The 144,179-nt window shown below is 42.4% G+C and overlaps 3 protein-coding genes and 1 pseudogene across 8 annotated transcripts in view; 1 reads left to right on the top strand and 3 right to left on the bottom strand.

The window, feature by feature from the left end:
* Positions 1-10,754, bottom strand: part of Znf639 (zinc finger protein 639) — an 11,520-nt gene extending 766 nt beyond the window's left edge. Inside the window, exons 1-8 of one of the 5 annotated variants that reach the window (XM_060378195.1) lie at positions 10,656-10,754; positions 8,041-8,247; positions 5,924-5,994; positions 5,027-5,095; positions 3,497-3,566; positions 3,069-3,179; positions 1,268-1,402; positions 1-643 (exon numbers count right to left, since the gene is read on the bottom strand). The exon at positions 1-643 is cut by the window's left edge and continues 766 nt beyond it. In XM_060378195.1, the coding sequence (XP_060234178.1) occupies positions 1-643; positions 1,268-1,402; positions 3,069-3,179; positions 3,497-3,566; positions 5,027-5,080 (1,013 nt within the window). In that variant the 5' untranslated portion in view covers positions 5,081-5,095; positions 5,924-5,994; positions 8,041-8,247; positions 10,656-10,754. Of the gene's footprint in view, positions 644-1,267; positions 1,403-3,068; positions 3,180-3,496; positions 3,567-5,026; positions 5,096-5,923; positions 5,995-8,040; positions 8,248-8,481; positions 10,422-10,526 lie in introns of those variants that run through there. The other 4 variants (XM_060378197.1, XM_060378198.1, XM_021649935.2 and 1 more) reach the window with 4 other exon arrangements.
* A 16,212-nt stretch (positions 10,755-26,966) lies between these two features.
* On the top strand, positions 26,967-45,618 carry Kcnmb3 (potassium calcium-activated channel subfamily M regulatory beta subunit 3). The gene is made up of 4 exons (XM_021649918.2): positions 26,967-27,028; positions 38,785-38,958; positions 43,497-43,695; positions 44,967-45,618. The coding sequence occupies exons 1-4, from the start codon at positions 26,967-26,969 to the stop codon at positions 45,378-45,380; spliced, it is 849 nt and encodes a 282-aa protein (XP_021505593.1). The 3' UTR covers positions 45,381-45,618.
* Positions 45,619-51,551: 5,933 nt separating this feature from the next.
* On the bottom strand, positions 51,552-126,868 carry Pik3ca (phosphatidylinositol-4,5-bisphosphate 3-kinase catalytic subunit alpha). Of its 2 annotated transcripts, XR_009590054.1 has the most exons (22): positions 126,701-126,868; positions 88,503-88,929; positions 87,702-87,911; positions 86,463-86,713; positions 84,551-84,796; positions 83,787-83,872; positions 76,084-76,189; positions 75,165-75,317; positions 74,947-75,081; positions 70,587-70,711; positions 69,129-69,210; positions 68,523-68,687; positions 68,217-68,320; positions 66,653-66,824; positions 63,750-63,856; positions 63,216-63,337; positions 61,556-61,634; positions 57,550-57,720; positions 55,952-56,069; positions 55,703-55,854; positions 53,857-54,998; positions 51,552-52,618 (listed from the first exon to the last, which is right to left on the bottom strand). XR_009590054.1 is itself a non-coding variant. In XM_021649916.2 (21 exons), exons 2-21 carry the CDS (start codon positions 88,852-88,854, stop codon positions 54,728-54,730), a joined length of 3,207 nt encoding a protein of 1,068 aa, XP_021505591.1. In that variant the 5' UTR covers positions 88,855-88,929; positions 126,701-126,868; the 3' UTR covers positions 51,552-54,727. The 2 variants fall into 2 exon arrangements, 1 of the variants encoding a protein (XP_021505591.1); XM_021649916.2 differs by having other exon boundaries at positions 51,552-54,998.
* Positions 113,767-127,304, bottom strand: LOC132652534 (Y-box-binding protein 1-like; annotated as a pseudogene).
* Positions 127,305-144,179: the final 16,875 nt, after the last annotated feature.

Genomic DNA, 144,179 nt, shown 5'->3' with positions numbered 1-144,179 from the left:
TGCTCGTCACGGCTGTGCTCCTGGAAGTGCAGGTAGAGCTCACTGCTTGAAGAGAACTGCACATCACACTGCTCACACCAGTAAAGGTGGTCGCTGAAGTGGGTATCTGCAATGTGCTGGCTGAGGTTTTCGAAGATCACTGTCTTGTAATCACAGTACTTACAGATGTAGGGGTCTTCTTCATGAAGTTTGGCATGCTCAATAAGCAGCATATTGGTGGAGAAACTTTCCTTACACACCCGACACACATTCGAGTCAGTGCGCTTGTGTTTCAGGATCACGTGTTGTTTTAGGTCAGAAAAATACTTACTGTTGAATTCACAAAGTTCACACTTATAGAGGCCACTGCTGTTGGCTCTCAATAAAGGCCACTTCTGTTGGGCAGTCACATTCAAAGCTTGGCTCTTGTCAAGTATTTTACAGAGTTTAGCTGGTGGTTCTTCATCAGTCTGGTCTTGGAGGCTCTCAGAGGAATTGTTCTCTGTCTCTATATCATAATCTTCAGAAATTGCATGGACTTCTACAGCAATTGGGACGTCTTCTGAGGTATGAACCTCTATAGGGTTCTCCTCTTGAGTATTCTGGTGCACTGACTCAGGTGAGTCACACTCTTCCTCACAGATCTCAACATCAGCAGACTTTTCTGAAACAAAGGAAACCCACTGTTGTAGTGCTGAACTGAATACACTCCATTAGAAACAACCAGCCCATTGTAACAGACTGTACTTTATACACTCCTTTAGAAACAGCTATCCTACTGCTCTCATATGGTACTAATAAAGCTCTTTTAGAGACAAAAGAGATGGCTCAGAGGTTAAGAGCACTGGCTGTTCTTTCAAAGGTCCTGAGTTCAATTCCTAGCAACCACATGGTGGCTCATTAACCATCTATAGTAAGATCTGGTGCCCTCTTCTGGGGTGTAGGCATACATGCAGGCAAATACTGTATTAAAAAAAAATAAGTAAATCTTTAAAAAAAGAAAGAAAAAGAAACAACTGTCTTGAAGCACTGCACCTCATTAGAAACAATAGTATGTATGCCTTTAATCCCAGCACCTGGGAGGTAGAGGCAGGCATTATCTCTGTGAGTTCAAGGCCAGCCTGGTCCATAAAGTGAGTCCAGGACAGCCAAGGCTACACAGAGAAACCCTGTCTCAAAGCTGAAAAAAAAAAAAAAAAAGAAAATGTGAAAAGTAGTTAAGAGTTTGTGCTTTTACCTGATCTGAACAAAATAGGCTAAATGCTATTAGTTAATGAGTTCCCCTAACCTGTGGAAAAGACAGTGTGGTCTAGAATCCTAAGAACGGGGCTGGGAACCAGGTAGTTCTGATTCCTGTTTCTGGCCTTGGATCCATCTGTAAATTTGGGCAAGTCATTTGATGTCTCAGGATCAGAATCATCATCTGTAAGAAGAATTTAGAAAAATTATATCAAAGCATTAAACATCAGAAAATACTACTTTCAATAGCAATAAAAGATAACTTAGATTTAGCCAGGAAAGGACATTATTACCTATTCTAGATCCCTAAAGATATTGAGAATATGCCAGAATATTGAGAATAATCCACTGCCTTTGTTTATATGGCCCACTTACACTAGAATACACTCTGAACTTCCTACAGAATTTTAAGATATTGAGATTGAATCTTTATTCCTCTAGTCTAGCCTCATTCCCTCCAAGTTAGGATAGGAAACTGAAATAAGGGTCAAAAAGGAAAAACAGACTGCAACATCTCTGTGTTTTAATACACTTCAGGGTTTTTTTTGTTTTGTTTTGTTGTTTTTTAAGACCTTGTTTTTTAAAAAAAGTTTTAGACTTAGGGGAAAAAAACTAAGAAGTGGAGAGTTGGCTTCCATCTTCCTAAGAAAGGAATATTGATATAAATAAATGCAAACTCTTCTGTGCAGCAATTTTTCTTTTCTACCCCTAATTATTCACAAAATCCTTTATATCAGTGTAGATTCATATTTTCTCAATTTACTCCAGCTCTGGCTACTGCAAGCTTCCTTTTGTCTCTATCATGAGGTGGAAGGCAGGGCCTCGTGTGTGGTGGTCAAGCACTCTTGCAACTGAGTGCTTCTCGAGATCACCTTCAGTTAACCCCTGTGCTCCATTGGCCCATCCATACTGTGTGTGTTGTTTTGTTTTCCAGCACCACAAGATGCTCTAAACTCATGTTGTCTATTTCCTCCTCAGATCTAGAACCGGCCGTGTCTATAGGGACCTTAATTACTTGGTATTATATAAATCAAGCTCTGGACACAAAATGTGCTCACTGCTAGGGTGCTTCTTTTAGGACTCTCAACTAAAAGAGCGAAACAGTTCTGTGAACTCTCACAGGTACAGATGCAGGTCTGTGAGCACTTCTGTGTGTCAGCATTGCAAATCTGTACTGCACCAGACAAGGCCTCAGACTGATGACTCACAGAAGGGGAGAAGGGAACAACAATAGGTGCAAAGAAAGTAAAGAATCAGCGCACCTTCATACCATTTACCAATCCTCAAGAAAAGCGGGGGCAACAAAATGCAAGACCGAAATCCACCAAACGGCCACTCTCGATCCTTCCCTTCTATCAGCACTACAGACTTAGAGAAGTGAGCAAAATGATTCCTAACACTTGACTATCAACTCTCCAACTCTAGATCACTCTGCTTTGTATCAATTCTTAGCCAACTAAAAAGGAGTTTGCTTAAAAATGAAAATTACTTATTTAAGAAAACAAACTGAGCCAGGCACAGTGGCATACACCTATAATCCCAGCACTCAGGAAGGCAGAGGCAGGCAGACCATTACGAGTTTGAGGCCAACCTGGTCTACAAAGTGAGTCTAGGACAGCCAGGGCTACACAGAGAAACCCTGTCTGGAAAAGCGAAAAAAAAAAAACACACAAACTACCTTTTCAGATAATTCCCAAGAAAAAAATACACCAAGGCAGCTTTGTTTCTTTGTGACTTTTTGTAGTACTACAGTGGAGTCAGATCTTACACATGGTAGGCAGACACCCACACAGTCATCCGTAGGTCCTGTAAAAGCAAATTACAGAGTACCCTGGAAATTAGGAGCATACCTTTGTTGTCAAAATATTTTAAGTCTGGCTGTCTCATAGAGCAGACACTGTAACAATGATCAGAAAAGATCCCACTGACTCCATCTGCGATTCTGCTTATTCCAGAAGAATCTGAATGTAAAACAAAATGAAGACAATTCCTAGCACAATGTACAGATATCTAGTGATGCACAAGCCTGCCTGACATTCAAATCTTTTGTCTACTTTTTCCTCCCAATGTTGAAGATTGAATCCAGTGTCTTGCATGTCAGGCAAACCCTCTACACTGACCTATATCCGTAACCCATCTTTTCATAACTTTAATGAGTTTCAGTAGGGAATATGTAGCCTGTTCATCAGTTGCACACTTTCGATCAAACACTGACATCTGGCATCTTTGAAAGAGCCATTGGCTAGAGTGTAGTAAAAGCCCAGCGGCTACTGCATACCTAGAGTGTCAGCGCTGCAGAGGCTGAGGTGGATCAGCAGTGAGGCCAGGCTGGGCCATACAGCATGGCCCTAAGAGAAAAGAAACGGTGGGAGATGAGTTCAGTTCACAGCACACACAAATGGTGACTCACAACTGTCTGTTACACATAAAAAATATAAAAAATATACACACAAGGAAACATTTTCCTTATAATTTGAATCTCACAAAATATACATATGTACTAAATGCTATGCTAATAATTCAAATAATGAATCAACTACCATGAACTACTAAGAAGGCATGCCACATAGTGCCAAGACAGCATACGTCAGGAGAAATAGCCCTGAGCAGAGAGGCTTCTCAACAGCAGCCATTCCAAATGCTGCAGAAGCAATAGACCAGGCCCATTCTCCTCAAAGAAGCAAGCTAATGAGTATGTATGAAATGGTCTCTTTTTTAATTTTCATTTTATGTACATTGTTTTGCCTACATGTATATCTACATGAGGGTGTCTTGGAGTTACAGACAGTTGAGAGCTGTGGGTGCTGGGAATTGAACCAGGGTCCTCTGGAAGAACAGTCAGTGCCCTTAACCACAGTACTATCTCTCCAGCCCCTGAACTGGTCAGTCGGTCTGTCTGTCTCTCTCTCTCATTTGTCTGTGTAGTCCTGGAACTCACTCTGTAGACCAGGCTAGCCTCCAGAGAGCTGGAACTAAAGACATGTACCACCACGGCCTTGAACTTTTTTTTTTTTTTTTTTTATGAGATTGGGTCTCATGTTGCCCAAACTGGCCTGAGTCTGGATCTTTCCTGCCTCCACCTCTCAAGTGATGGATTAGCAGTGAACCCAGTGCTTCATGCATGCTAGGCAAGCACTCTATCCACTGAGCTGCATCCAGACCAACCCTCTTCTTCAATTAACACAGGAGCCAACCTCAACCACAAATTACACAATCACAGTGGAAACTGAGACAGAGAGATGGCTCAGTGACTAAAAGCACTTGTTACTCTTGCAGAGGACCAGGGTTCAGTTTCATCATTTGTAAAACCAAATGATTGTTGCACAACCACCTGTTACTACAGTTCCAGGGGATCCAACACCCACTTCTGACCTTCCTAGGTACCAGGCATGCACATACACATGTAGACAAACATACATAAAACAAAGTTCACAATTCCAAAAGAGTGTGTAAGATAAAGTTTTTCTCCCTCAATGCAAAATATCTTATGCTGAAGTTATTGCTGCAACTTAAGCACAGCTTGTGACTCTGGCAAAGTCCAACTAAGCTCTATGAGGAGTAAGCTTGGAAATCTAGTTTTAATATTTCTAGCCCACAGAGCTGAGCAGAGTAGAATGTAAAGTTGTAAAACATCCCTGTAGCACTCCACCTAGCAGACAATGTATATGCAGAGGATTTAGTCTGTGTTCTCACAACAGAAAATGGTGTAGATATTCTGTCTTATCATTTATGCAGAAATAGATGGGAGTAACAGCTGTATGAAAATTAATCCATTACCCTTTCAAAAATAATTCAATTATACACTAACCTGAATAACGAGAAGGGTGTAAAGTCTTCCTTTTTCTTTTTTTAGGATATTCATTCATATCTTTTCGCTCTAAAATATGAAAAGCATTTAACAAACATGGTACAATAACTGATAGTATAAAAATTCTTTTGAGCCAAAGAATTTATTGGCAATAAGAAATCTGGGGGAGGGGTGTTGAAGAAATGGTTCAGCAGTTTCTGAGACGACTGACTGCTGACTGCTCTTCCATAGCACCTGGGTTCAACCCCCAGCACCCACATGGCAGCTACTACCCTCTGTAATTTGAGTCAAAGGGGATCTGACTGCGTTCTGTGGCCTCCAAGGACACAAGGTATGCATGTTGTTCAAGACATCCGTCCACAGAAAACATATTATAAAGGAGTCTGTGTGGAACGTGAAAACAGATGTCAGAACAACACTGCACCACACCTCTATTGAAAGCATTAGAACTCCCAGACAAGCCTAGACTCTGAGACCCTGTCTCATAAAACAAACTTTTATTCTCAACACTCAGGAGCCTGAGAAAGGCAGAGTTCTAGGCTAGCCTGGTCTACATAGAGTTCCAGGCCAGCCATGGTGACAAAGTGAGACCCCTCAAACACACACAAACAAGCCATTATGCCTGTGCACGTACAACGTTTCTACAGACTTCAAGCTAAAGTCTTGAAGCTGTATTTCTTTAAAAATATAGTTGTGAGTCTACATTAACATAATGACTCCTGGGGGGGAGGGGGATGTCTTGTACAGAATCTTGGAACATCAATAATTTTCAAGAAAGAAGAATTTTATGAGGACACAATCAACATTCTGAGAACAGAAGTGTCGCAACCACTAAACAACTAAACTCCCATGAACCATTAGAAAATTTACTAGTTGGTTTGGCTGTGTTCCACTTACTTGGTATAATTCTCAATACTGCAGCAAGGAAAATGAATTACAGGTAAGTTTCCACAGATGGCAAAAAGTGCCTAAAAGAAAAAGAGACCAGAAGTCATATAAACAGTAGTACCACTGAGCAAGCTGTAGCTCATGGGTAAAATGGTTCCACATCTTAAATTAGCAACAGGAAGAATGAACTTAGGCATATTCCTTATGCTTTCTAAACTATGATCTATATTCAATTATATGTAAAATGTTCATATTTCTTTGAAACAAATTTACTTTATAGCCATAGCATATCTTGATGCCAAAATTATAGTATAAGTATACATTAATTTACTCAGTCATTAGAAAAATCACAAATGGCTGGTCAAAGTGGTATATACCTTTAATCCCAGCATCTGGGAGGCAGATGCAGGTAGATCTAAGAGGTTGAGCCCAGCCTGGTCTATAAGTAAGCTCCAGGTCAGGGCTACACAGGGAGACTTTTTAATATATATATATATATATATATATATATATACACACATATTACATATATATAATATGTACATATGTTATATATTTTACACATATACACATCTATATATAATCTATATATACATACATATATATTAAGAAAAAAGTACAAATAAAATCAAATATTGAATCACAGACCTAACACTGACCAAGTGCTTAACACATTAGTGTTGATTTACTGAGTATCAACTATATACCAGAAATACTTTTTTTAAAAAGATTTATTTTTTACATTTATGAGTTCTCTACCTGCATGTACACCTGCATGCCAGAAGAGGGCCTCAGATTTCAGTATAGATGGTTGCGAGCCACCATGTGGTTGCTGGGAATTGAACCTGGGTCCTCTGGAAGAGCATGAGTGTTCTTAACAATTGGGCCATCTCTCCAGCCCCAGATAGTACATTTTCATTCACTCAGGTTAGATAATGTCCACACCTTGTCAATACTGGTGGTTGTGCCTTTTTGTTTTGTTATTTTTGGAGACAGGGTGTCCCTCTGTAGCCTTGGCTGTCCTGGACTTGCTTTGTAGACCTGCCTCTGCCTCCCTGAGTGCTGGGATCACAGATGTGCGTCACCATGCCCAGCGTACCTGCCTTGTTATTGATTAGAAACTGAGACATAACAAAGTCAAATCATAGCTGGTAGGGCTGTAGGGTTAGATTTGACCAGAAGTCTGACAACTTCAAAGTCCCTGTTTTTAAACTCATCTAAGTTTAAACCTGAGCAAGTTTCAGGTTAAAAAAAAAAAAAAAAAGCTTAGGTTGAGGTGTGGTGGTATACAACTTAATTCCAGCACCCAGGAGACAGAGGCATGCACATGTCTGAATTCTGGTCAGTTCTGTTTAGGCAGATCTGTTGAGAGTTGAGAGGCAATGCAAGTGCAGCTGAGTTCGTGGAATTCAGAGGCAGTTTTTAGAGAGAGAGGTTGAAGAGAGATCAAGCTAAATGGAAGTGAAGACAGAGTGAGAAGGAGCCAAAAGATTAGAACACATTGCTAGAGCTGGGAGTCGTGGCACACGCCAGCACTCAAGGAGCCAGAACCAGCCTGGTCTACAAATAGAGATCAGAACAGCAAGGATACAACAGAGAAACCTTGTCTGGAAAAATTCAACTTAGTTTGAGTCTAAGCAGAGCAATTCAGTCAGAGGCAGAGAGAGAGAGAGAGAGAAAGAAGAAGAAAGAAAGAGAGTGAAAGGCACTAGAGTGAATCAGTCATCTAGGAGAGGAGTTTGAGCCAGAATAAGCTGAGTTGAACCAACCAGCCAGAGCTCAGAAAGAACTAAAAGGGTGAGCTTATTCAGCAGTATGTCTCAGAGGCTGAAAACATTCCAGGCCTAGGTTAGATTGTATGAAATGGATAGTAGGCCTTTAAGATAACAATTCCATCAGGGTAACAAAAGTTACTCTTTACATCCCACCATAGTCCTGTCCTAGCCTCCTGAGTCCCGGGGCTACAGGCTATAAGATGAATCTCGTTTCAAGTGGATGCATCCCTGATGGGCACATACTACTTCTGCATATCACATGATCACATTTATTAAGCACGTTCTTAATGCTTATGTAAGAACTCCCCAACAGTCCCATGAGGAACACAAAAGTACTCCCTTCAAACTCACCTCATTTCAAGCAATGAAGAGACCAATTCTGTCAAAGTCCATTATGATATATCAGAACTAAGGACGGAACACTTGTCTTCAGACTGTTGGTATCAAGTAACTAACTGTGTGTGTGTGAACCCTCATTGCTCCATACTGCCACCAGCAAGTTCATCTTGCTCCAAGCTCTTAGCCAACCACTGGAGAGCAGAGGTGATATCTGAAAAACTGACAGCCATACTTTTATAGAATCATTTAGTACATATTCAAAATGCCAACCCAACACCATAAACAGCATTCTTTGTTTGGTTTTTGAAGACAGGGTTTCTTATAGCCCATATTATTATACTCTAATATCAGGGAGAACACGAAACTGTCAAGAGCATATCTCAGGTTATTCAGAACATGAGCAAAAAAGAAAAAAGAAAAAAAAAAGGAAACCACACACTGTATTAAAATTACCTTAAATTGAAAGTTGGATTTGGCTTGTCAAGTGAGGGAGGTAGAAGAAGACAATTTAATTTCTTAGGACTAACCATCAAAGGCTCATTAAGACCACTCACAACTAGCCGGGCACAGTGGCACGCACCTGTAATCCCAGGGGAGGCGGAGGCAGTTGGATCTCTGAGTTTGAGGACAGCCAAAGCTACACAGAGAAACCCTGTCTGGGGGCCTGGGTTGGGTTGGGGATGGGACACGACCACTCACAACCTAGAACTGCCATCCATCCTTCACACAAGCAAACAGTATGGGATTTGGGTATGCACAAGTGCCTTCTTAAAGACATCTGGGTACACACACATGCAAGTGCCACAGCACAGGAGTGGTGTGAGTCCTGGGGACTGAACTCCCATCATCAGGCTTGGCGGCAGATGCCTTTACTCACTGAGCCATCTTGACAGTTCGAGATTACAAATAACGTAAATCAAAACTTGTGCTCACTAATTATCCTATCAAAAAGATCATGAATCACCTGAAGCTTACCCCTACCCAGTTATACACAGGTAGAAAACTAAGTCACCTAAAATCCATTCACTTGGGAGAAAAATGTTAACATTGTGCTATATCCGGTTTATAATGTATCACTTAAAAAAAAAAGATAAGCTGGTGGTGGTGGCCCAGCACTCAGGAGAGAGAGGCCAATCTAGTCTACATATCAAATTCCAGGAGAGCCAAGAACACACAGAGAAACTCTGTCTCAAAAACCAACTACTGAGTGTTGTGGCCCATACCTTTATTCTCAACCCTCAGGAGATAGAGGCAGGAGGATGGTTCTGAGTTCTTGGCTAGCCTAATATACATAGTGAATTCCAGGCCAGTCAGAAGCACATAGTGTTTAAAAAAGCAAAAACAGATGGGATGTGGCCACATGTTAATTCTAATTTTATATCTGGCGTTAATCTGTTTGTTAAAGGCATATACCACCACTCCTGGCTCACTCTTCATTCTTTGAGAAAACATGGAAGAAAAATTCCCATTTTAAAAATGCCCAACCACATTCTCAGGCAAAGGGCAGTCTGGCTGTCAGCCTACATGTATATCCCCACAAAACTGGGAGCACAATATATGAAATATTATTTTACAAATCATCTTTCATATCCACAGCAGAGCTCAGTGGCTCACAGCTGATATCCTGGCACTCAAGAGTTTGAGGCAAGATTACACAGAAAGACCCTGTCTCCTAAGAACAAAATAAGCACATCAACACACAAGGGGGCATCTTGGCACCTGGCATCTTCAAAACTTAACGGTGCTTTCATGCAACTTCAGATGTCTTTACACAATACAAAGATGCATTTTTTTAAAGACTTTTCCTGTGTGTTAGTTCAAGGGAGGATGTCCTGGAGAAGGAGTTACCTATTCCAAATGAGAGTTCTCTCCAGCACCCAACACTTAATTTTTTTTTTTTTTTTGAGACAGGGACATTTAAAACATTTTCTTTTTCACCTCCATAAAATCAGGGCCGGTGTGATGGCTCAAAAGGCACTTACTGCTAAGACTGACGAAGTGAGAGCCATCCCCGGAACCCACATGGTGGGAAGAACAGACTTTTCGAAGTTGTCCTTCTGACCTCTACACTTGCGCCATGACACACGTGCGCATGCATACTCACAACAAGCACATATAATTTCAAGCACAAAAATAATTTTCACATCCTAAATGGAGCCCGGCGTGGTTGGCACACGCCTCCATGCCCAGCCTGGGCTACCCAAGACCCTGTCAACACAGAACAGGAATGGGAGCGGGATTCGGAGAGCGCTCGTCCCGTTTGGTCTCTCCCGAGACCCTCAGCCCGTGAGGACGCAGGACCCGGCCCCCGTGGGGCTCCGGCGTCTCCCGTGGGAGCGGCCTCCTGCAGGCGGGCACAGGCCTCCTGCAGGCGGGCACAGGCCTCCCCGGGGCGGAGTCCGCCCGAGCCACGGCGGCCAACACGCACCGGGCCGGGCAGGCCCCGCTGGCCCGGCGGCCCTCGCTCGGCGCGCAGGCCCCGGGAGGCCGGCCCTCACCTCAGGCAGCAGCGCGGTTCCGCCGAGGCCCGCCCGGATGCTGGTACGGAGGGGGCTGCCGGGCCGCCGCCCGCGCCCTCCCTTGCCTTGCCCTGCCCTTCCCTGCCCAGCAGGCCCGGCCGCACTCACCCGGTCGCCCCGCGCATGCGCGGCCGGCCGCGAGGGTTCGGGTGAGGAAGGGGGCGGGGGAGGGAAAAGAAAAACCCCGAGGAGGGGCCTGACGCTGAGAGGGGCGTGGCCCCGCGCGGAGGGCGGGGCCTGGTGTCTGGACAAGGCCGGGCCTCCGGTCTGTAACGCTGGGCTTTCCTTGGCCGGGGTTCCCTGGAGGCCCGCACCGGTCGATCGGCAGGGCGTTCAAGACCGTTAGAGTTTCCCCTTAAAGTGTCCCCGCAGCCTGATGTCGCAGACCGCATGGTGGTTGTCCTCAAGCCCCAACAAAGAACATCGGAGCTAGACACGTCCAAGTCTGGGCGAAGCGCGCTGTGACTCGAGATGGGACGGCAGGCCACACCCGGGGAGAAGTCTGGGGAGATTGGAGGTGGGGTTAGAGAAGGTGGGGCTGAAGAGATGGCTTCCCGGCTAAGGGAGTGTAGCTTCTCTTTCAGAAAAAGCACCCACATGGCAGCTCACAACCGCCTGTACTGTAACTCCAACTGCCTGGGATCTGAGGCCTCCGCAGGCACACACCTCCCCGTCCCCCCACCTGAACACAGATCAAATAAATCCCGAAAAAGGATTCCTGGTGAAGTGTACTGAGGCTATCACAAAACACTGGATTCTGTCATGTAAATTCTCTTCAGACCTTGACAGTCAATGAGCAAAGGATTAAACTGAATGAACATAGATAATTGTGAACATAATTTTCAGATTATTCCTCGGCTGGCAGTAGAGTTCAGTGGTGGTTTGTGCTTTGCAGAATGAGGACCGAGGTTGGAGCCCTCAGCATTACAAGTTACAGTCTAGAGTGTGGCTAGACTCGCCCCTCCCTCAGGGTTAAGAAGGAACTTCAGGGGCTGGAGAGGTTGCTCAGCTGTTAAGACAAGTGGCACTTCTCCTAGGAGACCCAAGCTCAATTCCCAACACCTACCGCGAGGCTCACATCTGTCTATATATCCAGTTCTTGGTCACCTGACGCCTTATTTTGGCCTCCATGGGCACCAGGAACACAGGCACATCCAGGCAAAACACTCATAAAAATACAAGTAAAACATTTAAAAATAATGTAATCCCAAGCCCCCACCACTGAGCTACCTCCCCAGCCCCTAATCTGGGTGCGAGTTAAAGATGTCAGTACAATTAGAAAAAGGCTTGTGGGTATTACTCGGTTTTGTAATTTAAGCACCTGGTTGTAAGTCAATGGCCAAATCGAGTCAGGTACCTTATTCCCGTGGTCACCCACAAAGTGCCAGCTGCGGTTCGTGCGTCACCCACCCACCGGCTGTATTCTTGTATTCTTGCTGACAACCACTTGCTATTCAGCGGGTCGTCTTCGACCCCCTAGCCATGCCTTCAGAGCCTTATTGGAGACACAGCTTGTTTGTGAGGGTCGGTTTGGTGACCTGTAGTTCTCGGTTTAGCCAAATGAATACTTACGGACGCCACTGTGACCCGAATAGAGTAAGAAAGGCTTTGAAGACACGCTTTACTCCTAGTATGCCTGGCGCAGAATAGGGGAACGGTGAGTGATCGGTAGCAGAGTTTATAAAGATGCTGCCCGCGGCTACTCGTTTCCCAGGGTGAATCCAGTGGTGGCCACAAGGGGACGCCATGCGATCGCTGTCAGATACAGGGTTTCTCATGCTTGCTCGTGCGTTTGTCTTAATTCTACGAAGCAGTTTTATTCCAAAGCATTTTGGAATAAAAAGTAAACACACGTCCTGCATCACTTAAAAAAAAACAACAAACAAAAAAAAAAAAAAAAAACTTTGCTGGGTGAGCCACGTAGGAGAGCGTCACAGTATTTCGATGCCATGCATCATTCTCACAAACGATTAGCAGTAGTCTTTCTTGCCCCCCACCTTTTTTTCTTTCCTCCAGGGATCCCTTTTTCTCCTCCTCAAGAGAAGTCAAGAGGGGTAATTGGGTAAAAGCCTGAAAGGCCTAGGATAACATTTGTACAGGAATATTTAACCACCATCCTCCCAACTTTTTGCTACAGGTGTACAGTAGCTTAATTTTTCCTGATTACAGAAGTGTATGTTATGCAGTATAGAAAAGTATAGAGAATAAAAGAAAATTACCAAATCCCACATCCATGAATAACCCCTTTGATCTATGTCTTTCCATGACTTTTATACCTGCATGCGCACATATTTTTCTCAAAAATCAGATTAGCATTGTTATGTGGCAGGGTTTTTTTCTTTCCAGTTAATATAATGTGAATATTCCTTATGCCATTAAAATGTTAGTGGCACCTTACAATTACTGTAAGTTAAATAGTGATGTTTAAGTTGTTTGCACCTTTTCAAAGACCTTGCCAAGCCAGGCATAGGGGCAAATACCTGCACTTGGGAGGTAAAGCCAGAACACCACAAGTTCAAGGCCAGGCTCCGATACATAGCAAGCTGGAGTTCAGCCTGGGCTACAAGGCCCTGGTCCCCACCTATACCCCATAAACACACATTTGGACTTATTAGTGAGCATTTAAGGCCTCCTGCTTAGCCTTTTCAAGGAAACCTTGGTAGCCACTGTGGTGGGGGTTGAGGGGTGGGGGGAAGGGTCAATACAAAAATATTTTTTAGTGTTTTTTATGACAGGCTTGGGAGGCCATAGGGGAAATCCTTTCAGTTTTTCCTGAGCCGTAATTGTCTGAAGTATTTCCATATCTGAGGTTTGAAGACTCAGCACCAAGTGTCCCACATACTGAATGGCAAGCATGGGAACGGAAAGACCCATCTTACTGTGATGGCTGATGTTATGTTTTAAGTTTCTACTGTGATTAAGAGATCTCTAACCCGGAAGCCCCACTTACCCAAGGACAGGTAGCTTCCTGGATAGCAGGGGCTGTTGTTCAGGTAACAAGCCACACGTTTTCACTTCTGTAAAGAAGCTCAATTGCCCCAACTGCGCAGCTGGGGTTCAGGGCGAGACCAGACTGTGTAGACCCTGTCTCAAGAAACTGAAGAGGAAGATTAGGGGCAAAGAGAGGCAGCATTTAGGGTGCTCTCTTCCTGGGCTCTGCAAGACATATGTTTGTGCCTGACTGGGTCAAGGTGGGAAGTATGCAGCCTTGTGAGGTTTTGCCTGTGTAAGCTTCTAATGTAATTTAGCACCCTAGCCTGGGAATCCTGGGTATGGACCTGGCCAGTGTCCATTGTTCTGGCCAAAATTGCCTCAAATTTGGCTTAAAAATTGTGCTAGTGGTCTTATTCTCATGGTGCAATTAACACCTGCTGTGCATGTCGACTAGCCAAACTGAGCAGAGAGCTTTCCCTCACCAGGGACTAATCACTATGGAATAGCTGCTCCTTGCAATTTTTGAAACTTCTGCTTGTGGAGGCAGGGCAGGGTTCCATGCATCTTTCCCATAATTCTCTCTTACTCCCCCCACCCCCGATTCTTATTTTCTCTCAAGCTGTCCTGAGACTCACTATATAGCCCAGGCTGGCTTCAAACTCCTGATCCCCCTACCTCTGCTTCACCAATGCAAGGGCTGTGAGCCACCACAGCCACATCGGGAAAAAGATATTTAAAACTTGTGAAAGAAAGGTAAATGGAAATAAAGAGCAAAGGAAGGGGGGGGGTGGAAGTTTCTACATCACAGGGTTAGCTACCACGTAGAATGCCAACCACAGCAGCCTAAGACGTCCCCTCATCTTCGAGGAGCCTCGGCTCCGTGTAGTGGGAATAAGAAACGGGTTCAGTGGTTACTGGTCCTTTAGGGAGGTTGTTTACAGTTTGTTAGTACCCATGGTCAATAAAGAAACAAAAAGAAAATAGATTTAAGGGTTTTCCTAATTCCTCTCTCCCCTCTGCTGTCACTGTTTTTCCCCCATCTAGTGCTAGGGGGTGATAGATAGATAGATAGATAGATAGATAGATAGATAGATAGTCTCTTTTGAAAATCCCAGAAAATGTCTGGGAGAAAGGCCCTACCCGAGGTCTCATACATTCAGGCTTTAATTCTGCTTCACTGACATTTTAACACAGAACATCTCTATGTGAAAGGAATGCTCTATGTCATCTTCACAGCAAATATTCATTGTGCTAGAATTCTCCCCTACAACATAATGTTTTTGTTAATTATTTGAGACTTTCATACAATGCACCAAATCACACTTCTCATTCTTCCCAGGTCCACCTTCCCACCTCTGCATACCCCTCCCCCCAAAAACCCCACCAAGTCCAATTTGTGTTGCCCATGCAATCATTTGAGCATGGTCAAACTCCTGGTGGCCAGCCCCTTAAAGAAAACTGAGACCGCCCCATCCCTCCCCTGCCAGAAGCCATCAACCGTGAAGGGCTACACTTCAGCATCAGGCAATGAGTCGCAGTGGTGGCAAAAACTGGGCAGGCTCCAGGCTGAGTCACAAAAGTGGCAAGACAGTCAGCTGCTCTTTGGCTGAAGCAGCAGCTGAACAGTTCAGAGGTGGCCAGGACAGGGAAAAGCAGGACAGGAAGAGATAGGGTGCAGGAAACGGAAGCTGAAGAAAGAGAGGAGTCTCTAAGGAGGCAGAGGCAAGATTGCAGGCTCTGGGTCCAGAGAACTGTCTTCAAGATTCCAGGCCTCAGGCCAAGACCTGTAACGTTAGCTGGTATGAAGGGACTGAGGAATCTCTACTTCCTAGCCCTGTACGACAGCTGTAATTAAGGGTCTGCAGGAATTAAAGCCACAAGAAGGGCGCTGCTGCACCACCTGCCTGCTGTTGTCACTCACTGCTGCCAAACCCTGCGATAAACAAGATACCAAAGACTGGTACTGGAAGAGCTTCTCATAGCCCACCTAGATAGGGGTCTCCCAGCCACCTGACTGTGGGTAATATTAAAAACTATCCAGGGCTGGAGAGATGGCCCAATGGTTCAACCATCTGTTCTTCCAGAGGTCCTGACTTCAGTTCCCAGGAACCATACGGTGGCTCACAACCATCTATAATGTGATCTGATGCCCTCTTCCGGCATGCAGGTGTACATGCAGGTAATAGCACTCATACATAAAAATAAATCAATAAATATTTTTTTAAAAATCTGCATTGGCTAGGCCTGGTGACCCAGGTCTGCAAGCTCTGCTCCTTGAGGGGCCAGGATAGAGCATTCCTTGCAGAATGACTGTTATATGCCTGTGTTTCTGTGACTAGCATTGATGAAGGTCTCCACCTACAAGAACATTCAGAATTAAACAAACGTCACCTGCATTGGGGGCTTCGGGTTTGGAATGGCTTCTTGGAGAAGTGTTAGGAATTAGCTGAGGGCCAAAGAGGAAAAAGGCTGTTGGCCAAAGGGAAGGCGTGGACCAAGGCAGTGAGAAGCAGATGCAAACTTGCCTCACCGTGTTTCATTCGAGGGGCCTAGTTGCTGAGAGGAAATGCCCTAGCTCACAATTCCTGTGAACCCTCCCCGTCCCCCAGCCTCTCACTGAGCACCGCAGAGGTGCAAGTAGAAGCCCGCACCCAGTCAGCTTGCAACTGAGACACAGGATTGGTGAGGCCCAGGCCGGGCAGGCTGGAGAGCAGGCCGGGTGACACACTGCCTGGCGGAAATTAAATGATAGATCTCAGAGGGTCTTGAGGTGAGAAAGCTCGAACCTTTATTCATGTGAAATCAAAGGCCATGTAAACCCTGGGCAGAGGGAGGAATTCCGAAGGTGAATGTGTTTGATTCGCTGGGGTCAGGGAGTCAGGATACTTAATGGTCCTATCACAAAAAGGAAAATATAGTGAGAGTGAGGGGAAAATCTCTCCAGGTACTGTTGAAGGTCACAGTTTAAGACTAAGATCTCCTTCGCAGGGTGGGCCATTTCTCGGTATTCCCAGTTGTTTGCTGGAGCAGTTTCCTTATTGGAAAAGGGTCTGGCCTGTAATCTGCCCTGAGGGCTATGTGCCACTCCTTACAAGTCTTGAGGTCACCCAGATCAGGGGACACTTTAGAACCCTGCTGAGAAAATAGAGTCTATCATCATAGTCCGAGAGCAAATAAATGGCTATCAGGACACGACTGACTTCAACCTTATCCACCAGAGCCCAACAACCGCCCACCTCATTTTTTGAAGCCTGGAATTCTTCAAGTAGGCCAGGCTGGCTGGCCAGGAAGCCCAGGGATCCCCTACCTCTGCCTCTCCAGCCCTGGGATTACAAGCACCAGCCATCTTACCTGGCTTTTTCTATGGGTGCTGGGGCTCAAACTCAGGCCCTCATGCTTGACCAGCCAGCCTTTTACCTGCTGAGCCATCTCCTCCGGCCTATCTTTGGTATCTTGAGACAGGGTCTTATGTAACCCAGGCTAGCCTGAAACTCACCGTGTAGCCAAAGACACTTTGAGCTTTGGACCCTCCAGCCTCCACCTCTCGAGAGCTGAGATCACAGGCATGCTATCAGCATGTCCAGCCAAGTTACCAGACTGGGCTAGCACCCACAGAAACGTTCCTGCCTCAGCTTTCTAAGTACTGACATTCCCGGGCTACGCCGCACTTGAATACCAGTTACCCAGGCAATGCCTTTGAGAGAACACACAGCCCCAGAGATCATTTTATCCATTAGAATCTGTGCCCATGAAGCAGCGGAGGAGAGAGGGGGAGAGAGAGAGAGAGAGAGAGAGTGCTCACCTGAATGAAATTGACTGATCCTGTGACGGAGAAGGCTGTGGGTGATGCACTCTTACTGTTCCCAGTCTCCGCCACATCAGAGACAACTTCTCCATTCCCCAGTGGGAGACAAAGCTGGCCTGAGAAGCTCCCAGAGCATACCCAACAGGGTTCACATTTTGTCACACAAAAGTCCACAGATCATAGGATGAGCCAGGGAAAAGAAGGGCTCAGTCCTCTGGTTTCACACTCCCTCTGACTTGAACCCATGGTTCCTGGCTACCTCCTCTTTGCACATCTTAATTTATCAGTTTTGTTGAGACAGGGCAGGGTGGCCTGTAGCCCAAGCTGCCCTTGAACTCATGGTCCTCCTCCCTCCACTTCCCAAAGTACTTAAATGAAACACCTGTTTGACTGTGTTCAGCTAACATTGTATTTTCTTCTAAAAATTTCTGATTTTAACTCTTATATTTAGGTCTTCAGTCATTTTAAGCTAATTTTTATGTATTGTGTGAAGCAGCATACAGTGAGTTAAACTTTTAGGAATTATATTTATTGTGTGTGTTTGTGCATGCACGTGTGTGCTTGCACTCACCTGTGCATGCCAGTGTTCATGTGATGGTCAGAAAACAACTTGAAGGAGTTTGTTCTCCCCTCCCCCCCACCATGTGAGTTTCCAGAATTGAACTCAGGTGTCAGGCTTAGCAGCAAGAGTCTTCACCCACACCAGGCAATCTCATCTGCCCACAGAAAGTCATTTTAAACTTTTTCTTTTTTAAGACAGGGTCTCAATATGTAGTCCTGCCTGGCCTAGAACTTATATGAACTCGTGGCCATGAACTCATAGAGATCCACTTGCTTTTTCGCCTCCTGATTGCTGGACTCAGTGGCATGGACCATCACACCCGAACATTTTAAACTTTGAATCTTTTTGTTTGTTTGTTTGTTGTTTACTTGTTTTGATTTTCAAGACAGGGTTTTTCTGGTTGTTCTGGAATTATCTCTATAGACCAGGCTGGCCTCAAACCCACAGATATCTATCTGCCTGCCTCTGCATCCTAAGTCCTAGGATTAAAGACCTGCACCTCTACCACCTGGCTTAAACTTTGAACCTTTAAACTCAGGATGGTGGCTAAAACTGATGTTAACCAGACATGACTACATAAAGGGGGCTGGTATGATAAAAAGCTGAAGGAGGAGCTGCTGCAGAAATGCAGACATGAAGCAGCAGGGGCAGAAAGTCGGCCTCAGAGGCAAGAGTGTGGGCCAGGGAGCCATTCTTCAGCTGAAGGGTAGGTTGGCTATGCTGCCAGGTCTTAAAGGCAAGGATGTCAGGATGACTAGGGAAGGCAAAGGCTGGAGGACCTTTCTAGAACTCCACGGTCATACACTGCTGTGGTCTGGACTCGCTATCCTCTCAGGAAAAATAATAGTGAGGACAAATGAATTTCTTAGAGAAGATATGCAATACCCCAAACAGAATGAGCATTGGCCCTACAATTTTAGGAGAAGCATGGTGCTGCATGCCTATGGATAGAAGCAAGGGAATCAGGAGTTCAAGATCATTCTCAGCTACATAGTAGGTTTGTGGTCAACCTGGGCTACATGAGACCCTGGATCAACAGAGAAAGGGGGTGGTATGAATATATGTGAGTCCCATTTTTTGTTGTTGTTGCTGTTGTTGTGATGTTTTGGGCACTAGGGGTTTGGGCCTGTGGCCTTTGACGTGGTGAGCATGTAGCACTGAGCTACAGACCAACAGGCCAGCCCTGAGTGTGCACTTTCTGAAACCACAGAACACAGCTCTGGTGTAGCTGGTGGAAATGTTCATGTTGGGATGGTCCCTTGTCTCTGTCACCTGCATCTCTCCTCCCTTTCAGGGATTCCCAACCTGGGACCTGGTCATGGAAATTGATCTGATGAGACAACCAAGTTTAATTTGGAAGTTCAGGCGCAACGGAAGGTCTGTCCTTGGGGAAACTCCCTCTCGGTTCAGAAGCAGGAGACTAATTATAAGGGAACACCTCAGCAGACTGAGAGGAGATGGAACATATTGGGTAATTAGCATTTCCACCCTCGGGGAAGCATGGAGAAGTCTCATCTGACCTTTCAAACAAATGTACCCAAATCTTACATCCATGTTAATGCTAAAAAGATAACTCTAAAGGATGCTCAGAGCATACAAGAGACTAACTGGGTGTCTTCCATTTTGCTTCTCAGAACTAGGTACCTGTTGGATTGTATATTCTTTCTTTCTTTTCCTCAGAATCTCTTTAGGTGTCTTCAGTTAGTCTGGAACTCACTTTGTAAAGCAGGCTAGTCTTGAATTTGTGAAGACCCTTCTGCTTCTGCCTCCTTAGTGCTAGAATTATAGGTGTGCACTGCCAAACTTGATGTTTTTCGTGTGCATACCCTAGCCCATTCCAGAATTTCTTGATGAGATGATTTTCGATAGCTCTCAGCTGCCTTAATAACTGGAATGGAAACCCTGAGACAGGAAGCCACTACTCTGGTAGCATAGGAAATAGTACCAATACCTGACAAATGGAACTTCAGGATAAGCAGAGTGCACAGATGTGGGGTGAACCAGCCCACTATGAGTGATGCAGAGGTAGATGAGTTCTAGGCCAGCTTGGTCTTCAAAGTGCATCCAGGACAGCCCAGGCTACACAGAGAAACCCTGTCTCCAAAAACTAAAGTAAATAAATAAATAAAAGAAAGCTTCACATTTATTGTGAACTATGGCTGGGGCGAAGTACAGGACCTTCTTCCCACAATGTGGCCTTCTAGAAAGAATAACTGAAAACCATAATAAGTGAAAACACTTAAAAGCAAGGACATGAAAGAGACGCCCTGGCACATCTACATTATCTCTGTGGGAAAGGCAAAGGCCTGGGAGAAAAATTCTTGGCTTTTTTCACAGGGCCAAAGATGATAAGACATAATACCAGGTGCCTTTCCTCCACTATTTACCTAAGCTTACAGTAAATTTCAACTCATGTCTTGCTTTATAATAAAAACGAGAAGTGCTTTGTTTGCACCATTCTTGAGCAAAAAGATCTGTAGTCCCCTGGTTTGTCCCCACTCAGATCTTTAAAACACGTCTTTTGGTCCTTATTAGCCTTGCTGGCCAAGGGGAGGGTTGACATCCAGCAAGGCCACACCTACCCCAACAAGGCCACATCTCCTAGTCCTTCCAAAAGAGCCCACCAGCGCCCCAGCATTCCAAAGAGTCAAACACGTGTGCCTCCCTGCAAGCACTAAATAGACCTGGGTCATGCTGACTGGCTGTAGGAGCCAACCCTGTAAAGGGTGGCGAGAACTCGGCCAGTTCTAAAGATGGGGGCATCTTCGGAAAGGGCACAGGATTGCTCCCTGGTATCTGTGACATGAACATCTGGCAGGAGATGAGCAGAATGACGACACCGTGGTTACTTCAGCAGAAAAAAAACTTGATCTAAACATTGGCAGGCGAATGGCCTGCTGGTATTTTCCAAGGCATCTTATGGGGTGCCTCATCTCCCTCTACTTTTCATTCCTTATGTTTCCACTCAGGGTTCACCGTACAAACCCCTGGTTCTGTGGTCCTTGGCAGGGATGGGGCAGCACCCCATCTCCATCTATGTTTTAAGGAATGAGGGTCCATTCTGGTCATTATATTTACGTTTCAAGGTTTAGGAATCATGCTGGTAGTCATTCAAGGGTAACTTCAAGGGTAACACAGAGTTCTCTTTTGCCCATAGAAAGGAGCTGAGGCATTCAAACACACAAATTTGGGGGGCTATGTAAGCCTCAGTAGTGCTGCTCCTGGTGTGTGTCAGTACCTGGGATACCCCACAAACAGTGTGAAATCTTAGTGTCTAGGTGCAGGTGTGTGCGGGTGCTGTTGTTAACATGTATGCTACCTTGATTTTTTTTTTTTTTAAGGACAAAGAGTTTGTTTAGCTTGTAACTCAAGAGGAATCCTGTCTCTTGTAGAAGGGAAGACAAAGCAGTGGGCAAGGAAGGTGCAGCAGAAGGCAGCTGTTGGTCATACTCATCCACACTCATCCACGCTCTGGAAGCAGAGAGGAAGCATCAGCACAGCTTTGTTCAATTTAAGTCTAGCTGAAATTCATATGATGCTGGATTTTGCTTGAATGGTGACAATCTCAGCTAGTAAGCGAACACTGCACACCCCTCCTTTCTACCCAGACTTTATGCCATCTAGAAAATGAAAAAATAATTGAAGAAAAGAGTTATTGACTTGCAGAGAAAGAAATACCCAGAACAGAAAGAGTTCTCACGTTGAGTGTGGTCTTCAGCCCATCACAGTCATAGATAATCTGTCTGATTTCTTAGCATGTCAATGTTTGACCTCTATAATAATGTTACAAGAGCAAATTAGCTATGCCCTTTCTGTTGGAGAATGGAGTTAAATTTAAAATTACTAGTGTATGACACTAAGTTTTGTGTTAATGGGATTATTATATAAATCAAAATCTTTGACCCATGTGTATACACACACACACACACACACACACACACACACACGAGCCCTAAGTAGCTCAGGTTGGTCTCAAACTTATTGTGTAGCCAAGAATGACCTTAAACCAGCCTGATCTTCCTACCTCTCCCTCCCAAGTGCTGGCATTACAAGTGTGTGCCACCACAACAGGCCAATCCAGCTTTTTCTTTCTTTCTTTTTTCTTTCTTGTTTTCTTCCTTTAATGTTTTAAAGATGTGTGTGTACCCCTGTAATCTCAGCACTTCAAAGGTGGCGGCAGAAGATCAAAAGTTCAAGGCCAGTCTTGCAGTCAGTTTGAAATAGCCTGAGTGGCCTACCGGGAACCTTGTCTCATAATACAGAAAACTAAGATGGTGGCTACTGGGAAACTTTAACTTAAATGTGTAATCCACACTATCTTTCACTGGATTGTGAGGAACTATTATCTAAATTCTGTGTAAAGCCTCCTATTAGGCTCATGTCTGAGTGGTGAGATCGTGGACTTTTGTTGCTTAAAATTTTTTCCCCCGGGGAGACATAAGCATTGTCTACCCTTCTCCTAAGGTCCCAAGATGATAAACAGAGGCACGATTCTGCTGAAGTTCACTCTGGAGAACCAATGAGTTTATTAGGCTTCCTTACAGAACACAGATGGGAGATCACCTATAGGGGTTTGGGTGCTCCCTTGCCATCAGGCAGCACTTGAAAAGCCTTACCCTGCAGGGCTGAGGGTCCTCACAGCCACACAGATGAAGTCCCCTCTCTCTAAGTCTTCCCTGGTTAACACACTTAGCCCCTCCCTGGGGCCATGTACAATTAAACCAGGGCTCTATACAACTGGTGCTAGGGAGGCTCTGGAAACTCAGGAGAGGGTCTAATCGCCCTTTCCACCCCTCCATGACAGGATGTTGAGGGACACAAACCAAGCTGGGATGCTCTTTTGCAAGGGATCAGGAGTGCAGTGGCTTGGCTCCGAGGCTGCCCCCTCACAGCAGCTTCCATTGCAGAGATCGTGAACTAATGCCTTCCTGGCAAATGTCTTCATTCCATGGGGATCGAGTTTCCTTGTGTGAAGAAGAGGGGAAAACACGAACTCAGTAATGCTGTGTCACTCAGGGTACAGCTGAGGGACAGAATGTGTGAGGCTCTGAGATTTGATCCCCAGCATGAAGGAAGGGACAGAGGGAGGGAAAGAGTTAGATTGTGGTGTTCTACCCACTAGTTATTAATGCATTTTAAAATTTACACAATTCACTCCAATTACAGCACTCTAGCCCAGATTGGCCTCAAGCTTGCAATCATCTTGCCCTCTACCTTCCAGATGCTGTAGTCACAGGCAAACACCCCCACAGCCCCTTGACTGAGTTTTTGTTGTTTGTTTTTGCAAGACAGGGTTTTTCTACTCATCCTAGCTGTCCTGGAACTCATTATGTAGACTAGGCTGTCTTCCTCGAACTCACAGAGATCCACCTGCCTCTGCCTCCCGAGTGCTGTGACAAAAGTGTTTGCCACCACACCCAGCTCACTCAGTTTTGATGCTAGAGACTAAGGGTGATCTTCTGGCTCATCTTCAAAATCATAGATGTGGCTCTGGGGAAACAGATTTAGTGTGTTTCATCATTATCATTCTTAAGTTTTGGTCAAAGGAAATCAACAATGAGCAGTGGAAATGGAATCTGGCCTCTGTGTGAGTTGAGGGGAGGAGCCTGAGGTGGGAGGATGGAGGGGATGACTGTCTTGATTCTTCCTGTTCCTAGCATTCCTGGTTGACGAAGGAGGCTGCTGTTGTGTTTGCTTCTACAAAGTTCTTCCAGAAATCCCTCTAATCAGCCCACACAGGCTGGGACCCTCCCTTCTCCAGGAGAGGGAGCTAAGACACACAGATGGTGAGGAGCCTGCTACACACTCCACACAGCCCCTAAAGCTGTGGTCATCCACAGCTAGGGGACAACAGTATTGACCCTTCCCTGGTCCTGTGGAGGAGAAGGCTGGCAGATGAAAAGGGGTTACCAGCTGGCTTTGCTGACTCACAACTGTGGGTCTGGGCAGTGAATAAAGAGACACATGACTCAACCTTTAGCCGGGTATGGGGAGACACTGTGGCAACCCATTAAGACAGAGTGCAGCAAAACCCAGCCTAGCTAATCCTCACCCCCATTTTAGTGGTGGGGTACTCATGAACTGGCCTTTTCAGAGACGTGGTCTTTTGAGACAGTGCTTTTGCCCAGGCAGGCCTTGGACTCTTGATCTGCCTTCTTCTGCCTCCTCAGTGCTGGGATTACAGAAGCCATGGGGTTGCTTCTTCCTGTCAACAAAGCTCTCCCACCTGCCTAGTTCCTACAGGCTTCACCTTGCCACCAATTTCTCAGCACTAGCTCAGGCTGTGACTCCCCATGACTTTCTCCATCCTTGTCTGCTTCCCTTTCTTCACCACACTCAGGCATTAGGGCTGACCATGCTTGGGTCTCTCTTTCTTATATGTGCCCACACCAGAACGAAAGGTTCCTTGCTCTGCTTAAGCTCACAATTATACTGAGGGCCTGTAAAATGCTGGCCAAAGTGTGTACTCCCTAAAACCTTTCTGGAATGTTACTGTTTGGTCTGCATGGCTAAGACCACAGCACCCTGTGCTGACCACAGGCCTAAATGATGTGACGAATGTTCTGAATGTTACACTGACTGAACCAGAGGCTGGGGCATGCAGACTCCTTTTTTAGTCTGTCTGTGAGACAGACTTCCACCTAGACCTACCTTCTTGCTGACCTAACTTTTTTTTTTTTTTTTTAAATTTTTGGACAGGGTCTCTACTTAGCTCTGAGTGTCCTGGAACTCTCATGTAGACCAGGCTGGCCTTGGATTCAGAGATTCCCCTGCCCCTGCCATCGCTCCTGCCGAGTGCCGGGATAAAAGTCATGAACCACAACATCCAGTGTTGTCCTAACATCTTTGAGCTTTTGATTTTCCTTTTGTCACAAGTCACTGTGGACTTTTTGCTTGTCTGCTTTCTTCTATCTTATATGAGGAGCTTCAGTTCAAAGGAATTTGATAGAGTCTATCTTTGAGCTTCTGGCATCTGATACAGAGCTATAGTAATTTTTGTTTGTTTGTTTTGCTAGTGAGTCTTTGGTTTGTGTGTATTTGGAAACTTCGTGTATCCCTGACTGGCCTCCAATTTATTAAGTAGCCAAGGCTGCCCTTGAACTGGTCCTCATTCCTCCTGTTTCCACCTTCTAATGCTGGGGTTATAGGCATTCTCCACCACACCTGGTAGATGTGGTACTGGGAGCTGAACCCCAGGCTTTGTGCATGCTAGGCAAGCACCCCACCACCTGAGTCGCTTCTCCAACTCTCTTCCGAATTTCTGTACATGGGGCTGTGCCCGTTGGGTCCATCAGGAATCTGAATGTGTGACTGATACATGTGGCCTCAAAGATCAGGCTTGTTGACAGAGTAATAAAACTCACAGATTTCAAAAACATTCATGTTAAAAACAAACTAAAAAAATACACGTTACTGAAGAAAGGAGCCTTTGAAATTTTAGTTGGTGCATCAGCCTAGGTTCTGTAGAGAAACAGAACTGGTAGAATATATGGGCTTTATTAGGTTGACTTCCAGGGGGTCGTCTATGTAGTCTGAAGGGGTCTCTGCTAACATTGTGATGATCCAAGAGGCAAGAAGGCAGTTTGCTTCAACACTAATCAGTAGCTAGTGGTGCTTCAAGTTTCGAGAGTCTGACCCAGAATAGTTTATTTAGGCTCATTTAAGCATAGTAAAAATTCATAAACAGTTTCCTGGTGATAATTAACTCAGTCCTGTGTGCACAGCAAAGCTTAAGACATGACTACATTGAGACTTTCTGTGAAGTCCAAGTGACATCTTCCATAAAGATGGGTTCCAGAGATTAACTGAGAAAACAAGCTCACTTTAACAGTGTGGGGGAGGGCCTTTAATCCCAGCACTCAGGGAGTCAGAGGCGGAGGTGGGGGTGGGGTGGGAGATAGCTGTGAGTTCAAGGCCAGCCTGGTCTACAAAGTGAGTGGAGAACAGCCAAGTCTACATAGAGAAACCCTGTCTTGAAAAATAAACAAAATTTTCTTGTTCCTTTAAAGAAGAAATCTAGATATACTTAGCAAGACTTACAGAACTATGCATTCGCTTATTCAGCTGTTTAAGTTTTTCAGTCCTTTGCTTACTCTAGAGTTAATCTTCTATCAGATATAGAGCAGGTAAAGTTTTCTCATTCGGTTGGTTGGCTTTTTGTGTCTCTGATTATTCTCTTTACTGTGCAGAAGCCTTTGAACTGCAATTCCATGGGTTAATTCTAGGAAGGATTTACTGCCTCCACTGACAAGCAACTACAGGGAGAACCTACGAAGCCCTGAGACAAACTAAAGTCTTCCTCATTGAAGATGTTCTTTCAGGCACAATATTGTTTTGTTCTTTTATTTTTATTTACTTTTGTTCCACTTGGTGCATATGAATATTTTGTCTGGCTGTGCTTTGGTTCACCATATGCATGTCTTGTGCCCACAAAAGACAGAAGAGGGCATTGGATCTCCTAAGACTGGAGATACAGGTGGCTATGAGCCATCATATGGGTGCTGGAAATTGAACCCAGGACCTTGTGTATGCTAGGCAAGTGCTCTACCTCTGAGCTACTACCTCTCTAAAGCTCATTCTTTTATTCAGAATAGACAATTAACCGGTAAACGCTATTATGTTAAGCCTGTACCATAACATAATTTTGAGGAAAAAAAAAAAGGAATGTATCTGGGACAGAATATTTCTTCTTCCTATATGCTGAGTACTGGGCATGTCTGGCTCCAATTACACAGAGTCTCTGGGGGCTCAGAACTTTCCATCGCCCTTTGGTCTCTATGACAATGTACCTGGTGGCTTCAGAGGAAACACAGGAGGCAGGTGGTGCAGGCGCCAGGCAGTGCCGGGGAGAATTGCAGGCTGCGGAACCACCTCGGTACTTCACAAGTATCTGTGCCCGAGTGCTCAGCTTTGCAGCCAGGCTGCCCAATTCCCACCTCTCTAGGAAACGTCTAGGGGTCCTGCAGCTCTGGACGCACCGGAGGTCCTGGTGGCTGTGGCCGGGCAGGGGCTTGGCAACGCCCTCTGGGACTCCACTTCCGATGATGCCTAAGCTTCCTGCACTCTAGAAGGGCACGCCTCGGGCCAGGAGCGTCTGTTCTGGCCAGCCCCTGGCCTTATGCAGCCCTTCAGCATCCCGGTCCAAATCACACTACAGGGTGGTCGAAGGCGCCAGGGGAGGTAAGCCCCCCCCCCCCCCGAATCTCCTGCTAGTGTGCGTCCTGCTGAACAAGCTGTGTGCAGCTACTAGACGGGCATGCTAGTTTCGGACGCTGAGCTTCGCAGGTGCTTTGAGGAGGCCAGCTTGCAATGCCTCCCAGGTACCTGCAAACACACGCTTTCTTATCCCCCAACCCCTCCTAACCCCCACCTCCACCCGACCCTCACCTTTGGTTGCTATTTTGAGACTGGATCTCTTGTAGCCCAGGCTCCAAGCTCTCTATACAGTGAAGAATGACCTTCCTGCCTCCACGTCTTCAATGCTGGGGCGATGTGGAACACTGTACGTGTATGCATAGGGACGCAGGCGGTGTGGGCTCTGGATCCCAGCACTCAAAGCAGTGCTCAACAAATACGTTTTGTGTGAAGGAATGAAGAAATGGCGCCAGCCTTTGGTGAAGCCTGTTGGTGAAGGCTTGATGGTCCGTGCCAAGATTCAGGTGCCAGCTCCCCATCTAGGCGGCTGCATGACTTGAGCCTTCACCACTCATCTTATCTTGAAACAGAGACGCTTATCTGTGTGTGCTCTAGCACAGTGGTACACTCTTCCTTGAACTCTCTAGCTAGGTCTATATATTCTATATACATTTTACCTTTTTTATTGGGTTTTGCTAGTTTGAGGAGTTTGTTTGTTTGTTTGTTTGAGACAGGATCTCATGCAGCCCAGGCCGACTGCAAACTTGCTACGTACCTGAGGCTGACCTTGAACTACAGCTCTTCCTACCTCCATCTCCCAAGTACGGGGGTTACTGGTGTTAACCACCCAGCTACACCGAATAAATAGGAAGTGAAAAGGCTTATTTTAGGTCCCTTCTCCCCAAGGGTATGCAAAAAGTTTTTACGTTCAGGGAAGTAGGGCCCCCACTTCTGTGCCAGGGTTGGGCAGCAGTGAGAGGAGAGGAGAGAAGTGCCGGGGTTTCTGAGATGAGATATTAAGAGATGTGCTGGCACATTCTCGGGAGGGGCACACCTTGAAGCCAAGTTTTCTCCAGACAGGGAGCTTGGATGGCCTGTTAGTGCTATAGGCAGAATGGGGAGCTCGGTACCCACTTACCTTCAGTTTTAACTACCCTCCTGGGTATTTAGGATAGGGTATGAAGGAAAGAGGAAGGGGTGTTGAATGAGTCGGGAGTGGGATTCAGCTTGGTAGGAGGGTCAGACCACAGAGCAAAGAGACTCTCCTAGCTATGAACCAATGCTTTTATGAGTAAACAGTTACAGTGAGTCATTGTGCGGGGGGAGACTGAATAGCAACCAAGCCAGCAGGTGGAAGTGAACACGCTCCCCATAAGACAACCTAGATGGAAGACAGTCCGACCTGTCCCCACTGACCCTGAGTCTCGCTGTCATTCCTGAGATGCAGAGCTGCTCTTTGTTCCCTCCCTAAATTTGGTGGTGGCTTTTATTCAACCTCATTTATTGTTCCGAAAAAAAAAAATTGCTAAGCAATTTTGTAATTAAAAAACCAACACCCAGAATAAGAGCAATGACCAAAGCCTTCAGCATCGCAAATGCATGTGAATTCTCACAGGTGAATCATAGTGTGTGGCCAAGTTCTTGTGCAGTTCAGGAGTCAAAAGGCAGGCTGTCCTCACCACACTCAGGGAAGCTGTGGAGCAAGAGCTAGCCTGTTCATGCTCTTATCGACTCAGTCTGCCTCCAGTGGAGAAGAAGGCTTGGGAGGTTCTGCAGTGCTTAGGTCTGATTGGAAAGTCTTCTGCAGGGAGGACAGGGCAGAGAGGGCAAGGTGGGGAGGACAGGGCAGGGAGGGCTAGACAGGATGGGGAGGACAGGGAGGACAGGGTAGGGAAAGGGCAGGGAGTATACTGCTGATTGATGTCTCCAGGACATCAGTCTTTCTGGCAAAAGAAAATAATTAAAACACTACTGACTCATCTTACTGACTAGAGCACAAATGAGATCATTCTTAATCACTTGGAGATCCTGGGATAAAAGGTGCTTGTAAATACCGCTGAGATCATCACAGGCAGGGCCATTAGAGGCTGAGAAACTGAAGACAGCTAGTACTGGTCAACTTTGAGGATGCAGTCAAGAACTGTATGCCTTTTCTGGTTGATGGATTGTTAAATCATAGAGAGCTTACAATTGAGTGAGAAATACAAGATTAAAAAAAATAAACTAATGTGATCAAACTTGCTTAAAACAATACAAAGACAGAAATAATGTAGGAAGGAAACTGTACCTACAATGACAAACTTGAGGAGCTGGAGAGATGGAAGAGCATTGGATGCTTTTCCAGAAGACCAGGAAATTCAGTGCCCTCCTCTGACCTCCAGGGCACCAGTCATGAATGTGGTGCACATAGCACATGTAGGCAAAACATTTGTACACATAAAATAATAGTAATTTTTTTTAAATGACAGACTTGAGGCTGGAGAGAAGATGGTTCAGTGGTTAACACTACACACTGCGCTTGTAAAGGGCCAAGGTTCAGTTCCCAACCCACATTAAACAGTTCCTCATCACCCAAAACTCCAGCTCCAATGGGACCCCAGGCCTCTGGGCTTCTGAGGGCACTGCTCTTGGGTATACACACATACACATGGGGGTGGGGTAAACCTTAAACCTTAAAACAAGGCTTATAGGGGGCTGGAGAGAAGGCTCAGAGGTTAAGAGCACTGCTGCTCTTCCAAAGGTCCTGAGTTCAATTTCCAGCAACCACATGGTGGTTCACAACCATCTATAATGAGATCTGGTGCCCCCTTCTGGCCTGCAGGTGTACATGCAGGCAGAATATTGTATTCATAATAAGTGAATGACTAATGACTAAATAAATAAATATTTTTTTAAAAAAACAAGGCTTTAGATTTCCTCACAGTTTCCAAGTTTCCCACGCCAATGAGATCAAAGGTGAGTTCCGCTCACTGACAGATACTCTGATGTTTGCTGCCACTTTATGGCTCATTTTGTGGTCGGGTCATAACTACCCTGTCTACACTTAAGGAGGACAAATGGTCTACATTCATAACTTAGAGAAGCAAGTGGTTTGCTCCTGTTTCTTCTTTATATTTTAAAAAGTTTTTCTTTGATTTTGATTTTTTTTTTTGCCTGAATGTATGTATGTGCACCATGTGTGTGCTTGGTGGCCTTGGAGGTAGAAAGTGGGCATCAGATGCCCTGGAACTGGAGTTATGACTGGTTGTGAGCCACTGTGTGGCTGCTGGGAACCACACTCAGGGCCTCTGAAAGAGCAGTAAGTGCTCTTTATGGCTGTGCCTCTCTCATCACTTTATTGTCGTGGCTGGGTGAGTCATAAAGCACTTACAAAGGCTGTAAAAAAAAAAAAAGCGTCAAATCTGATTGGATTTTGTCTGCTTATCCTCACAGTTCTGTTAGTGAGGCAGTGATATGGTGATACATATCAATCAGAACTGAATCTTCCAGGCAAATGGAGTTTTACTCAGTGTTATACCATCTTTATATTTAATATAGATTTTTTTAAGGTTCATGTTGGTGTTCTCTCTGTCTCTGTGTGTGTGTGTGTGTGTGTGTGTGTGTGCATGCCCTTGGAGCCTAGAAGAGCGCATCAGATCTCCCAGAGCTGGAATTACAGGCAATCTGTGAACTCTAGTCCACCACAGGTGCTGGGCCCTCTGCAATGGAGCCACACCCACTCTCAGCTCCGGAGCCAGCTTTCCAGCCCTTCAGCTTGCTTTTTGTAACATTCTGATTGATACCTTTCTTTATGTCTGTGTTTTAGATTCATAAGAAATTTATAACAATATTATCGTCTTACTCCCAACCTGTCTCCCCATCTCTTATACAAGGTCTCACATAAATGAGGCTAGCCTCCAGCTCAGTAAGTAGGCAAGGAACGTCTCCTTTTCCTGCCTCCAGCGTGGAACTACCGGGATTACAGGCACAGGTCACTGTGCTTGCCCTCTTCCATTTCCTTTATCCTCTAATTTTAAAATCTTTAACCTCAATTTTAAAAGCTGAATGTATTGCCCTTTGGCTATTTTGTAGACCCAGCTTCTTGGTGATTATCTTTTCAGGTGGGTCTAATTGATAATTAAGTCTGCTCACAAATTTTGATCTTCTTGCCTCATCTCTGTTTTCTTTCACTTTTTGTAACTTTCTCATTTGTAGAAATTCTTCCTAGATTTTTTTTAGGTTATTTTGTATTATTGCTTTCTCTCACCGTCTCTCTGTTTCTCTCTCTCTCTCTCTCTCTCTCTCTCTCTCTCTCTCTGTGTGTGTGTGTGTGTGTGTAAGTGCTTAGCAGAAACCTAAAAAAGATATCAGATCTCCTGCAGCTGAAGTTACTGGCTTTTGTAAGAGGCTAGCATGGGTGCAGGGAGCTGAACTTCGGTCCTCTGGAAAAACTGTCGATGCTGCTGACCTCTGAGCCATCTCTCCAGCCCACTATCTGGATTAAAAAAGATAAAGAAATCATATCAGCTTAGTCATATCTTAGATGCTCTTATTCTTTTTGATATTTTAATCCTGTTTTCTTAAATATCATGTATGTAATTTTTTTCTTTTTGTTTTGTTATTGTTTTTGTTTTTTTCGAGACAGGGTTTCTCTGTGTAGCCTTGGCTGTCCTGGACTTGCTTTGTAGACTGCCTGACTCTGCCTCCCAGAATGCTGGGATTGCAGGCATGTGCCAACAAGCCCGGCTTTATATTTTTCAAAAAACCTAAAAAACAAAAACAAAACTAAACACATGTTATGGATCTCATTCCATTATTTTGGGTTTGTTTTTGCAATCAAAGGCCCTTTTCTCTTTGTCCTGTGTTGTGTGATTTCTGAGTGTGAGCATGCACTCCTTAAAGCCCTGTGGTGCTTTCCAGAACAAAGCTGAAGCAGACTCCTCTATTGGACCCTTGTTGGCTTTTCTGCGTGACTGAGGGGACAGTGTTAAACTGACGTCTTAATCTGGGGTCCTTGGATATGGGGTGGTGTGGTATCCAACTACAAACTCCACCCATGTGCTGGCTCGCCTTTATAGTCCCAGCGCTTGGGAGGCTGAGGCAGAATGATCATGAGTTCAAGGCCAGCCTAGTCATAGAGGAAGATGCTGTCTCCATCAATTAATCAGCCAAGCACACAGCTGAACAGAACCAGAACCCTGACCGCCAGCTCCCTGAGGACTGCGGCCAGGGTGTAACATTCCAGGGGCAGTTGGAATTTCCTTCCTCTTCCCAGCTTCCTCCTTCAGAAAGGATTCTTCTTGAGTCTCCCATGGAAGGGTGTTCACTGGGTCTGTATTCTCCTCACACTGACTCAGGTCCTTTGGGGTCCAGGCTCCATCTGAATGGTATTGTAAAATCTGCATTTGGCTAGACCTCTCCCTGTCACATACCAACCCGAGGTCCAGAAGGTGAAGGCTTTACTCTGCCTTTTGTTCTTTACCCTTCTCCCCACCCCCTGTAAAACAGTCTTGCCCAGGCCGTCCTCAAACTCATGGCCTTCCTGTCTCAGCTTCCGGCACCATGCCCAGGCTAGCGCTCCCATTTTCAGGTACATTTAGTCCTTTGCATTTTTCTCTTTCAGTTTTAAGCTTTAGTCAGCACTGGCAATGTGCTCAGCTGGGGTGGGAAGGCAGTGTGCCACACAGCCGAAACAGAAACCCATTACTTGTACCGGGTAAGATCATCAGCATGTGGACTGCAGACGGTTCTAGTTTTCCCTCCACCTGCCCTCCTCTGAGCGTACTGCATAAACGCTTCTTTCTAAAGAGATTACTTTACATCCTCGCTCTGTGGAATCACTTTCGTGCAGTAGGGTTTAATACGAGTACTGCGATGTGACTACTGATATGACTTCTGTTAAGAGAGCTGCAACAAATATTTTGTGCAAGCATTTCTGTAATATACTGGACTACAAATCTCCTAGTGTAAACCCAGAAGGGACACAGGCGGTTCACTTTTAGTTTCTTGTGGAATCTTCGTAATGATTGTTCTCCATGACTGGGCTATTTTATATCCACAGTCTCCGTGTATAAAGTTTTTATATACTGTTTATATAGGAAATATCTTTGAGCCATGAGCGCTTGATGTACTAAAACATCTCTTCATTTATTTAAAAGTCCACTCGCTGTATGTAGTAGATTAAAACTTGTTTTTAATACAATGTTTTATTGTCTACACCTGCCAGTTTCCCACAAATACTTGGTGTAGAGTGGGTAGAAATAGTGATGGCATGTCTGAGCCAGGATGCTGCTGCTTCTGCTCCATCCTCACAGTGAGACTCTGACAAGTCAGGCTTGTAGCTTGGCGTTTTAGTTGGGTGTGATGAGTGGTGTAAGAAGCCCCACAGTCTGAGGACACGGCTCGGGGTTGAGTGCTTCCTCTGAAAGCATGAGGACCCATGCTCGGTCCCTCAGAACACACAAAAAGCCAGACACCGGTGGAGGCAGAGGCAGAGGCAGAGGCAGAGGCAGGAGGATCTCTGGGCTTGCTGCCTGGCTAGCCTTGCTTAAGCGAAGAGCCCCAGCCACGGCTCACTGTGAGACCGTGTGTCAAAACGTAAAGTGGAGAGGGCTGGCGAGATGGTTCAGTGGGCAAAGTGCTTGTTTTGTTAGCATGAGGACTTGAGTTCACACCCTTAGAACCCACATTAAACAAACAGACAAACAGGCTGAGCTCAGTGGTCAGTTTCTATAGCCATAGTACTCTTACAGTGAAGTGGAGGCAGGGGAAGAGGCTCCTAGCCTGGCATGTGTAGTGGTCAAAAGAGAGAGAGACACTGAACCAGGTGCAGTGGTGCATGCCTGTAATCTCTCTCTCTCTGTCTTTCTCTCTGCGTGCTTGTGCGTACCATTTTGGTGCACACCTCCATGTAGAACCAAAAGACAGTCTCTCTCTCTGTTTTCTTTCTTTCTTTTTTTTTTTTATTGAGACAGGGTTTCTCTGTGTAGCCTTGGTTATCCCGGACTCACTTTGTAGACCAGGTTGGCTTGGAACTCACAGAGATCCTCCTGCCTCTGCCTCCCAGAGAGCTGGGATTACAGGCGTGTGCCACTGCCCCTGGCAGGAGGGAGAATTTTATGAATGGTGAGAAATTACAATTTCCCAGGAAGGGCTGGCAAAATTGCTCAGTGGGAAAGGATGCTTAATACCACATCCAATAACCTGAGTTCAATTCCCAGAGCCCACATGGTGGAAGGGAAGAACTGATTCTTTGTGAGCTGGGCTCCGATCTCCATACAAGAGCTATCATAGTGTGTACGCATACCAACCTCCATTACACAAAATAAATAAATCCCCCCCCCACCATAACCCTTTCAAGTCTTGCTGGGATCCCACAGTGGCATTAGCCAGAGGTGTGGATGCCCTTCTCAGTGGTGTCTTCTAGGACAATGTGGATTCGCCACCACCACAGTCTGAGATGCCAGTGGAGAGAAGGCAGAGAATGAGGGCAAATATGGCATATGCTTTTGGAAAGCAAAGCAAAGCAAAACAAAACAAAACAACTGGCAATTTCTGTGATGGGGGCTTTTGCTTGAGTCACAATTTATTTTTTTTCTTTCTATTTATTTACTTTTTTATTTATTACAATTTATTCACTTTGTATCCCAGCTGTACCCCCCTCATCCTGTCCCAATCCCTCCTTCCCTCCCCCCCTTCTCCTCCTATGCCCCTTTCCCAGTCCACTGATAGGGGAGGTTCTCCTCCCCTTCCATCTGACCCTAGCCTATCATGTCTCATCAGGACTGTCTGCATTGTCTTCCTCTGTGGCTTGCTTCCCTCTCAGGGGGAGGTGCTCAAAGAGCCAGCCACTGAGTTCATGTCAAAGACAGTCCCTGTTCCCCTTACTAGGGAACCCATTTGGAGACTGAGCTGCCATGGGCCACATCTGTGCAGGAGTTCTAGGTTATATCCATGGTCCTTGGTTGGAGTATCAGTCTCAGAAAAGACTCGTGGGCCCAGATATTTTGGTTCTGTTGCTCTCCTTGTGGAGTTCCAGTCACCTCCAGGTCCTACTCTCTCCCCATTTTTTCATAAGATTCCCTGCATTCTGCCCACAGTTTGGCTATGAGTCTCAGCATCTGCTGGGTAGAGTGTTTCACAGGCCCTCTGTGGTAGGTTCCTGTCCTGTTGTTTCATCCTCTTCCAGTGCCTATCCCATTTGCCTTTCTGGATGAGGATTGAGTATCTTACCCAGGGTCCTCCTTCTTGCTTAGCTTCTTTAGGTGTACAGATTTTAGTATGATTACCCTATATTATATGTCTAATACCCACTTATAAGTGAGTATATACTATGTGTGTCTTTCTGCTTCTGGGATACTTCACTTAGGATGATCTTGTCTAGTTCCCACCATTTGCCTGCAAATTTCATGGTTTCCTTGTTTTTAATTGCTGAGTAGTATTCCATTGTGTAAATGTACCACAATTTCTGTATCCATTCCTCAACTGAGAGACATCTGGGTCATTTCCAGATTCTGGCTATTATGAATAAGCTGCTATGAACATGGTTGAGCAAATGTCCTTGTTGTATACTTGAGCATATTTTGGATATATGCCTAGGAGTGGTATAGCTGAATCTTGAGGTAGCACTGTTCCTACTACCTGGTGTCTATTGAGGTGTCTTGAGGTAGCACTATTCCTTCAGTCTGGTGTCTGAGAAAGCACCAAATTGATTTACAAAGTGGTTGTACCAGTTTACATTCCCACCAGCAGTGGAGGAGAGTTCCCCTTTCTCCACATCCTCTCCAGCATGTGTTGTCACTTGAGTTTCTTATCTTAGCAATTCTGATGGGTGTAAGGTGAAATCTCAGGGTTGTTTTGATTTGCATTTCCCTGATGACTAAGGATGTTGAGCATTTCTTTAGGTGTTTCTCTGCCATTTGGTATTTCTCTATTGAGAATTCTTTGTTTAGCTCTGCACCCCATTTTTTAATTGGATTAGTTGATTTGTTACTGTTTAACTTCTTGAGTTTTTTTAGATATTCTGGATATTAACCCTCTGTCAGATATAGGGTTGGTGAAGATCCTTTCCCAATCTGTAGGCTGTCGTTTTGTTCTGATGACAGTGTCCTTTGCTTTACAGAAGCTTTTCAGTTTCATGAGGTCCCATTTATTGATTGTTGATCTCAGAGCCTGTGCTGTGGTGTTCTGTTCAGGAAGTTGTCTCCTGTGCCAAATGAGTTCAAGGCTCTTCCCCACTTTTTCTTCTAACAGGTTTAATGTGTCTGGTTTTATGTTGAGGTCTTTAATTCACTGGGACTTTAGTTTTGTGCAGGGTGATAAGTATAGATCTATTTGCATTTTTCTACATGTAGATATCCAGTTAGACCAGCACCATTTGTTGAAGATGCTAACTTTTTTCCATTGTATGGTTTTGGCATCTTTAAAAAATCAAGTGTCCATAAGTGTGTGGGTTTATTTCTGGGTCTTCTGTTTGATTCCATTGATCCACCATTCTGTTTCTATGTCAGTACCATGCAGTTTTTATTACTGTTGCTATATAGTTCAGCTTGAGATCAGGGACAGAGATACTTCCAGAAGATCTTTTATTGTAGAGGATTGTTTTAGCAATTCTGGGTTTCTTGTTATCCCATATGAAGTTGAGAATTTTTCTTTCAAGGTCTGTAAAGAATTGTGTTGGTAATTTGATGGGAATTGTGTTGAATCTGTAGATTGCTTTTGGTAAGATGGCCATTTTTACTATGATAATCCTGCCAAGCCATGAGCATGGGAGATTGTTCTATCTTCTGATCTCTTCTTCTATTTCTTTCTACAGAGACTTCAAGTTTTTTTCATACAAGTGTTTAAGTGGCATGGTTAGAGTTACACCAAGGTACTTTATGTCCTTTGTGGCTATTGTGAAGGGTGTTGTTTCCCTAATTTTTTCTAAGCCCATTTGTCTTTTGTATACAGGAGTGCTACTGATTTTTTAGTTAATTTTGTATCCAGCTACTTTGCTGAGTGTTTATCAGCTGTAGGAATTCACTGGTAGAATTTTTGGGGTCACTCATGTATACTATCATATCATGTGCAAATAGTGATACTTTGACTTCTTCCTTTCCAATATGTATCCCCTTGATTTCCTTTAATTGTCTCATTGCTCTAGCAAGGACTTCAAGAACTATGTTAAAGAGTTAAGGAGAGAGTGGGCAGCCTTGCCTTGTCCCTGATTTTAGTGGGATTGCTTTAAGTTTCTCTCTGTTTAGTTTGATGTTGGCTCACAATTTCATAGGCTTTCTCAGCAGACTGACCCAGGCTCCACACTTGGAGCTGCATTTCTTCAGCTGATGATTTCCTGATGCCTCTTAAAGGAGAAAGACTGCTAGAAGCGAATGACTGCTGACCCTGGGAAGTGGAGGGACTGTGGCAGGAAGGAGAGGGACCTTGAACTTGTGAGCAGTAGACTAGGCCAAGGGCATTCTGGGTAATGAGGAGGTGTGGGAGGGGTGACAAGAGCAACCTCGTATCCCAAGACATGACTCATTCTAAAGGTGGTTTCTCCAGTTGTGCTTTCCATACAGAATTCAAGAGAACATGGAGAAATCGCATTCAGAAAGGTAGATATATGTATATATAATTTTTTTAATACAGGGTCTTATGTAGCTTGGGTTGGCTTCAAACTCATTATGAAGCCAAGGCTGACCTTGAACTTCTGATCACAGACATTCACCCTCAGTGTTCTGCAGGGAGAATGATCCAACACAGCTATACTTTCAGCTTAAAATGATATTACCGATGTAGTATGCAAAAGTGAAATACAAACAGCAACAGGTAGAGCAAAAACTACTATCCAATCAGGGGCTCGTGATATCAAAAAAAAAAAAAAAAAAAAAGAGGACGGAGGAAGTCCTGTCCAGAGCAACGTGCTGGAAGCTGAGAAAGATTTGCACATAGAGCAGTGTTCTCCCCACGGAGGCGTCTTCCAGCTTCTGGTTCCCATTACAGGCAGTTTTATGTCATGCTAAAGACAACAGTAACCTTCTTTGGAAAGGTTTTACCTTTCAGCTGGTCAGGGATGCAATGACATTTTTGTTTTTATTTTCTATTTTCTTGTGTTTGCACATATGTGTGTGGAGGCACTAAACTGATGCCCTCAATCATTCTAGATGGGCTCTTCCATAGCTTTCCTTGAGGCAGGGTCACTCAATCAAACCCACAGCTTACTGATATGGCTACTCCTATGGGTAGCTTGCTCCGGGGCCACCCCCCATCACACACAATAGACTCAGGATGGAATTACAGGCTACTGCCATGATTACTCGGATCTACCCAGGTTTACCTGGTATCTGGGAAGGGGAACGTGAGTTCTCTAACATTTTAATCACTACCACTTCCCCCAGTCCCAAGCTGTGTACTATTCATACTCTTAGCCATTCTCCTTTCTCTCTGACACAGACTTGGGACCAGCCTGACCCAGAACAAGGAGTATTGGAGAGTATTTGACAAAACAAACAAACAAACAAGCAAGCAAACAACAACAACAAACCCTGGATTCTGGGAGAAGGGAGTTGTTCCTTGCTCCCAGAGCCTACTTTCAACAAGCTTAAACAACACATGATGATTTGCCAATATAACATAAATTATGTCACACCCAACTTTTTATATCTTAAGAAATATTTGACAACACACTATGTTAGCTTATTTTGATAGTGCCCATTCTCAGCTCTGAGTGTGGTATCTGGGGGGATGCTACAGACTCTCAGTGAACCTGACTGAGGTTTGCCACATGGTAGATGCTGGCGCTCTTTTGAGCTCACACAGCCTCCTTTCTGGCTTCCCCAAAGGACAGCACTCTTGTCTTCAAGCAAAAGTGATGGAGATCGGCTGAAGGTACACCCAAAGCTTCCATCAAGCGCCGGTGAGGACCGTGCCACACTGCTGGGCATTGCCATGATGGCCTCCTCCGTGCTGATGTTCTTCCTGTTGGGAACCACTGTGTTGAAACCCTTCATGCTCAGGTTAGACACAGACCAAGACCCAGGGCTGCCGGCTGGGTCCAGCACAACACTGGAGTCCATTCTCCTGAGTGCCCGCTGGAGCTTGCCTGTCTATGCTGGACACAGTGTGGGCAGAGAGGGAGGTGTGAAATCTTCCTTTGTTCCCCAGTGTTCACACTCCACGTGAGTTTCTGCACAGGATGGCATTGCCAGTTGAGACTGGCATGGTTGATAGCGCCAAACCTCCCCTGCTAGGAGATGTCAGCCGGCTTTCTCTCTGGTATTGCCACCAGGAGAAAGCTCTCTCTGCTCCTGCCTTCCACCCCTGTAACTTACTGGGATCTTGCATCTGCTTGCTCCCTAATTACTGTGGCTGCTAGGGTGCCCAGGGCCTAGTTCATCTTCGTGACCATAAGGGATTGTGTGACCTTCTAGTTGGACATTTGCAGCTCTTCATCGGGGTTCCTTCCAGCTTTCTCTCTCTTTCTTGTTAATCCTTTTTCCTCACCTTAAAACAAAACAAAACATGTGACTACATGCCATGGCTCTATGTGAGCTGAAGAAATTTCATGTACATATGGGCAGATTCAGAGGGAGGGAGAGAAGATGTGGAGATGAGGAGAGAGGGAGGGAAGGTGAGAAGAGAGTAAAAGAGAGGGGAGAGAAGAGAAAAAGAGAGGATACAAAGAAGAGAAACAGCAAGAGAGTGAGAGAGCAAGAAAGTAAGAAAGAGAGAGGAAGAGAGAGAGAGAGAGAGAGAGAGAACCAGCTAGTTATGTCAAGGTAATATTGGGGAGTGAGTTCTCTCCCTCGACCATGGGGGTCCTAGGGATTGGACTCAGTTTCAGGCTTGGTGGCAGGTGCCTTTTCCATGGGGGTCCTAGGGATTGGACTCAGTTTCAGGCTTGGTGGCAGATGCCTTTTCCCTCAGCACCTGCTCTTGGAAGCCAGAGGTGTCAGATCCCCTGTAGCTGGAGTTACAGGAGGTTTCAAGTAGACTGATCAGTTCTAGAATTCAAACATGTGTCTTCTACAAGAGCAGTACCTGATCTTAACTGCTGAGTCATCTATCCAGCCTCCAGAGTATTTGTTTAAACATGCAATGTAGCAGGGAGATGGTTGCAGGAGCTCTGTTGCAAACTGATGTCAATCTGTGGCTCATATTTGTTTCACTTTCTAAGTATTTCTGGAAATTGCTTAATGGGATCCAGGAAGAGCATCTCATTGTATCATTGTCCATCATCTCAGGGAGCAGTCCATAAAAGATAACAGTTAAGATTTCTAGGCTATTGGGGGCGGGGGATTGGAGAGATGGCTCAGAGGTTAAGAGTAGAGCACTGGCTCTTCTTCCAAAGATTTCCAGGATAAGCTGGGCACAGTGGCTCATGCCTGTTATCCCAGCACTCAAGGAGCCAGAGGCAGCAGATCGCTCTGAGTTCCAGGCCAGGCTGGTCTACAAAGCAAGCCCAGAAGACCCAGGGCTACACCAAGAAATCCTGTCTTGAGAAAAAAATATTTTTCCAGGGTGATTTGTATCTCTCTCCACCCTCCATTTTCAGTCAAAGGGAAAGAGACTTGCAGGAGATGAAGCCAGCAAAATCCCAGCACAAATGGTGAGGCACATGAGAGGCTCTACCCATTATCAGAGGAACTATTGGCAACTCAAGGCTGAAGCAGGAGGAAGTCACTTTCTTCAGGGATCCCACCCCTCAGAGCCTACCCATGCTCCAGTAGATGGTTCTACAGTCCTGTGCATTCAGGTGTCAGTGAAGGGGCCCTGAGGGTTAAAACAGACAAACACATGAAAGTGATAGGGGGAAAGACAAAAGGTGTTGCATTTGATCAAACACATGTGCACCTAAGAAACTCTCAAACAATAAAAAGAGGGACGCATGGCAAAGGAACACGGAGCTACTGGAGGAACCCCATCATTTTTAAGCTCTAAATACTTTGTTCCACCTCAAGGGTTCGGGCTTGGCCCTAGCACAAGTGGGTCCATGTCACTCACTATTGAAGCCGAGGTCCCCGAGACATGGCTCGTGCATGCACATGCCCACTAATAAACACATTTTTAAAATTAAAATAATTTGAGTTCTGGTGATTGAACGTGGGTGATTAGGCTTCATGTGGCAAATGTGTTTACTGTCCCACCAGCATTTCTGTAATTTTTCACTTGCCCCCCCATTTTTCTTAGGCTGCTTATAACGGCTGCGTTTGTCTTCGGGGCTGCAGTCACTTAGCTGTTTTCCGAGCACCCGTGTAGTTTTGTGTTGCAGCTGTACTGGGCACTGTTACACTGGGCAGTTGGCAGTTCACATCTCTTGAGTTCAGAAACCTGACCCAGGCCTCCCATCAAGGCATCAGCTGGGCTGGATTCTCTTCTAGGGGCTGTAGAGAATCCTTCTAGAGAATTCTAGAGGCCGCCCATACTCCTTGGCTTGTGTGGTCTGAGGTCCCCCAGCTTCTAGCTTGCCTCGTGGTAGCCAGCCCAGCACTTTGAGGTAGCCTCCGCTGCCGCATACACCCATCACCAGTGGTTTTCATGTCCTGGGCCTGAAGGTCAGATTTGTGCCTTAGATTTGTTCTAAAGGAAAATGATTGTTTATGGCTAATATTGAGAGCACAGTAAGAAAGCGCTGACTCTACACAGGGCTTTTTACCTGCTCTGAATGTTAAGTGGGAATAAAGGGGGCCTGCCCATCTTGCAGGAGGGTCATGGGAACAGAGCCCACAGATAGTCTGTTAGTCACTTTCCACTGTGGCCAAACACCTGCTGAGAAGCACCTCAAGGAAGGCAGTCTCTGTTTCAGCTCCCACTTCGAGGGTACAGTCCTGATGAGATAGCATAGACGACAGTGGTGTACGGTGCTGGGTCTTTCTCTTTCTCTCCATGATCCCGTTCCCTGGGATGGTACTACTCAGTGTGGGTCTTCCCGCTCAGGTCAATCTAGAAACTTCCTTACAGACATGCCTGGAGCCTTTTGTCAGACTATTATAGAGGGAAGTCAGGAACCTGGGGGCAGGAACCGTGACGGGAAGTCTGCTTACTAGCTTGCTCTCGGACTCATTTGCTTTTTTACACTCAGCTTGTTTTCTTATTACAGCTCAGGCTGCTCTGCCTAGGGATAGGGCTACCCACAGAGGGCTGGGTTCTCCACCAATCATCACTCAAGACAAGCTCTCATAGGCATGGCTACAGGCCAATTTGATCTAAAAAATCTAGGACAGCACATATAGGTTGGTTCTCAACACCACTGTGAGATCTTATGTTCACAGTACCTGTGACTGTTTAAACAAGAAATGTTCCCTATCAGCATTTGAGCTCTTGGTCCTTGGTTGGTGGTGATGTTTAGGGGAGATTTAGTAGGTGTGGCCTTGCTGGAAGAAGCATGTCACTAGAGGGGACCTTGAGAATTTAAGAATCCACACTTCCGGTTTGATCTCTGCTCTGTGATTGTAGATGAGGATTTCACCTTTCCACTTCCCGGTCCTGCCACAACACCTAATGGCTGCCATGCCTTGCTGCTATGGCAGCTTTTATTCCTGTGGACCCATAAGCCTAAATAAACTCTGTAAACTCTGTGTTGCCTTTGGTCATGGTGTTTTATCACAGCGACAGAAAAGGAACTAAGACAGTATGCACACTATTATCTGTACACAACACAGGGCAAGCTCTCAGGAGTGCCTTCCCAGGACAATGTAACCAAGCCTACTGTGATGGTACATATGCCATTGTGCCATGCTCCCTGACACACAGAGATGAACAGGATGTAGCTTGGCACCCTAAGGAATGCACTGACACAAAATCACACCCTGTTTCTGAGTGGAGATCTCAGCCCACTTGCCTCTGACTCTGGAAGCAGGGTGGGGAGGGTGAACCAGGCTTACTACCAGAACCCCTTCCAAAGACCCGCTTTCACCAGCAAGCTGGTAGATACGTCTAAAAATGACTGTGTGAGGGATGGTGAGTTCTCCAAGTGTGAGTCTTGGTGGCTCAGTAGTAAGGGTAATGACATTTAGTTCAGTTCTCATAGTGCTTTTTTTTTTTTTTTTGAGACAGGGTTTCTCTGTGTAGCCTTGGATGTCCTGGACTCACTTTGTAGACTATGCTGGCAGAGATCCACCTGCCTCTCAGAGTGCTGAGATTACAGATGTGCGCCACCCAGCTGCAACGCTTGCACCTTAACAACTATGAGTTTAGAGATTCTCAGGCCTCCGCTCAGACCTCCTGAGTTAGAATCTCTGTGAGAGAACACGTGGAATCCATACTAGCCAGTCTTGATAACAAATAATCTTCTTCAGGGGAACTCTGATCCTGGCAGTGCTGCATTAGGGCTGGCAGAGAGGAAATACACCCCGAGGATCAGAACGGAGGCACTTGTCACCTGGCTCTTTTCTCATCTGTCCCCCTGACCAGGATGTGATGTGATGTTTGTGCCGATGTATGCTGCAAGCCAACAGCTCAGTGTGCCTCAGAACACAGAAATTGCTTTTCCAATAGCTGCCTTCAGAACCTCACATCCCCACTCAGGAAGAACACTTTTCTTTCTATTTCAAAGCTCTCATAGAGAAGAATCAAACTGCACCGCCATCCACACTCACATTGAGGATGATTGGCTGGACTTGGCCTTCACCTGTGAGGGCAGCTGCCAGGACCAGGGCGGGTACCCCTGTCTGCAGGTGTTTGTGAACCTCAGCCACTCAGGAGAGAAAGTGCTTCTCCACTATGATGATGAAGCAGCCAGGACCAACCCCAAGGTAATGTGATTTGACAATTAAACTCTTTTCTGCTGCCCTTCCAAAGTGCTGTCCTGAGCAGGGAACAAGCCATCTGGGAAACATCAATTTCCTTCTAGTGAACATTTCTTTCTTGGAGTCTGTCTGTCTGTCTGTTTCTCTCTCTGTGTGCTGTGTGTGTCATATGTCCCAGAATGCCCCCAAACTTACTCTGTAGTCAAGGATGGCCTTGGACTTTGGAATCATCTATCTCTCCCTCCCCAGTGCTGGGATTACCAGGCCTTGTTATGAGGGGCTGAGGGCTGAACAGGGGCTTGTGCATGCCAGGCTCTACAGACTGAGCAAAGCCCCGGCCTCTTCTGAGTAGGTTCAGAGTATTCCCATCAGGGTAGATGAAGCTGAGAGCAGTCTTGGAGAATGCAGAAAGGAGAGGCATATTCCAGGCCCCTGGCTTGGTGCGAAGTCCTAAGTGGGCAATGTCTACTGTAGCCCTGGTTAGAATGAACTCAGTCTTCCTTCAGCCAAGTTAGTAATTCTTAAGACACTTAAAGGACTTATTTAAAAAATTACACCACTGGTTCATGTGATTTACAGTTCACAGTTACACATAACTATAGAGGATTTATTAGATAACATGCTACAGTCTAGTGTTGTTGGTGATTAAACACTTAATCTAAGGTTTTTTATTTTCTATTGTGGATGCAGTCATTTCTAAAGTCACACACGAGGAAATATATGTGTGTGTGTGTGTGTGTGTGTGTGTGTATGTGCAGGCACGCATATCATGGTGTGTCTCTGTGCCTGTGTGTGTGAGCAGGAATGCCACGGTGTATGAGGTCAGAGGGTAACTCACAGGCATAAGTAATTCTCCTTCCACCATGTAATTAATCCTGGGGAATAGAACAGCGGTCAGGCCTGGCAGCAAGCACTTTTACGTACGGAGCCATCGCCCTGGCCCCATGTCTCACGTTTCTGTAATCCCTTCAACATGGGAGCCCAAAAGCTAACAGACATGCCATTTCATTCTGTGCCCTTCTGCCGACCCTCCCACCACACTATTCAGTGTGACGATGTTCTTGTTCGGTTTCTCTGTGCAGCCTTGGCTGTCCTCCCTTTGTAGACAAGGCTGGCCTCGAACTCATAGCCTACCTTTGCCTCCCTGAGTGTTGGGATTAAAGGCCTGCAACCACCACACCCATGTCTGAGAGCATGATTCCCCACCACAACATTAGCCTGGAGTCCTTTGTGCTAGCCACTGTTGACAATGCTTTTCCCCTCCTCTAAACTTGTAGTGTTTTTACACACCTAAGTGTCAGCGAGACAGGGATGGTCTGCTCAACAGTGCCCTGGACATCAAGGAATTCTTCGATCACAAAAACGGAACTTTCCCCTGCTTCTACAGTCCGGATGGCCAGCTGGGAGTTGTCCTGAGGAAGTCTGGCCACAAGGTTGTCTTCCACTGCTTGTTTTGGCCTTCGTTGACTTTGCTGGGCGGGGCCCTGATTGTTGGCCTGGTGAAGCTGACACAGCATCTGTCCCTTCAGTGTGAGCAGTACAGCACAGTGGTGAGGGCTCAGGCCGGGGCCAGAGCACGCTCTGTGGGCTGGCACAGGTCTACGCTGTACAGTGTAGCAAAGAGCCAGGGAGGGAACAGAGAGCGCTGCAGGGGGCGGTCCAGCTCTCCCTCCCTGAGATGCTCCAGCTGAAGGCTTGACCACTGCCAGGTACACTTGTGATCCCAGCACTTGGGCGGCTGAGGCAGGAGGACCAGGTCAAAGCCAGCTTGGGCTATATACAGATCTCATCTAAGAAAAAGGTCGGCTGGGGTTGTAGCTTCCAGATAAGAGCACTTCCCTCGAAAGCACAAGGCCCTAGGTTTGGATCCCCACCACTAGGAACAATCATATCTGCTTACAAACCTGCTGTGTGAAGGACAAAGTGGGCACCACAGCTTTTCACATAAGAAACAGTCTTTAAATGCTGACCACTTCCTATTAATTCTGAAAATATGTATGATTCCAACAGTTTCTCTTTTTTTTAGTCTCCTTCACACAAGCCAAGGAAGCACTTTTCTCCTCATAGGCAAAAGGAATTCAAGACAGCTCTCATGAAACTTTAGCTCCCCATGAGATTTGTCAGCATATGACAAGCCATTACTATGTCTGTCGAGCACTGAGCTGTCAGCTCGTGTAACTCACATGAAAATATTTCTCATAGAAAAAACACTGGAGGCTGAGGAGATGATCAGCTGGTAAAACATTTGCCTTACGAGCATGAGAACCCAAGTTTGATTTCTCAGACGCATCTAAAACTAACAAACAAAAAACCAAGCAAACGAAACAACAAAGACAGGCTTGGTGGCCTGTACCTATAACCCCAGCATTGAGGAGGTGGACACAGGTGACAGCCAGAATAGCCAAAGTTGGGAGCTTTAGGTCACCAAGGTGGACAGTGCCTGAGGACCACCTCTGAAGTGGCTCTGGTCTCCACATACCTACACATGCATGCAGGTGTGTGGACAGACAGACATACACACACTCACACTTAGCAGCTCATTTACAAGTAGATAAAAACCATCAGAAATGTAAGAAACCCCAGGTCTGCCGACATTTACTGTGGTTCATTCTTCCTTTACGCTTCATTCTAAGAGGAAGGCTGCTGCCTAGCAAACTCACTGCCTACGGTTGCTTATATTTGAATTTGTTATGCTTTTTACTTTGTGGCATTTTCTAGCTAATTATCCTTTCCCTAAGCTTTGAGTCTCTGCACTTTGTGGGAACAGGAGAAATGACTGCAAGTGTGAAGCGGACCAGAGGCCAACATTCACCTCGCATAACACCCACTGTATGGTTACACGCTAGTCAGGGTCCTGTAACAGTCAGTCCCTGGGCTGGAAATGGCTCAGTGGTTAAGAATGATTGCTTTTCTTGCCAAGGGCTTGGGTTTGGTTCCCAGCACCCACATGACAGCTCACAACCATCTATAGTTTTAGTTCCAGGATGTCCAACACCCGCTCTGGCTTTTGCAGCCACTATGTGTATGTGGTGCTTATACATACATGTAGACAAAACACTTAATACACGTAAAAGTTTTTTTTTTTTTTCCTAAACAGGGTTTCTTTGTGCAGTGCTTGGCTGTCCTGGATTAACTTTGTAGACTTTGTAGGCTAATCCTGAACTCACAGAAATCCTCCTGCCTCTGCCTCCCAGAGTGCTGATTAAGATGTGTGCCACCACGCCCGGCTCATAAAATTTTTTTTTAAAGTCAACAAAGGTGACTACATGTCACAGGACTTCCATCTAGACCTTCCAGACTGAGTGTATGAGCTGAAGAGCTTGCTGTTTTCCCAAAGCGCTTCAATGTATCTTTACAGTTCACACACAAAAACGAAAACCCGTAATTGTAGACAACAGAATGAGACTTTTGAAATAGGTTTTGACATGTTGGTGTAACCAAGTCACACTTGATTCTAAGCCAGTTTAAAGCCTCTTAGTAATTAATTTCAAGTCACAAATTAGGAAAGTGGATAACTCATAGAATAAGAGCTGTAGCCAATGGAGTCTTGGCATCTCAACTTCTGTCTGCTGAGGGCCGGATACGCTTCTGGCCAGGCTTTCGTTCCATTCTTAACTTTCCCAGTGTCAGTCCTTGGGAATGTCTCTTTTGATGATCTTCAGCCATAAAGATGAGGTGTGTGGGACTGCAAGCTTAGTTTCTGGTAACTTACAGAGGTGATGGAGATCCAGTAACTGTGAGAACCTTGCTCTGAGCAGAAGCAGCCTACTTGGTCATGTTTGGTGACACTGGGGAGCAATAGATCTGCTGTGTAAAGGTTGTAAATGTTGCTTTGTGTACCAGACCTCCCTGTAATAAAATACACTATGTCCAAAAAGCAAAAAAAGCCCTGCTAATGGAATCTGTCATTTTCTCAAATTAAAGGTAAATTTCAGATCCATTTCCTAGTAAATTTGAGTTCTAACTCAATGACATAACAGTCTTTGTGCTTTCCCCTACCACCCTGTACCCTGAAGCCTCAGGTGTGTGTTTCACCAGGCACAGAGGCTTTCCAAGCAGATAGAGACAATCAGTTCATCTCAGGGAAGACAGATGTTAAGTTGGGGAACACAATCAATTAGAAGTTCAAACCACTTGGCAGTCCAGGGAAATGTGGGGTGACAGGCTTAGCTGTGAGTGCAGGGAGCATCAACGCTCATTTCTTCAGTCACACACAGCCCAGATGCACCTTCTTTGCCGTTTGTAACAGAGCACAGAGAAACTTGCTTCTAAACTGACATCACTAGAATACAGACTCTAGTTTTCAACAGACATGAAAAATAGCTCACTTCTACACACACACACGTACATATATATCTACTTAAAAAACAAGTGTCTAAATCTGTTTTTAGTACTCAGGCCTCTAATTTTTTTTTTTTTTTTTTTTTTTTTTTTTTAACTACTGGGAATTGAACCCAAGGCCTAAAGCAGTGCGGTAGGTACACCCTACCACTGAGTGATACTGTGAATGCTAGCATACTAGCTAAAATATATATTAATAATTCTTTATGCATTAGAGATATTAACATTCATTTCTCTACTACGTATTGCCAGGGCAGGAAAAAAAAAGGTTAAAAAAAAATTTTTTTGGTCTGTTTTTTTGAGATAAGGTTTTTCTGTGTAGCTTTGGCTTTTTTGAAACTCGGAGATCCACCTGCCTCTGCCTTATGAGTGCTGGGATTACAGGCGTGTGCCACCATACCTGGCTTGAGCCAGTTTCTCAATCAAATATTCTTAGTAATTACAAAACAAACCAGACTCTTCATATCAACACTAGTTTGCCTAAGAAAAACAGCAAAAGGGATTCTCACAGCTCTTGGCTTACACCACACACTAAGGACCATTTGGACACAAGGTAAATTTTCTTTCATTTTAATGAACAGCATGATGATACAGACTGCAGTTAGGGACAAGCAGACACTGACAGTGGTGAGTAGAAGACAGTGAGTGCAGCCACAGGCTGAACTCCTTCCTGGGAACAGAACTACAAAAGAGGTCTTCATCTTAGTGAGTCGCAGTCATCTATGTTCTAAGTCAGTCATGCTCAAGCTTCCTAATGCTGCGACCCTTCAATACAGTTCCTCATGGTGTGGTAACCTCCAACCAGAAAATTATTTCATTGCTACTTTATAACTGTTATCATAATGTAAATATTGTGTTTTCCAATTGTCTTAGGCAACCCCCGTGAAAGGGAAGTTTGACTCCCGGGTTGAGAAAGGCTGTTCTAAGTGAACAGCACATGGAGCCTTGCTATGCTAAGTATTTGTGGGGCTAGGTTTAAAAGAACACTAAGAATGTTTCTAACTGGTGCCTCTTACATACAACATCAACTCATGAATGAACAACAAATGGAAAGAAGCAACCTGGCAGAAAAGGGAGGGGCAAGCTCCTTGCACATGTGGTGTACAGTCATCTTTTCATAGTGCTATATTCCCCAAGATAGTAAAGTGTTGTGTTCAGAAGCAATTTTTAAAAAATATTTACTTATTTTATGTATGAGTGCTCTATCTGCATGTACAGCAGCATGCCAGAAGAGGGCATCAGATCCCAGTATAGATGGCTGTGAGCCACCATGTGGTTAACAGGAATTGAGCTCAGTCAGGACCTCTGGAAGAGCAGACAGTCCCCTCAACTGCTGAGCCATCTCTCCAGCCCAGCAATGTTTTTTTTTTTAATTGATTTTTTTTTAAGTTTTTATTTAGCCAAAGACTAAGTGACAATAAAACGATCAACTGAATTTGAAACTTGGGCTCTTGGAGCTGGTGTGAGGTACAGGATCTGTAATCTCAGCACTATGGAGCTAAGACTACAGAATCTTGAGTTTTTGAGGCCAGCTTGGGCTACGGTGAGACCCTCTGCCAACAATAAAACGACAGAACCCTAAGAAATCCACCATCCTCACCACCACAAATTCCTTTGCTTCCATAACCAAAAACATTTCTAGAAGTATAAAAGCCACACTTTCTAGCCACTCCTAGGAACAATCAATAGACGTAGCTACATTTGAAAATTCATACTGGAACTAAGTTTAGTAGGGACTTTCTGGAGACAAGAGTATCCTAGGCTGGCTCTGAACTTAGTAATGTAAGTGGAGGAAAACCTCGAACTTCTGATCTTCAGGCCTCCACCTCCTAAGTGGTGAAGTTACTCTGTATGAAATGCTGGGGCTCAAACCCAGGACTCTATGCATACTTGTTGGGCTCTCTGACACTAAGCCACATTCACATACTTTAGTAGGACACTGAACATTTTCTGCCTCTTTGTTAACCTTGATCAACAAAAACGATAACCTAAAAATATATACTTTTTCCACAAAATTATTACTGTGGCACATGAAATGAGCTTATAGAAAGTGCACTTGGCTTATAAAATATTTTTCCTTTTTGTAATTACTACCATGAAGAATGGAGTCCACTGTTGTTAGTAATGAAAATCAGCCCTAACAATACACTGTACAGAGATTCACTTTAATCCTGCCCACCAACATTCATCTCCTTCCGCCTCCCATTCCTTTAGCTCTAACAAGCACGCGGCTGAGACCCTGCCATACTCAAAAGCCAAGCAGAGAAAAAGGCACTGCGTAATCAATGGAGGAGAGTCCACACTAACTCATTCAAGACTCCAGGCCAACCTGGGTGTCTCAGAATGAATTCAAATCCCTTCTGAACTTTAGAACTTTGATATCTGTTTACACCTTTCATTAAGTATCCCTGACTAGTGCTAACAATAAAGCAGAACAAAGAAGCTGTGGATGTCAGACTCAAGAACTGGTGCCATGAGTTGCTCTGACCACGTAGCTTTTCCCAAGTGGCTGGAACCATACAATTTAGCCCCATCCCCAAACCCCCTACTGTCTTCTGTACCATGTACAGCAAGGCATGCAAAGTCTGACTTGTAAACCTAAAATGCAGGTGCTACTGAACTGTGAGTACTGAGGTATCGAGTGGCAACTTGGCTACTTTCCTTACAAACATTTGGAGATGGAGCTACCAGGGTTATCAGGAGTACGATTCTTTTCAGCTTGAGCCCAACATCTTTCCAGAGAGTAAAACCAACTTATATATGTATGTATAGCTTCTTAGGCCATGACACAAATCTGTTTACAGTTTTAACTGAAATGCTGTTTGTTTTAAACAGCTCAGCTGTACTGCTCTGTACTGCTTGCTCTTAAAGATGTTGTCAAGACTGGGTTCAGCCTTCAAAATTCCAAACTGGAAGCGATTCCTTGTGCAATATGTCCCCATAACTTCCAGCCTTCCTTCGGACATGCCCCTCTGGGCTTTCCCCTGCTTAGGCCCCTCCTCCACATCTCCCTTCTCCCAACACCTGAAGCAGACATACTACAATCTAAGATGCCACAAAATGCCTTTGAATGGATATTTTAGCAATGTTGGGGACACGAAAATAATTCCTTAAGGTGGATCCAGCCCATGCCTGCAGTTTGCACAGACACAGAAAAAAGTGGAAACTGTAATACTCAGAAAAGATTAACATAGAAGTGTTTAACATGTTGCTGGAAATTACATTTCTTCAAAGAGCTGGCAAGCATGGACTACTGACTGAAGTATAAATCAAACAAAATGACAAAAATTATGTTAAGAAACAAACCAAGGTTTATGTGCTGTGAGGTTTCCACTGTACCCTAAAGACAGGCTCCTCATCTTTTCTGTGATGCCAGCTTAGTTCCTGACAGCAGAAAACACAGAGGGACTGTGCTCTGTCTATGTGATGATTACCAATCTGTTTCAGATAAAGTTCAAGAGGGCATGCACATCTAATCAAGTAATCATTCCTGATTAATAAGAACTACACTTTACACAAAATACTTTATCAGCAGCTGTTTTCATCAAAAAAAAAAAAACAAAAAACAATAGTCAGTTTCACAGTTGAAAAAGTTACACATTAAAATATTTTACAATTCATTATATATTCACCAGGTTCCCATTTCCTGATGGGCAGTAATATAAAGCAGAATAGAAGGGACAACCTTAAAGTTGATGACTCTGACACCAAGTTTTACAGAGGACATGAAGAACCACAAAAAGTCTCAGGTTCTACCATAAAATAGCAACCAGATTCCATTCTTCTTTTAAAAAATCTAATTAGAAACATCTTTAAAACTAAACAGAAAGCAAACAAACAAACAAATCAAACTCCACAGATGAACAGATTTCAAATTAACAGCAGTCTAAAACTCTCCAACTAAAGGTCTCGTATAGCTGTGAAGATGGTAAAAAGTTAAAGCATGATTTGAGTTAGTGTTATTTAGTTTCTTTCTTTAGATTTGCTTTCTTTCCTTCCAGAAATAATTACTGATGGAACATCCTCAAGTGACTTAGTGAAATTATGGAGCCAAAGTCATTTACACAATATTCAGTGTCAAGGATGGTCATGTACAGAGGTGACGGGTCTTTCTACTACTGAAGCACCAGGGAGTGGCACATTTTATTGCTCTCTGGAAACAGATCTTGATCACCCGAGCTTCAATTCAAGTTTGGTCTTTGTCTTTTTTTAATACAACCTTTCTCCTTTCTTTCCTTAAACTCTTTATAGAATATAGATTTTCTCTCAAACAGAATTAATGTAGTTGTAAATGACAAAATAAGCTATGTGGCCGTGTTTTAATTGTGCAGAGACCCTGGAAGGTGAAACTGGGGCAACTAATTGAACTAATGCTTAAACAAAACAAAACACACACACACACACACACACACACACACCAAAAAACTAAAACAAACAACCAAACAAAACCTATCAATTTTGTGCAAGGAGGCTCGCGGCTTTTTTTTTTTTTTTTGGCACCCAGGAAAACAGTTCTCTGTAATTCTTCAATTTCCACCATCAAAGCTGTAGATCTGTACCATGTCACTGAGTTTGACTGTAATAATCCCTGATATAGAAAAGAATGGGATGTTAGTACCTAGCAACTGCATTATCTAAGTAACACAAAGTGTTAAATGCCAAGTTTAAATAAGTTAGGAAGTTTTCTATATCTGCAAAAGAAGCTATCTGGTTTTCTGCTTAAAACAGAGTTTAAATTCTGCTTAACTATTCCAAGACAGTTTACAGAACTAAGTTCCCTAATCTTCAGGTTTATTTTTCTTGTTGGCAATAATATATACATGCTTTAGTGAAGTACCTAAATCTTCAATAAGTATGCCCTTTAAGGGTTCTAAAATAGCCAGATATTAAGAGTATTTTTATTAGAGTCCCCTGTTCACTATTCAAAACCTCTACATAGGTGTCTGATCTCACGGATGAGTGCTGTAAAGGGATTCTGTTCTCTATAGAGCGTAGTATGCGCTCTTCATAAAGACGCTCTCCAGTAACACGCCTAAGTTAGGAACTGTCAGTAAATTATTGCACATTTTTTATTTTTTTCTTTTTATTTATTTTTTTTCTTTTTTTTTTTCCTTTTTGGTGTAGCATCTGAACATCTGCTAAAGCTATTTTCTAGGACATGAATCATTCAAACACTGAGTAGAAATCTAGACTGACCACTAACATTAGCCCTACATCTTGGATGGTTGCTTTTCAGAATGCTTAATAACGCAATCTGTGCTTGAGTGGGATTTAATGAAGCTGGAGACCTGACCACTTGGAAATGGGACATGATAGTAACAGGGGTTAATGTCCTACTTTTATCATTGAGATATGGATAGCTTACGAAGGTAAAAAAAATTCATGGTTTCTAGTCTCTCATAATATAAAAAGTCATTCATGACCAGACCTCAGTAGAGGGATTTAAGAGTCAGGATGATAGTCTACTTTGTATTCATTTTAGTAACTGGTTTCATATGATTGTGCCATTCTCAACTATAGATGATGGATGATGAGGGCATCGTGTAAAATCAGACAGCAGTGAAAGGAAAGCGTGTGCAGTTCAATCTGTTCCTTAAGGAGTCATATAGGGGTATTTGGATAAATGGAATAGTGCCTGAGCCTCATCTATAGACCAAGAGAAAAGCTAACCATGCTGTTGCCAACAATAAAAAAATTTGGGGTGCAAAACAATGCATGACTATGGGACAGATTATGTAAATAAAGAATATATATTAATGATAGTTTCTATAATATAAATAGCCTTTAATAAAAAAAAATAATCTTTTTAATAACATTAATACTCACTTCTATTTTCTGGAAAACATGCATGAAAAAAAAGTATTCAGTTCAATTGCAAAAGGAGAAACAATCAGCTTAAAGTGAATACTGTACAAGTCAGGAACAGGAGCTCCCTGCTCTCCTTCCTCTATGATCACTGCTGTACTTGATGCGAGCCCAGAATTTCCCTAGGAAATAAGTCAGATCCTTGTAAATACTGTCCAGAAAAAAACCAACAAAAAACAAAACCCAACAAAACGCAGCTGTCTGCAGGTTATCATTTTTGACTGCTTTCAAAACTGCAGGTGAGACCCCACGTCCAAAGGTTGTTTGTTCAAAGCAAAAAGCGAGTCCCCTCACCCCAAGTGCATGAGTTAAAATACCCACTTCAAACATAAGTCTGAACAGCAATGGGAAAATAAGAATTTTCATTCTTCTTCAATTTCATGTAACTTAATATAAGCTTCAGCTTACTCAGACCTAAAGCGGGTCACAGCCTTGGTTGTGTCCACATTTTAAACAGAACACTGGCAAGACAAACAGAACAGCATTCTCTTTTCATCTCCATCATTTGTGTGTATTTTGGGGATTTTTGTTTTGTTTTGTTTTTTTTAAAAAAAGATACAAACAATCTTCAAAGTTTACCTTTTTTTGGACTTAAGGCATAACATGAAATTGCTCATTATTCTAAAGCTGAATTTTGAAATGAACTAGTTTAGTGCTATCAAACCCTGTTTGCGTGGACAGTGTTTCAATTATAGAGCATGTTGTTTCTGTTCTTGCTCAAGTCCTAATGTTGCTCCTGACTGTGTCATCCCCGTGCCACTGTCTGCCTGCTGCCACTCACTGCCATGCAGTGGAGAAGCCGGGCACCAGCTTGCAGTTCGCAGCTCCCATCTCAGTTCAACGCATGCTGCTTGATGGTGTGGAAGATCCAGTCCATCTTTGTTGTCCAGCCGCCATGATGTGCATCATTCATCTGTTTTGTGAAATACTCCAAAGCCTCTTGCTCAGTTTTGTCCAGGGCTAGAGTCTTTCGGATATATGCAATGTCATCAAAGGACTGCAGTTCTGGCATTCCAGAGCCAAGCATCATTGAAAAAAGGTTGATGAAGAGATTGGCATGCTGCCGAATTGCTAGGTAAGCCTTGTAACACATCTCCTGAAACCTAAAGTGCAAAGAACATTTGGTTAGAATGTGCTAGCGCTCTGACTTTAAAGGATCAGCACAGCTGTCTTGGGCAAAGGCCTTGTAACTACCATCCCTCTCCCTTAGCTCACACTATTCTAAAATATGTACTGTTCAAATGAGTACTTTATTGCCTACCAAGCACCTAAAATATAGTGCTTGGAACACTGAGGTTCAATATTTATTACACATCTGAACTGGTTTAAATTAAAATAAGGCCTCAAGGGTTTAGGTACTTAGGGTCAGGGGGACTGACTTATACACAAAACAGAATTTTATAAAAGACCTTTGAAATCTAAGATAGACTGAAGATATACCAAGGTGGTCAGAAAAAGAACAAGTATACATAAGAGTTATAGTTTGCTGGCTTTACTCAGGTTAGGACCAAAACCATGTCCTAAGCACTACACATTGCTTGACAAAATAAGATGGAGTCTAATTATTTTAACAACAGGGAATAATTTCAGTGTTATAAGGTTTAAGGATTACTTCCTTTATAGGCCTCACTTAGCTTAATGAATGAAATCAGTTTTCATCTCTCCCCGGCCCCCAATGTCATATAAATGAGCAAAATCAAAGATACTGCATGGCGCCTCTTCTCCAGCTCATCCACAGCTCCAATATAAGTAGCCCATGCTACGCATAGCGGGCATCCTGCCCCCATCATGCAGCCCTTGGGCTCACCTCTCAAACTCTCTGGTCTTTGTGTATTCTTGGGCTCCTTTACTAATCACTATTAAGAAATCTTGCGTCAGAACAAATGGCACACGTTCCCGTTTATAGCCAAATTTTTTCTTCTTGTGATCCAAAAAGTGCCCAAAATCTATATGAAACAGCTTTCAAAAATAAGACATTACATTTTAGTTTAACATACAAATGTAAAGATGGTGACTTAATACATTTCAAGAGCCTGAAGCACTTTAGAGGCCCCACCTGTCCATCATCCTTCACCATGATGTTGCTATTGTGCCGATCTCCAATCCCCAAGATGAAGGTCGCCACACAGTACCCGGCGCACGACCGAGTGAACAGATCAATGGCCGCATCGTATCTGTAGAGCGAAACATACACCATGGGTGGTGTGGAAATGGAGTGGCTGGGGCCAAACTGGGGAAATATGGCTAAAGCTTCTCATTAATATCCGAGGGTGGAGCGGGGTGTCTTAAGACCTGAGAAGTTTTGAGATTAAGTTTTCAAGGAAATTTTTAGATATTCCTTGACCTAAGTGTAATTCTTACCAAAATGAAAGAAACATCCCTCATAATTCTCTCCATGGCATATGTATGTGTGGTGTGTGAAGGTCAGAGGTTAATACTGGGTGCCTTCTATTATTCACTGTTACTCATATAAGGATTTGTTTTATTTATGTGAAGTTTTGTGTGGATGTATACACACCTGTGGAGGTCAGAAGAGGGTGTAGAATCCCATGGAGCTAGAGATAGGCAGATGAAGCTGTCAGACATGGTGCTAGGAAGGAAACTGGAGTCCTTTGGAAGAACAGCAAGTGCACTTAACCAGGGAACCACCTCCTCAGTATCTCACCACCTCATGTTTTGAGAGAAAGTCTCTCACTGAACCTGGGCCTCAACAGCTGGCTGGACTTGCTGGCCAGCCAGCCCTTAAGATAGAGTAGTTCCTGCTCCTTGCCCCAAGCACTGGGCTACAGACCCGTACCAGGAGGCTTTATAAGGGTGCCAGAGATTGGCCTTAGGTCTCATGCTTGTACAACAGTACTTCATCAGCTAAGTCATCTCTACAGGCCCTGATTTTTCTCTTTTCTAAGATAGAGTCTTACACTGTACTTCAGCCTGGCCTTGAACTCACAGCAATCCTCCTGGGTTAGGCTGTTGAGTGCTGGGATAAGCCACAATCTCCAGGAGAAAAGGTGGGGGTGGGGTGGGGGTGGGGAGGATAGGGTCTCACTATGAAGCCCTGACAAGCCTGGAACTCACTAGGCTGGCCTTAAACTCAAGAAAGATCTGCCTGCCACTGCCTCTCTGTGTAGCATAGGCTGGTCTGGAACTCAAATATCCACCTGCTTCTACCTCCTAAATCCTGGGATTAAAGGCATATGCCACCATCGATAGTTTTGAAATTAATTTCTAAAATATCATTTTTTAACAAATTAGAAATGTGAATGTAAGGTTATTTTTACTTTTAACTATATATCTCCGTATGGGCATGTGCACCTGAGTATAGGCACCATGGAGACCAGAAAAATGCATCAGATTCCCTGGAGCTGCAGTGGCAGGTGTCTGTGCTGCACCTCATCTGGGTCCTGGGAACTGAACTTGGGTCCTCCAGAAGAGGAGCATGCACTATTAGCTGCTGCACGTCTCCAGCACCAAACATTTATTTTGTTCATAAGGATTAAATGTAAAAGAATGTGAGATACAAGGTGAATGATCAAGATGCACCAAATCATAAGCAATTTTATTCACTCACAATAACTGCAAGGTTTCAGTGCAATTCAGTGACTTCAAGGAGCCCACAGAGCCACTAGCATGTAACAAACACAAGAGCAAACTCACATCTCGCCCTTGTTCTTGTCCTTGAGCCACTGATGCAGTGTGTGGCTGTTGAACTGCAGCGCCCCCTTCAGGCCTCCTTTGCACTGGATCTGCATGATGGTGTGAGAGTTTCTCACTACCTCAATAAGCCCCACGCAGTCCCCAATGGACAGACAGCCATAAGGCAGCATGCTGGAAAATTGACAAAGGCAGAATTTTAAAACAGCAAGTATTTTAAATTAAAATAAAAAGTAAAATTACATTATTTTCCTACTTCCTCCCCTTAACCCTTCTCATGCACATTACTTTGCTCTATTCAAAATTCCTCTTCATTTCTTTGTTGATACTTACAAACACACCACATACACATAAACACACACATACATACACACACCCCTTCCTAAATATGTAAGTACAACCTGCTCAGGCCATATAATGTCACTTGTATGTATGTTACCACTTGGGATTGGACAATCAATTTGGGGGCTCTTCTATCACGTGAAGACCATGTCTCCCACTTTTAGCTTTCCTTAGTTACTTGCAGTCTTTGTCTAGGGTTCAGGCCTCAGGCGATTTCCCTCTTCCCCAATAGAAAGTCTACTGGTATCATCTTTGTTCAGGTCTGATGAAACCGATTTTTTTTTCTTTCTTCTGCAATAGGGTTTCTCTGTTTTAATAGCCTTGGCTGTCCTGGAACTCTCTTTGTAGACCAGGCTAGCCTCAAACTCAAGAGAACCATCTGCTTCTGCCTCCAAGTTCTGGGATTGAAGCCATGTGCCACCACTCCTGGCTCTGAAAATATTTTAATAGGCTCAAAATATCTACATTCAATTAGTAAATTTATCACGAATGACCTTAATCTTAACTTACTCTTTATTTTCTTTTTTGTATTGACAATCCTATTCCTAAAAAGGTATGAGTTCACCCAAAACCAAATTAATGTGCCATTTGTATGGAATAAAACAGCATGTATTAAATATATGTCTGGGTTTGATGGTCCACAAAAATTTTACAAAATATTTATTCACTGACTGTTTTGTGTGTGTGTGTGTGTGTGTGTGTGTGTGTGTGTGTGTGTGTGCGCGCGTGCCTGTATGAGTTTACATGCATTGCACAAATATAGGAGCCTGCAAGGCAAAGGGACATCAGATCCCCTGCAACTGGAGTTACAGGCAGTTAAGAGCTGCGACCTGGATGCTGGAAAGCAAATGTAGGTCATGTCAGGAGCAGCAACTACCATGTGGCAGTGGCCCACCTCCAGCCTTGGAGCCAGCTCTGTGCTTATAAACATCTCTATAAGAAGTACACACGAGCAGACTCTCTTATGCTGATGTTGCTTTTTCTTTCTTTCTGAAAAGGGTTCTGCCTTGTGGTTTAGGCTGGCCTCGAACTCAGACCTTCCAGTCTCAGCTTCCAGAGTGCATGATTATAGGTGTGTGCCATCACTCTTAGTTTATATGTCATGCTTTAATTAAGTACATGAAGAAACATCTATATATAGGTAGCCAGGAAAATGAAGGATAATAGGATGGCTTTCCCTGATTCTATTCTATAATTCAATAAAGTACTCGAGTTGCAATGTGGATTATAACCCTGTACCAATAAACTTCATGGTGACATCTAGACTGACTTGTATCTGTGTGTTATAACATTAAGGACATTATGGGTTCTTGTACTAGTCATTAAAAAGATACTCTAGCTTGGGAGTTTAAACATTTTTCTAAATGCTGATGCTTTTTTATATTGTAACATAATAAAAAAATAAAACATATATTTTTGGTTTGGTTGTGATATAATCCGGTCTACCTTAGACTGCCAATCCTCCTGCCTCACACTCAAGTACGGGATCATGTGCACACCATGCCCAGCCACAATTATTTATGCTACTACTAATCTCTTTCACAAAGTCTAAGCTAGGGAATATTAATAAACAGGTTTTTCACAATTCTAATATTCCTTCTAAAATCCAAATTTTTATCACTGTCAACAAAACCACCTTAGTTGTTTTCCTTCACAAGACGCAAGAAGGATGTTCATCTTCAAAGAAAATACCTGCCAAACAGCTTATCTAATTTATGGCTTGTCTATTAGATGTTTTAGTTTTGCTATTTTGGGAACAGAAATTTGTTATATAGCCCTGGATGGTCCTGGACTTGTAAGGTAGTTCAGGTTGGCCTGAACTCTAAGTTCTCCTGCCTTAGTATTTTGACTGCAGGGCTTATAGGGATGTATCTATACTTAGATTTGTCACTGTTTTTCAAGTAAAAATGGTACTCCATGAAAAGGCTAGTTTTACAACTTGCATCCATAAACGTTCTTCTGTGATCTAACCATATTTGGGGATATGGACGAAGTGGTTTTAGGTACTTCTACCTTGTTCTTTTGAGTATTAAAGAAACAAGCAGTGCATGCCATCAAGATGGAGCCAGCCCTGATGGTTGCACAGCTCTGAAGTGCTCTTCTGCAGTCAACACAACTGGAAGGAGTTGAGATGTGAGGAGAGCTCTGATCAGACATGGAGAGTTCTGAAGTAGGACTGAATGTACAGCTACAAGCCTATGGGAGCCAATGAGTGGAAGGTGATGTTTTGTGGGAGGCTCATATATTTGTATGCTTAGTCCCCAGTTGAAAAACTTATTTGGCAAGGAAATGTGGCCTTGTTAGAGGGTGTGTTAATAGATGTAGGTTTTGAAGTTTCAAAAGCCCACGTCAGGCTCAGTTTTCCTCTCTCTGCTGCTGGGAGGCGGATCAGAATGTAAAGTTCTCAGCTACTGCTCCAGCCCTGTGCCTGTCTGTTTTCTACCATGATGATCATAAAGCAACCTGTAAGTAACTCCTAGTTAAATACTTCCTTTCAGAAGAGTTGCCTTGGTTGTGGTGTCTTTTCATGGTGACAGCACAGTAACTGAGAAAATTCCCACAAGACCAAAGTGCTTTAGAGCAGCAGCTTTTGCCTGTGTGGTTTCTATGGATTTACAAGAGTCAAGCCTAAGAAGGAAGACCTATTAGAAGCAACAACTATGAGCACAGAAAACACTTCTGCAAAGTTAGGGGGACAGAATACAAATGATCACAAAAAACTGGGTAGAACGAAGAAACTGATAAAAACTTTAGTGGCTTTCCTAAGCTTTATTACAATATTAATTAAAAGGTAGCTTTAGAATTACTCGATTTCTGCCTGTAATCTCAGCACTCAGGGAGGCAGAGATAGGTGGCTCTCTATAAATTTGAGGTCAGCCTGGCTACAAAGTGAGTCCAGGGCAGCCAAGGCTACACAGAGAAACCCTGTCTCAATTAAAAAAAATAATAATAATTCCTATGATGAACTTACTTCTAAATTTAATATTTTAAGATTGTGTGCTTGTGTGTGTATATTATATGCATGCACATATACATATATATATGTGTATGTACCTGTGGGGGTCACGAGTGGGTGCCGGGTCTCTAGAGTTGGAGTCATAGCCAGATGCGAGCCACCCAATACGGGACCAAACTCCACTCCTCTGCAAGGGCAGGTGCTCCCTAACCTCTGGGCCATCTGTGCAGATTCACTGTTGAGCTTTAGTAAGTTTGTTCTAACCCTAATGGTGACACTCCAAGGATGGGTAGTCTTAAGCATACAGGAGACAGCTCTTTTCACTTAGATGACCTTCATCAGCTACTGGGCCAAGCAAGAAAACAAATGAAAACGCAACCAAGACCACCCCTTCTTAATCACTATAGCATTTTTTTTTTAGCTTTGAAAACATTTTTTTAAAAGATTTATTTATTATCTATACAGTGTTCTACCTGCCTGTGCATCTGCATGCCAGAAGAGGGCACCAGATCTCACTACAGATGGCCGTGAGCTACCGTGTGGTTTGCTGGGAACTGAACTCAGACCTGTGGAAGAGCGGCCAGTGCTTTTAACCTGAGTCATCTCTCCAGCTCCATGTAAACATTTTTTAATATAGCTTCTGGATGCTTCTACCACTAAGACTTTAGTTTACTCTCTTAAGATAATTTTCAACCCATGCTGATTACCTACCGAAGGTCAAGGCCTTGGTTTTGCCAGATGTTCTCCATGATTCGAATGATCTGAAGGGTTAACATATCTTGCCGTAAATCTGAAATTCAAATACATGTCACTTAACACCACGACACTAGTTAGTTTCCAGATAAAAATAAAGAAATGTGTTTTAATTTTTAAAATCAGCTTTGAAAATATTTGCACAATCATCTGGGTAACAATATATTTTAAAAAGTTCCAAGTCTATTTAAAATATTTAACTTCATGAAGAATAGAGTCTAAATGTGGCCTACGCTGCAATACTGGAGTCAACAGTACTCACTGCTGAATTTGCTCCTCTCAGGGGCCACTGGTGAGCCTCCTCTCTCCTGAAGCCCATTCTCCACATTAAGCAGGGCCTTGTTTTGTTTTTTTAAAAAAAGATTTATTTATTTATTATGTATACAGTATTCTGCCTGCATGTGTGCCTATAGGTCAGAAGAGGGCACCAGATCTCACTATAGATGGTTGTGAGTGAGCCACCATATGGTTGGTGGGAATTGAACTCAGGACCTCTAGAAGAACAACAACCAGCGCTCTTAACCTCTGAGCCATCTCTCCAACCCAAGTAGGGCCTACTTCAGTACTCTTTCAGAAGACTACGCTCTGTCTTGTGGTTCTTTTACTTTTGTAATTATCTGTTGAATGTTCTTTTTCCAAACTTTAAGCTACAAGAGGGTAAGCTCTGTCACAGTCCCAAGGTCCATCACACAGAATATTTAAGGAATAAATGCTATGCAAACCACTCTTGTACACAGGAAGTAAGCCAAGGAAGACAATGATTCCAAGGCCCCTGATTCTAAAGGAGATCAAATTTCACCTCAACTGGGGAAGGCTGATAGTCAAATGGAGGTTGAGCTCAGGTCTTGACCGTCACCTTTTAAGGAGTTCTCCGAGATAACTTTTTTGATACAGTCTCATGTAGCCCTCAACTAGCTATGTAGGTGTAGAAGATCTTGAACATCTGATCTTCCTGCCTTCTTTCCCAAGTCTAGCTCAAACAACTTTGATGGGGAGATTGTTTCACTGTATCAAGACTATCTTCACTCATCCTAATTCTGCCCATTCACCCTCCTGCAATGCCAGCCTTCCTCCAGACCAATCTCAGTATACCTCAAGAGGATGGACCATCTTCAGCCATTTGGCCTTTCTTTTGGAGTCTCATATCCTGGGTGATTTCTTTCTCTTGCTAGTCTGGTTTCTCTCAATTTAATTTGTAGTCTGACCCAGGATGGGTAAGGGCAGAGACATGCCAGTTTTGCTTTCCTACTTATGAATAATCACTGGGGGGATGGGAAGAAGCACTAGACTTAGAATTACAGGGATCAGACTTCAGTTATTCCCTCTGGTTGCTAAGATGCACAATAAGTGAGTTCCTTTTAGCGGAGGGTCCACCTTCAAGGCAGAAGTGTCTGCATATATCTACTCTCTCCAGACCCTGGGTTCAGTGTCATTAAAGCATAGCATCCCATTCCCCAAATTCCTTCATATGCACACTGAAAAATATAAGACATTTTAGTATTCTAGATTTTATACAGCAATCCTTAAATGGCTTTCAAAGGCTCCCTTGGTTCATAAATATCCTATGTATAAAGACAGCAACATGCACACAGCATGAGCTCACTAGTGCTCTCCTCACCATCGCCATTTTTAAAGATGATCTCATTGTTCTGAAACAGTAGCTCTGACATGATGTCTGGGTTCTCCCAATTCAACCAGAGTGGCCTTTTTGCAGAGGACATAATCCGACACTCTTCAAGCCTGTAAGATAGTTGAAGACTTTACCAGGCGCCTTAGCTTTTTATACTTTTGGATCTTGGGTTTACTTAAAACATATACCCAATATAGTTTTTTGAAGTGTTGTAAAAATTAAAACTTTTTCAGAAGAAAATAAACATGAATCTTTAAAATGTATATATAAAATTTCAACCAATCTAAGAATATATAATTGGCTTTACACAGACAATTCCCACTTCTTATTTATGATACCAGAACTTCCAACCAGAGAAAGATTTAAACTATCATTAATATATCAGAAACTGACTCAAAATAAATGTAGCTCTAGTTAAGACGATTTTACTATTGCTGTTTTACAAGAACTAGAGGATTGGATTTTTGTTAAGACTTATCTGGAAAAATACTTAAATATACCAATAAAAGGCATTAACCTTACCTGAGGTTTCCTAGTTGGTGAGCAGGATTTAGAGGGGACAGAAAACCCTGCAAAGCATCCATGAAGTCTGGCTGTCTCATCTGTTCAACCAAAAACTTCATCTGTACCTGATAACGAAACAGCCGGAGTGAGGAGTGGTGTTCCTAAGGGGAAAGTAGCTGCTGTTTCAGGGCTATGAAGTCTGCTTCCATTTCCTGGGCCAGGCAAACTCTGCTGATTAGGAAGTCAAGACTGCAGCAGTATTATCAGTTGGGAGCATGGTTCTGAACACAAGCTCTGCTGCTGTCTAAGCAAAATTACTCCATTACTGCCTGCAGATCAGTTGTGGCTTTTGCAAGGTGCATTAAACCTGGCTGCTTCCACAGCTGAGTTCAGTAGGTAAGGCCAGACTATTCGATCTGAAACACCAAGTATTTACTGCCTAGCCCGTTAGTGAGAAAACCTGCTGATCCTTATTTGAGAAGAAAAACAAAAAGACCAGGCTACTTTAGATCTGAGCTTAATATTGTTGGTCTTTGTTTTTGGATTGTTAGAAAAGTTCATTCACATGGTTAAGTAAAAAGACCTAGTGAGGCTGAAAGAATCTAGAAACCACTTGATATACAGACTCTGACACTATATACAGTTTATTTTGCAGATCTATCCATTTACTCAGAACTGTTACAAGCAATAGTTGGTAGGTTTTAAAGGTAACATTCATTTATTGTAAATAAAAAATCTGATAGAAAGGCTAGGGGCTAGGAACTCATAGTTTTCCCACTGGAATCTGAATAATGAAGTTTCCCCCCTTCTCTATATTAAGTGAATAGCTAGAAAATCTCATCAGCTTTGACTAGGCAGCACTTTTGAGTACAGCTACAAAAGTAGATTTCTGTCTACTTCAATACTGACACAGAGCCTTCCATACACTACTATAAACACAAGAACTATTTGTATTTCCAGAGTTTAACTTCAGACCCTCACCATAATCTCACTTAAGCTGACAGTAAGTTGAGTGATAAACTCCAATTTCCTAATGAAGCCACTGGACAAGAGTCAATATGTGTTATGAAGACTCTAGCACAGAATACTTAACAAATTATCTGCTACAAAGCTTTTCAAAACTCTTGCAATATAGTCGGGTGTGGTGGTGCACACCTGTAATCCCAGCACACAGGAGATCGAGGCAGGCAGATCTCTGTGAGTTGGGAAACAGCCTGGTCCACAAAGCAAGTCCAGGACAGCCAGGACTATTATGCAGAGGAACCCTACTTAAAACAAACAAACAAAAAAACCTCTCTTGTGAAATATATCTATATCTATATCTATATATATGCATGCAGTGCCTCGTTGCCCACGATAACATCAGAAATAGCACAATTCTTTTTCACTTTTATTTATTTCTACATTTATTTACTTACTCATTTACAAAAATCACACGCTACACCAAGCCTTGTTTATGTGGAGCTGGGGACTGAAATTGTGTGTGCTATTCATATACCATCAACAGCTACATCCTAAGCCTGTTCCATGTATTTTCTAATAATCTATATTTGAATCTATATACTGCACTTAAAAAAAGTCAGTTCAATCACATATTTTAAGGCATCTAAATTAACACAGTAACTTTCTTTTAGATTAATTGCAGCAACTTAAAAAAAAGTTGTTTTTCTTTCCAGTATTACTAATATAGATGTTGGGGAAAAAAATTATAATCAAGAGAGTGGATCCGGGGTAAGACGATCAATCCTCATTTAGAAAGACAAATGGGATGTGCACTGAACGTATGACAGGAGTCTACCGCAGAAGGCATCTGAAAGACTCTACCTAGCAGTGTTTCAGGGCAGATGCTAGGACTCATAACCAAACCTTCGGCAGAGTACAGGGAATCATATGAAAGAAGGAAAATTAGTATGATGTGGAAAGGATAGGAGCTCCACAAGGACCAAATATATCTGGGCACAGGGTCTTTTCTGAGACTGACACTCAACCAAGGACCATGTATGAATATAACCTGGAGCCACTGCTCGCATGTAGCCCGTGGTAGCTCAGTAACCGGTTGGTTTCCCATGGTAAGGGGAACAGGGACTGTTTCTGGCAGCAACTCAATGGCTGGCTCTTTGACCTCCCCCCACCCTAAGGGAGGAGCGGTTCTGTTGGGCCACAGAGGAGGACTTTGCAGCCAGTCCTGAGGATACCTGATGGGAAAGGGTCGGATGAAAGGAGGGGAGGTCCTCCCCTATCAGTGGACTTGGAGGGGGGGCGGGGAGGAGATGAGAGAGGGAGGGTAGGGATAGGAGGGAGTAAGGGAGCAAGATGCAGCTGGGATGCAGAGTTGACAAAATGTAACTAATAAGAAAAAAATAAAATAAAATAAAATAAAATAAATTAATTCGGGTACTGCTAATTTATGTTCTTTGACTTTTGGGACTCACTGGTGAATGGATTCTTCTACTTTGCCAGAGGGGAGGCAACACTTGCTTTTCAGCTGGTAGTAATGAGTGAAGAGGGGTAGGAAAATGTTCTGAGAACCTTGAGTATGACAGGTGTTTACTGAATCCAGTTAAACTCACTTCTTTCTACTTATTTTTGGGGTCATTATCAAGATTGTGAATGGCAATCATTTTAATTACTTACAGCTACATAAAAAGTATACATAATGGGCACCCCTTATGTTCCAAGGAGAGTGACAGGTGCTTTGCCTGTCACGTGATTAGCTTCCTTCTCACAAGTACTCTATGTTCAAAGTATAATCTCTATTTTGCAGTTGAGGAAAACGAGCCCTAGAAGCCTACATAATGTAGCTTCACACAACTGGCAGATTATGGAATTCAAATTCAAACTCTAAGTACTATACCCTGTATGTATACTGGGCTCCACTTAAAGCCAAGTCTTCAAGGCCAACGGGAGAGCCACTCACATACCTTTTGTGTTTCATCCTTTTTCTCCTGCTTGAGGATGTCAGTTAGATTGATGAGTTTCTCCATGGCCTCTACCTGTCTGTTGAGGTGTTTCAGATACATCCCACAGGCACGGCAGTAGGACTCCAACAGCAGGCCAAACCTCTGACTGACAGTCTTATTGTGCATCTCAGATCTAAAGGGACAAGCAAAATTTATCTATATGTATACATAGTCATTTTTTCCCCTTATTTTATGCATATGGGTGATTGCCTGTATGTCTGTGTACCATGTGCATTCAGTGCCTGTAGAGGCCAGAAGACGGTGCTGGATCCCCCTGGAACTGCAGTTATAAATTGTTGTGAGCTGTCATGGGGATACTGGGAATTCAATTCAGGTCCTCTGGAAGACTGCCAGTACTCTAATTACTGAGCCATCTCTCCAGCCCTACATGTATTTTTTTTTTTTTTGCTTGACTGTTTAAATATCTAGATAAACAAAAACTGTAATCTTCATCAAGAGGGTGTATAGAATATCAAATACATGGCTATACAAAGTAAAATTGGTTTTTATTCTAATTCAGTTATTGACCTATATCTAGTCTTAAATGAGCATATATACTTTCTCAGAAGGTAGGAAAACTCTTTTTTCTGGTCCAATAAATGTTTTAATCAATAACCCAATGATTAAAAACCTACCAATTTAGAAGAAAATAATCAAGTGTTTCAGGTAGTCCTTGACTGTGTAAATTTAATAAACAACTTGGTATTTACTGATTTAGGCTTATTTTAGCTACTTTTCATTCATTAATTTCAATGTAAGATACAAAAGAAGAAAATAGGATAATAAAGTTAACTGAGAAAGGTAAAAAAGCTCACTGAGTTCTGAGTTTCCTGCAAGCATGTTCACATTTTTGTGTCTATTTTAAACACAGCACTTCTAGATACCAACTTAATTAAAAGACAAATAAAAATAACAACAACAACAAAAAAAAAACCCACAAAAAACAAAGCCACACTACACACAAACCCGTTTCTAAATTTCCTGTAATCTAGGTAGTTTGTGACAACTCTGAGCTGTAATACATTTCCTAAAGTAGTTTTCCTCTTTCACCCCTTCTCCAAGGGGGAGCATCTCTTTATGAAGCACAGTCTAGCTTAGTAATTGTGACCCTCCTGCCTCAGCCTCCCAAAGTCCTGGGACCACCTGCAAAAGCAACTTCTTTTTCCTTAGTTTATTTTCTCACAAGAAACGTGGGGCTTTGCCATTATGCTCTAAATTCCAAGGAAAGACTTTTATTTTGGGACATCATCTATGTATACAGTAAAACCTATCACAACATTAATTTGCATCTGGCAAATTTTACTTGGCTCAAAGTAGGAGCAAAACCTTTAAAAATATTTGCACTAACAGTACAGAATTCAGTTCTGACTTACATTGCTCATTTGATTCCAAAGAAAAGAATCATGCAACAGGCTTCCAGCATGGAGCAGCTTTCCAGACAGACACAGCACCAGGGTCCATGCACTTAGTAGGGAGGGGAATTACAAACATCTAAGACACTTGGTAGGGAAATAACCTGACTTACTTTAAATGCCAAAAGAAAAAATGGCCAATCCTTTGATTTGTCAACGCTTTCTTGAGTAAAAATCTCACAAGCAGGTTATCCAAATACTGTTCATATTTTAAGACCTGAGGAATCAAAAGAGAAAAAAAAGAAAAAAGAAAACAAAAATTCAGGACCATTTCTGCCTTAAAGAAAAAAATTCTACATACAAAGTAGATACTGCTATTGATAATAAATGGATTTTTAAAAAATAGCATAAAACTAATGCTGCTGCTTTGATAAGCTGTATGGATGTGGAGCAAAGCCCTTCCAGTTTTCTGGTCTTACCTGTACAAGCTGAATGAGGTACTGAGAAAGTTTGTCATCTGTTAGGTATTTTTCCAAGCACCGAACGGCAAAACTCCGAACCATAGGATCTGGATAATTACAGTCGAGGAGCTCCATGGCCTGCTCTGGTTTGATTGGAGGCCAATCTTTTACTAAGCAGTACATCTGTGTACAGCAGAGAATAACAGTAAATCATATGTACAAATCCAAAACACTGTTTTAACATCTGATTTTAAATGTAGTTTAAATGAATTATCTTAAAATTCTGCATTGCATTTTCAATGTAATTAGCTTTACATATGGAAATGATTATGAGTGCTCTATCTGCATGTACACCTGCATGCCAGAAGAGAGCATCAGATCCCTGTATAGATGGTTGGGATCCTCCATGTGGTTGCTGGGAATCAAACTAAGGACTTCTGGAAGAGCAGATAGTGCTCTTAACTGCTGAGCCATCATCTCTCCAGCCCCATGACTGGCATTTTCTTACTAATATCATCATAATAATTTATAGCATATTTAATCCTCTAAATTGAAGAGATCTTCTAAGAGTTGATGATTTAGGCAACACACAGGTTCTACACAAAAGCTCCTCAATAATCTCACCTGGGCTACTTCATCTCTGGAATTCCACTTGACAGACAGAAGCAATTTTGGCAGGATTTCAGGAATAGTTACACAGTAGTGTCTGTTGGGAAAGACAATACAGAACATGTTACGTGAAGGTCTACCACCCAATTCCCCATCATACACCTGTAAGAAATTCTAAGCTTATTATTACTATTGGCCTATCTGAAAAGCCAAACGTGTGTTGAAGACTGTTGTTGTACATGTATCTATGCAGCTACAGTTAAAATGGCAAAGACAAAGGATTCAAATGGAGGCTAAATGTCAGTTGACAGTTAAGAATAATTTCATGTCTGTTACTCTGCTCTTTAGGTATTCAAATAGTTCACCTATTTGAATTTCATGAACTTACTGGACAAGATGTCTGCTTCACAGATTCTCTAACTCCTTCAGTTAGAGACAACAGTGTAGGGAGCTGGGAAGATAGACAAAGGAAAAAGGTGTTTCCCACCAAGCTTGATGTGTGCACAGAGTAGAAGGGGAGCTGACTCTTGTAGACTGTCCTCTGGTCTTCACATGCACACTGTGTCACATGACCCCTCCCCCCCACAAAGTACAATGTAATAAAGAAAAAATGCACTAGTGTTCCAAGTAGCATGATTGACAAGTAAGGATAAGGTGTTCTGCCATCAGTTTCTTCCTTCAGGGAAAAGGGAAGGGAACTTGCCAAAGATCGCATTTAAGCCAACAAAGTCATGAAGAAACGGCCTAAAGCAGGGGTGCATTCCTGCTGAAACTTCACTTTAAAAAAATCCTAAGAAAGTCAACTGTCAGTCTGAGGTTACAACTCAGTGACAGAGTATGTGCTTAGCTTGCAAAAGGCTAGAGGTTAAATCTCTAACGCCAATTAAAAAAAACATGTAAAAAGCTTGGGGATTTACCTAGGTTGGCAATGTGTGTACCTAGCACACATGAGGTCCTGGGTTTCATCCCAATTTCTAGTACCTTATAAACCAGGTGTGTTGACACATGCCTGAAATCCTAGTACTTAGGAGGTGGAGGCAGGTGGATCAGAAGTTCAAAGTGATCCTCATCTACAGTTCAAGGCCAGGCTGAAACCCTGCCTCAACAAAAGGGGGAAAAAAACCAAATAAACAAAACAACTTTTCAATGTTTAAGTATCAACATGCCATATTTTCCTAGAAAGAAATATCTGTATCCATACTTTTGAAAAAGTCAACACTAAAAAGGTAAAAGCAAGATGGGTTTCTGGGCCACGCCTGTAATGGCAGCACTCGGTTAGGAGGTTGAGGAAAAGGTTTCCAGGCACAGGAGCAGCCTGCTATGCACTGAGCTCAAGCCTAACCTGGACCACAGTGAGAGACCCTACCTCCAAAACAGCAACCAAATGGTGTGCTGTGCATCACTCACACAGGGTCCACGAAAGGAGTAAGGTCCCTCAGCTTTTATATTGAAAGCCTCACTCTCCACACTTGCCTGTGGCTCCATAGGAAGTCTTTTTCCTGTTCAGTGATTTCAGACAGTGGGTCCCGGGTGCAAAGTGCTCGGAGCTGTTCTTTGTCATTTTCTCTTAACTCATTGTCTCTGGCTAGTCTGTTACTCTGTGAAATAAAGTACAATTTTATACAGATTTCTCTGCCATGTATTTCTCCCGAGATCCATGAGTGATACAGTTAAAAGAGCAACTGATTTTTAATAAACCTCACATGCTTATTAACTATTACAAAACAATCTAATCTTCTCATTGAACTAATTTAAAACAGTATCTATACAACATACGCAGCTGTGTGGTTATCACCACCAAGCAGTAGAACAGTAACTCCAGCCTAGACTGGGGTGAAGGGGAAGGAAGTCAGCCTCTTCCTCTCTCTGATGAGGCCCTTCCTACCCCCTACTAACTACAGCCTGATTAATGCTTTCGGCAGAAAAGAATGAAAAGCAGTAACAGATTAAAATAAAAATGCAAACTCTTTTATGTTCGTTGCTAAATCATCCTCATAACTGTTGGCAAGCTTTGAAATTTAAAAAGTAAATTAAGATAGATGAACTAAGTCATTAAAGCACCATGCATTTCAACATTAAGAAACTAAACAGTAACAAACTTTTGCCTCCAAGTCTTTGGCTAACAAACGCCCCTAATAATCCCAAAGAATCACCATGCAAGAACAAAACCAAAACAGAAGGCCCACAAGATGGCACATTGACTAGACAAAGATGCTTGCTTGCTGCCAAGCCTGACAACCTCTGCTCAGTCCCTGGGCCTCAGGTGGAAGGAGAGGACCTACTCCATCAAGCTGTCTCTGACCTCCATCTGTAAGCTGGAGGTGTGCACCCACTTCCCACCACTAAAAAAGAGACACTAGGTGGATCATCTCCACAGTGACTACAGATGCTTACTAAGACATACACAAAAAAGCTCTCACATTCTAGCCTGTCGGAGCAGTACAAACAAAAGAAGTCCTCGGTGTCAGCTGGTCTCATATACTGATGCATCCTGAACTTATACACTACAGGATGCGAAAGTACTATGCAGACATAATCATTCAACAGACCCTTGTCATACTGTGCCCTGCTTTATTCTTGAGCACTCATTTTAATAGCAAAGTTTTTTTAAAAATAAGTTTGGTCTAATGAAAGAGGGTGAAAGCCAGTGAGAGTAGTGCCCAGTGGATAAGATGAAGGAGTCGGCAGAGGGGAAGGGTCAGCACGTGAAACTGGCATCTCAGACTGAGAAGTGTTTTTGGTGAGAGCTACCTAGGGGATGCATGTCATGATTTGATCTGTTTCATAATGATTTTTGCAGCTGTTCCAAAGAAAGGGAAATCAGTTAGGAGGCTACAACATTGGTCTAGACCAGAAACATGTTGTCTTAAATCATTACTGATTATCATCAGCATCCAATGGACTTATCTGCTTTTGTATTTTTAAAATGTTTGTTAATATGAAATAATTTATAGAAAAATCAGAAAAAAAACAATTGTACTACATATTTTAAGAATCTAAGCATAATAAACTTAACGTTTTCTGTTATGTGCCTCATTTTGAAATATCTTTGTCAAACTGTAAATAAAACTGTCAAAGTACAACATTTGACATGATGGTTCATACTTTTGCTGAAGAAATCAAGACGGCCATTTTTCTTGATCAACAATTATAAAACATTTTCATTTTACATTTTTTTTATAAATCACATGATCAGGAGTGAATTCTGCATCACCATTTTTCTGTTCATAGGCCTTCCACATTTCTGCATTTAAAAATGTAGTGAGTAGATGCTGATGCCCAGCAGTGTGATGGCCAGTTGGGATGGTCAACATGATTGGGCGGAGCAAATACTCACTGTGACTGAGAAGCTCTGGAGGGGAGAAAAGAGGGAGAAAGGCCTAGCCTGAGGTGGAAGCATCAGCTAACAGACTGGGAGACCTGGACAGAATAAAGGGTAAGAAGGAAGTCTGTGGTCAGGTCTCCTTTCCCCTTTCCAGCAGCCAACACATGGAGCACCACCATGAAGCTGCTCTGCTCCATGTGCCCTCCCCACCACAAGGAACATAGAAACATGAGCTGCGGGGAGGGGGCTGGCATGGAGATGGGCTCAGCAATTTAAGAGCACTGGCTGCTCTTTCTATCAATCACAAGGTGGCTCACAACTACCTGTATTAGAATGTGATGCCCTCCTCTGTCTGATGCCCTCTTCTGTCATGTAGTCATACATGCAGACAAACACTCATATACATGAATAAATAATTTTTTAAAAAGATGAGCCAAAAGGGAGGAGATAGGAAGGGGACTATAGCTGGAATACAGTGAATAAATTATAATTAATAAAAATAAATTAATTTAAAAAAGATGATCCCAAATATGTCTTCCATTCCTTGAGTTTCTGTTTTAGAAAATTATTTTTACATGTACAAATGTTTTGCCTGCATGTGCAACTGTGGACTGTGTACATGCCTGGTGCCTGTAGTGGTCATAATAGCAATGGATCCCTAGAACTGGACGGTTGTGAGCCATGATATATAGGAATATAACATAGGTCCTCTCTAAGAACAAGTGCTCTAATCTGCCAAGCCATCTCTTTGGTCCAGCTTTCCTTGTTTTTCTCAGTGTATGCTACAGTAATAAAAAGGGTTATACATAGAACAAGAAGGAAATAGCACACGTGTGGCAGTTTTGTTTGTTGTTGTGTTTTTGTTTGCTTGATTGTTTGGAAAGACGGTTTCTCTGTGTAGCCTTAAATGTCTTGGACTTGCTCTGTAGACCAGGCTAGCCTCAAATTCACAGAGATACACCTGCCTCTGCCTCCCTGAGGTGTGGTAGAGTTTTTGACACAAAATATAGAGACTGAATCATTCCTGTTGAATTACTGACTAGCCATAAATATGGACTTCACTTTATCCCTACTGAGAATGTACTATTTCACACTGCATTTACAAGACACACCTCACCATCAGAGGCTGAGCTGTAGTTCTAAAGTGGGGTGACTTTCCCTTTCTTCCATGGACTTTTGGCTATTTCTGGAGACATTTTGATTTATCAGTTTGTTGCTAATAGTTCAGAGGCCACAGATACAGCTCAGCAGCCTGCCACACACAGCATAATCTACAAACAGGATACACTTGGCATTCAGTGTGGGCTAAGGCTAAGAAACTGTGTTGCCCACATTCCTATGATATGCCCAAGGAGGGAAAGTGAAAAATTCTAACTAATGTCTAAAAACATCAGGAAAAAAAAATATAAAGCTGGTCCTTGCAGACTCACTGTTACTGCTGCCTGTACTTAATTTCTATGCTCTCCTCTATATCATTGTGTGCATTTAGTCTTCCTCGAGCAAGACTGAAGGAAAACAGAGAACTGCCTTGACATCTAGGAAGACTAACGTTCCAAAATGACCTTATAAACATTTCCTACATATATCTACATGGCAAACCAAAGAGTTCTGTATAGTCTATGAAAAGAAATAAAACACAGTACAAGTCACAAAACCTCAACCCTTACAAAGCGGTACCACTGCTCCAAAAGAAAACGCTCTTTGTTTATTTTGTTTTGTTTTCACATTGTAGACATATAAGACAATTAGTTTAAACTGTCTGGCCAAATGTCTTTGGAAAGGAGCTCTTCTGCACTGCTGTCTCTACGCCTGGCCAGCCACATTTCACAGCCTCAGCCCAATATTAATCAGCGGGTCTTATATAACCTACAAGCAATCCACACGAAAAGCAGTCATTTAGAAAGGAGAAGAAAGACACCCGAGGGCAGGAAGAGCTCTTAGCACCCACGTTTCTGTCCTTAAGAACAAAGAGGAGTAACTGGCCCTTGATCTGAGCTAGTCTGATGCTCAGGCTGCAGCCAAGATCCGACAATGAGGTGAACATCTACGCTATTTCTCCAGACCTGCACTAATGCAGTGTGATGAAGAGCTGCACTGCGGCCTCCAAGTTCACTCGTGTTTACACTTTAGTCTCAGTTCTCAGTTACTGACTTAGAGAGGTTTTTCCTGGGCCTAATACACACTAGCTCCACCCACCTCAGTCACCTCATCATGCTATTGTCCTTCCACCTCTGTGGACCTTACCATACCATGCTGTATGATCCTGGACATCTCTTTAGTCCACAACTTCACTACAGCATCTATACCAGCGTTTTATACACGGTGGCATCCAACAGGGCTTCAAATAAAGCAAGAAGAAACAGGTACAGGTTGTGCTCTACTGGAGGCCTGCTACAGAGCTAAGTAGTATCCATGCTAGGACTACCAAGCCATGCTTGTACACAGAGAAGCACGTGATCATTTCTAGAGACTATGGCTGAGATATAAGAAGCTCAGGGTGTGCCTCACCAGTCCTGTGTGAGAGTAACTGAATCCAGCTTCTCGGGACACAGACCAATTGGCATGCTCTTCAATCACAGACATGTCTGGAAACTTAACCACACTGCTGAACCAATCAAACTCCAACTCTAAGCATGGAGTTTCCTACAAGAGAGAATAAAGGTTATTGCATATATATTATGCTTAGCTGTTATAAACAAACTAATTTCTGATAATAGAAAGCTTACTTTATTTGGATTTGACCCAGTAACACCAATGGGGTTCAGCAGATCTTCTAACCCATGTGGCACAGGCCAGAGATTCAAAGCCATTTTCCCAGATACTAGGGTGTCTGTGTAATCAAACAAGTTTATGTTTCCCCAGGCCAACGGACAGTGCTCCTTAATGAAACAAAGAAAATTTTCATGATTCTGTGAATAAATCACACATTTCCAAATACACTTTCCTCCCTAGGAGGAGAATTCAACAGTTGTATCTATAATCAGATGAATACAAAGTCTACTAAAGTCACACTGGCTTTTCAAAATTTAAGTGTTTTCTGTCCCTTGCCCACTTGAAACCTCATGTGTTTTCTCTGCCTTAAGAAGGACATATAGCTGGGCAGTGGTGGCACACACCTTTAATCCTAGCGCTTGAGAGGTAGAGGCAGGCAGATCTCTGAGTTCAAGGCCAGCCTGGCCTACAAAGCAAATCTAGGACAGCAAATCTAGGCTTCACAGAGAAACCCTGTCTGGAAAAAACAAACAAAGGACAAGCGAAGCAGTGCAGGAATGGAGTGTGAGGACCTCTGCAGTCACCTAGCATATAGTTAATGAATCACACTGACACGGACTCAGGATGTACTCATTCATCAGAAGTGGATTTCTCAAGCACTCCCAATGTACTCTTAAAGGATAAATTCACTAATATCTTCCAAGGCTTTAATCAATTTATACTTTACTTAAATAAAGAAAAAATAGCCAGCATGGTGGCACATGCCTGCCATCCATACTTAAGAAGGACAATTCTGTGTTCAAGGGAACCCAGGGTTACATACACAGCAGGACTAGTCTAAAACAAAAGAGAAAATAAAGACCTTCTCATTTTGAATGAAAGTCAGGATTTTTGGAGGCAGCACAGTTAGTTATTTAATCTGAGAGACATTACCTCCTTAGCACCCTTGCGGCCTTTAACAGAACAAATGGAAAGGCAAAGGCGAGCAGCGCGAGGAAGATCAGGAATGTATATGTCATAATTCAGCCATTCATTCCACCTGCAGAAAATTGACAAAACAAAGCTTTATGCCAAGAGTGCACATGGCTCCACAATGCATCAACTCTAAAACAAGGCAAATGACAATAAAAACGAAGTCACATTACAGAACTGTACTAAAATGGCCAAGAGTTGGGTGTGGTCACACCTTTATCCCAGCACTCAGGAGTCAAAGGCAGGCTGTGAGTCTGAATCCAGCTTGGCCTACAAAGCAAGGTCCATAGCTCTACAAAGCAGAGCTACATAGCGAGACCCTGTCTCAAAGAGCTGAAGTGGGCATGGGAGTGGTGTCTGAGTCAGTATTCCTGGTCATACAGAGTATGGAAACAACTTAAACTTCATGGATGAATGTCTAAAAGTCAAAGGACAGGTGGCAAGGAATGCCGTAACAGGAAACCTTGTGCACTAGGACTAAGTACATCATTTGTTACAATCAAACAGGAAAGCCCTGGAAAATGAACAGATGCATACCTTATGACCCAGCTCTACCATGAACAAAACACAGCAATGTGTTATCTACAGATTGCTAATTGAACTATTCACAGTATCCTCCAAATGCAAAAAACTCAAATCCAACATGAAATAAACTTGCAGAAGCCAGGATCTTGTTCCCTACACGCAGGGAAAGTTAGGAGACTGGGAATGGGCACAAGGGGCCATCTTTTCTATTTTTACTTTATAATTGTCTGTATAACATGCCTGTGCATGTGTGCGTGTGCGCACACGTGCATGTGTGCCTCTCTGTGTGTGTGTGTGTGTGTGTGAGAGAGAGAGAGAGAGAGAGAGAGTCAGTTTTGCCTTCTACTTTATGGCGGGTGTCTCCTATTTCTGCCACTGTGTTGTATACCATAAGATACTAGCTCACAATCTTCTGTCTGTACCTCCAATGTCTCCACAGAGGTGCTGGGCCTGTAGACGTGTCGTCATTGTTATTTAGGGGCAGGGGCTCATATACTCCAGGCTGGCCTGGAACTTGCTGTGTTCAATGGTAACTTTACACATTTGGTCATCCTACTTCCCCTTCCGGGGTGCTGGGATTACAGAACTGTACGACACCTGAGTTTATCAGTATGAGAGATCAAACCTTAGGGATTCAGCATTCTCAGTAAACATTCCTCTGACTAAGATATTCTGACCTCTGCATCCAGCTTTTTGTTTTATTTTTTTGAGGCAGGGTTTCTCTGTATAGCCTTGGCTGTCCTGGATTTGCTTGTCCTGGGCCAAGCTGGGCTCAAACTCACAGAGATCCACCTGCCTCTGTCTCCTGAGTGCTGGGATTACAGGGGTACAACACTGTGCCCGGCTTTTTAACTAAGTTCCAGGAATCAAAATCAGTCAAGAGCTGGAGAGATGACTTAGTGGTTAAGAACAATGGCTGCTCTTCCAAAGGACCCACGTTCACATCCAAGCACCCAAACTGCAGTCAGTTCATAACTGTCTATAATTCTAGTTTCAGGGAATACCTGGATACAGGTATACAGACATACCTGGATGCAGAAGACCAATGTGAATAAAATTAAAAAAAAACAAAAACAAAACAACAACAACAACAAAAAACTTCTCCTAAATGATGTTCTTTAAACAAAATCGGTCAGGTTATCAGGCTTTCACAGTCGGCACTTTTACTCACTGAGCCTTCCCAGGCCAGAAGCTTTTTGTGTGCTGGTACATGCTCCAACTGTGTGGTCAAACTGATGCGCTATAAACTGATGGTCACCGCACTCTGTGTGCGTGTACGCGTGCACATGCACACCCACTGTGCCCATGCCTCATGGGCACGTGGAAGCCGAAGGCTGAGGCTGGCTGTCTTCCTCATTCAGTTCCTTGCCCCCCCCTTTTCTTTATTGGAGACAGGGTCTCTCATTGACCCTGGAGCTCCCTGTTTGGCTTGACTTGCGGGGCCAATGAGACCCTAAGATCTATCTGTCTCTGCCTCTTCTAGTGCTGTGATTTTAAACACGCACTGTCTCACGCAGACTTTTATGTCGGTACTGTGGATCTGAATTCAGGTCACCATGCTTAAAAGAGCAAGCCTCTCCCTACCCTCATGAAATGTACACTTTTATGCATGTGTTATAATTCACTAAGTAAACAAAACACAATGGCATCTATTAAAAAAAATCCAAACAAGCTAGGCAGTGGTAGCGCACACCTATACTCCCAGCACTCAGGGAGGCAGAGACAGGCAGATCTCTGTGAGTTCGAGGTCTGGTCTACAAAGTGAATCCAGGACAGCCAAAGCTGTACAGAGAAATCTTGTCTCGAAAAACCAACACCCCCCCCCAAAAAAAAAAAGGCAAAAGCAAAACCAGACAAACAGGAAAGGAAACTAGCTGATGAGAATTAGAAAAAGAATGTTTTATTTACTTTTATATATAATCAGCTTCTTTCAGAATAACTCCCTTATCTAAATAAGCCAGTATGCAAGTAAAATGAAAGATATACACAGGGCTGGGAGATGGTCCTGTCAGTAAAGTACTTGTCCTGAAAGCACAGATACTTGAGTTTGACTCTTAAAACATGTGTGCAAAATGCCAGGTGTGGTGATGTGCACTTGCAATCTCAGCACCACGGAGGCAAGGACAGGTGGATCCCTGGGCCTTGCTGGTCAGCCCACTAACCTTCTTGGGAAGTTATAGGTCAAGGAATGTATCTAGGAAATGGTAGAGGGCCTCTAGAGAATGAAACACAGGGTTGTAGTCTTTGCCTCCATAAGCCAGTGTGTGAGCAATCCCTACCCCCCAAAGATAAAGTACTTTAAATTTTATCTTTGGGAACACAGTCTTACTCTAGCCCAGGCTGGACTGGAACTTACAGCAGTCTTCCTGTCTCAGCCTCCTGAATGTAGTGATTATAAGCACAAATCAACACACCTGACTTAGTGTTTCAGTTCTAAAATAATTACTCACAAGAGGAAACATACTCACTTTCAAAATGAGAGAACTAAAACCTACTACAAAAGTTACAAGCTAAAAAGTACTCAAAATTGTAAGATAATTCCTCTCCATTTACTGAGTGTTACATATGGAATTATATTTGGTCAGCATATAAATAAAAAGTTCTGCACAATAAGTAGCTTTCTAAAGCAAAATCACATAAAACACTGTGTACTCTGAGCATGGTGGCCCACACTGTGATCCCTGCACTCGGGAGGTAGGAGGTGGCAGGGAAGACAGATCTCTGTGGGAGGTTCAGGCTAGCCAGGGCTGTCTCAACAAAACAAACAATTAAAAACACTGTTGATGGCCCATGAGATATTGAGACTTATTACCAAGTCTGACAATCTTAGTTTGATTCCCAGGACCAGCATACTGAAAGCGGAGAGCAGCCCCATAAAGTTCTGCTGACTGAGCCGTATGTTGTGGCACTTGAATGGTATTTACCCATACCTCCTGCATAAACACAAATAAATATACCTTTTTGTTTACAGATTTATCTACTTATTTATTTTGTTCTTCTGAGACATGGCCTCACAATGTAGGTGTGTGCTATGTAGACCAGGCTGTCCTTGAACTCATAGAGATCTACCTGCTTCTGCCTCCCAAGTGCTGGGATTTAAAAATGTCTGCTACCAAGCCTGACTAAAGATTTATTTTAACGTGTGCACGTGCATGTGCGCGCGTGCGCGTAGCGCATGCACACCTGAGTGTAGGTGAGTTAAGGGCAGTTGTAAGCCCCCCAATATGTTTGCATGAAACCAAACTCTCTGCAACAGTCGTTAAAGGCTCTTAACCACTGACCACCCCCACCCAGACCCCACATAAATAAGTATAACAAATACTTTTAAATAAAGACTACCCCTTCTAAAAGACAAACAAACAAACACCCCACAAAATACTCTAACAACTCTGGGTGTAGATAGCATCCAGATCCAGGAGTCAGACTGCCTGACGGAGAGCCCATGTGACCTGTGCTGGTTTGGCTCTTGTTCCAAATGGGACTTACTCCTACCCTGGAAGGTGAACTGATATAACCTAAGGGATGGGCTACAACAGCACCACTACTTCTTCATAAATCTGGCCTATTCTTGGGTTAGAAATAAAGTCAGTCAATCTACAGGGTTTCACGACAAAGCACTTGCCTGAAACTTAATATATAGTTCACTGAGACTGGCCTTAAACTCATGGTCCTCCCCTCCAACTGCAGCTTCTTGAGTACTTGGATTAAGTTGTATTCTACCACACTGGGCTTCAAGAATCCTATTTTTAATCAACCAATTTAAGGCACAATTTTTACCAATAAAGTATATTACTTTATTCTGGTATACTTGCAAATCTGAACAAAGATTACAGAAATGTCAACCATTTACATAAAGATGACCTACATTTAAAATGGGAGAAATTGTCAACAATTATAAAGGCAAAAGAAAGAAAACACTAGTGAAGAAATGCTGAAAGAATACAGACTGTAGTAAGCCACAGCAATTCAGGAGAAAATGAAGACACTTGACTTATATTCACCTAAGACTTATTAGTTTGAAATTTCTCAAACCGTACATAAACGAATGGGAAGTACTCTTCCCATTCTCTCAGAGAATTTTGTCCTCTAGGTCTACTGGAACTAGTACATTCCTTTCTCTAATGTCCATTACAACACATACCAAGTTAAATGTCCATTACAACACATACCAAGTTATCCATCCATCCATCCATCTATGTTTTTGTTTTTTTGAGACAGGGTTTCTCTGTATAAAAGAGCCTTCCTTGGCTGTCCTGGACTTGCCCTGCAGATCAGGCTGCCCCTGGACTCACAGAGATCCACTGTCTCTGCCTCCGTGAGTGTTGGGATTGTAGGCACGCGCCACCAGGTCTGGCTTCAAGTTTATTTTTCAAAGACTTATTTATTTATGTATGTGCATATGCTTATGTGAGCATTATTTGCATATGCATGTATGAATGCATGTGGAGGCCAAAAGTGGGTGTCGTTCTCTATCAATTTCTGCCCGCTCCTTTGAAGCAGTCTCTTCCTGAACCTAGAGGTTTTGTTTACTCAGGTAGGCTGGCAGCTAGGAAGCTTCCGCAATCCTCTGTGTTCCCCTCCCTTGGAAGCAGAATTACAGATATGCATGGGATGCCCAGCTTGCTATTCAAGTGTTGAGATCTGAATTCCTGACCTCATGATAGTACAGCAAGTTCTTAACCGGGCTAGAGAGATGGCTCAGCAGTTAAGATCACCGCTGCTATAGGAGAGGACCCAGGTTTAATTACCAGCATCCACATGGCAGCTCACAACTCTGTTTCCTGGGGAATCTGATGCCCTTTTCCGGCTCTGTTGACACTTGGCATGCATATATACACATATAAATAAACACCTATACACATAACTTCTTTTAAAGAACTTAATCAGTGAGATGTCTCTCTAGTCTCCCCTCATGTTATTTTCAAAATATTTAAATATAGTTCAAATTTGCTATTTTTGAGAAATGACTAATATATGCAGTAGAATCATAAAATACCAAATTCACCTGGTAACTAAGAATAACAAATATGGAACCAACAATCAGCAAAAGTCTTCTTTCTTGCCTTTTGAATATCTTATTATATTTATTGTATGTGTGTGTGCACATGTGCATGATGCAAGTCCAAGATCACACAGCACGGTATGATAAGGGCCATGGAGGTGGGCCAGGGACTCATCAGGCTGTTGGGCTTGATGGCAAACACCCTTACCTGCTGAGACACCCAGCCCACCTTTCAGGAGTTTTCAAAGTCTGGTGCGTGGTGGTGAATGCCTTTAATCCCAGCACTAGGAGGCAGAGGCCTCTGTACATTCAAGGTCAGTAAAGGCTACTCAGAGAGACCTCAAAAATGAAATAATTAATTTTTAAAAATAGGGCTGGGGAGCTATTAGCTCAGCTGTTAAGAGCAATTGTTGCTCTTCCCCAGGACTCAGTTCCCAGCAACCACAAGGCAGCGATGTACAACCACCTTTAACTCCAGTCCCAGCAGAACAGAGTCCCACCTCTGACCTCCAAGGGCACTGCACATGCGTACGGTCAGGCAAACACACAAAAAAATTTAAATACATAAAATCTCAACATTTTCCACGTCTACTCTCTTATCTTTTAATAATTTCATATTTATGATTTTTATTTTTATAAATGCAGAATTAAAGAATTCGCTAACATTTTCATGTTACTACCACAGGAATTTAGCCTCTACTTAAAAAGAGAATTCTTTTTTAAAAACATATATTTTAATTATTTTATTATTTTAATTTTTATGACGTAATAAAATTATTTCATAAATCATTATAATGGTATATAATTATATAAACATTATATCTACATATACATATATGCATGTGAGTGTAGGTGCCTACAGTGGCCCCTGAAACTGGAGTTCTAGGTGATTATTAACCGCCCAATGTGAATGCTAGAAACTGAATTTGGAACCTCAGGAAGAGTAGTACTGCTGAGCCCTCTCTCCAGTCCTAACCAGAAATTTGTGAGGTAAAGATTAAACACAAGAATTTTATAACTTGTTTGTTCAGTTATAAAACAGTTATAACTTGTTTGTTCATGTAGCCCAGGCTGGCTTTGAGGTACTCTGGAGGTGGAGATGAAGCAGAACTCCTGATCCGACTTCCCCCAGCTCAAAAAAGGGGGAAAAAACTGCATGCACCCTTAACCACAATTGGCTTAATAAATTATTACTTTAATTTTCTAAAATGTCAACATTGTAGCCAACTACCATGAAATCTTCCTTCTCACTTTTTAAAAGTCTTACTCTTGGTTCTGAAACAATGAGGACAGATTGTTTTGGGGCCTCTGCTTAGGGCTCCTGGAATTCTTTGGATTGATGGGTTTACAGATTTTTACCAATTTAGAGAAAGACTGTCCACAATTTCCTCAAAAATAGCGTTTTCTTGTTTGTTTGTTTTAAATGTCCTACAATCAGCCCACCTACTTCTCTAGCAAACAAGAAGTCTGAGTATGTTAACAAATATCTGTTGTCATGTGTACCATCTAACCTCAATGATGCACTGACCTAGTGGCTCAGTTAAGGTGACACCTGCCTCCCCTCACCCTGCCAGACAAATGACCATCACCCTGAACTTGTCCTAGGCTCTATGAGAGACATCAACTCTGGAAATATAATGAAGAAACTGTCAGAACTCAGTATAATTTCCTTGTAAGATTCCTTCTGAGGTCTCACTGCAGCTCTACTGCATTCTGTAAAGTCCACCCTCAATCAAGCAGGTGAGTCTCACCCTCAAATATCTCTCACAAAAAAGACAGGAAGCTCTGAACACCTTCTACTTCCTCAGCATATCTAAGAAGGAATCGAAGGGTGCCGGCAACCTGCTTTTCCACAGTAAACTGTCTTTTCTCAAAGACCCTTTTAACTAAATTCCTCTGTGTCTGTTCTTGGAAGTCATTTGAAGGAGTTTAGGTTTTAAATCACTCATCAAAAACAAGACTTTGACCCTGTTCTGTTCAATCCTTCAAAGAATGCCAAAAGTGAAGCACAAAAACCTTAAGAATAAAATCTGAGAGAACAGTCCCAGAAACTCCTTCTGTTCTGTATGTAAATAACAGAAATGCAGACAACCTGTATAAAAGTAATGACTTGAAACATGTCCAAGCACTCTCTCACCTAGGATTGGAGCAAGGTACTCTTTGAGTGTTCACATTGTCACATAAGGGTTCTCCTCCATGGTAGATACCTGTTCGAACATAGATCTAAAAGAAAGAAAGGAAAATGTATGCTCCAGCACATGTATATACATATACATATGTATACTATGTATACACTTACACATATACTTACCTATATAGGCATATGACTGCTCAACAGAACCGAGCATTACAAAATATTCTAACTGATATAAATCATGGCATGTTTTATTCATACGGTTTCTTTGTATAGATGTACAATTCCTGTTGCCTTCATCCACTAATGATGGGGTCTCTGACCACTAGCAAGTTAACGCAGCCACAAGCCTGCGGCACTATGCATGAAATACAGAGGCCTTCACTTTCCCAAGATACACTGGGGACAGGTATTACTTCAAATCTCTGAAGCTAGAGGAACAGTTCACCAACACATTAATAGGACAACACTCTTACATAAAGGGATTAAAGAATAAAGAAAGATCCACTTTAGGCCCAATCACTGTTTTTAACTAAACATACTCTGTAAAACTTTTGAATTTATGAGTGTTAGAATTATAGACAGAACTATAGCTATGTGAAAGCTGAGGTGTAACTCAAACAGAATTCACGACTTGTTTATATTTTCTGGGATTTGTGCTTTTCTAGTCATCTGAAAAACTACCACAGGTCAACAGATTATATTGTACTCAAAAAAGGCTAATAAAAAATGACTTACATAGAGTAAGCATCAGCATTTGACCTTACCTTATCAATGTCTCGAATATTTACATTTACATAGGTTGCACAAAGAATTTTGATTCTGAGCGCACTATTTATAACCCAGAGAGACTTCGTAGAGGTCTCTCCATTCATATAGGGTGTAGCTGTGGAGATGCGCCTGGAATACGATGGCATCGTGAAGCTATCCATCGGCAGCTGAGAATACAGGCTTTCCTTGGCCATCAACATCAAGTTGGGCATTCTCCCCAGCATTATACAGCTTCTTATGTACTGTAAGAGATCACAGATGGAGGGAAGAAGCCATTTCCCATAAGGTTTTCATTCCAAAGATAACATGTAGGAATATTATGAGCATTTACACACTGATTTACAAGTGTGATTTTTAAAATTAAACAGACTACCTTTGTTAGCAGCTGTTTATTTATAATACAGTTAGAATCTCTGAATACATTGATAGAAAATAAAAAATTACAGTCAACTTTGCCACTATCATTTTACCCTTAATCACAAAACACTAAAAAAGTTCAGAAGCAATCACTGTAAGAGTACAGCAACTTCTTTTTGGTAAGCCTGACAGTCCATGTCATACCTCATAATGAAGCCTTTCTCAGGGACAAAACTCACCCTACGCCCTCCAGGCAATTTCTGAGAAACATTTATTTACTGAAACAATAAAGCCCCATAAAATAAGATGTTATGGTCACCTATACTGGCAATCCTACAACGTAGAAGATGAGGGTTCAAGGTCATTCTTAGCCACATGGCTAGTTGACCATATCGCAAATAAACAAAATCCCAAACAATAACAATAATAAGTAAACAAGACACAAAATAATGGAGATATTAAAAATTGTTAAAATGGACAGATCTGAATTTTGAAACTGCGAGATGTGTACACACAGAGTTCAAAGTCAGGCCTCTTCCTCAATCACTGTCCACTTTATTGCAAGTGAATAATTTCCTGTACATGGAGTTCACCAAGGCCCAGGCTGGCTGGCCAGTGAACTTTGGGGAGCCTCCTGGCTCTGCCTTCTTAGTGCTGGGAAGTCAGGCATAGGCTGCCAAGCTGGGCTTTTATTAAGTGCTAGGGGTCTAAGCACAGGGCCCCCTGACACATGTACGCCAAAGCACTTTACCAAATTGTCTGTCTCCCAGGCCCAAGAGAGAGATTTTTAAAAATTGTATTTATGTACTTGTATACATATGTACTTATGTACCTGTCTCAGAGCATGCATAAAGCTCAGAGCAAGTTGCCTCTCTCTTTCCATTGTATGGGTGCCTGGGATTAAACTCAGGTCTTTAAGCTTGGTAGCAAATGCCTTTATGCACTGAGCTATCTTACTGACCCCCAGAATACAGATTTTCAGTCTATGCTCTTCTCTGCACTTCATAACTCCCTACTTTCCCACTTACCAACAACTGAAAGCCAGTGTCTATAATATTTAACAGGTGTGTGCATGCTACCATTGCTTCTCACAGGAATTTACTCAGTGAACACAGAGAGGAGGAGGTGAGTAGTAATCTTAATAAACTAAGATTCTATTTTAATATTGTTCCCACATCACTGCTGGGGAGCAGGTAAGTCATGATATATTCCCTGCTATATCTTCAGACTTGTCAAATAATTATATTATTTAAACATAAACTTAAATAGAAGGGGAGCTGCTTGAAAACAAAGGGATCAGTGGGAGCAGGAAAATTCATTCATCTCAATGGAAGTGAATATGATCAAAAGACATTATATGTATGTTATAAATGACCACTGGAGGATATAGCTCAGGAGTAGACTTGGCTGACATTCAGTATTAATATTAAACAAAATTCAAATATGCTAATAAAATAAACTTACAAATGCTGTTTCCTAATATTATCCATTAATCATCAAAAATCTGTGCTAATAACATATGCAGCCTTGGTGTGGGTACACATTACTCACCTTGTACTGACTCAGAGGATATTTTTCTAGGAAGTACTCGTCACAGCCACACACTTTTAGAATATACTTGCCCTGGTACTCTAAGACACAGAGTTTCAGCTGCTCAGAAGACAGCAGCATGCTCCGAGTCTTCTTCCTGATGGCTTCAGCAATGACTTGCTCTGGCACACAGTCATGGTTGATCTTCAGAGTGTACTTTTGCTTGTCATTGTTTGGAGAGACTATTACCCAAATCACCACTATGATTTGTCCTGGAATAAGAAAACACTGTCAGATGCATCACTGTGTCTATTTCATTTCTCTGAAGACAAGTTTCAAAAAGTTTTCACTCTCTGCGTCTCTAACCACAAAAAAGATGTCTAGTTAACCTGACTAAACAGAGGTAAAGATCTGGCAGAAACTGGCAATGTTCACATCTGACACTTTCATCTGGCTCCTTTTCATTGGGCTAGTGGATCACAAGGACCCAAGGCTGAGCTCACCTGTCCTTTAAACTGCAAGCTACACTTCTAAAGAGTGACTCGAGAGGGTTTCAAAGGTCTAGTAGTTCCTAAGTGTGGAACTACTTAAAGGAAAGAGAGCACCTTCCTTAGAATGAGGCAAAGATGAGGAAGAATCAGAGGATAAGCAGGGAAAGGGAAAACAAATTTTTAATTTTTGTCCTATTAAGATCAATTAATCAGTGTGTTGACACTGAGAGTCTGCCAGATGCGAACATCGCCTGTTCCCACCAGATCCTCACCTCTAGTTTAGTTAGTTTAACCAGATGTCATTTATGGCTATGGTTAAGGAAAGAGTGAAAATTCTTGAAACTTGTCTTTAGAAAAGTGACAGACACATTGATGCACTTAACAGTGTTTTAATAGTCCTTTAAAATGTTTGTATTTGTGTTTATTGTTATGAACGCCTTTCTTTTTTTTTGGTAGTGCTGGAGATCAAACCCACAGCTTTGTACATGTAAGGCAAGCACTCTAGACAATATCTCCTTTTGTTTTAATTTGAGAGAGAGAGGAACAGCTCTAATTCTGTTAGCAGTCTATGACACAGTGAACTCTAAACTCAATTCTTCAGCTTTAGGGAGAGGAGATGCATGCTTTCTATCCACACGCTTTCACTCAGCACTCAATTCCCATGCTGTAGCAGTCCTTGCCTTCACACTCATCAGCCGGCCAGAAAAAAAAATGATGTGCAGAAAACATCGGCAGGTGACAGACACCACCACAGCAGCTGGCTCCTTACCTTTATCTAACTTGTTGTAGATGTGCTTTGGCAGTTCTGGGGAAGACTCGACGTTTGGAGGGTAGACATACATTGCTCTGCTGTGAGGCGAGTTGAGGTCCCGCAGGTCCACGGCTTCTTTGCAAACATTCAGAATGTTCCTTCGGAAGTCCTGGACTTCTGGATCTTTAACCATATCAAATTCACACACTGGCATGCCAATAACAAAACCTAAAAAAATAAGAAGTTTATGAAGAATGCAAGGCAGATATGGTTTTTACAGAGAACTATACACATTTGGAAAAGCAGAAGAGCCAAGACATTTCTATGAATTAAAAAAAAAAAAATCTTTGATGAATCAATTTCTAAGAGTTCACCCAAGCTGGGTGTGATGGTGTAATTCCAGCAGAGGCAGGAGGATCTGGTCTACAAAGCGAATTCCAGGACAGCCAGGGCTAAACAGAGAAACTCTATCTTGAAAAACAAAATAGAACAAAAATTGATGAAGCTTCAAGCATTTTAAATATATTATATGCATCATCCCCACATCAACTTTTTTAGAGTAATAAAACTTGGCTATACCAAATCTAAGTCCTCCTACTAATTGTATTTCTTAAGGAAAACCCTATAGTTTTATAAAAGTACTACAAAGTTCTAGAGCTCAGAAGAAAATTAAAAAAAAAAAAACTTTTAGATTTTTTTCAAAGAAAACTACTTAAAGATTACAAAGATATTAATTCCAACAAAGTATCTTAATAATGAAACAAAGAGTAGACATCATAGTTATTTGCAGCTTAGTAAAGAGAAAGTCAATTATCATACCAATTTCTCGATTGAGGATCTTTTCTTCACGGTTGCCTACTGGTTCAATTACTTTTAAAAAGGGTTGAAAAAGCCGAAGGTCACAAAGCCGTCTTGTTTCATCAAAAAATTCTTCCCTTTCTGCTTCTTGGGTAACACTTACGAAAATGTAAGAAGATTCATCTTGCAGAAGCTGATGGAGTGGGTATTTCCTGGCTTCTTTAAACAATTCATGTTTGATGGTGATTAGTGTAGCCTCACGGAGGCATTCTAAAGTCACTATCATTCCATTAGGGAGTAAACATTCCACTAGGATTCTTGGGGGCATCAAGTGGATACCCCACAGTTCACCTGAAGATGGTCGTGGAGGCATTTTCTGATCCTCTGCAAACTTTACATAGAAAACCACTTTATGAAATCAGAAATATGGCTGTCCCCAAACAGTGCCCTAAACAAGAGAAGAAAACCACATGTTAGAGAGAAGCAATTCCTGATCACACACTGACAGTGATGAAAGGACCACAAAGGGTAAATGCTCACTTCCTATTTTCTGAATGATCAGAGCAATAGTAACTTAAGTGTTTTAATTTAGACTAGGCTATATAGAATTTATTACAGAGGATACTAGAAACACAACATGCATTTAATTAGATTTAATGAAAATTTAAAGATATTGAATAAATTTCCTAAGCTGGGTCTCATAAATACAAAGGCAATGAAAAAACTGAAAAAAATAAGCTGTAATTCAACCAAAAATTCCCATTCACCAGGCTTGGTGGTGTTAGCCTGCAATCTCAGCTCCTTTGGCTGAGGCAGGAGGATTGCAGGTTCAAGGCTTGCCTGGAAATGTTAGCAAGACTGTCTCAAGAACAGGCAACAGCAACAGGGCAACACCAACAGATTAGGGACACGGTGGAGTAGCAGAGTACTTGCCAGGCATATACAAAGACTGGGTTCTGTCACTTTTATTATTCTCCATCATTTTATGATGCACCAGACATGGCAGATCTCTCAGGTACAGGTCATTACTAATTTTAAGTGTAAACACAGCTCAGAAAAATCCAAATATTCTTCCCTCTTTATTTTTCCCCCAGCATATACAATAATGTAAAAGTCAATGGTGTAGTCTTTCCATCTTGACCTTTGTAATTTCCCTTAAATATTATTTATTATCTTAAATTATGTATCTGTGTCATGTGTGCATGTGAGTCTAGGTGCTCATAGAGGACAGAGGTGACTTATCTCCCTTAAGCTGGAGTTACAGGTACCCAAGTAGTTGTGAGCCACCTCACACCTAGAAATCAAATTCTGGTCCACTGGAAGGGCTGTATGTGTCCTTAGCTGAAAAGCCTTTTCTCCAGGCCCTCTGTAATTTCCTTTTGCTTGGTGGTGGAATGGTTTCTGTCTGATATTTTTAGGCCACTCTGGGGTTTTGTTGCTGTGAGAAAAGGCCTAAGATAGTCCAAGCTGGTCTTGAATTCTCAATATATCGAGACTAGCCTTCCCTGATGTTCTGATGCTTCTACTTCACCTTCCTGAAGGCTGGGGCTATGGCTGTGACACAGTGTCTGCCCTCTACTCTGGTTTTAAAGGATATCTTATTTCTGCGTGTGTGTATGTACCTGCAGAGGCCAGAAGAAAGGGTCAAATTCACATAGGTATAGCTGAAGTTATAGATGGTCATGAACTGCCTGATGTGGGTGCTAGGAAGTGAAGTCTGGTTCTCTGTAAGAGCAAGTATTTTTAACCAAAAAGCCACCTCTCTGGCTCTCTTCTTTCTTTTCTTTTTCTTTCTCTCTTTCTTTCTTTTTTTTGGTTTGATTTGATTTTGGTTTTTCAGGACAAGGTTTCTCTGTAGCACTGGCTATCCTAGAACTTACTCTGTAGATTAGGCTGACCTCTAACTCAGAGATCTGTCTGCCTCTTCTCCCAAGTGCTGGGATTAAAGGCCTGTACCATTCCTCTCTCTAAACTTGTTTTTTAAGGCATGATTTAACTATAATATCACATAACAAAATGTCATCAATGATTTTCCTTGAGCATGATGATTAATCTGTACTAAGTCTTACTATTCCTGAGATGTATTTATATGCAGAGGGACCTATGACTCTCTATGTGTCTGCACAATGTTTCCCTTACTTCTAGTTAAGCACTTAAAATATTTTAATAACTATTAAGCATTATTAGCATTTGAAAAACTCTCAGTTTTAGATAATAACAGTATTGGAGGTTTATTGGAAGATGCATTAAAGCCTTTAAACCACACAAGCTTAGAGCTGTCAGGATAGCTCAGTGGGTAAAAGTGTTTGCCATGAAAACCTCATGATCTGTGTTCAATGCCTGGATCCCACAGGAGAACCAACTCCCCAGAGCCGTCCTCTGACCACATCTGTGTCATATAACAGTGCTCACCCCAAACAAACACACAAAACCCTTTCAAGTCTTCTCTTAAAGAGAAGTTAACTCCCTGCTGTTTACAGGTTTTTCTTTCATCCAATAAGTGAAAACTGGGAGGTCAAGTACCACAAAGTAAAGCTGGAGATGCACCGTGAGAAAGACAGTAAGGGGCTGGAGAAATGGCTCAGCAATTACAATACATGCTGTTCTTGCAGAGGCCCCTACCTAGGTTCAGTTTCTAGCCCTTAGAGGCTCACAATCATCTAAAACTCCAGTTCCAAGGGATCCAACTCCTCCTCTGGCCTCCAAGGGCACTAGGCATATACATGGTGTGCAGACATACTTTCAGTTGAAGTATTCATACACATGAAATAAAAATGAAAAAGTAAAGCTGTACAAATGAGCAGGGAAGGGCCCAGACATCTGCTGTTGTGGTCACTCTATCATGTGGCACATGATACTGCACACAGTGGCTACAGGTAATACTGTGGGGTATGGTACTGCCCCAGGACCATGTTAGGTACTTGGTAGGTGTCTTAGTTAAGAGTTTTATTGCTGTGAAAAGACACTATGACCACAGCAGTTCTTATTAAAGAAAAGATTTAATTGGAGCTGGCTTACAGTTCAGATGTTTAGCCCATTATCGTCATGGCAGGAAGCATGGTGTCATGACAGTAGACCAGTGCTGGAGAGGTTACTGATAGTTCTACACCTGGATCAGCAGGCAGCAGAAAGAGAGAGTGACACTGGGGCCTGGTTGAGCAGAACACCCCAACGCCACACATTCTCCATCAAGGCCACATTTCCTAACAGTGCCACTCAATAAATCCCCGGGATCTGCCAATTATCTCCTTTTCTTCAGAGTGTACCAGCATGTGTACTTTATTGTGGCTATAGTACTCAAACTCAGGTTCTCATGTCTGTGGGGAAAGCCAGCACACTTACTACTCAATTGTTTATCTAGTCCAAGTATTTCCTGTATTTTAAAGAAAATTTCATTACCTCGTAAAACGACCAAATAATTTAAATCCATGTGCACAATTACTAGTGTGACTTAAATGAAGGTTTTAAATATACATTTAACTCCTCCCTCAAAAGAAATGCCAAATGAGTACTGACTTTCTGCAATAATAAAAAAGTTCAAGTACAACTGGGCCATGGTAGCATACACCTGTGATCCCAGCACTGTGGGAGACAGAGGAAAGCAGATCGCTATTAGTTCGAGGCCAGCCTGATCTACAAAGTGAGTTCCAGAATAGCCAGAGCTACACAGAAAAACCCTGTCTCAAAAAACAAACAAAAAGTTCAAATACAAATCAAACCAAACCAAACCAAGGGCCCCAGTAAAATAGCAGCTCTGTTTACTGTTTTGTTTGCTAAAGAATGGTGCTACGACATCTACATCACAGAACCACTGAAGCATCTATTTTATACAATAACCCAGAATCTCAATTGTTCTCTAGGATAAAAGAGAAGACTAACAGAGTGGACAGGTTATTGATTTTATGGCTTACTGTACAATGGTATCATTATAGGTAACAAACTTTTCACATCTGTTCATGGATAAGAAATGTGATCATAGCCATAGACCCCTTGAAGATTCTGGCAAGTAGGAACTGATTAGCATCACAGAAATAACACAGCAGCCAGGAAATACACCTTTTTGTTTATTTGATGGTTTCTGCTTTCTCATGGCAACCTCATTCATAACAAAATTGCTATCCCAGAGCTCACACATGGAAATGTAGAGGCAACAAACCAGCGTTTTACAGCTATGCTGTCACGTAGGCACTACCACTCTGCATAGAAGTAAACCAAAGATCAGAGGTGTGACCATTAGAAAACGGACTTTCATTTAAGGAGACAGGTAGAGATTAAATCCTTGACCCACACAATTCTACCTTTTGACACAAAGGTTTCATTATATGGCCCCACGCTGGCCATTAACTAGCTATGCAGACTAATTCACAGTTCTCTTGCCTCACCTAAGTATTTGGATGATGGGTATGTGGTACTAAACGGGATTTTAAAATTGAAAAGTCCAACTGGGCCATAATGGAGATGCACCGTGAGAAAGACAGTAAGGGGCTGTTCAGAATGGTTCAGAATGTTGGGACTGTATTTTCATTCTTATGCTACAAACCATTTTTCTTTAAAGGCAAGATCTTGTTAGCCTAGGCTAGCCTTGAACTAACTTCTCCTTCTTCTATGTCTCACATACCTATATTAGGTTTGTGCTATTATGTCCACCTGAAAACAAAGACAAAAAGAAAATTGGCTTTGCTTATCCTAGTATTCTACTTATGTAAACAAACTGTTTCATTAAGCTGGTTGTGTTTTCTTAGAAGTACGCACCCGTAATTCATTCCCTCTGTTGATGAGTCACATTCCTCATTATCACATTCAATCACTGTGCTGCCCTCTTAACACAGAGCAGGCAAAGCTCTTGATGCTCATGAAAACTGGAGGAAGACCCTGTGTTTTCTAGCACATGATGGTCACTTCAGAGCCAACTGCCTGATCACTGCAGCATACCCTTCTACCACTCATGTCTAGCTGGATGCCATTTTAAAACAGGCTATGAAGCAAAAACTGTAGACTGGGAGTCTATATAACAAATGAACAAAGCAGAGATTGTCTGATTTTGAAAATAAATGTTTAAAACATGTTTTATTTTGTTTTAATTTATATTCTATCTGCATCAGAAAGCCATGTAAGGGATCTAGAAATATCTACCTGTAAGCTTAAGTGCATCTATCCTGACTGACTTGGCAGCCTTGGCATTCAACCGGCATTATTACTGAAGTAAGCACTCTGTGTTTTCTGGACTTCCATGTTTCATACACGCAGAAGGTGCTAAAGTCTTTTGAATAACCAATATGTATCTATGGTTCTTATGTATTGACACAGATGAGACATTTTCTACCTTCATTCTTAAATCAATGGAAAAACAGTATTTATTTTATATCTCTTTATTACATCTCTTTATTTGGTTACTAGATAGAAAATAGAAATATATTTTTCAAATCATTAATTTACCAAACAAACCTTTAGTCTGACTTAGAGCAGAATTAAAGACTTCCTTCTAGGCTTGCCATAGAAACAATGTGATTCAAACATGGCTTACTAACTCTGTGGTCTGATTACCCTACTTGAAAATTATTATAAATGCTTTGACTTAATTAATCCTTTTCTTAATGTTATCACAGTCTCTTTAAAGTATTTATACTGTAGCTTTACTCACTCTCATTAAAATAATTTATAACCATGTCTAACTTCTTACTAGATTATGAAAATTTCCAAGACTTTGGGGAAAGGGACATAGAAAATAGAAAATAAAAACAAGAGAAAATTTAAGTAAAAAACTATATCATAGAAATTATTCCAGAGAAAGCATTAAGGGTCTGAGGAAGACACAGGATTTGGGATGGTGAGGAAGAGGCTCAAGACACACCTCAGGCATAGAACTCTACGAGAAGCAGCTGCACGGGGATGAGAAATATAATTATAAACACATCTCACGGAGTGTGATCCTTGGGAAACAAGTGTCCTTCAGCACCATGTTCTGAGCTCCGTTGCTGGCCTCTAAGACTTCCTTTCTGTAAGAGCCACTGAGCTGCAACTGGAACAAGTCCAGAGAGACAGCTGTGATACACAAGAGCTCTGGAAGGATGCTCTATCCACTTCCTTCAGAATGCTGTCCTTCACTGACCTTTACAAGCTGAACATGAGAAAACAGGCTTTCAGTGAGATAGAAAGATCTATAGCAATCAAGTTCTCATGAAAGTATGTAGGAAACGCTAAACCCTTTAGTAAGGGTTGCAATTTGTTTTCATATTAAATTCACATTCACAGAACTATAAAAGACATTATGAAAGTATTATTTCTGAAATCACTACAGCAATAAAACAAAAGTTTCCTGACATGGAGATCAATGGGTAGCTTAGGAAGTGTTGGTGTGTTAACATTTTTAAAGTAATGACAAATAAAATCTAGGGGAGCAGTGTGTATAAAATATAGATTTTACAGGGTTTCCTGTTGCTCAGGCTGGCTTTGAACTCACTATGTAGCAAAAATGACCTTCAACTGCTGATCCTCCTGCCAATTCCAAGGGCTTTGATGGCAGGGCACCAACCAGCACTCCCAGCTAAAATGTAGACCTCAGGACCATGACATGAACAGGAAGTTTAAAAGATTCTAATGTGATGGCAAGAACAATTGCATTAAAAAAACAATTATACAAACCATATCATGAAATGTAGGGTAGAAAATTTAAATTTTATTGGCCAAACGTGTGGCTCAGTGATAAGAGCGCTTATCCAGCATATTTAAAGTTCTGGTTTGATTCCCAAGAAAAGGAACAGGTAAGGGAAGTAACAAGAGCAAAATCAAATTTTAGCGTACACTAAGATAAACTAACATTTAAGCTCAAAAGGAGACTAAACATGAATCCAGCTAGCAACACAGCTCTGAGGACAACAGGTGTGAAGGCCTAGATTTGATCTTAATGCCAAAAGTAAAAACAGGGAAGGAACAACAGTCCAGGTGAAAGTTTAAGAAATGCAATTATGAGAAGAGTGCAGAAAAGACAAAAGGACTTGATACTACCACATAATTGATTAGTTATACAATGCTCTTGTGGTGATGTGACTCAGAGTTTTCTAGTGAGTACTTTTCTCATCTTCCAAAGGACAGTGTTGTGGTTTGAGCATGAAATGGCTCCCATAGGTTCATGCATTTGTACACCTGGCCTCCAGCTTGACGAAAATGGGTCACTGGGGCACTTAAGACTGCCTGGCCCAACTTCCTGTTTGTTCCTTGCTTTCTGAGTAGTGATGCTATGGGATCAGAAGGCCACAAGGCCTTCTCTCCACGCTCCATCTTCCCCACCATGGTGGAACTATAAGCCAAAAATTAAAATCCTTTCACTTAAACTGCTCTTGTTAAGTTACTTGACAAAGCAACAGAAAAAGAAACCAATACAGACAGTCAATAGAGAACACCCTACTTTTACCAGAACAAAGAACAGCCAGTCAAAGATGAATGGTAAGCCAGGCAACTCCAGAAAGCCCACTCATAGCTTCAGACGAGGATGACAGGATTTGGTAAATGTATATTACCCAATCCTGTCCTAAGCAGAGGCAGGTGGTCAAACAATGTTTCTGCTTCAGTAGAGCCAGTGTTCCTCAAGCCTCAGTATCACGGATGCTAGGGAGAGCCCTACCATCTTGAAGACTTCCCTCAGTCAGGGCAGGTTCCTTTTTCCTTTGTTTCACACCATTTTCCTATATTTCTTCATTAAAAATGATACCCTATTTCTTTATATCATGAGATGGGGGCATCATTTAGTCATTATTGGAGCTCACCTTCCGTGACCCTGAAACACATACACACACACACAAATGATGAGAAAAGTAAACACTCATACATCATTGTCCCAAGTGTTTCTCAAAACTGAGTGACAATGTCTTCTCTTGTACTATTGTGATCACAGTGTTGATCTGCCAATACTGCTAGTCCAAAGAAAAGGTGTAAATGAATTCTACCAATTTGACTGAAACAAGAAAACAACCTGCTGGTAAGTAATTCAAATAGAGACTTGTTGGGCTGAGATGGTTAAGAATGCATGCAGCACTTGCAAAAGACCTGAGCTTGGTTTCCAGCACTCCCCACAGACAACTCACAATTACCTGAAATACAACACCCTCTTCTGGCCTTCGTGAGAACTGCGCTCCTATATACAAATGTACACATACATGTCATCAAAAATAAACATTTTATTACATTCATTTACTATGTACGCATGTTTTGTGTGCATATCTGGATGTGTGTATCTCAGAGCATGTGTGTAGTAGTCTGAAGACACCCTTATACTATGTGAGTCCCAGGGATTGAACTCAGATTGCTAGGCTTGGCAGCAAGTACCTTTACTGGCTGAGCCATCTTACCTCCCATAAAAATAAAACCTTTAAAAACAAAAACAAACAAATAAGGCAGATTTACTTAAAATATGGAATGCTTCTCAAATCTATCAATTTGACACAGGAAAAGCTGGTTTTCTGCCCAAACAAAAATCATCTAATGTACTTATGCACAAAATAAACCCAAACCCACATAGGAAGACATCCTTGCTTTCAATTTCATTCATCCCAGGTGGACAGTCCTTGGTTGTTGACATTTTGTAGAAAAACAACAGTGTAATCCTACATCTAAAAGTAGACTAGAAAGGGGGAATGCCACCCTACAAGCACAGAATATTCCTGTTCTGACATCAGTGCTCAGCTCCTGGACATTCTGTCTAGTTCTAATCTACCCTTGTCTTTTGTCCCAAACACAATCTCTGCCTTTGTGCTCAACCCATTTCCTCAGAGGCTGCTGTAGCTGTAATCTTAAGTCCTCTCTCTTCTTATGTCATACCTATTGATACATTACTAACATTCTTACAAAAAGACATGACAAATCCACAATATACTAAAATTGTATTTCACTAAAGCTGACCACTTAATGGTTAGTCTTAACCTGTGCATCTCATACTGCCCCAAATCAATGTTTCCCAGTCCTAATTCATAACATAATTGTATAAAATGGTCTATTTACATGAAGCTCCATTTTTTTCAGAGTACATTCTGATAAACATGAACTTTTATATTTGTTTAGTTATTCTTCACAAAAGTGAACAAAAGACATAAAATGTAATAAAAACTAGAGTTTTAAAGCTATTTTTTTTTAAAGGAAGCTAGATAGATGGCTCAGTGGTTAAGACCACTTGGCTGTTCTTACAGAGGCCAGCACCAGCATGACTCACAGCCACCTCTAACTCCAGTTCTGGCTCCTTCTGCCCCGCCTTCCAGGCAACAAGCATAGTACATATACATATATGTAGGCAAAACACAAATTTTTAATTAAATTTTAAATTAAAAAAAGAATTATTTTTCAGCCATAGGGAAGCTACTCTCTTATAAACTTTCTAAATTTTATACATATATGTATTTATTTATTCACACGTATTCATATAAAAGTTTTTTTAGCTTTTTTTTCTAAATATAAAAAGATTTATTTTCGGGGAGAAGGAGGCAAAGAAAGCGTAGGAGAAGAGAAATGGAGATTTAAGGGGACCCTGGGAGAGAAACCGAAGCAGAGAGACAGTATAAAAAGGGTTTAGGTGGAATTACCTTATGTAGGGGGCAATGTTTCCTCCTAGAAGCCATAACTTTCCAAATAAAAAGTATGGGCATCTCCCTTTGAGTTGCTGGTCAACGGTGTCCTGGAGACGCCTAAAATGATACTAGTATTCTTGGTGGCTCACTAGATCATGATGGTAAGCTTCTATTGATGAAGACATCACATACTTTGATACAGACAAGGAGAAATGAAGTTAGTACTGACAAAGAAGCTTCCTCCTTGCTGGCTACCTTTTAAAGTACTAGAAGGTACTATAGAGTAGGCTCCTGAGAAAGAACGGTCATCAATAATCTTACTTAGCTGTAAATCTTGTAAACTGCAATAATGACCGATGTAGTGAAAATAAGCCCATGGGTGCAACAGTGGCACAAATGTTATAGCAAAACCAAGTGCTTCCTGATTGGACTTAAGGCCCATTTTTGAAGAGGAGACGCATTTCTGGTCCTATAAGTAAATCCAGCTAAAAATCCACGATTGAGGAGCTCATAAGTACCAGGAGCGAAGCTACTACTATCATTATGTTAAATATACCTACTATCAAACTGCCTTCCAACTGGTGTCTCTTATACCTAGAGATTAGTGCAATTCATTGACCTCTTTAGTGAAGCTTATTTGTGCAGTGGGCAGTGGTTAATGCAAAAATTCACACATGATCAATATGTAGAGAATATAGAGTGAAACATTTGTATCACAGTGGGGTCATAAAGACTGTAAGATCCAGAGGTCAAAGAGGTCCAAAGTGTCACCTGAACATGACCTGAACTCATCACAACTGTGATGGCCTCCACAGATCAGGCCAGTAAACATTAGAGCAGAGGGGAGAGGGACTCACACACTTTCCTCTAGTTGAAAACCTATTGACACTTGATGGTTTCTAGGGGAGGGAAGAGTTAGTTGTCATTAAAGGTGTAGCCCTTTGGGAAGAAGACCATGTTCAGTGCGTGGTCCATACTCATGAATGCACAGGCAGCACAAAATGGACTTGGTAAGTTAGCTAAAAAAACGAGGACATGAAGCTGAAAGGGGTTGGAGGTATTGGGTTTGGGGTGTGAATGAGAAGGGGATGAATATGATCAAAATACATGCTATGCATGTATGAAATTTTCTAAGAATTACTAACAATATTATGAAGTAGAAGTTTCTGGCTTCCTTGAAGACTCAGTTTTGTCATGTGATGTTTTGCTGTGGGTTGGCCTGTGAGAGGGCATGTGATATTTTGCTGCAAGCTCTCTCCTGAGTGGGGCGTGACTTTGGCCATCAGAGAATATCTGGGGGTGGACTCTGAGGAGAGGAGATATATAGAGGCCTACACACAGTGAACATCGCTTTTTGGATCCACATCGCTGTGGATCTTTGTACTTTGATACCTGACTTTGCAGAGAGAAACTTTCCAGAGAACTTCTTGGGGTAATCCAACTGAGCCTTGTGGCTTTCACCTATTTCATGTTGCTGCTTGGTGTTGGCCTTTGGACTGGCCTGATGACTGAGTTTGGTAAGCCCCTAAAGACCCATTTACCCTAATCAGCAGGAAGATAAGAGAGGTCTACAGTGCTTTCTCCTATCTAACGTGGGAAGGGGTGGGGGCAGGTAAAGGTGTTTAAGAACCCTAAATAAAGTTGGTTTAGTGGACAATCTAAGCCTACACTATTATGTATTTCTTAAAACTGGTCTCTCTTTTGGTAAAGGATGTTGGTAAATGTCTGCAATCCCAACACTGTGGAGCCTAAGGCAGGAGGATCATGAGTTTGAGGTGAAATTGTGCTAGAACAAAATGAAACTACAAAAGGTTTCTGAAACATATTCTGATTTAACTGCCTACCATCTGCCTCATTTCCCAGCAGTGACAGACGATTATCACATTAGTAATGACTAAAAACTCAACTACAAACAACTATTGACCAACTAATGCTACGCTCAGGCATTTTATTGAAGCAAATGTGAGGTGACGAAAGGGAACTGTTTGGCAAGCAAAGCAGCAGAGGCTCCCAAAAGTGCAATCAGATGATGGGGGCTCACTTTTAGTACACACATCACAGAGCCAAGGTGTGGGCTGTTCTGTGAATAACAGTGGCATCAGTGTGGAGTCTTTGTTATTTCCCTTTCAAATGCTTACTGTTTACTGGGACTTGTTAATGTACAATGCAGCAATTATTTTGAAATGAGTTCCCGTATCTTAAAAAGCAATGAAAATGATGAACTGGTGGAGTCACTGCTGAGCATCACCACTATAGTGATTGTCAAAGGACACTTTCATCTTTATTGGCTGAGACTTCATGTCCTCAGCTGACCAACTGAAGCACATCGTTAACCAAACTTAAGTTAAAGTGCTTGCTCATAAAGTCTGTCATATGAGAAAATACTCTCAACAGGCTATTGAACAGATCAATATGCTATTTTTCCAACTGCTTAACCTATTACAACTCATCAGCAAACTTGATGAAATTAAAATAAGGCACAAAAGATTTAAGAACTTAAAGGGTATCGTTACACCTTCACTAAGAAGCAACTAAGGAGTAACTCAAAAAAGAAGGATGGGAGACTAAAGTGAAGGAATGAAACTCCTCAGCTTAAAAACACAAGCTGAGGGACGGTGGCAGAGCCTTCCCTACACAAACCCAACTCAGTCATCACAGAGGTGAGTGTGCAGTGGAGTATCTTGACAGGGTAAAACCCAGAGGGTATAAATCATGGAGCCGGCATCAAGAACTCATTCAAATCCTATCCTCTGATTACAGGGTAAAAGCTAAGGTGAAGCTGTTCAAGTTTACCTAGCTAATACCAATGATCTCTACGATCTGACAGATCATATGGTGTCATTGTCACTTGATAATCACATGCCAAATTTAAAGCATGTAAGAAAAAAGAATTACCTTTTTAAATACATACTTAAAGTATTTCCAACATTAATTTCCAGACTGTGTCTCAATGACAGAGCATTTGCATAGGAGGCTCAAGGCCCTGGGCTCACTCCCTAGTATTACAAAACAAAACAAAAACTTAAAAAGAGATACCTTTTGATACAGATCTCTAAAATGATAAAAAATGAAATTATAGTTCCTATTTTCATTGTATAATTCTCCAAATTACAATAATTACTTTACTTGTTTTTGCTCATGTCTCTTAGAATCAGATAACTCAAACAGTTTTGGTTCCTTTATTATAAGTGGATCTACATCACCCATGACCAGTCTACACACAATAATGCTACCACAGAAGTCCAAACGACAGGGCTGTATTTACGACTGTGCTTTAGTTTCCACAAAAGCACAATTCTGAGAACAGCGTAAGTCATTAGCCTCAGATTTAAAAAGAAAGAAAAAGAAAAACTTTCTTTGGTCAGAATATAAATCTTATTATTGAGACCAGCAATTTAGCCTGGAAATTCCTCTCCTGAGTAAAAGGAACAGAATGTTTTAATTCTCCGCCACACAGTCCACAACAATCAGAGCTGTCCTCTGCCTGTTGTTGCTGTCGCTGTCCTCTGTCCTGGTGTGTGATGGCAGGAAGATGACCTTAGCCTAGCTATTTTCAGTGCTGCTCTTTTGTCCTGTCAGGATGTCATCTTTCCAGGACAAAATCCTGGCTCTTCTCCCATCTGAGCACATATTACAAAGTTCCCCCTCCCCTAACACACATGCAAAACACTCTAAAGTTACACTTATCTCCATGATGTTAGATGCTCCCCTATGGAGGGACCAGCTCAGGAAGCGAGCTGCTGGCTAAGCTACTGTCACAGTGCATTCAGCATGGGTTCAGTCCCCAAAACCAAGACAGACAAACAATAACAGCAAAAAAATCTAGGCTCTTATTCTATACTTCCTTTTCAAGACACCTTCATAAAAGAGGTTTTGAGGTACTGCTGGTAAGCGCCATCCCCTACCTTACAACAGAAAGTCAAAGCACTGCTGCCGATGTCCTTTGTCTCACTGACTTCTCAAATGTGCCTGATGACAGTACATGCTTATAGTCTCTAGCAGAGCTCTCAGCACTTCCATCACCCTTTTTGTTTATTTTTGTGGTGCTAGAAATTGAACCCAAGGCTTCATAAATGCTGAATGAATGCTCTGAACTACATTCAATGTTCCCTATCACTACTAGGCCAGAAGGAGTTCTTACTGGAGAAAGACCTGTCCCTAATTCAACATACTTTCCTTAAACAATTCTAAAAGATACTGCCAGACGCTTGGTGTGGTGGCACACACCTTTAATCCCAGCATTTGGGAAGGCAGGTAGACCTCTTTTGAGTTCAGTCAGCATGGTCTACAGAGGGAGTTTCAGGCCAGGGCTACATGTCTCAAAAAAACAAAATACCGCTAGGCAACACACTCTATGTGTGCTTGTTTGTTTGTTTTTTTGAGACAGGTTTCCCTGTGTAGACTTGGCTGTCCTAGACTAGCTTTGTAGACCACGCTGGCCTCAAACTCAGAGAGATCTGTCTGCGTTTTCCTCCCGAGTGCTGGGATTACAGAAATGCACCACTGCACTGGCTGTTGTATGTATATTTTTATGTAGGATTACACCTTTTATTATCTCAAAATACACAAAGCAAAATATGGTAATTACAGAATGAAGTGTATTTGACTGTTGACATTGACTGTCAACTTGATAAAATTTAGAATTACTATAGAAACCAAGCTCTGGCGAGTTTTTAAAATTAGATCAACCAACAGGGAAACACCATCCTAAAAGTGCATTGCACTCCATGAGCTGGGCTTCCCAGCCTGAACAAAAAAGGAGAAAGTGAGCTGAACCATAATATAATCTGCCTCTGTTTCCTGACTGCAGATACAATGTGACCAGCTGCCTCCCAAAGCCTCAATCTCTTACAAGGTGCTCTTTCTCCCAACAATGGACATACAGCCTCAAACTGTGAGTCAAAAAACCCTTGCAGGTATTTATGTGTATTCACACAAGCATGTTTTTTTTTTTTTTTAAAGAAAAAAGGATTTCTGACAAGCAGGGAATGAGTAGGGCTCCTTATATTAGGCAAACAGGATGAACTAAGGCAAAAATTCCTGACAGTACAGTACTCAGTCTCCCCCCTCTCCAGTGTCATTACAACTGGCTGGCTAAAAGGGTATCTAATTAGTTACTCAACTGAAGCACACACAGAAAAGGGCTCAGACTCAAAGCATCACTAGCCCACCTCACCATGCCCTTCCTTGTTTCACCACACTCTGAGCTCTAGTCTTACTGGATCAACCTTTTCCTTTGTAGTTTTCTGTGTACAAAGGGACCATCTTTCTTCAATCTCTACTTCCATTTGCTGCCATGACAATTGTCTTCACCCTCCAAGTGAGCCCAATGTCTTGAGGAGGGAAGCTGCAGAAATGCTTTGTTACATGCAGAAACCAAGACCAAGGAGAACCAGTTGACACTTTGAGTGAGAATATTTTAGTTCATAGCCATTAAAGAAAAACAGATTTAAGATTAAAACATACATACATACATACAGATACTGCGTGTGTATGTGTGTGTGTGTGTGTGTGTGTGTGTGTGTGTGATGCTCATGGGACTGCAGGCACCTGAAGAGGCCAGAGACATCAGATGACTTTTGAGTTGCAATTAATGGTGGGTTATGAGCCACCATATGGGTGATGGGAATCATCCTGACCCCCTGGAAGATTAGCCAGTGGTCTTTTGGGGGTGGGGGGGTAGGAAGAAGGGTTCTCAGGGAGGTAGAGGCAGAGGCAGGTGGATTTTTCTAAGTTCAAGGCCAACCTTATCTAAGAGTGCGTTCCAAAACAGCCAAGGCTATACAGAGAAAAACCCTGTCTCAAACAAATAAACAAAAACAAACAAAAATTCCAAGTAAAATGTTCCTGGGACCCTGGGAAAATACATTCTATAACGCGTGTTCCAAAGGGTTGGCTTTTGCAATTCACAAATAGCTCTAAAAAACAATGTAGATGAAAGAAAGGTTACAAACAGAGCTGACAGCAAACCAAAAGTATCCCAGTTCCATTTTTATTTGTTAAAGCACCAAACTAAGCTTGCATTAGTCCAGTTGTTGGAAAGAGAGCTTTCACTGCTGTTGTGAGACTGAAACTATTGGGAAACATGACAACAGGTTCTGTTTTTATTTATTTGCTTACTGTTTGGAGGCAGGCTCTCACTGTATAGACCAGAATGGCCTTGACATTATTATGCAATCCAGGCTGGTCTTGAACTTTTGGTGGCCTTGTTGTCTCAGCCTCCTGTAAGTACCCCCAGTGAACCCACTGGTTCACTACTAGCAGAATGAGGACAGAATAGCTTCTTTGGTGTATAGTTGCCCTTTCTATCTGATGTGAAAACATCAGAAGTTAGACACAGGAACTCTGGCCATGTGACTGCTTACAGAAATGAGGATGCCCTTGTTGCGTAGGTATGAGCTGTCACTACCTTTGTCTGGAGAATAAACATAGGGTGCAGAGACATGTTGGGGTGACAAGGGGTATACCTATGATGGTTTCATAAAATGAGGTCCTTGCTGGGCCAACTGATCACCTCATATTATGTGGGAAAACTTTTCCTAGGGACACTATACAAACATCTACTCATCCCAGTTGGGGATCCCACGACAGACAAAAGTACGGATACCACTAAAATCCAACTTGGTGAACCAATGAGTTTTATTGGGGTTATTTATAGAAATATGGGTAAAGGGTTACTTAGAGGAACAGAAATGACTCAAAGACAGCTGCATCACCATGGCCCACCTCAGCATGGGTGACAGCTCACAAAGCTGGAGCACACTGCACAGCCTCCGTGCAGCTCAACAGATCGGAGAATGTCCTTTCCAGGTGCCTTAGTTGGTCTACAGCTCTTTCTGGTATCTTGGCTGGCTTCTGCTTCTTCAATGTGACTGGTCTGCTATCAAGAGTCTTTATTTTTTTCCCCAGCTAGACTTGTCTGAGAGTCTTCTTTGATGCTCTGTTCCTTCAGTCTGAGTGAAAGTGACTCTCGGCTTTTACGTCTTACTCTGGCAGGGAGGGACCTAGATTAATCTGGTCTGTTTCAGTGACCTCTCCTCTGAAATGACTATGTTCAGCTTTAAGAAGCTTCCCTCCAGGTGAAATATTTCAGTCTGTGAGGAAACTGCTACATACCATGTGGCCCAGAGGTTTTGGAAGTGGCTGTGGGAAGGATTCAGAAAAGTCTAGAGACACTGGTTGGAAGAGCCAGTGCTGCTCAATGGAGTTTCACAGATGGTTCTGATGGAAGCTTAGAAGACGTAGACACAATGACCGAAAAGACTTTGCTCATGAGGCTTCTCATGGTGCATTGGCTAGTTCTACGTTCACTTGACACAAGTTAGTCATTTGAGAAATCTCACTACCAGACTGGCTTGGGGGCAAGCCTGCAATGTATTTTCTTGACTGACCATTGATGTAAAAAGGCCCAGCCCACTGTGATTGGTGCCAACCTTGAGCTGATGGTTCTGTGTGTTGTAAGAAAGCAGGCTGAGCAAGCCACAAGGAGCAAAACAATAAGCACTTCTTCACTGCTTCTGCTTGAGTTCTTGCCTACAATTTCTACCCTGGCTTCTTTCAGTGATGGAATGTGATGTGGAATGTAAATGAAAATAAACCTTTTCCTCCATGCAAGTTGCTTCAGGTCATTGTATTTTATCACAACAATAGAAACCCTAAGACTGCACTGAAAAATTGGGTTACAGGCCACTGATGGAACATGCTAGCAAATAACTTGGACACTTTGTCTATGCCCCAAGACTTTGATTCTGAATATAAAAGTAATGTTCCTGAAGCTAAGAAACTGGCTGAACACTGGCTGTTCCTAGGGGACCAGATTTCTACAGTTGTGAGCAGAGTGACAGCTCACAACTGTAATTGCAGTTCCAAAAGATTAGATGCCCTCTTTTGGTTTCGGTGGACACCAGGCACACCTGTGCTGCACTGGATCTGACAGAGCAGTCAGAAGAGACAGAGATGCACGTGAGAACATCTGTAAATAACAGCACTGTATGCCAATACAAACACCGCTGCTGCTTGCTTTGACTGTACTCTTGACAGAAATTTGCATCCTCCAATTTGTAACACCTATTTACTAAGTCCACAACAAGCTTTCTATTCCTATTTTACTAAGGGTGTGTGTGTGTGTGTGTGTGTGTGTGTGCATGCCATTAGTCTAATCAAGCCATTAGACTTAACCCGTTCTTTAGGATAACTAATGCTTTAGTGAGGCTGGTGTGCAGTTTTGAGTGTATATTGCCTATGTCAATTTCAAACAGTGCAAGTAGTTCCACAGTAATGTTCAGTATACCAAATATTCGAAAGGGAAGTAAACTGAGAAGTCAGCTTTAACATATCTTACAGACTTAACACACACACACTTATACATACATAATTATGTATGTATATACATATACATACACATATATACATATATGTGTATTCCACATATATACATATATGGAATAGTTATTTACATAGTTATACACATAACTATTCCACACAGTTCAGAAAGTAGACATCAAGTGTTGCTATAATTTTGTTCAGAAGAACCCACAATTTCTAACGAAACAACAAGATTACTTATTGATGAATGGTTCTGGTAGAACTGACTAGCTACTGAAGTGACATAGCTGAATTTTTACTGCTTTAAGATGAAGAGAACTGTGTGCTTCTAATACCAGTGCTCAGGAGTCTAAGACAGGAAGGTCATCAACAATTAGAGGCTAGCCTGGGTTAGATAACAAACACCAGGCCAGTAGAGCTATCATATAACAAACAAATTAATAACAAGATGCTATAAAGAAACACAGAAGAAAAAATAAAGACACTACATTTCTGAAGTGGAAGATATAAATTTACAACAACATCAACTCTCCCAGAGATGATTTATACATTGTTATAATTCATATACAATAACCAATAATATGTGCAGAGTTAAGCATGCTATCTCCAGTGTTTAAAAAAGAATTACAGGAAACGAAGAAAAACTGAAAGTGTGGAGAAGAATCTAGTCAGAGATTAAAGAATGTAACAAAAGTATAGTCCATACAGTAGTGAGATACAGTTTTAACTAAGTTGGGCTTGAGGTCTTCTGTAGTTCTAGACACTAAAGCAGCTCAGGTTGGAAAGACTACTTATGCCAGCTGGGCAACACAGCAAGATCCTGTCTCAACAACAATAAAATGAAAATAAAATGATTGGCGCTGAAGAGATGGCTCAGTGGTTAAGACCGAGTACTGCTCATGCAGAAGACCACAGTCCAGTTCTCAGCATCTACATCAGGTGGCTCACAACCTCTAATGCCAGCTCCAGATGGTCTAACAGCTTTGATTTCCATGAGCACCTGCACTCATGTGTACACACACACACACACACAATTGAACATATATTAAACACATATATTAAAACAATGCTTTAAAACAAATAAAAAGATACAATTTATCATTTCAGATCAAAAGAAAAAGACCACCTAGAACTAGTAACAGTTCTAGGTGACAATAGTGCACATAGTGGTTTGTTCTAGTAATTCCAATAGCTTGGTAGACAAACCTGGACTATAGTATGAGACTTTCAAAATACAAAAAAAGGGTGTGTGTTTTAAACTTTAAACTAAACGCCTACTCTACATAAATTGTGTGAAAATAAAACAATGTAAATACTGAAAAAGGAACTAGTGCTTTTCAATATGCATGAAAAAAATCTTCTTAAATAAAACAAAAATGAAAAGCAACAAATGTAACAACATATGGAAATAAAAACTGCTACATGAAGAGAGACATAGTAAAGAAAAAACAAAATACAAACAAGTAAAAGCTACTTGCTACTCATAACTAACAAAAGTAAAAACTATAAATAAGAATGAGAAACACACAAGTATGGATTGAGAGTTCATAGGAAAGTAATGCCAATGGCTAATAAAAATCTCATCTTTACTCATTTACAAATATAAATTAAATGATACAACATTTCACCTTTAGATTTGCCAAAGTTAAAAACCTTTGAGGACTCCCCCACTCCCAACTTCATGGAAACAAGAAAGGCTCTGGCCAAACTATTGCTATTCCATGGATCCCCAAACGGTTAAGACTAAGTACAAGGCATTAAAGAGAAAGGCACTATACAACAAAAAGAAACTAGATTAGACAACAAAAGACATAGCTTCTAGAGAGGACATGACAAGCAAAGGACCACCTGATTGGCGGCAAGAGAGCAGAAGATTGCTGTGATTTAAGCCTGTTGGAAAACAGCTAGACCAGTAATTTTATGGCTAGCAAACTATCATGAGGGAAGGAAAAACAAATAGGGGGTTTCTGGACATCAGGTTTTCAAAGCTTTACTTCCCCTGAACCAATCCCCAGGTTTAATCAGAAAATGACTAGTTAGAGATACATATACTGGGACTAGTGGAAACAAGGTAACACAGTGCTCAACAGCCTAAGTAAACAAACAAACAAACAAAAAACAAACAAACAAACAAAAAACACGGAGGAAAAAGCAACTATATTTCACATTAATTATGAAAGATAGCAAGTCCAAACTAGAAGATAGAGAAGACAGAATCTGTATGACCAAAGTCGGAAAGAGCAGAAGTCCTGGTTAGACAGGTTGAAGAGTGTGTGCAATTTTCATAATAATAATAAAAAAAAAAGCAAACACATGGAAGTTTTAGAAGGAAAGAGCCCAAAAATTAAATAAAAGTATTGCTTCAAACAAAGAAAACAGCAGTTTTGAGCTCTATATGGTGTGTATGAAAAGATAAACCCTGAGACCTGACTGCTAAGAATGCTGCTGTGATGTTAAAAGTGGTTCAGAGGAGAAATCCATCAACAGTATTCCACTTGGTTGTAAAGGGAAACATTTTACACATAAATGGAAATACAATGTTTCAGCTATTAAAATCTATCTATAATCGAAAAGAGTTAAGAATAGGTATATAACAAAATGTCACCATTTCTTGTCAGTGTAAAAAGTAACTATAAGAGGACTGGGAAGAAGAACTGGGTATAATTAAAATAATATAACACAGGAAGTAATTAGGAATATTACCAAGTTGGTGTTCTCCGGAATGGAGAGTTCAGCATCTGAAACATCAAAGAGGGGCTTGGAAATGGCTTAGTGTTAAACTACTTGTCCTATATGCAAGCATGAAGAGCAGATTTTGGATCCCCAGAACCCATGTAAATGGCAGATGGGTGAGGTGCCCTGGAAAAGCAGAGGTGGAACCTCCAGAACAAGCTGGCTAGCCATATTGTCAAGATGGGGATTTGACTGACACACTACCTCAACAGATAAACAGGAGCAGACTGGGGATGGTTCCTCACATCAGCCACATATGCATGCACACACAAAGGAAAAAAACACGGCAGCAGAGAGTGAATGGAAAAGTAGTGAGGTGTTAATTAAACAGGTTAACAAAATTAAGGAAAGAGGGCTGTCGAGATGACTCAGCAGGTAAAGCACCTGTCACATAAACTTGACCAGAGTTCGATCCAGGATAACAGGTAAAGGTGTAGGGAAGACTGACTCCACAAAGTTGTCCTCCGATCACTATACACATGCACTATATGGTGCACCCGCACATACCACACACACAGCAATAAAATGTCAAAGATTAAGAAAGAGTAAGGATTGGGTGTAGTGGCACACACTTTAATCTCAGCACTCAGGAGGCAGAGGCAGACCTATGTATAAACTCTATGAGCTTGAGGCTAGACTGGTCTACATGACACGTTCTAGGCCAGCCAAGACTAAATAGTGCGACCATGTCTTAGGGGGAGGGTAGGTGGAGCAGGGGATGACCAACCCAAAAGAAACACTAGAAAATTTCAAACCTGGAGTAAGAATGCTCACATTTACTTTAATATCTCTTAAGCCCAGTGGTTATTAACAGCAGTAATCCTGTTTCTCAAACACTTGTATTATTTTCTTTTTTGTGCATGTCAGTGTGATGTATGTTCACAAGGATGTTATATATGCTTGCAGATATGTGTAAGAATGCACATTTAGAAGCCAGAGGTTGACGTGTGTGTCTTTCTCAATCTCTCTTCACCTTATTTTTTGAGACAGGTCTCTGATGTAATCTGGAGTTCACAAGTGGCTATCCTGGCAGGCCAGATGAGTCTGAAGGATGCTTCTGTGTCTACCATTTCAGCTCTAGGATTATTGGCTCACACTTGCATGGCTTTTTACATGGGTTCTGGGAGTCCTCATGTTCTCATGCGGCCACTAAAGGGCTTTATCAACTGGGTCAGCTCCCCAGCCCACTCCCATTATTTTCTAAAGTATGTATTTCAGCTTAACATCAGGGAAGATTAACAGATACCTGCTTTTTACAAATCTTTCTAGGTACTGGGGAACTCTTTGGGAAATCTTTTAAAGATAGAACAATTTCCCAGTGTTTGGATTATTTCAAAATATGGGACCCTAATATCCATTTTCTTGGTTTTTGTTCCAGAAAGACTGGCAGAAAAAGTTGACAGCTGGGTATAAGAATATTATAAAATAATTCCAATTATCCAAAATGTTTCTTTTAAAAGACCAGATGCTACTAAATGTTGTGCTGCTAGCATTTGGTTTAAACCACAGCTACATGTCCTAAGATCTCATTCTGCAGCTGGCCACTGATTTCCATCAACACTTTAGGAATGAAGTCTTCAGCCAGGCTACACATCTAAGCTTTAGAAATTAGGCTTTGGATGCCCACTTGAAAACCTACACATATAAAGGCCTTTGCCCTAAGTGCTATAGAAGAAGAGATTTCCTACATAAATATTTTAGCTCACATTAACTGGGCTTTTTTTTTTTTTTTTTTTTGACATCCCACTACTGAACATAGCCTCCTCTAAGAAAGAAAGACACATTGCAGGCAGAGGAGAGAAGGCCGAGTGTGAAAGTGGCAGGCAAACAACTTAGTTTCCATTCAACACTCAGTTCCTACCCTAGAGCAATATGCATTATTTTATGAAGTATCACTATAATAAAACACATTTTTATTAAATCTTGCCCATTCAAACAAATAGAAGATACACTGTCAGCCACAAGAAAAAAAAAGTTCAGAGAGGAAAAAAAAAAGAATAATATTACTATAATAGTGCTTCCTGTGAATACTGAAATCAGAAATGTCTTGTGTTCAAATCCCTGCACTTACAAATCTGGAGAACAACAAGCGGATATTTTCTCCAGACTTGATTTTTCTCTCTTTAAAAAAAAAAAAAATGGGATTATGCACTTTCCCCGACTTGCTTTATCAAATGGTTCATCCGAAAAAACTTTTGCTTATGCAACGATTTTGTGGCAGCTTTATGACAAACATCCAAGATTTTAAATAAAATGCAAAGTCAACCTCTAGACGCTCTCAAGTCTAGTGAAGATATGCAAGTGTAATTTAACATATGTGACTCCAAATCCACAGAGCCCATAGAAACACTACAGGGGAGTCTGCCTGCCTGCTGGTGCATCCAGGAAGATCTTAAACTACAAGTTTAAACAAGACCCAGCGTGCCAGGTCAACAAGCTATTGGGGAGGTGCAGTCAAGACAGAAGGGAAAAAGCCTCAGGAACTCAAGTACAGAAAGGTCTGAGAGCATCTGCAGCCATTCAGAGTGGCTGCATAAAAGTCTGTTCCCTGAGACCAAGGTATCACAGCACACAGAGTGGGTGGGGGTCAGTCTGTGGGGAAAACAGCAATAAGAGCCACACTGTACCTTATCTCAAGGCTGGATTCCTTCACGTGGTGGCCTGAGGTCCTATGTAAGGGACTCACAAAAATCCACGTTGCTACCACTACAGATCTATTGGGTCAGAATTTCAAGGATCTGGGCATTTATATTTAAACAAAATTCCCTATATGTGTAAGGTCTTGTTAAAGCAAGTAACAATACTTCAAAAGCAAAAATTTCCAAGTAAATGAAGAGTCCCTGAGTTATTCTTGTGACGTCCTTGTGAAGAAGAGCAGTACAGGTCCCCTGGGCTCACTGAGCTTCAGACAAGTGCATTGAATAGTTGGGGGTGCTCACTGCAACTGTGTAAGTCCTGTTTCTCTCCCTGACTTTCTTCCATAAAATCTATTTCTGATAGCTTGTTCATGAAATTCTACCAGTTACCACTGACAACTCTAGCAGCAGTATGGAAATTTAAACAGAAGAGGAAGCAGAAGTTGGGTGAGGTATTCCAGTGACACAGCATAAGCTAAGGAGGAAACTGATTATGGGAAAAGACGGAACATACAAAGAGGTGTTTCTAAGAAGCAATATCCAAACTCTAGCAATCATTTCATTGATTGGGTAACTGTGTCTGAGAGACAGCGTAATTTAGGCAAATTACCAAATTACAACAGAAAAAGATCACATAAAATGAGATGTAGAAACATAAGGAAAAAAACTAAGTGTTAATCCAGCTCCTATTTGGAGTATTCCCATGCTAACATGGACATGGAAGTGACTTTTATTTCTTTTGGTATAAAACCCACCCATGTACATTACAGAAATTCATTCACTTCAAGTGTAGTCCTGTGTGCAACAGAAACACAGCACAGATGAGAAATAATGTACAAACTGCATAGCATACGATTACCTGAATCTTCATAGTCTCTAATATCCTTCTTTTGATAAGGCTGTACACATACAGTACCCCAATGAAGAATACAAGCCAAGTATTTATAAGCTTATGGATGGAAGATAGCCCAGATGAAGATGGTTTAGGTAGAATGACATTGGATGGGGGCTGGGAGTTGGATGGTGAGGTTATTGCCAGAGCATAGATGGAAATACCTACCCAGCCCAGGGCAAATAAGGCAATTATAAAATCTAACAGGTGTCTGTGTTCTATTGATTGTGATGGCGGGTTAAATAATACTGCCAAAATAATTACAGGGCAAAGAATAATAAATGACATTTACCCTAACACCCATTTTATTTGCAATAACAGAGGTGAAAGCCTCTCTCCAGAAAAAGCAGTTAGAAAATACACTGCTGACTTCAGAGTAAAAGCACTGGACCACTGCATCTTAAGCTCACTTCCCCACTACCTCTGGGGTGTAAACAAGTCTCCAGTATGTATGTAATGTCTCAGTAATGAGCCCACCTTCTGGGTCTGCTATTTATCCACTTTCAGAACAAGGACTCTTTGTGCTTTTGAAAATGTTTCTATTTTAAAACATTTGTCTCATAAATTTTTGCAGAGTCCTTGGTTATGGCTTTATTATTTATTTACTTGATGAGACTATAATAAGAAAAAATACCAAATATACAAATTTCTACTCACTAAACATTTCCAATACTTAGTAAGTTAGTACTCCTATATGTATACTATTTTCTAAAATATAGGACTTTCTGTCTGGATTTCTGGTGAGTCCTTTATGGAATAACCATTTATGGGTTCTCTATTCCTTTTAATCAACTTGATAATCACACTTATGCCAGGTACAACTTGTTCATTTAATTCTATAGTGCATTTTGATAGCTCAGAGAGCTGGAAAATTAGCTGTTCTTGACTTTTACCTATATTTGTTTACCTACTTATGGTCTCTCAGATAAAATTAAGAATTATCCTATTTCTCAAATGTATTTATTTTTATTATTTAAAACCTTTATTAACAGGTGCTTGTAGTTTGTTGAATTTGTTTTGAAAAAAATCAAGTTGTAAACTTTTATTACAAATTAAAAATGAAGTTCTTAAAAATTCCAAATTGACCAGATATGAACCAACTTAAAAACCATTAAAGGTACATTGAGAAAAACCAGGCCTTTTTTCTTAAAACAAAACACGTTTGTCATTACCAAAAAGAGACATCTTTAGGTAAAAATAATAAAAACCCTATACTGCATAGATAATTTGAATAGTTCTGGTCAACAGGCAAAAAGCAAGCACTTAGGTCTTCAGCTCCAATCTTTGTTCATTTTTTACTGCTGGAATTTCATATTTACTTCTTGCTGGATGACCAAACCGATGGTGGAAATGGTAGGCCAGCATTTATTCCACCCTGCCCTGTTCAGCCTCGGGAGCAGATGAATGCTCAGCTGGTGGATCGGCTGCTTTTGTCTCTTTGCCATCTTAAGTGTTCTTTGGGCGTCTGCACTGGTAATTTAAGTTGCTGCGATACCAATGACATGAAGGTGGCTGCTGATCTTGGGTCTCATCTTCTTGATTTTCCTTGTCCTCTTTATTGCCATCCTCTCTAGGCTGTCTTTGATGAGAAGGGCCTCTGAGGAATCCTGGCCTATAACCCTGATACACATTCTGTCTCACTGGTCTACCTTGCTCACCTGCACCCTGGCTGTCAGCATCCGCCATCACTTCTTGCACAGGAGGTTTGGAATACTGTGGTCAACACCCATAGTCTTCCATGTAGTAAGGTGGGAACCCAGGCAAAGGTAGTTGGGTGGTGTGGGGCCTGGCCTTCAGGAGGACTTTCCAATCCCTCAATTTCTTTCCCCACTCTCATCATTCTGGATAGTTTTGCTCGTAATTGTGTGGAGGACCCCTACGACCTGGATAGCTGTAATGGTTACAGTCTGCTGCATACTTACTGCCTTAAACTGGAACTCCACCAGCGCCAGGAACATTTGCTGCCTCTACTACACCCTTTTCTCTATAAAACTCCAAAGTCTCGTCATCCCCTACACTGCGAAAGTATTTCCTGGGGTTATTCTTTATGGCAGTCTGGCGTACAAATACATCTTCCTTGGTGTCATTCCTGTTGATGAAACCGTATCGGTTCCTTATATTGAACCACTTCACTATTCCTAAAACCTTCCTTGCGATGACCTTGTCCCCACCCGCGGTGCTGCCCAAGCCCCTAGTACTTGCACCCAGCCCACCGAGCCTCTGAGGACAACTAGGCTGCGGTTGTGATGGTGACTACGCCAGCGGCGGCAGTAGGGTTCTTTGGGGTCCACTCTCTGTTCCTGCTGCCGATCGAACTTCAAATGTATTTTTTAAGATGAAAATTATGCTATACCTGTAAGTCAAAAGGAAGAATTGATTCTTGTAATAGCTAAGTTTCCCATCCAGGAACATCCTGTGTCCCTAGATAAACAATTCAACCATGTTTGCTTAGCCACACTCACATGTTTTTCATTAAAATGATCTTTTCTCTTATAAATGATTTTTTTATTTTTTTTATAAATGATTTATAAATGATTTCTTTTTTCATTCTATTTTTAAACAATTATTGTGATCATAAAAAGGAATTACCATTTTTAAATTGTTTTATATGTAGTTACTCTTTACTTTTAATCTAATTTCTCGGGCGACTCCTTGGTGTTCCTAAAAATAGAATTATATTATACCTCAAATGGGAATTATCCACTTTCTTTCTCAGCATTCATCTCTTTTCTAAGTCATGTCTTACTGTCCTGAAGCAAACAAATGACTATAATTCTGAAGCCAAATACAATGACAACTATAGAGCAAAGGCAATCCAGCACTCTATTGTTAAGTGTATTTTATAAGAATTACCCTTAGAAAAAAAAAACAAAAACAAAACCAATGACCTTAGATGGCTACAACAAGCTGTTATCTGTACTTGTGTATTCTGATGGGTAAGCACAATCACACATAACCCACACTTTTAAATGTTCCGTGTATTTCAAATATTACACACATTATTTTAATAGTTTAAGTTGTTACTGCAACTGCATACATCTATACTGAATGTGCAGTGATCATTTACCATGTGCTGAAAACTATTACATACACACTATACCTTGTGAGTGATGAGGCTTTTCAAGAACAGTGATCACCTTAAATACCAAGGATGCCAAGCTGAGTGTGGGCTTTACACATCATGATCTTTTCTCAGGCTAAATTGTGAAAGCACTTTTTAAAGATCTTTATTCCTCCCTGACTATCAAGGATTACAGTTATCTTAGAACATCTTGTCTTGTGACCACTGAACTATTACTCTTCTTCTCCTCTGTCTATTCTTTTATAAGACTGTGAAGTTTGCTAAATGAAAGTTTTAACAACACTGGGTAGAACTTATTTTATGAAACACCAGGTGGGAAACTGCTAATCTCTTTGTCTAGAGAAATAGAAAGAATAGAAGAGAGACTAAGTAAGCAATCTGACAAGTCTATACTTCACTGTCCCTTCCTCACGCCCTTCATGTAAGCACCCAATTAATGCCCCATCCCAGTTGAGAAAGGAAATAGCAGCTCCTCCATGGTCTTGTAAAGAGAAAGGTATGTCCTTGTCTTAATGTGCCAGTTTTGTAGCTGGCCAAGGGCTCTTCTACCTAGCTGAGGAAGATTCTTACCAGGGCTGGGTATGCGTGCTTTTAATGCAGTAAAATGAGATGTGTTACCTTTCTAGACCATAACAAGAATATTATGCTGCTTGCTAACTACATGACACCAGATAAGCCTAAAATCACCTTTACTGTGTTACTTTTTAACTATTGTTAACTTGTTAACTATGTGACACCAGACAAGCCTAAGAACATATTATTGTGTAACAGTTTCCTCCCAGATTGAAACATTCCATCCTGCAGGGTAGCTCCTTAAACAAAAGGGCAAACAACTCAAAATAGCTTCAGGAAGTCCTTGAAACTGACCAGATTCACTAGCGCCCCCCCCCCCCCCAACAACAAAAGCTAAGTTCTGATGAAGTTTCTCAGACAAGCCAACATGCGAAGACTGAAATTAGACTAGCTGCTCGAAAGAGGTTTAAACCAGAGTCACTTGAAAAGGACTCTCCAATCTGTTGAGCTGCCTGAAGGCTGTGTAGTGTGCTCCAGGTTCTCAGCTTTTGGGAGCTGTCACCATTTCAGTAAGGCAGTTGTCTTTAGAGTAATTTTTGCTTATAAGTAACCCCAATAAAACTCAGTGGCCAACCACGTTTGACAGATATTTGGTTCCTATATGGGGTGAGTAGACAGACGTGTCTGGTGTCTCCCCAAGAAACGTTTTTGTCACATAACAAATAACTACTGAGTACGAGAGGCATTTCCTGAGGTGTTAACAGTAGCCAGCTTGGGCAGTAAGTAGATGGACTCAACATTTTCCTCCCCACCACTGCATTTGGTAAATATTTTGGTTTATGAATGTCTTTTGCTCTAAGACTACAAGAGCTTATACTGCCACCTCCATAGCAGAATATATCATTCTATACAACCTAAATTTATGTTCCTAAGACATGGTCACTCAGATTTGTCTCAAAATCAACTTTCCTCAAAAGCAAGTTTGTTTGCTTTTTATCCTTGAACAACTCTTAACTCAGCCACAAAATGCACAATGCTTTTGTATATTACCTTATAGAAATGTTTTGTACTTAAGTGTATTTAAAGGATGTGTATGTATGTTTGAGAGACCATGTATGTGACACAAAGAATACATGTACACAGATTACTACAGCCAAATCTGCAAGCAACTTATGGACCAACAAAACTATTCAGCTAACCTAAGCAGCACTTTCTTTTCCAGGATCAAACTTAACCAAGACTATACTAGAGGCAAACGATACATGAGTAACAAAAATCAATACCATGAGATTTTCATACTTGGGCACTGACACCAACAGCAGGGGCAACAAATTCCACTGCAATCTCCAGACCTGGGATTACAGACATGTGACACCAACTGCCTCTCACCCTGCAATTTTATGTCCACTTTAAAGCAAAAACTCAAAAGTGGATGTGATTACAATATTTAAATTATCATTTCATCACCATTTCACATTTGACTGAGATAATTTCATGCAAACTCAATGTGATGAGATTCCAGTATACTGATTAGGTGTGGAATTCCAGTTTCCTAATTTCCAAAATGAAAAGGCACATGTACTCAAGTGCTAATAAGAAGATTAAGGAAAATGTGTAGAAACTTTATACTACTTTTATTCCTGACATTCATGGCATTAAAGTTTAGATTTGAAAGACTTCAGAGAGGGCCTGGGGAGAAGGCTTAGGTAAAGTGTTTGTTGTGCAAGAATAAGAACCTGAGTTTGATCCCTCAAACCCATATGAAAATAGCCATCAGAGTGGTGACACACACTAGTACTTCCAGCCTTGGGCAGACGCAGAGAAAGATTCCTGGGGCTCAATGGCCTGTTGAGCTCTAGGTTCAGTGAGAGGCTCTATTTAAAAAAAAAAAAATAAGGTGGTGGCTCACCGCTAGAATCCTATCACAAGGCACAGGCAGATCTCTGAGTTCCAGGATGGCCAGGACTATATAGTTATACTATCACCAAAAGAAAAGAGTTAGAGAATGACTAAGGAAATTACAGGACACTGACCACTGGCCTCCCTATACATTTATGGAGGTGGGTATACAGGCATACCCACACATGAACAGACACAATCTCTTTCTGACTCTCTTTCTCTCTCTAGAACACATTTAGAACACCAAGAAAATTAATTTTCTCCCACAGCATTTCAGCTGGGATTCCTTGTGATGCCATATGAATTAATAAAAAAAGAAAATCAGCCTTACTATGCATACACATATATAGGGACAGCTTTGAACACCTATCTTCCTACCTCAGCCTCCCAGATGCTGAAACTACAAAAGTGTATCACCGTGCCAGCCCAAGTTAGCAGCTTCAATCCCTAGATTAGTCACAATGCCACAGAAGGAAGCTCTGATCAGTACTGGGACAGTCCCAACTCACACCGCACATGCACATCAGTCTCTGAATTCTACAGTTTTATATATGGTTAAGAATATCTGGAAGTATCAATAAAATCAGTCTTTAAATCACGTGACAATGAAAAATACTCAGCAATTATGACAAAATTATGACAAAAATACTCAGCCCTGCCATCTGGAATCTGTTTTTAATTTTTACTTGAGTATTTTGCTGGTGTAAAATAGTAACAACATATTTAATTTTTAAACCATATAGATTTGTGTTGGCAGATGGCTCAGTGGATAAAAGCTCTGCCACCAAGCCAGACAACATGAGTGTGATCCCTGGTACCTACATGGTGAAGAAGAGAAATGACTACTGCAAGTTGTCCTCTGACCTCCATTTGTATGACATGCTTTGTGTTTCCAACCCCCCCCCCATAAGTCTGCAATAAACAATTTTAAAGCACATAGATTTTCCTGGTTTATGAGAGATAGGCCACCATGAGATCATAAACCTGAAACGTGACTAATTGTATTTCTCGTCAAGAGCAGTATGGTCCAAACTGCTCTAAGTGAGGTAAGAAAACAGAAACATCTGTTTTGTAGAACTTAAATCTGAGCACCCACAACACCACTAAACCCAGGAAGATGACATGACAGAAAATTGTGCCGCAGCTGTTTCATAGATTAAAATAAAACAGATTAAACACATGGAAATAAACCACATGGCTGCCTTCTTTATTTTCATATAATGAAGTCATAGTTTACATGGTATCTAATCAATGTGTATGAAGTAAATGAAAAAAAGACCCTATATAGCAAGATTTAGTATTTAGTAGACTCTAATCCAACAAGAACTGCATGTAAGCCCTGTCATAGGTGCCCACAGGATATGACTATGACCTTTAGTAAAAGAAGATGGAAAAGGAACACCCAGAAGCACCAAACAAGTGCTGCTTCAATGCAGAGTGCTACTCAAGGTATTAGCTGGGGTTGCTGAGAACCTAGGGGTACACAGAAAAAGCCCTGGCCTCATGAAGCTGAAACCAGGATTTGAGAAATCTAAATCTGTTTTCCTTAAGAATTGCTGTCCACTCACTCACTCTCCACTCTGATCAAATGTTAAAATTTTAATGGAACAGAAATTAAGCAGTAAAGAACTGACTAGTATCCTAAGCTTGTTAGAAGGCAGTGTTCATTAGCTACCAAGAGCCAGGACCCAGCACAACATCCTCAGAAGAGAATTCAATTCACTGCACAATGTCATAGCTCCAAAATAAATGTATGACTAAGATGTGGTCCTCACTCTCAAAGTGCCCAGAGGCTGTTATTGCACGCCCAAGTATGTGCTGGGTACTCCTAAATGCTTTCCTGTTTTATTATGATCCCAGCAGTCATGACCACCTTTCTTTCTTAAATGAGAAAACATGCATCACTCAGAAACTATGTAGCTGAGAAAGACTAAATTATTTCCCCACTGTCATGCTTGTAACCAAGCAGCCCAGCAGACTGGCTATCCTCTCACTTTCTAAGGCTGTCCTGACTGCCATGTTCCTCAGCATTGCTGGATTACTCACCCTAACCTTTGCTGGGGAAAGCTTATCTGCAGGAGTGCACTAGCCTATACACTTGATATGCTATCTTCAATACAGACTACCACAGAATATATCCAACAGTGTTATAGGAGCCCTGTAGGAGCTTTAGTTAAAATGATTTGGGGCCGGTGGTAAAATAGCTCAGAGGATAAAGGCATCTGCCATGTAAGCCTGCAACCTGATTTTAATATCTGCGACCAATAAAAAGAGAGAGAGAACTGACTCCATCAGGTTGTCCCGACCCCACCTGCGTCACCTAACACATACAGTAACACACAGACAGTAATAAATTTTCAAAGTTTTAATTAAAAAACAATCTGGCAGACTTAGGAGTCTCACAATACTACTAAGGAAACTGAAAGCTCGTCATTCCAGTGGAAAGTAACTGCTTTGTTTCTTCCTACCATTCCCATTATCAAGGCCTTCTAGAAACTGCTTTGAAAAAGTCACATTCAACTTTACAGTTAGTATATAGTTAGAAAACTCATTACAAAAATACCCCTTTCACAAATGCTTTAATACACCATCTCTGAGGGCATGAGCTGCAAATGGCAAGAGCTGTTAAACTTGCAGCAAGCCTTCACGAGGACATGCTGTTGATTCCACCCTTCCTGCCCCTGCCGCTGTAACACATGGTTTCATTTCAGGTGAAATTGTGTAAGTAGTGACTGATTTCAATGTTTTCCCCATTAATGTGCCTTACACTTGATGTTGTCTAAGTCCATCATGAAAAGCACCTGGGAAAGCAAGAGCACTCAGAGAAAAATATGCCACAGAAATCAGCTTAGCATGCTGAAAAACAAGTATACACTCAAAACAAGCCTAAATATCCCTCTACTTGAGAGGTTTGCTTGCTAACACTCTACCAAGTAGAAAGTGATCTTGACATTAACAAAAACAAGTCAACAGCAGAAGCAACATGGCTGATGGAGGGCAGTGGCTCTTGCCATCTTTCCATGTATTTGTCAGCACAACTGATAACAGACCTATAAAAGCTTTCTGTTCCTCTGGATTTGTTTCCAAGATTCAAAACTGTCTGGTGCAATTGGGTTACCAAGAGAAGCTAGTGAACATATTTTCCTAGAAGTCTTTAGCAGTAAGATGATGTTCAGTGGCTATTAAGAGTGCTGTGACTAGTGTCCTGGCTTCCTGTGTTGGCCACTGGCATACACTGGTGACCTACTCTCAATGCCCATCACCCATCTGATGGCTCCTTGTGCCAGTAAGTGAAATGACCACACCTGCCATAAGCTTGTTTTTCCAAAGTCATTGATGTAGGAAGGGAGAGGGTTTTTTGTTTTGTTTTGTTTTTGCCCACTAACAGCCACATAATTCCACGCAAAAGCTTTCAAATATGTGCAAACTTACAAACATACAAAAAATATTTTTAGCTTCTGAAAATAGAGGAACTAAGGACTAAACTCCCTTCAGGGAGTGGTTTACTCACTCTTGAAGTCACAAACAGGCCTTGAGTACTAAGAATCTAATAGTTTGTAAATTGTAAAGCACTTCAGACATTTTCCAGGTAAAAAATTAGCTCTCTGAAAGGCCATGATCTAAGGCCACACAGCCAAGTTAAAAGTTGAATGCAGAATTCTAGCACTCAGAAATCTGACACAATGTTTTCTTCCCCCTGCACAACCCTACTTAAACTATCCATCTTTAAAAAAAAAATTTTTTTTTCCCCTCCAAGCTAGGCGTGGTGGGGCAAACGTTTTATCCCATTGCTCAGGAGGCAGAGGCAGTTGGATCTCTGTTGAGTTCCTGGTCTACAAAGCGAGTCCAGGACAGCCAGGGAGAAACCCTATCTTGAAAAACCAAAAAAACCAAAAACCGAAAAACAAACCAAACCAAACAAAAAACCTCCAGACAGGACTAGAACTGCAAATTCATCAACTTATACAAGTGTTTTTCTCTTAATACATTAATTACTCAGCAAGCAACACACTGCAGTTCTTTCTGTACTGAAGCAATAGAGTTTGCTACTCTGTGTCTGTCCCTGTAGACACAGAGTAGCAGTGAGGGGATCATCAGGCATTGAGACCAGAAACCCCCCCCTTTTTTAAAGACATTTATCTATCTATCTATCTATTAAATTTCATGTGAGCACGTCCACACAAGGGTAGTGTCAATAGAGGATCTGGCCAAAGCTGGAGTTACAGGGGGTTGCTCCAGCCCCTGCAATCAGAGCTCTTAATACCCAGCAGAAACTGCTTCCTTCAGACACACTGACTTTGAGGGAAAGAAAGCTTCGCTTAAACCACCTCTCTCATCATTAACTTAAAAACTCTTCATTGCAGCATTCTAAATTTCAACTCCCTACACTGAACAGGTGCAAAAAGGAGGGACGTATACCTAAAAGTTCCTTAACTAGGGTCAACTCCTTCAGACATTCAATGTTGAACTTTGAGTCACGTTACAGTAATCTCTAACACGGAGCCTTCAAAATGACAGTGATCCTAAACTTCATGTGGGCTCCTCAAACTTCACTGTCATGCTGTCTTGTATTTACTTGTTAAATGCAAATACCTCAGTTTCTGCTAACCATCACTCTTAATTTATTTCAGAGGGTTCTTCCCACTACTTCCTGTCTGCACACTGGAAACATGCTTAGTGCCTAGCTTCTGGAATTAGCCCTGAGATCAATTTTTTCCTGTATTTCTTTTTTTTTTAAATTATTTATTATGTATACAATGTTCTGTCTGTGTGTACACCTGCAAGCCATAAGAGGGAACCAGATCTCACTACAGATGGTTGTGAGCCACCATGTGGTTGCTGGGAAATGAACTCAGGGCCTTTGGAAGAGCAGCCAGTGCTCTTAACCTCTGAGCCATCTCTCCAGCCCGCCTGTATTTCTTTTATTACTTAGAAATTACTCAATAGTGGTCCCTGAACTTCAAAGACTTATAAAGAGATTTCACCAAAGTCTTTGAGACTTCTTTTGTAAGTCATTGTTAAAAAATTTTTATTTGTTCCCTTTCTGTGAATATAAAATCTGATCTTGATATTACTTGGGAGACTTGTAAGCTCAGCAGTTCACATATGTTTTAGTAGCTTGGCACTTGTTATCTAGGCAAAACTTGAATGGTTTCCATTCAAGTGACCTAAGCCTGGTTGTCTAGACACTGAATAGGGTTCTAAGAAAACAAAACCAAAAGCCACAATGGTTTGGGATGGTAGTCACACCTGCAGCACCAGCAGTTAGAAAAGTGGGAAACAAAACTTACTATACAGATACTTTCATCAGATTAGAGAAGACAGCGTCTCTAAAGAATTGAACAATTTGGACTAGATCAGTCGAGAGCCCTCCTCCTGGATCTGAACTGAATTCAACCCTCTCTGCAGAGCAGTAACACCCCATCAGGGAGCTTAGGATATTTGTCCAAAGAGTTCTGCCAGTGAGCACTGACTGCAGCAAGTTCAGAACACACCAGTTTTCAAGGCTGCCTTTGCTGCTCTGAATTTTAAGGCTAGATCACTGAACATCCAGCCGTCTTTATGAGACAGAGGATGACAAAAGCTCAAGAGTTCAAGACTTCCCCAGAAACACATTCAGGGGGAAAGGAAAATCTGAATGCATTCAAATGTCCAGGTTTCTAGTCTCGTGGATCTACTAGGGGTCCAGATGCTGCCGGTATTTATAAGATCTCAAATCATGAAATCCATGTGAGCAGCAGCAGGATACATACTTTTAAGGGGGAAAAGTTACATGTATTTGGCAGAAGTAAAAACTTAATTTGTAGTTATGAATAGTTCCACGTTGTAAAGAAGTATCATGGAAGTGGCTTTTTCAGTCAATTGTGTACAATGTATTACTATAACTGCTAAAAGGCATGACTGTATATATGACAGACTAAGTCCCCATCCTCTTGGAATTCACATCCTGGTAGAGGACACAGACAAACAGATGACAATGCAGTGAGGAAATTTGGTTACAGTGAGGGACAAGATGCCATGGGAACAGGAAGCAGGGACACCTAACCCAGACTGCACTTTTCAAAGGATGCAATGTGAAAGATGAGCGGAGTCAGTGAGTCAGGGAAGCAAAACTGAGAGTACTAGTGTTGCATAAAGTGTGGGAGACAAGAGAGAAACAAGCACCAGGTCAGGCAGACCCTTGAGACAGGGCTTCACAATCCTACCCATCAGAGTTTCATGAACTTTAAAACAAAATAAACAGAACAGGTCTGGTTCCATGGACAAAGTACATCGGAATCTACCACAAATTTTAAAATGCTTCCCAGATGACTCTGTGTAGCCAGGACTGAAAAATACTGCTGAAGCTTTAGGAGGGCAGGCAAAGTGAAGGCAAGAGTACCTAAGTTCCAGGCCATAAACTGCACAGCAAGACCCCAGCTCAGTAACAGCAGCAGTAACCACACAGCCTGCCCCCAAATAAACCAAAACCACACAAAACCCTGGAAATATACCTAGTTTACTACTGCAATTTTGAAAAATAAAAGGTGAGCTTAATTAAACCTCTTTGGGCTCTGTTTCCCAGCTCTATTAACTGAGCAATGACCTGGACAAGATTAGAGGTAGAAGTGAAATAAGTCAGAAAATGCTGATTGCTCAGTGAGTCTGTTTCTTGCCACCTACCTGACCTCAGATTAAAATATCATTTCCTATGGAAACCGATGTTGCCCTGTGTACATAGAACAGGTTTAAAGAAAGAAAGAGAGAGAGAGAGAGAGAGAGAGGAGATTCTCTTAAAAACCCTAGCTGACTCTACCTCACAAGAAACTATGAAACTGTAAAATTTCTGAGGCTGGGTAATTTTGAAGATCATATGTATTTTTGTGGAGGGAAAATCTTTCAGGACGCTTCATAAACACTTCATTTAAAGACTCCCCCACTCTGGAATTTGAGATATAGAACAGTAAAATACAGAGAACTGATCCTTTTAATGCCACTCGAGCTGCTAAAGAGATCAAACAGGATTAACTTTGCTCTCTTCAAATAAACAGAGCAACAGAGCAAATGCTCGGTACACGACCGCAACTGTTTAAATTCTCTATTCGGTAAAGGGAACTAAGGCAGTAAGCCGTCTTTAAAAAGTTATCAGCGCCTACTCTGTATGAGTATCTCTTTCTAAATTTAGATGGGTTTTGAAGGGAGCGGTGATTGGGGATAGAGGACCTTATGGCAGGAAGGAAGCCAGGCCTCTAAGACCCGCAGGTGCGGTTACCAGACTTCCACACGTGGAGCCTCATGAGAATACTCTCACAAACTCACTGCTTTACTCAGCTACCTGTACTTAATGACGCTTCTTTAATACTACATCCAACTTGCTTGAAATTTTAAAAACCTTACATAAACTCAGCGCTTTGTGTCCATTTTTAATTCCCTCCACTTGGACAGGCATGCTTTCAAGCTTTATGCTTTGTCACCAAAAAAAAAAAAAACAAAAAAAAAAAAAAAAAAAACGGCAACATTTGTTATTTTATTTCCCTCCTGATATTACTATTCTGATGTGGTACCATTTGTTTCAATCACTCGTTCTGTGATTTTTTTTTTTTAATGAGAAAGCACTATTTTGAAGAAACGCACAATTTTAAAAGGTATGAATATTTCCTATAGTCTCCCTTAAAAAGTCCCACAACATGAGTTGAAAAATAGTAGAAATCAACAAAACCTAAAACCCAAAAAACAAAACCATGCGTCAACACCAAGCGTACCCTTCGGATAATTTTGACTGATGACACTGCAGAACAGTTACTCTGATAATTAAAAATTTCCAGAACACGTGATGTTTATTTAGACCGTGATCTACGCTGTCAACCAGAACTCAACGCTTTAGTTTAAAACAAAAATACCGTACAACTTGAACACACAGACATGTTAACAAATTCTTGGACTGCAGTTGCAGGGGGAGCCCACTGTTTTGATTTGTCCGAATTAATTTAGCAACACAGTGTCTTTATTTTTTGGCCCAGGACTTTTCTTTCAATGCACCATCAAACACAGAGATTCTACATCACACGATGTCAACAAATACTTGAGAGGCTAGCCTCCAATATGGTCCAAAGTGTTTGAAAAGTTACAGTGGCAACGGCCAGACCTAAGCTACCTGGGCTCTTCCCAAGCTGGTTTCCCCAGGGTCCCGCGAGCCCACGCCCCGCGTGTGCACAAAGGCGCAGTGGAGGCACGAGCTTAGGGCTGCAGTCTACTCTGCTCTCCACAGACGCAGGCTGCACAAGCCCTCCGCTCGTCCTCCATCTGCCCACGTACAACGGAGAGTGACACCGTCCGGGAGCGGCGGCCTCCGCCGCGCAGTCCCTGGAGCGCGGGGTAGGCTCGGGGAAGACGCGCGCCCGAGAGCCGACACCCAGCTCCCGGAGGGAAGGCCCGACCAGGCTGCGGGCGGCGGGGCGAGCCGACACCCGACCCCGCGGCGCGCGGCCCTGCGTGCCCTTCCCCGGCCGCCCCGCGCCCGCGCGATGGAGGAGGACCGGGCGGCGGCCGGGTACGCCAGGGGAAGGGAGCCCGCCCGGAGCCCGCCCTCCCCGCCATGTACTCACGCTCCGGCTCCTCCAGGCTGCGCGGCTCCCGCCGCATCGGGTCCCGGCCCCGCGGGCGGCGGCGGCGGCGGCGCCGAGGGAGAGGACAGCGGGCGGCGCGGCGCCCGCCTCCCGGGCCCTCTCCCCCGCCGCTGCGGAGCGGCCCGGCCGGGCCCGAGCGCTGCCTCGCCGGCCGCCCCAGCCCCAGCCTCGGCCGCCGCGGCACCGGAACTGCCGCTCGCTCGACTGCTCGCTCTGCTCGGCGCCGGCCCCGCCGCACGCCCCCACCCCCGGCTCCGCTGGCCGGCGCCCGGGCTCTTTTTCCTTTTGTTTCCAGAATAAACTTTATTGGTCTCTCTTTCCGCTCACATCGTGTAAACAAACAACGAACTCTTCCCCACCCCCTCGACTCCCCCCTCCTGGGGCAGAGGAGGGTGAGAGCAGAGGAGGGGCCGAACTTGGAACGCCCCGGAAGCAGATCCGCGAGGGACCGGAAGTGAGGCGAGGAGGGGAGGCCGGGCAGTGTGCGAGCTCGGGAGCTGTGACTCACGGCGCCTGCGCCTTGCTTCTTCCGCCTCGAGTGGCAGTGCGACTCAGCGCTGCGGCAGCTTGGCTGTGCTGTCATCCCGGATGGCAGACGTGTCATGCCTGTTAGTTTCTTCCAGAGACAGTCTGGCTTGAGAGAAGCAGACAGGAGAGCTGGGAGCGGAGAACGCCCAAAGAGAAAAGGGAAATGAGGACAAGATGAAGGGCGCCTATCCCAAATTGGAAGGCGATTTTAGGAAGAAGTCCTTTGCAAACAGTGGTTTAAATTGTAACCCACTCCAATAGCCCTCTGCAGTCCTTTGACTCACTTCACAGAGACCTTTGGCTATGCCCCATCTTTTTTCCTTGTATCCTATCTATAGAAACTGTGTTACTGTTTTTCATTTCTGAAGCTTCAAAAAAGTTACGTTGGCTTCAAGTTAGATTCAAGGTGGTGATTTAGTACTGCGTAACCTATTAATCTCTTAAAATGGGGATAGCGCACGCCTGTAATTCCAGCACATCAGGAGGCAGCGTATCTAAGGCGTACCGAGGCCAGCCTGGTCTACAAAGCGAGTTATAGGACAGCCAGGGCTACACAGAGAAGCTCTGTCTCGAAAATACAAGAGAGGCGGAGAGAAACAGAGAGAAAACTACTGATAATGGCATTCGGTTTTTCTCTCCCCCTACTGGTCTTTTATAATATTGAAAAAACCTAACGTCCAGGATCTGAAGTCAGAGGCAAGTCTGGCCGCCTAGTGCCCCCTGGAATTTTTAGAGTAGAGGCCTGGAAATAGCATACTCAAAACCGCCTCACGTCCCCAACAGTCTTAAGGATTCATTCCTCTGTGTTTCACTGGACTGTGTTTGTGTATTTCCCGTTTACTTTCTTTTCCACCTTCAGGTCTCGTTTTTATCCTACATTCCAGGGAATCCGCATTTCTAAATATTTAACTAGCTGCTTCAGAACATCCTAACCCCAAAGCAAGGAGTTAAATATAACCTTGAATTGCAGAGTCAATCATAGGACCTTAAAGCACCATTACCCAAACCGTGCTTTCCGTGCGTGTTAACAAAGAGCACTTGGTGAAGACATTTTATACTGAGAATATTTTTGCCTTCTAAAATTTATTTTAAAAAGAAAATGCTAATTACATTATATAATATATGTTATAGAAAATCCTCTTTGGGGTACTTAAGTGCGTGATAGTTTACTTTGAAGCAATTACTATTTGTTGTTAAATTCATTGTTGGTACTTTTGGCTTTATCTGGTGACCACTGATGTTTCATGACATCTTACTTTCAAAGATATTTATTAGTTTTGTTTTTGTGAAGCTGTAAACCAAACTGGGGGCTTTGTGTATGCTAGGCAAATCCACTCCAAAAGTTATAGCCTCAGATTCTGTCTGCAGTATTACCAAATGTTTAAAGTATATTACACGTCTGTGGGATAAAGTCATCATTCAAACACTAAAATAGGAAGGCTTTAAAGAAAAAAAATTAGCCAGGCGCAGTGGCACAGGCCTATAATCCCAGCACTCTGGGAGGCTGAGACAGGCAGATTTCTGTGAGTTGGAGGCCAGCTGGGTCTACAAAGTGAGTCCAGGACAGCAAAGGCTACACAGAGAATCCCTGTCTTGAAAAAAAGAAAAAAAAAGAAAGAATAATTAGAGATTATTAGACTGTAAGGGAAATAAAAACAAAATGTTTCAGAATTAAGTAATTTAACCATAAGCATTCCTTTATTAGAATTAACTTATTAAGTATTTATCTATTTACATATAGAGTCGGGGCCTCACCATGAGCTCATGGGCTGGTATCCCATCCCAATCCTCCTGCATTCTGAGTGCTGCGATTACAGTCATGAAACACCACACCTGGTTAATAGCATCCTAAGCCTTCTGAGGCTGAAATGTTCAAAACAAAGCTGTTGTTCCATGCCCAAACACTGACATTATGATCATAGTTATTTGCTGTCTGGATTTTTTCCCCCCGAGTCAGTGTCTCAGTAGCTCCTGATGGCCTCGAACACTCTGTATTTCTGTGGATGACTTTGAACTGATGGCTTCTACCTTCCAAGTGTGGGGTGATAGGCAGGTACAATCATACCCTGCTGCCTTTGGATTTACCACCATTTACAATGTGATGATTCACATTGGTTATGAACGTCACTAGATTAAGAAACACCCATGGAACTGTTGAGACCCACCTCTGGGTGTGCCTGGTAGCATTTCCCAAGACAGGTAAATCAGGAAGACTCTGACCAAATCAATGGATTAATCCTTTGATGGATTCATAGTATAATAGCCGTATTGGGAGGTGGTGAAAGGGAAATGTTGGGGCTTAGGACTCAAGGGGAGAAAGTAGGTCAGGGGGTTAGAGAAAGGCTCTAGTTTGTCCTGGTCTTTCCCTATATTTTCCTCTCTCTGCTTTGTGCTCCCAAGAAGTGAAAAACAGTATACTACACTCCTTCTTCCATGATGTTCTGCCCAGGCCCAGGGAAAAACTACAATAAGATGATTCCTTTGAAACCATAATTTAAAATTTTGTGCTGTGGGGACATACTGGACCTTTTAGTGGTGAGCCTAGAAAAAGAAAGTTAAGTCACTGAGGGAATGTTCTTGAAGAGGATTCTGTGCCATAGCCCTTTCCTGGTCCTGGAAACCTGACTGGGAGCAACAGGAGATTTAAAAAGACAGACACGTGTAACATAAAGCTGGGATTACTGCATGTATGCTTGGATGGAAACATACCAGCAGCCCAGATAGTCAAAGAGGTTATTGTACATGATATGAATGAGGAGACAGGTCTTTGCAGGGGAACAGTCTTCAAGTATGTGATGGTGCAGTAATGGGGATGAAGAAGCTGCAGCTGATACTCTGTATTCTTTGTAAGTACTGTTTTTAGTTAAAGGTCAACCTTTGGTCAGCATCTGTACTCAAACCAGGGAAAGACCTTGCCATTTGGTCATGCTCATATCATAAATGCTCATTCACACAGGGGTACACTAGCTCCCCATAATACTAGGACTTGGGTCACTCTTATCTCTGCCTCCTGGATGCTGTAAAATAAGCAGCCTCCTCAGCCATCTGCCTTTTACATAAGAAACTATATTGCTAGAGGCTCAAATTAATATGATCAAGCAGCCATGGACCAAAACTTTAGAAACTGGCAGCCAAGGTAAACCTTTTAAGTTGTTTGTCTTTGCTTTAAAATTTTAAAAACATGTATATATTAATACAGAAGGAGGATGTGCATGTGCCATAAGTGAGTGTGGAGGTCAGAGAATAAGTTGGAGTAGAGTCTTTCCTTCCACCCAGTGATTCTCAAGGTTGGAACTTGAGTTGTGAGGACTAGGAGTAGGTGCCTTTACGTGCTGAGCCACCTTGCTGACCCCTGTGGGTGACACTGCTCCTGGGGAAATGTGTACACATGTCTACTCATCTCAGACAGGGATCTGATGACAGACCAAAATACACTAAAGTGCAACTTGGTGAACCTATGAGTTTTATAGAGGTTCCTCACAGGAATATGGGTGAGGGCTTACTCAGGAGAAAAATGACTCAAAGACAGCTGTATTACCAAAGCCTGCCTCAGCATGGGTGACAGCTCACAAAAGCTGGGAACCTGGAGCACACTGCACAGCCTGCAGGCAGCTCAACTGCTTGGAGAGTGTCCTTTCCAGGCAGCTCAGCTGATCTTTGCTTCTTCTAGGCAGGAAGGCTGGCCTCTGGGTGTTCCAGGCAATGTCTCAGAGTCATCCTTGCAGGTTATCTGAGAGTGATGCTCAACAGTCTTTAATATACTCTTGGTAAAGGAGTTGCCTCAAGAATCTAGTCAGTTTCAGGGACTTCCTGAGCTATTTTTGTTGCAATGTCAAATGTATTTAATTCAAATCCTACTGAGTCGGTTCTTGGAAATGTGTAATAAAGACCAACCAACCCACCCACAACAATAATTTTCCAACTGAGTGATAAAGTTCACTGTGTTGACATTTCCTATAGTCAGAACTTTTAAACTATCTTGGTGTTGTTTACTTTCAGCCACAGCATGTGCCAGTTAATCTTCATCCCAAAGTTGATTGGATTTAGAATAACTGTGAAAAAGGGAATAACTGACCAACAGGAAAGGTGTCTGAGCGTAAGCCCAGTCTATGGAAGGCTCTACCTTGTGAGAATGAACATCCATTTAAAAGGGGAAAGTTTGTGTTGAGAATGCGGGTTAAGGGGCTTGCTGTGCCTCAAAAGTAATTACATGAAATGTGGTTGATGTTCTAGGGACCCAGGGTTAAGAGATTGCAATAGGTCTCAAAAGAGATGTGAACTTTACACTTAAACAGTGGTAGGAGGCCCACAGTATGGCTCAGGGAGTGGAAGGTGCTTCTCACCAAGCCTGACAACTCTGCATCCTAACTGCAGGTGTGACGTAACCAGTGCCTCAAGGCCCTGCCAACCGTGAATTCCCCACCATGAACCTGAGCCAAACAAGCCCTTCTTTAAGCAGTTTTGACAGATGCTTTGTCACAGCAAGGAGTGACATAGCCAAACCTAGTATATTGTGATTATTTGCTTTCTCGTACTCACCTTCTGTATTGCTACTAAAATCATCCCATGTCTTAGTTTGTGTTGTTTTAAGGATCTATTACAAATCTTTCCATAAGGTGAACCTGTTAGATAATTTATCACTTCTACTGTTTTTGTTTTTTTTTTCATCTCATAGCCTTTCATTTTTCTCTAATTGTAAATTTTTAGTCTACAACACAGTCACACATTCCTTGTCCTGGGACTTGACTTTGTAGATTTCCTATGTCAAATCCCCTGGACTGCCTGTCTTTTTCTTTCTCTTTTTTTTTTTTTTTTAATGACGTCCATCCCACAACATTCTAAAAAGGGAGAATGAAGCATAATTTTATTATTTATCTAGCTCCTTTAGTTTTATGACTGCATTTAGTACTTTTCAATGCTTTATGAATATATACATTCAGTGTATTATAACAAATTGATAATGTGGAAAACTCTCAAACTAAGGCATCCAGCTATACTATTGTTACCTACACTTTCACTAATGATCGTATCATTTACCAAGGAATACAAAATAGGATGTGAGATTCTTTGATACCAATTCTTACCTTCATTTCCTGCCATTTGATAATTGGCCTTCGATGCCTTTTCATTTTTTTTAATTTTTATTTTTGTATTAATTACAGTTTATCCATTTTTTTATCCCAGCTGTAGCCCCCTCCCTCATTCCCTCCCAATCCCACCCTCCCTTCTTCATCTCCTCCATGCCCCTCTCCAAGTCCTCCTCCCCTTCCATCTGACCCTAACTTATCAGGTCTCATCAGGACTGGCTGCAATGTATTCCTCTGTGGCCTGGCAAGGCTGCTCCCCTCTCAGGGGGAGGGATGCCTTTCCATTTTAAGGTTAATTTTTTTTCATGAGTTCACCCACTGCCACATCCTACTATCCTGTCAACTTAGTTTATGGTGTTACTACCGTCCTGTAAAATGAACACCTGTGACAATGTATGCTGCTTCCCAACTGTGCTTTTAACTTCTATAACTCCCTAGGTTAGCCCATCCTTCCACTGAAAATGTGCCTTTCTCTTGATTCAATTTTCATTGAATTTCATTCATTCCTAGTAGACAGAGCACAGGGGATTCTTTTATTATGTATAATGATATAACAGTTGATGCATGTGATAGTTTATCACCCTTGACAACTTGACTAAATTTACAATCACCTAGGAGATAGCCTCCAGGCATGTATGTGAGGGTGTTTCCAGAAAGGTTTAACAGAGGAGAGAATATTCAACCTGATTGTGCATGGCACCATCCCATGGGTTGGGATTCCAGAATACATAAAAAACGACAAAAGAGGTCCTGGAGCGATGGTTCTTTGGGTACCAGCTCTTGCAGAGGACCCAAGTTCAATTTTTAGTACATCAGGTGTCTCATCTGTAACTCCAGATCCAAGGAATCTGACACGCTCTTTTGGTCTCTGAAGTCACCAGCAATACCCTCCTACACACACACACACACACACACACACACACACACACACACACACGAGACAGAGAGACAGAGAGAGACAGAGACAGAGAGAGAGACAGACAGAGACAAGAGAATCTTTTTTAAAGGGGAAAATATCAAGCTGAGCACCAGCAGTCATCACCTTTTGCTTCCTCACTATGAACACAATGTGACCAGTCACCTTGTGCTTCTGCTGCCATTTACCCTGCATCATGATACACTGTATCCCTTCAAGCTATGAGCCAAGTCAAACCTTCCTTAAGTTGCTTTTGCCACAGCAGCAAGAAATCATCCTTATGTATTGAGGCTCATCAAGTGTGCCACACTGATGTTTATTTGTTTATCTATTTATTATTTATTTGTTTGTTTGTTGTTGTTGTTTTAAGACAGATTTTCTCTGTGTAATACTGACTGTCCTGGAACTTGCTTTGTAGACCAGTCTGTAGATCTGCCTGTCTCTGCCTCCCGAATGCTGGGGCCAAAAGTGTGGGCCACCACCACCTGGCTAACTTTTTTTTTTTAAGTAATTTTTTTTTTGTTGTTGTTGTTGTTTTGAGATTGTATTTTAATTACAACATTTCTCTCTTCCCTTTCCTCCCTCCAGACCATCCCATACACCTTTTCACTCACCTTCAAGTTAATAGACTCCTTATTCATCAATTGTTATTGTAGGCACATATATTTTTATACACTCATTTAAAAATATATCCTCTTGGGTTCATAAAGTGTTACTTGGTGTGTATATTTCCACGACCGACACTAGACAACCAGTGTGTCCTTCCCCGGGGAAGGCTATCTCTCCTGCTTTCAGCTTTACTCAGTTGTATAGAGTTGAGTCCTCATCGGCACTTCCCTGTCCAGTTTGGCATGTTTGTTTCTGTCCTCCTTGCTCAGCTCACATCTGGGCAGTCATGTCGGTGAGACTTTTTGAGTGTAGGTTCTGATATTACCAGGAGAAACAATCTCATAGCAAAGTCCTCTTACAATCTCTGTCCCTGCTGTTCCCTGATCCTTAGGTGAGGGAGTGTTGTGTAGATGTATCCATTAGGACTGGGATCCACAACTCTGCAGGCTGGTTGGTGTGGTTTTCTGTAATAGTCTCTGTCTGTTGCACAGAGATGTTTCCTAGACGAGGAGTGAAGACTGCGCTTAATGTGTGGGTATACACACAAATGTTTGAGGTTTTCTGGTTTTGTAAGCCAGTCATTGTAGATCCTCTTCAATAACCTTGACTTCACTAGCACTGATTAGTTTGCTAGGTTTCCAGTACTAGGCACAGTATCCCTCCTGTTCAGTGGGTCTTAAGTCCAATGGGAGAGCCACTGGTCACTGCCACGGTGTGTGTGTCACTATTGTTATTGTGCTATGCTGGTCATTGAAGTAGTTCATAGGTTCATGGGTAGGGCTGTTAGTTGCCTATCTCCTTTGGAAGCTTTTATGGTGCCTTCTGGTACCATGAAAGCTAATCCTCAGGAAGAGGGCATTCAGCCAGTTCTAACTCAAGGGCCTCTGAGCCCTGTTTCTGAGGTGCATGGTGTCTTCAGCAATAGGGACTTACTTTCCATTCCTGGCGGGTAACCAAGGGCAACAGCAATAGGCTGAATGTTTTGGGAACTACTTACCCCTGGCTAACAACTCAAAATAGGGCTTTTCATTTATGGTACTGGGGTTTTTGTTAGGTGGTCTTTGGTTCTTGGAGGGAACACCATGAGCCAGACAAGAAAAGTTCACTAAAACAACGTGTGTGTGTGTGTGTGTGTGTGTGTGTGTGTGTGTGTGTGTGAAGAGGGGATGGGGAAGGGGGAAGAATGGATTTGAGAATATAGAATGAATTCATGTATGAAGGGAGAAAAAAAATTTGAAATTAGATACTATATCAGTTTAGCAAAATAAGAAGCTCTCTTCTAGGGACCTGTGACCACTCTAGCCACCAGTTCTTAGCCGTACTTACAGTGCCAGGTATGGGTTCCCTCCTGTGGAGCAGGTCTTAAATCCAGTTGTTGGTTATGACCCTCCCCCCAAGATTTCCATGCCATTATTACGTCAGTGAGCATCTTGCCAGGTGAGTCATTACTGTAGTTGGCAGAATCTACAGCACTGCAAGATTGCTGGTACTTCCTTCTGTCCCAGCAAGATGAGCACTCTGCTGGTCTATGAGAGGTAGTCATCAGGAGGAGGGTCCAGTTCAATCCCAGCTTGATTTCTCCAAGCCCTGTGACCAAAGCACTTGGAGTCTTCAGCAATAGGGTGCCCACAAGTTCTGGTGGCCAGCAGAGTGCAAAAGCAGGAGTATATGTTGTTTGGGAGTGTTGTGTTTTGTTTTGTTCTTTAATCCCATTGCTGAAGAACTAAAAAGAAAGCATCGCATCTTGTACCTGATGTTGGGCTTTTTGGTTGCTAATGTATGGTTTCTGGGAAAAGCATTACCTCCCCCCACCCCCAGTGTGGGATAACTCTGATTAAACTACTTTTAATTAAAGTAAATTTCCATATGGCTTTTTCACACGCCTTCAATGTATCCCCCTTCTAACTCCCACCCCACACTTGACTTTCTTACTCCCTTCCCCACTTAACTGCTTTTATCCCTGTTACTTCTGTTTCCCTCTTCACACTACCTGTGCCCAACTAAGCTCCCCCACAGCCCTGGCCAGCAAGGGTCCCTTCACTTTCTTAGCTTCTGCAGGCACTCCAAGTCACACACATAAATCTAAGGAACCTGAGAGGTTTGTGTTGCTTGTTGGTGCTTTTGCTTTTGTGCAGGCAGTATTGTTCTTAGTCCTTTTGCACCGTTATCAAAGGATCATTTATTTTCTTCCTATAGCCCTTTGGCTATACTTACTCCTCTTTTCCCTTCTAATATTGCTTCCAATATTCTCTGTAGGGCTGAATGGTGGACATGAAGTCTTTTTGCCTGTTCACAGTGTAGACACTTGTTTTTTGTCTTCAACTTTGAAAGATAGTGGTCGTTAGGCCTTGAAGTACATACACCAAGGCTCTTCTGGCTTTTAAAGTTTCTATTGGGAAGATAGCTCTTATTTCAATTGGCTTACCTTTGTATGTGACTTGTGACCTCTCTTGAATCTTGCAGTACTGTCTTTTTGTTCTTTACATTTAGTGATTTACCTATAATGATTTGGGGAGTTTCTTTGCTGGTCTTTTCTACTTGGTGTTCTGTAGGCCTCTTGTATCTGGATGAGCACTGCCTGCCTTAGTTTTGAGAAAATTTCTCCTATGTGTCAATTGAAGATCTGTTCTATCTTTGACCTGGACTTCTATGCCCATGATTTTAATATCTCCAAGTTTAATTCCATTGAGTGACCAGCTGTATGTGTCTTAAAGCTCTGATAGCCTGTCTTTTATGTGATCACACTGTGGGTAAATCTTCCCACTGAGTTTTTTGTTGTTGTTGTTGGATTCTTTAATTTTTCATTTTCATCTTCATGTCAGCATGGGTTCTCTTCAATATTTATGTTTCTTTGTTGGATTCACTTTTCATATCCCAAATTGTCTTCATTGCTTTATATGTGTTTCGTTGAACTTAATTGGCTTACTCCTCTTTAGGTTCATTCAGGAGTTTGTTTCTTCTTTAAACTCCCAGAATTCTTTGAACGTGTTCATACTTGTCCTTTTAAGCTGCCTTGAGAGTCATCTGGGTTATTCCTTTTGGTGAACATTGCTTCAGGGATGATGATATTTGCGAGGGGAATACTGTCTTGCTTTCTTATTGATTGTGTTTTTGTGTTGGGTCCTGGGCATCTGGTGTTAGGCTGTTGGTTGTATGTTTGCTGTGAGTTTCTAGACCACTTTATTGCATGGGCAATTTGGTTCTGTTCTCACTGTTGTACTGTCTTGGCTGATTTCAGATCAAGTTGGAAAGTATCTGAACTCCATTGTTTAGATCCTCAGTGTGGGTTTGTGAGTGGGGAGGCTGGGATGCTTCCTTCTCAATGGCTCCTGGGGCATTGCTATGGCTGAGACAGCTTTGCAGGTGCTTGGATGTGGTCCTGGAACAAGCAGAAGGGTAGGGGCCATGTGTCTATGCACTGAGATCCATGTGAATAATTCCTTGGGCAAAGTACTGGGGCAGGTGGCACAGGGCCAAGGGACTTACCACCAGTGACTTTGGGTGTGGCTGACTGATGGAGCTGGCTCCAGGGAGCTGGAGGAGGGCACTAGGGGACTTACCAACAAAGCCCACAAATGCAAATATCAATCAAGCTGGGACTGGTTGGGCAGAACCTAAATTTCTTCGTAGAATTAAGCCGTGTCTTGCTGCCATCCCCAAATGAAGTTAAACGGCTTCACCTATAGAGCTAATATTCTTCTTTCAGGTTAGCCTAACAATTTGCTTGTTAGACTTAATGTGGCATTTATGAGCTAGCAAGCCTCACAGGACACTAACACTCAGAAAAACTTCACTGAAGAGTTCCACCTTCCATAGCATGCAGAAATTCCAGCTACGGCCTCTTGAGTCAGTGCTTCTTTCTTCACCGCATGTGTCGGGCATTTAACTGCTCTGGTGCTTTCCTGTGCTTTCCACTGCACTCATCTCACTTGAGCATCTCTTTACCCTGGTAAGATGAGTCACTGTAGACACAATTCTTCTCCAACCCTAGTTACTATGGCTCCTGGGGAAAATGAAGACCATGCCTCTGAGCAAACAGACTTCTAAGACCTGCTAACCTGACAAACTCTCCACCAGTGGCGTCGCTCTTCCTGTTGCTTCTAGGACTATCTTGAAATCACAGGTTACCTTTTCCTCAGTCCAGAGATTAGATAAAGCTAAGCAAGAAGAAAGCAAAATATACCCCGGGGAGCTGGTGAATGGTTTGGTAGGTAATGTATGAGGACCTAAGGTCAAGTCCCAGAATCTATATGGGAATGGAAGATGGAGCCAGGCAGATTCCTGAGGCTCACTGGTCGGCCACCCTAACTTAATGTATTTGGTGAGCTCTGGGCCAGTTGACAAATCCTATCTCAAAATTGAAGTGTTTGGTACCTGAGGAGCACCACCTGAGGTTGTCCTGTCACCTCCATATGCACCCAGACTACATACATGTATCCTCACACACATGAACACAGGTTCAGGCTCGTGTGCGCGAGCACGCACACACACACACACACACACACACACACAGTATATTGCCAGGAGTGTGGCTAAATGCCTATGATTCTAGCACTTGAGAGCTGGTAGCAAAAGAATCAAGATTTCAAGGATAGTCTTGTCTACTTGGCAATTCTCTGAGGCTAGCGTGGGCTTTACGAAACACCGCCAGGGAGGTGGTAGAGCACCAAAGCAATGATGTGAGGGAGAAAGGAAGAAATGAAGGAAGGAGGAACGGAAACCTTAGATGTAAAAGGGAAAGCAGGACCCCAAACACTTTCAGCCTGACAGTTGACACGGGGGGTTCAGAGCAGCCTGTGTGATTGCTTCCAACAAGAATCCACATTGGAATCTAGGTCTCCCATAAAAGATTTAAGAATCTTTGCTTGTTTGTTTAGTTGCTTTGTTTTGTTTTTCGAGACAGAGCTTCTCTGTGTAGCCCTCACTGTCCTAGAACTTGCTCTGTAGACCAGGCTGGCCCCGACTTCACAGCGATTCATCTGTTTCTGCCTCCCAGAGCACTAGAATTAAAGGCATGTGCCACCATGCCTAGGTAGATTGGGGGATCTTAAGGACACAAATGGAAAATTGGAAGAAAAAAGAAACATGATTCTAACAGTACACCACAGTTCTTATTCCATGCCTCTCTGAGCTCCCTCTGAGAAAGCCAGCTCAGAAGGACCTGTCTAGTGACTTCACACACACACACACACACACACACACACACACACACACACACGGCATGGTTCCACTGTGTCCTTAAATGCCTAGTATCGGGGGCTGGAGGGATGGCTCAGAGGTGCAGAGTCTGGCTGCTCTTCCCGAGAACCTGGGTTCAACTCTAGCTATCACTCCAGTTCCGGGGGAGCCAATGCCCTCTTCTGCCCTCTGGAAGTACTTACCACACACATGCAGTGCACAGAAACCTTTGCGGGGAGTTAAAAAAAAATCAGGAGCAGAAGATGTAGCAGGAAGGAGTAGGAAGGCGCTCCCAGGCTGGATAGAATGAATTAGGGAAGTGTGCCATGAGGACAGACTGACAGAGCAGAAGCCACCAGACTGCTCAGAACCCATCAAGGAATGCCGTCACCCAGAGAGGATGGGTCTTCCCACCTCGATAAACCTAATCAGGATAATCTCCATCCCATTGTCATGCTTCTGGATCTCATCAAGTTGACAACTGAGATTAGCCATCACAGTGGGGCTGCTTTGAGAAAAGAAGACTCTAGAGCCTGCTGTGGCTACAGAGGAGAGTGTCTTACACGCAGTGATACTGTAACAGTGCCAAGATGCCACAGGAATCTCTCTGGTCTTAGGGTAGAAAAGCACAGTACATAGCCAGAAAGAAAAGCTTAACCTATTTAGCTACATTCAAACAATGTCCTCTTGTCTAGGACCACTGTATTATTTAAGATGGTTGATCAGTAGAACAAAAATAAAAGTTTTTAAATTTAAAGAAAAAATTAGAAAATATTGTTGATGTCAAATTTTTCTTCAAAACCATATGTAACTCTGTAATTCCAATTCCTCTTCTGGCACCAGGCACACACATGGGTGCACAGATATACACCCACACCCACACATAAAATTAAATAGTGTGAGTTGTTCCCTCAGTTCAGGGCAGACTATTGTGTGGGTCTAATCTGGCCTCGTTCATGTATGGAAATGTGGGGGAGCATGTGACATTTGAAGAGTGACTTGTGCCTTGGCCACTGGTGTCTCTGTCAGCACTGGCCTAATTGTGGATGGGCATGGCTTTAAACTGTGCTGTGATTTAAGGCTGCAAACACGGGGAGCCACTGTACAGAACACCCTAAATCATGAGGAAAAGTCAACACAAATTTTCAAACTTTTAAAGAGGGGATGGACATATACAGAAAACTGAATAAAAATATGAAAGCGACTTTTAAAACCAGTTTCATAGCCAAGCTACCCGTGAACCTTTTTAAATTATACTGCTGAAGAACATATTTTCACACACCAAAAAACACGCACTCAGATCTAAAGTTGGAGATGTTACGGTGAGACACACTTGTAATCCCAGCACTTGAGAGGTAGAAGCAAGAGAATTCCAAGTTCAAGGCTAGCGTGGCCTACTTAGCAAATCTGAGGAGAGCCCAGATTAAATGAGATCTGCCTTCAAAACAACACACTCATGTACATGCACACACACACACACAGTATCATCTGTTCATTGGTCTGTCTGTCTGTCAATCTCTAGCTATCTAAAACATGTTGAAGAGAAGCATTATTGATGTTAGCTTTGTGTTTTATGCTTTTTGATGACAGGAATATTTGTAGATGGAAAGAACTGACTCATACTTATTATTCTCTGACCTCCACGTGGGCACCATGGCACACTTGCACTGTACACACACATATGGGGTATTCTTAAACCCCATGAAATAAGATAATTAAAACTGTACATACTGACCTAAATTAGGTAGCATCAGTCTCCTACACCTTGGTGACTTGATTTCATAGTACATAGTGGCTGTCTGAAATTTGTTCTTGCTGTTTTGTCCTTGTAGCTTATCTGAAGGCTCTCTCATTGTTGATTTTACTTTGTAACTTAGTGGGCGGTAAAACAAACAAACAGAACTGAGCACACTGCACACTTTCCTGTGCTATAGTTGACTTAGGGAGGAAAAATCTGTCTTGGAGCCCTTCTTTAATGTTGTTACCTATGGTGCAGAAGACATGGAGTCATGAAGTCACAGCAGTGCTTGCTTCCACTGTGAGTCAGACTCTTCACATCACTGCAGACCAGGAAACAGAGAGCAAGGTAGGAACCAGGGTCCTTCAAAGACCCAACCCCCACTAACCCACTTCTACCAGCTAGAGTCTACATCCTGATGTTTGTGGAACTCAAAGGTTATCGTTGTAATCCATAGATGGAGCATTCAGAACATGAGCTTGGGGGACATTTCAGATTCGTTGTTCTTTTCTGTCACCTTGGTCTACATGTTTAGAAGAATCTGAGATTTCTGAAGTACTGCTCTTAATATGATTGAAATGGATTTGGGGTGTTGCAGTTTGTACTGTTAGCAAAATCAATACTGTAAAATGCAATTTTTTTTTTCTATGCCCACCCTTGCTCTGAATAATGACACAGAGACCTATGTATTTATTACAAGCTTCAGGTACTACAGCTGAGCAGATACTCAGCTATTCTAACCCGATAATACTGGCCTGGCTTACTTCCCAGCCATATGGCCTTTACCTGCCACTTTAGTCCCATCCTACTACCTCCTTCTTCTTCTGTGTTCTGATGGCCACTATCTCCCTCCCTGGTGCCCACCTGAGGCCCTCTCCCTGGGCACAGAAGGCCCACCTTAGCCCATCCTGCCCAGCTATTGGCTGTTCAGCTTTTTATTTGACCAATCAGAAGGTGATAGAGAACAATACTTACAATATACCAAGACAGGAGATGCTTCATTATAATTACAATGCCAATGTTGGGATTGAAACCCGATCTCTGGGTACAGAAATCAGTGTTTGAATACACAGTGCACAAAAACATCTTCCAGTGTGATACTTTGTTGTAATGGCACATTGTTCGTTTAGCATTAGATTCTCCTTTTCCCTAGTGGTAAAATATTTAAAACATTGTTTCCATTTTGGAGCCAACATATGTAATAGAATGATATTCCTGTTCAGGAGCTTTCAGTGGGGCTTGTTAGACTCTAGTGTTTCTCTTGATATTTGGAGGCTTTTCTATCCATACCTGCTTCATCATTTTTACACACATTTCCTTAAGGGCTATCACAACCCTGATGTCATCTTAAATGTCTGCTTCCTGCAAGACCTGAAGCAGACAACAGCACCAAAGACTGAATGGTGGGCCAGCAGGGTGGCTCAGCAGTTAAAGGCCCTTGCCACCAAGTCTGACAACCTGAGTTTGATCCCCCCGGACCTATATGCTAGAGGGAGAGAACCAATCTGGAAAGTTTCTCTGGTGCACGCACGCGCGCGCGCACACACACACACACACACACACACACACACTAATATAATTTAAACAGAAAGTTTTCATGGTGTAACATATGAAGGGGTCTGGGTTTGATCCCCAGCAACACACAAACTGGCACACACACACACACACACACACACACACACACACAATTGAATGGCTCCAGCTGCAAGCCTAACCCTAGGTAGAAAGTGATACACAGAGAGTTTCTGAAACAAGTTGATAAATTTATATTTATAATAAAATTTATATTAAAAATTCGAGGAGCAGTGTGTATTGTCAATTTGACAAAATCTAGAATTAGTGTGGGAGATGAACCTCTGGACTAACCTGTGGTTATTATCTAGAGTGAATTAATCAAAATTGATGTGGAAAAACTCATTTTTTTTTTGAAACAGGGTGTGGTGGTTTGAATATTTATGGTGCCCATAGACTCATGTGTTTGGATGAAGGAAGTGTGTCACTGTGGAGGCAGACTTTGAGGTCATATATAATCAAGCTGCGCCCAGTGTGGAACACTCTCCTTTTGCTGCCTGTGGAGCAAGATGTAGCACTCTCAGCTCCTTCCCCAGCAGCAGGTCTTCCTGCCTACCCCCTTGTTTTCCCCCATGATGCTAATGGACTAAACCTCTAAACTGTAAGTCAGCCTCAATTAAATATTTTTCTTTAACATTTAACATAATTGTTGCCATGGTCATGGTGTCTCTTCACAGCAATAAAACCCAAACTAAGACACCGGGTCTCACTATCTAGCCCCAGCTGGCCTGGAACTTACTGTGTTAACCAGGTTGGCCTTGAACTCATAGATATATATATGCCTGCCTCTGCCTCTCAAGTGCCCAGCTTGACAAGTGTCCTAATCAGGGTTACTATGACCAAAAGCAAATTGGGGAGAACAGGGTTTAATTGGCTTCCACTTCATCATCCATTATTTAAGAAAGACAGGACAAGAACTCAAGCAGGGCAGGAACCTGGAGGCAGGAACTAATGCAGAGGCTATGAAGGGTGTTCCTTACAGGTTTGCTCACCATAGCTTGCTCAGCTTTCTTGTAGAACCCAGGACCACCAGCCCAGGGGTGACCCCAACCACAGTAGACCGGCCCTCTCCTATTAATCACTAATTAAGAAAATGCTCTATAGACCTGCCTCTGGTCTGATGTTATGCAGGCATTTTCTCAGTTGAGTTCCCGCCTCTCAGATGACTTTAGCTTGTGTCAAGTTGACATAAAACTGTGCAGCACAGCCAGACACATCTCAGTTGTGAGTGGAATCATTCCCTGGCTGAGATAATGGACTGAAGTGGGAAAACAACCTAAGCAGCAGCAATAAGTACCCATTTGTTTCCATCTCCTGATCACTGAAATCACATGATGGGCGTCTTCAAACTCTTGCTGCTGTGATTTCTAAGCCTCATGCACTGTCTTGAACTGTGAACCAAGACAAACCCTTTCTCTTTTAAATTGCTTTTGTCATATTTTGTCACATCAACAGGAAAAGAAAAGAAAAGGAAAAAAAAGACACTGGTGATTTAAGAGAGCATCCTGTTAGAGGGGAGCCTTGGGCGGGCACAATAATTCAGGCTTTGAAAAGAGCCCCCGGTGGTGGCAGAAAGCCAGCACACCCAGGAATGTCATACTGACTTCAGTTGCTCAGTGCTCTGGTTTCCTACAGAAGGCTAACAAGCGAGTGCTTCAGGCAGAGGTGTAAACCCGAAAGGCCTTCTTGGTAGCTACAGAATCCTTTATTGCCACAGTGAGAGAGCAGAAATCATTGGAAGCCACACTTAGAACCCAGAGTCACCAAATTTCAAAGGCAATTGCATGCTCATCTCAGGCAGGCGTGTTCTGCCAGCACTGGGCTCGGGGG

The sequence above is a fragment of the Meriones unguiculatus genome, chromosome 2 (genome assembly GCF_030254825.1).
Source record: "Meriones unguiculatus strain TT.TT164.6M chromosome 2, Bangor_MerUng_6.1, whole genome shotgun sequence".
NCBI classification, from domain to species: Eukaryota; Metazoa; Chordata; class Mammalia; order Rodentia; family Muridae; genus Meriones; species Meriones unguiculatus.
Note: the sequence above shows the minus strand (reverse complement) of the source record. Positions and strands in the feature narration are given on the sequence as shown.

Bases quoted from the DNA above. Each gene is read 5' to 3' on its own strand.
- Kcnmb3 (XM_021649918.2), top strand. From the start codon at position 26,967: ATGCAGCCCTTCAGCATCCCGGTCCAAATCACACTACAGGGTGGTCGA. The intron at 27,029-38,784 runs GTAAGCCCCCCC...GCTTCCCCAAAG, and splicing joins GGTCGAAGGCGCCAGGGGAG to GACAGCACTCTTGTCTTCAA. The intron at 38,959-43,496 runs GTTAGACACAGA...TCTATTTCAAAG, and splicing joins TTGAAACCCTTCATGCTCAG to CTCTCATAGAGAAGAATCAA.
- Pik3ca (XM_021649916.2), bottom strand. From the start codon at position 88,854: ATGCCTCCACGACCATCTTCAGGTGAACTGTGGGGTATCCACTTGATG. The intron at 83,873-84,550 runs GTAAGGTCAAAT...TCTTTCTTTTAG, and splicing joins ATATTCGAGACATTGATAAG to ATCTATGTTCGAACAGGTAT. The intron at 61,635-63,215 runs GTGAGGAGAGCA...TTTGAATTTCAG, and splicing joins CATCTTTAAAAATGGCGATG to ATTTACGGCAAGATATGTTA.